This window comes from Scardinius erythrophthalmus, assembly GCF_964197995.2.
Source record: "Scardinius erythrophthalmus genome assembly, chromosome: 4".
Classification (NCBI taxonomy): Eukaryota; Metazoa; Chordata; class Actinopteri; order Cypriniformes; family Leuciscidae; genus Scardinius; species Scardinius erythrophthalmus.
In genome coordinates, this window is record NC_138224.1 from 4,092,254 (window position 1) to 4,236,432 (window position 144,179).

Sequence of the window (144,179 nt, forward strand, 5' to 3'; positions counted from 1 at the left end):
AAGCGCAAAGCGCAAGTAACTTTGTGGGCGGGTCTTGGCGCTGTTGCTATTTTCCCGGCGGGATAAATGACTCTTGCACCAGGCGCAAATCTAAAATGGGTTGGTCTGAAGTAGCTTCATTATTCATAGGTGTGGTTTGGGCGTAACGTGAAATAAACCAATCAGAGCGTCATCTCACATTCCCTTTAAGAGCAGACGCGCTTTTTCTAAAGCGGTTTCCTATTGTAACGGCGGATTTGCCAGGCGCGCACCAGGAGCGGTTCACAGCCGAGGAGAGCAACGCTCTCGTCAGGGACGTTGGGGATGGAGAAACCCACCCAAATTAACTTCGGTTAAAAAGGCGTATGATAATGTGGGTAAATGTGTAAGCTAGATGTATGCTTTTATAATAAATTGTCTGTCTGTCTGTCTGTCTGTCTGTCTGTCTGTCTGTCTGTCTGTCTATCTATCTATCTATCTATCTATCTATCTATCTATCTATATCTATCTAATGTAAAATAGAACAAAAAGAGTTAAATAAATTTATCATTTCCTCTAAAACAACAACATGTTTATTAGATCCCATACCAACTAAACTATTGAAAGAAGTGTTACCTGTAGTGGAAGAGCCTCTCCTCAATATTATTAACTCGTCTTTATCTTTAGGTCATGTTCCAAGAACATTTAAACTGGCAGTTATAAAACCTCTCATTAAGAAACCACAATTAGATCCGAATAATCTAGTAAATTATAGACCCATTTCAAATCTACCTTTTATGTCTAAAATACTAGAAAAAGTTGTGTCCGCTCAACTGGGCTCTTTCTTACAAGAAAATGACACCTATGAAAAGTTTCAGTCTGGATTCAGGCCGCATCATAGCACTGAAACTGCGCTCGTTAAAATCACAAATGATTTACTTTTAGCTTCTGACCAAGGGTGTATCTCAATATTAGTTTTACTTGATCTTAGTGCTGCGTTCGATACTATAGATCATACAATACTCTTAGATCGACTACAAAATTATACTGGTGTTCAAGGACAAGCATTAAGCTGGTTTAGATCGTATTTATCTGACCGCTACCATTTTGTTTATTTAAATGGAGAAAAATCTATCATAACTCCAGTAAACTATGGAGTGCCGCAGGGATCTGTGTTAGGCCCTCTATTATTCTCAATATATATGCTACCACTTGGAAATATTATAAGGAAACATGGAATTAGTTTCCATTGTTATGCTGATGACACTCAAATCTATATTTCATCACGGCCAGATGAAAACGCTAAATTATCCAAATTGACAGAGTGTGTTAAAGATATAAAAGATTGGATGACGCATAATTTTCTTTTATTAAATCCAGACAAGACAGAGGTACTACTTATCGGTTCAAAAAACCACCCACAAAACCTCTCACAATACAACTTTAACATAGTAGGATGTCCTGTTACTTCATCCTCTACAGTAAAAGACCTGGGTGTTATATTAGACTGCAACCTGTCTTTTGAAAATCATATTTCATATGTTACAAGAACAGCCTTTTTCCACCTTAGAAACATTGCTAAGCTACGTAATATGCTATCAGTTTCTGACGCAGAAAAGTTAGTTCATGCATTCATGACCTCGAGACTAGATTACTGTAATGCGTTATTAGCCAGTTGTCCTGCATCCTTAATAAACAAGCTACAGTTAGTCCAAAATGCCGCCGCTAGAGTTCTAACTAGATCAAGAAAATATGATCATATAACACCGATTTTATCATCCCTACATTGGTTACCTATAAAGTCCCGTATTAATTACAAGGTATTGCTACTGACTTATAAAGCCCTAAACGGCTTAGCTCCAGTCTATTTAACCGATCTTCTATCGCCCTATAATCCATCGCGCTCTTTAAGGTCACTAAATTCGAGGCTTTTGGTCATACCTAGGATATCTAGGTCCACCAAAGGAGGGAGAGCATTTTCACATTTAGCACCAAAACTCTGGAATAGTCTTCCGGATACTGTTCGTTGCTCAGACTCGCTCTCCCAGTTTAAAACTAGATTAAAGACGCATCTCTTCAGCCAGGCATTCATATAATACTTTTAATCCTACAGTTAAATCCGACCTCTAGTTCATAAACGCCAGAGGAGAACTGGCCCCCCGACTGAGCCCGGGTTCTCCCAAGGTTTTTTTTTTCTCCATTAGGTCACCTGATGGAGTTTTTCGGTTCCTTGCCACTGTTGCCTTTGGCTTGCTCAGTTGGGGATATTTGGGGATATTTAATTAAATTAATCAATCAACGATACTATTGATCAGCATTACCGAACGTAGACGTTCCACTAGAAACAAACATTGATGTATTGTTCTAATTTATTACTGTGAAGCTGCTTTGATACAACCTGTGTTGTGAAAAGCGCTATATAAATAAACTTGACTTGACTTGACTTGACTAATGTATGATTTGCAAAAATAAAAACTGCTGCTTCTGTGTAGATGAGAGAATCAAAGTGTATGCGCGTTGTGCACACGCTACATTGATTATGGCCAAGCATGCGCCCTTAAAATAGCATATGAATAACATGCGCAACGCGCCACTGACTTTAAACTATTTTTTCCTGGTTAGTTGCGCAATTGTTTTCTAAACCTGCAAAATAGCACGAAGGAACGTTTGCGCTGGAACACGCCTCCTTTTTTGCGCTGAACCGCCCAATGAGCGCAAGTTCATTCCCTAGTTTAGCGACGTGCTTCTGTGGAGGGAAAAGCGTGCTTTGTGCGGGTGCAAAATAGGAATGATACATGCGTCGGTGTACAAAGTCAATTGCGCTGGGTGCAAGATAGGGCCCCTTGTGTTTCATTGTGCTTTTAGATGTGATTCTCCTCCAGGTCCATTAGTTTAGGGAGGTGCCATCCCGGTTTGTGACAAATCGCCCTGGCCGTCCATCCATATCCTCCTGAGACCCAGCAAAATATGAGGAGTTTTAGTTTTCCTTTAGTGTTTACTGCATTAGAAACATAAAATATTTAAAAACTAATTTATTTTGTATAAATTGCAATACACCACAGACTAGATTAAGAATTTTGGGCTCAGTAAGATTTTTTGTTTTTGAAAGATATTAATACTTCTATTCAGCAAAGATGCAATAAATAGATAAAAAGTGACAGTAAAGACATTTATAATGTTTCTATTTTAAATAAATGCTGTTATTTTGAAATTTCTATTAATGAAAGGGTATTTTGCATGTTTTTTTCCCACTTAAAATATCAAAAAAAAATATATATATATATAATATAATATAATATAATATAATATAATATAATATAATATAATATAATATAATATAATATAATATAATATAATATAATATATATTACAATTAAATTCTAATAATATTTCACAATATTACTGTTTTCACTTTTGATCAAATAAACAAAGCCGTGATGAGCAGAAGAGACTTCTGTCAAAAACATTAAAAAATATTGATCCCAAACTTTTGATTGCTAGTGTATATGAATTAGCATTTTGATTTTCAGCATTTTGATAAAGAAATCCGTTTACACTAGACATACATGATGCATAAACTTTTATGATAAGTATTACAGAAGATACGTGTCTAAATTGTATATTATTGTCTTACAGAGGATGAAATTGAACAGTGGATCCCAGGAGATTATGGCAAGGGTCAAAGACATGAAGACAGTGAAATCTAGAGCTAAAGTCAAGCTTGATTTTATCAGGTAATAAATCAAATCAAACAAAGCCAATTACAGTATTACACTGGTGTCCTCTGACCCAGTGAAGAGGGTTTTTTGTTGTCATTGTTGCAGTGTGTATGACAGTAACAGTGAATGATCTCTTATGCATCACGTTAATGACACTCCACAGAAATCAATGGAAGTTTTATTGATTGTAAATTAGCAGCAATGACAAAAGAAATTCTTTCAGGAACAAATCTATTGTCTCTATTGGTGAATCGTTGAATCATTTATGCAAAGATTCATTAAAAAAACTGCTCTCTTGCTAGTGTAATGTTGTTTAAATCATTCTTTAATTTTTAAAACTTTTAATTTATGAAACTGACATTATGACAAATATTTCACATTTTTTGTTTTTTAATATAGCCTTCCTGTAGTTTATATATAGTGGGAAAGTTCTGATAAATAGGACCCAAAACACTCTCTACCATCACTACTACACTGTATACATTGCATCTACCTTCTTCTACTCTTATTGCAGTGAATCCTGTCTACTAAAGTCTAATTTAAACTGCTCAGTGTATTTGTTGAGTGGTCTAGACTCGAAGAAAGATATTGCATTATTTTAGTGCTGGTGAAAGCAGCCAAATCTTTGGCCAGCCAATAGAAGTGTGTCTAATCGTAGCTCGAGAGTTTCTGCAAGCGTTTTCTTTTTTCACAGTCACGGGAAATCTAAGTGCCATTTTAGATCCTATCTGGATACAATCCCCGAGACCAGTGAAAGACGGAGAGATGAATGCTGAATACCAGTCACAGTCTGTGCAATTTACACCATTTGTATGTGTATATACACTCAGAGTGTTAAATATAATATCTGAAAATACATAGCTTGGGTTCGTTTGGGTTTTAACTTTTAGTATTATATTATTGGTCATGTGAGAAGGTTACCTGCATATTTTACAGCATTAGTTTAGAAAGTTTTTTTTTTTTTTTTTTGGAAAGTACCTGAAAAATGTCTAATCAATATTGAATTGCACAAAGGATCAAATCATAAAATCCATATCAATACCCAAGCCAAATTTCTACTGTTGCATGGTATGCACATCTAGTTAATAATAATGTCCCATTAGTTAATATTTTACAACTTTTAAATGGTAACACTTTAGTTTAGGGACCCATTCTCACTATTAACCACTTGTTTATTAGCTTTATTAGTACTTATAAAGCACATATTAATGCCTTATTTTGCATGACCATATTCTACATCCCTTAATCCACCTAATGCCTTAACTTAACAACTACCTTACTAACTATTAAAGGTCCCATGACATGCTATTTTTTGTAGGCTTTAATATAGGCCTTAGTGGTCCCTAGTACTGTATCTGAAATCTCTTTTCAAAAATTCAGCCTCGGTGCAGAATTATAGCCACTACAAGCCAGTCCCAGAATGAGCTTCCTTCAGACGGGCCGTTTCGGTGTCTGTAGCTTTAAATGTTAATGAGGAGGAGATAGGCGGCGTAAGGTGGAGGGTGGGTGTGGCCTTGACCATCTTGCGCAACGGTACCGGTCCGTGCATGTTAACGTTGGATATAGCAATGGCACGAAGACACGTTCAAGCATTTCAGTTTGACCCAGAATCTGATCCGGATGGAGAAGCAACAACTCAGCGGTTCCAGCAGGACATTTCCGAATGGTTAGTTTAAAATATTATGTCTGGATACGGTACTTTATTCGGATGGTTTACAGTTATTATCATGTAGCTAACGCTAACCTACTGTTGCCTTTTCATGAGAGATCTGTAACATCTGTAATTTATCTTATTACAATTACATCATCAAGCTCTGCGATCTTGAAATGCGGATATCGCGCACGCCGTATAACCAACAGGAAAACGCTATCCAAATAACAAAGAAGTGTACAACACTCGCGTTACAGTGTGTGTATTCACACACATAAACTGCATGGCTGCATAGCTAATGTGACAGCCACATTCTACGTGTAACAGTCTAGGCAACCATAAACAGTAAAGCAACACACTTATATATCATTAGTTGACTTACTGTTCCGAGGTGTGTAGCTGAGCCAAAGAGAGTGATCCAGACTTTAGTTTCAGACGTTCAGCAAGCCCAGCTCTGTATTAACCCTTCGGTGTTCATTTGTACATCCAATTATTGAGCAAGTGTTATGCTTCGCTCGCTCAAAAGCCATGATATCTCTCGTGGACAAACTAAAATCGCGGTCCTAGCTCATTTTCTCATGGGCGGAAAATATTCTCTGGGCGGGCAAAGCAGAGACAGGGGAGGTAACATTCCTCCTTATAACGTCATAAGGAGGAGATTCAAGATCAGCGCGGTTGAGCGTCCATTTTCTCAAAGGCAGAGAAAGATAACAAAAGCTCGATTTACACCGATTGAAATTTCTAGAAACTTGGGGACCATATACAGGCTAGGGGAACTCATATTAATGTTAAAAAAACTCAGAAAGTGAAAATTTCATGTCATGGGACCTTTAATAAGCATTTATTGAGGCAAAAGTCGTAGTTAATAATTAGTTAATAGTGGGAATTTTACCCTAAAATAAAGTGTGATCTTTTAAATTTGGTAATATTAAATGTTGAAATTAACACAAACTAAGGTTAGATTCAATTGTTAGCACTAATGCCTTTAATTCTATAATCTGATGCAAGGAAATGATGATTTGTATTAAAATAGAAAGACGCCAGAATAAAAGTCATGTTTGTGTTCCCAGCATGAGACTTGATGCTTGTTCTAGCCTCTTATTTGGAAAGGTCAGGGTGAATTTTAGGTTTTGTTGAGTGACCTTTTACTAAATCCAGGCAGTCAGATGTGTGATGTCTTCTCTGACAGGATCTTATCTCAGACAAGACCGTATATTTGGAGTCTTTTGCGAGCGTCTGAGCCGGATGTGCGGTCCTGAGCTAAAAGTGTGTGACGTCCCGGGTCGGTGAGCGCACGATCTGTCCCGCTGGCTGAGGAAATGACTCGGCCTCGCTGTTTCTTAAAGAACGGACGAGATGCTGCTGAATATTCCCTTATGTGAGGCAGTTCATGCATATGCATGAGAATAAAGACAATTAAACATACTCACTTATTCATGCATATTTAAATATGATGCTGACACTGTAAACATACTTTTACATAGGTCAGGGCTTCTTACAGTTGCTGAATCTACAGTTTTTATTTCGAACATTTACACTAATGTCGTTCATTCACTAGCAGCTCTGAAAGATTCAGTCATTAGACTGATTCAAAACAATAACTCATGAGTCTATTTGAATCAGTCTACACAAGTTGAGCTGTTAATTTTATTTTGTATTATTTGTTATTTTGTTCAATTCAGTCTGTAAACTCAAAACTTAAAAAATAAAAAACATTTTTAATGCTTTTGACAGAAGTCTCTTATGCTCACCAAGGCTGTATTTATTTGATCAAAAATACAGAACGGTGTTTTCTCTTTGAATATATTTTCACATGTAATTTATTCCTGTGATCAAAGCTACATTTTCAGCATCATTACTCCAGTTTTCAGTATCACATGACCCATCAGAAATCATTTTAATATGCTGATTTGGTGAAAGATACAGTAAAACGGACATATTTCACAAAATCATTTTTGATTAAATGTGAGCATAAGACTTATATTTATATTTTAGAATTGTAAGTTTTAATTGAGTGTAAAGAGAGAAGACAAAAATACAAAATGGCCAAAAAAATAAAGAAGCATATAAACAGCTCAACCTGTGTAGACTGATTCATTAACAAGTGATTCTTACGAGCGGTTCTTTTAAGGAATCAATCCAAAATACACACAAGTTATTGTTTTGAATTAGTCTAATGAAACTTTCAGAGATGTTAGTGAACGAACATCTGACTCACTTACTGGCTGTTGACTATACATTTTTGATGCGATTCTTAGTTCTTTTGGGCCTGTAGTGCACTAATGTCATCTTCAAGTGTTGTCTATGAAGTCAGCTCTTGCAACAGGCCTGACGTCAACATCTCCTAATGGCTCCTGAAGAAAGAAGAACAACTCAGTTCTGCTCTCTGTCAAAATGTTTTATAAGAGTGCGCTCGCTATAGCAGACTTAGACTGAAACTTTCATGAAGCTTCTTAAATACTTTACCTTCCTCTGTGTGGGTGTGAGAGACGAGAGACTCAAAGAGAGCGACGCGCAGCAAATGTGTGTTCGTCCTTTCCGGCAGAATTCTCGAGCAGACGTCTGCGAGATCTTTACATCTGAACACCCAGCGAGTCTCACCCGGGCCACCGCCGTCTGCTTTCTGAAACGTGTGAGAACTAAAAGAAATGGAGGAGAGCTGGCGAACGACATGCAGTTCACTGACCAGAAACTAGGAGTAAAGTGGCTTTAGAGAGAAAGACTCGAGAGCAGAGCGCATTTAAAATGATCCTTTTATCAGTGGCACGGACTGATCTATTGGCCATTTTGAGATTATCAGCATTGGAAAAGCCCGCTTCACCGATTAACAGGAAGAATTTCTTGTGTCAGATCCAAAGTCTACCAAGAGCTTTATCAATGGATAATCCACATTTTGCATGAATAAAATAAAGCCTATTTTAGTGGTATTAGGATTTTTAGAAATTTGACAAAAACTGGGCATCTCATATATACTGTATACATATATATATATATATATATATATATATATATATATATATATATATATATATATATATATATATATATATATATATATATATGTGGCATTAACATTTGATGTACTAAAATAATTAAAATTAATTCAATTTAAATGAAAACAGAAAATATTAAATTAAAAATGTATGAATATAAATGATCAGGCCAGATGCATTTGGACAAAAAGAGGCTTTTTTTTTAGAAATTCAATCATTTGTATGACTGAAATATGATTGTGATTGTAAAAAAACGTTTATTTTTCAGTATTTACATTTAGATTTCATGTATTGCAAATGCAGTTTTGGTAGTATTTTATATGTGTGTGTATATATATATATATATATATATATATATATATATATATATATATATATATATATATATATATATATATATATAATATATATGTATGTGTGTGTGTATATATGTGTATGTATGTATGTATTGATTTTTTTTTTTTTTTTTTTTTACAAAAATAGGCTTTTTTTTGTAACAGATATAATTTCAAGTCAAGTCAAGTCAAGTCAACTTTATTTATATAGCGCTTTTCACAATACAGATTGTATCAAAGCAGCTTCACAGTATTAAATAAAATAGTACATCAGTGTTTGTTTCTGGTGTAAAACATCCACGTTTGGTAATGCAGATCAATAGCACTGTTGAATCGATTAATCAAATTAAGTATCCCCAACTGAGCAAGCCGAAGGCAACAGTGGCAAGGAACCGAAAAACTCCATCAGGTGACCTAATGGAGAAAAAAAAAACCTTGGGAGAACCCAGGCTCAGTCGGGGGGCCAGTTCTCCTCTGGCGTTTATGAAGTAGAGACCGGATTTAACTGTAAGATTAAAATATTATATGGATGCCTGGCTGAAGAGATGCGTCTTTAATCTAGTTTTAAACTGGGAGAGCGAGTCTGAGCAACGAACAGTATCCGGAAGGCTATTCCAGAGTTTTGGAGCTAAATGTGAAAATGCTCTCCCTCCTTTGGTGGATCTGGATATCCTAGGTATGACCAAAAGCCTCGAATTTAGTGATCTTAAAGAGCGCGATGGATTATAGGGCGATAGAAGATCCGTTAAATAAACTGGAGCTAAGCCGTTTAGGGCTTTATAAGTCAGTAGCAATACCTTGTAATTAATACGGGACTTTATAGGTAACCAATGTAGTGATGATAAAATTGGTGTTATATGGTCAAACTTAAATTTCATGTAATTTTGAAATATGGCCCAGACATGTTTTTGTGAGATTCACCCAGGAAAATATAAAATATACAGTTTTATTCAGTATGCAGCACAATGCTCTGCATTTAGATTTAATTTCTTGCAAAAGCGTTGTGCGTGGAGCGGTAAGAGATTTCTCGGTTCTGTCGCTCAGATCTACAGGTTGCTGGCGCGTCTGCGTGTTTGTGTTCTGACTGTCATCACAGATGGCGATGCCGGATAGATCCGTACGGATTCAACGTAAGAACACTGTTAATGACTCCTAATGTGTTTGGTTTGAGTCCATGCAAGGACTTCCTATATTTCTCCGGCTTTCCCTTCCTGAACGATTTGCATATTCATGAGCAGTATTTGCATTATTTTTCATGAGCAGTTTTTGCATTGTTTTTTTTAATAAAGGTCCGACATGCAGGTATTTAGGCTTGACCTGTAACTAATATGAGCATTTAACACATGATGCCACTGTATATAGAAAAGGAAATGTGTGAGATGACGAATAGAGTGATGTCTCTGTCAGATGATTGATCAGGACGGGTCACACATTCATTGAGGTCAGACACAGAGGTGCGTCACTCATTGACATGCCATTTGTAAAGGCAGTTTGAAGAATTGCGCGTCTGTCTTTAACGTACACACATTTGTCGGGTCTGAAGGGTTTTTGAAGAGGAGCCTTAAGAGAAAATGGCACCAGTCCAGTGAAGGTGCGTCATGTGTGTCAGATCATGGATCGTCAGGTCAAGAACATATGGTCATTTGGCATCACATCAGCCTCTGCCTATTATTAAATGATTAATTATGGATTCAATATGAACTGTCCATAAATTATTATTTTTTTTTTTTTGCACATACAATTTTTTCTGTCAATTTTATTTTATTTTATTTATTTATTTATTTATTTATTTTTATTTGTACATCAAATTCTGGAAGCCATTATTTTATTTTATTTTATTTATGTGTGTGTGTCTATAGATACATAGATAGATAGACAACAAAAGTCTGTGTGGTATATGAATGTTATGCGTGTTGAAGGTTGCTGTTGGTACAGCCTGTGAAAACAAATTTCCTCTAACGAGGACAGTAAAGAATGAATATGAATAAGAATTCCAACAACAACATCTTAATCTTAATCTTTAAATCTTAAACACATTTTTTAATAATATTTGAATAAAGGGTCAAGATGTCAATTTTCCTGTAGGCCGGACATCACTTTTGGCCACTACTGTGTATATATATATATATACTCTACCCGCACTCTATTATCGATTGTAATCATTGACACTTCAGCATTGGCAAAGTCCATATTAGTTGAGCACAACACAAGAGTCGACAGCATTTCTTTTTCATTGATATAACGCTAGTCTCTCATCACCTGTGGTCACTAATGGTTTAAGGTCAGTGTGTGTCTGTTTCATTAATGCGATGGTCTTCTCCACTGATGCCACCCTAACGGGCATCATTTTGAGCTCTGCCATACGGAGGAGCCGTGCCTGAGGAGGACACCATCTGCCTCTCGCTGTCATTAACACCTTCTTTTTATAGCGGAGAGAATCGGGGGCGGACCAGTTTAACGCTCTGAAACCGCTGTTGCACGACGTTTCTCTGTGCAAACACACGCTTGCAGCTTTTATTTGTTCCTCAATGCCATTTCCAGATTCGGTTTGTGTGTGTGTATCTCCTTTTGCTGTGACTGTTTCCTTCATTTTGTGTTCTGTGAAGAGTCAGCCATCATTATTGCTGGTTAGTGTTACTGATGTGATCAAACCCCCAAAATTCATCTGATCTAAGTGATTAGATTCGGTTTTCACAAAGGTCATGTTAGTTCATGATTAGTGTCACCACAGCCACACGTCATTTCTGAACACAGGTACGTCAGGACAGGGCTGGATGTGTGTATGTGTGTGTGTGTCAGGCTTTATTAAGTTGACCGGGATACCCCATAACACTGCCGTAAATTCAACAATTGCAGTGCCCAGGGAACACACCTCTCCGTATCAGATACGATGATGAAGGTCGGTGTGTGTACGAGCCAAGCGTTTGTTTGCTTTCTGAACACGTAGAGCCGTGACAAACCCTATTAATGCATGTGAGATAAGACAGTATGGCTTACCACAACACTCTCTAAACACACACACACACACAGACACAACCAACCCACACAACTGATCACTCCATGAGCCCAGCGCTGTTATCTCAATACAGCACAAGGTTATATCATACATTTGTAGCATCTTAGCAAAGTTTTGCACTCTTTTCTGCTTCTGTACCTTTCAGACCTCTGTGTAAACGCCTCTTCACATGTTAAATAATGCTTTTATTAGTATTTTCTGAGTTATTTTTGTAGTTTAGTCTCAATGAATGTTCTTTTTGCTCTGTGGAGGCTGTTTTTCATCGTACAGTGAACTTAGTTTGCTCCCAGCAATTGATTTTAATGAATCTAATTTAATGAATCGCAGAAAGGAATATATATGATAAATAGTAACGTATATGACAGTCAGAGGCTGAAGGGAGAGATTACTCTGATTGAGGAGAATATCGCTAAACAGATGGCAGAATCAGTGATAAACAAACACACTCTTTATGCAACGATGCACACACACACCTGTCACACACACACACACAATCGGAAAACAGCAGATGGTTTATGCTGGTGTTCAGCATTTCGGCTGTTTTATTTTATTTTAATGTAGACCTACATCCTACACGGGTAGCAGCACTGATTCCCATTTCAATTCTGATTCACAAGCTCAGGATTTGATATTGATTTGCTTTTGGGGGTATTTGAGTTATAGTGTCAACAGGCCTGTTTTAATGATTAATTATTGGCCAGATCATAATTTGCATTGTGACCACAACACGACTCAGGTGCACTTTATTTTCTTTTGTTTGCCCAAACATTGGGAAGATGGGAATGTTTTGCGAAATCGCTTAGGAAAAAGTTTTTGCATTTAGGATTTGGTGAAGAAATTACACACTTTACCTCTAAAGGGATAGTTCACCCTAAAATGAAAATGAAGTCAATGGCCAAAAGTCAGGATTTGTGTTAAATAATAATTACATTTTTACAGCTCATGCTTCGGATTCTCCGGCAACAACAAAACTGGAGAATCTCACACAGCCAAAATGTCAGAAATTGTCATCGCTTCCTCTATCTTTACAAGCTCGTATTTCTATCATCAAAATGGATATTTTGCCTCTCATTAATTTTTTTTCTGCTATGATACCTCTGTCACCACCTTTAGATTTCTGGTCTAAATTGCAAAAATTAGTTTCTAAGTTCATATGGAACGGCAAGCCCCCCTGTATAAAGTATTTAACACTGCAGCGTTGCAAGGATACCAGCGGACTTGCATTACCTGACTTTAGGCTTTATCATTGGGCTTTTACATTACGCCCTCTTACAGTATGGTTGAATCCTGGCTCTGTTGTATCTTGGCAACCGATTGAATTTAATCTGGCTTTACCTTATAGACTACAGGATTTGATTTATTGTAATTTTGGCCCAATAATAGCTTATCTTCTTTCTACCTGGCGGGCGGCTTCAAAGTTGACCCGCGATGACCATAAATGGCATTCAAATTCTCCATTATTTCGTAACCATAATCTTTTATCGGGCAATAAACCTTTTGTTTTCTCAGACTGGAGTGATAGAGGGATTAATGTTTTGGCTGATATTTGGGGGGACAATGGTTTACGCATGTTTAATGATCTACGTGCAGAATATAATTTACCAGGCACTTCATTTTTCTTTTATTTGCGCCTGAGATCTGCCATGCGTGCATATGGGGTTCCTTGGGGCCTTAGTATTCACTGTCTTACTTTGCATAAATTGCTCACTTCATATGGTAACACTATAGGGGGATGGTTTCGTCATTGTATTTGTTGTTTCTGGAGGCTTCTTATAAAAGGTAACCTGTGGTGGACATTTGGCACAGGGATATTTATGGGACTGATTCAGAGGACAGTATTGACATATGTTGACATAACCTCAAACATGTCTCTAAAAATCCTAATCATCAATTGATTCATTTCAAGATGATTCATAGGATGTATCTCACTCCCAGGAAACGTCACTTAATGAAGCTTTCCTCCTCTCCTAAATGTGACTTGTGCTCTACTGGGTGCATAGGGACATATATGCACATGTTCTGGGATTGCCCTGAAGTCAATGAGTTTTGGAGACGGGTTACCACCACGCTGAAGGACATTTTGGAGTTGGAGATATCATGCTGTCCGAGACTCTTGCTTCTAAGTGATGATTCCTCTTATACTCTCTCTCTAACTCAAAAAAAGTTATTTTTTTTGTGGGCTTACTGCTGCTAAGAAAATGCTTGCCTTGCGCTGGAAACCTCCACACTCTCTTGCGTGGACTCACTGGATGCATTCTTTCTTGGACACTGCGAACATGGAGCTCTCAGTGGCAAGACTACATGGAGCTTCTAAGAGGACTATTTCAGCATGGTTACATGCCATTTCCAAAATTAAGGAGCATCTTTAAGACCTTTATCTCATGTTCTAATTTTTATCTATTGTATTTGGTTTTTGATCTACGCTTTTTCTTAGACTATGTATACTCTGAATGATATGGTCTCCTTGGGAATGTGGGAGGGGGGAAAAGAAAAGAGAAGTGTTCAGAATAATGTGCATTTTTTACTGTTCGCTTCAGTACAATAATATTCTGTAACTCAATAAAAATTTGATCACAAAAAAAGCCAAAATGTCAGAAATTGTCAAATCTTACATGTTTTGACACAGGTGGAGAGACTCAGGAAGAAGTTACAACTTTTAGATGCAACAGGACGTTTCTGAATGGTTAGCTTATGAATTCCTGTAGTTGTTGTGGAGTTAATTTTATTCAACTTATCAATACGCATCATGATCATCATCTGTCATGTAGGAACTGTATAGGATGTTGGTATTGATTCATCTTTCAGAATCAACTTTTGTGCAAATCCAGCGTTGAATCTTGAATCATGAAAGTGAAAGTGCCCTTCACTTCGTGGTATACTCCCGGAACACCATTTCTACTGATTTCTATCTAAAAAGCCATACGTGAGGGATAAGATGAGTGTGTGGTATTTCGAGTGCACACAATGTGTGTGTGTGTGTGTGTATGTGGTCTCTGGATGACCTGTTTTCCTCTGGGCTGTTTTCCGGGTATGTCCGTCAGGTCCAAATCATCAGTCTTGCTGACAGCCTGCAAGACTATTTCTGTCCTCACAAATCCCAGTTCCAGCGTTCAGGCACACGGGGTGACTTTCAGTCTGACTGCGTGTCTGAGGCGTTTTCTGCCTTTATTTGCATTTGTTCATTTTGGTGGTGGCCTGTAAAATCCTGCTTTGAGGGTCTCAGGGGCTGTGATAATTGGTGTCTAAAAATCACACAGCAAATATTTACAACCCCCCAGAGGAGGATTTGTTGCTCCGACTTATTCTCAATTATGTTTTATGTATGTATCAGTTTCAGCTCAGTTTCACCTTCATCTCATGGGTAAAATAGACCCAAATGAGTCAATAATTGTCATCCAGTAAGGGTACAGAGCTATGAAATTAATGTAGATAGCAGAACAGATCATTTGATAAGAAATGTTCATATTAAGATAGAGTTTTGGTTACAAAGTTATCTTGGTAAATCTGAGCACAGTTTGATCTGAGCACTGAGACACAATAACTGTAAAACTACCATAGAAACGCACTAGCAGGAGAATGGCAGCATGACAAAAAGTTCTCAGAATCCCTAACAACTGCATGTCAACTGCATAGCAACACCCTGGCAACGCACTAGCAGGAGAATGTCAGCATGCCAAAATGTTCTCAGAACCCCCAACAACTTCACAGCAACACCCTAGCAACCTCATATCAATAACCTGGAGGAGTATAGCAGCATGCCAAAAGACGTTCAGAATCCTTAACAACTGCACAGCAACACCTTAGCAACCACATAAATACACCCTAGAAAAAAATGATTAGTTGAAATTAATCAATTTTTTTATCATAAGTGGTTGCATTCAATTGATTTTATCTACATTTAAACAAATGCATTAAGTTGAACTAAAATTAAGTTCTACTTAATGCATTTGTTTAAATGTAGATAAAATCAATTGAATGCAACCACTTACGATAAAAAAATTGACAGCATACCAAAAAGCTCTCAGAACCCTAAACAGTTGCATAGCAACACCCTAGTAACCACATAAATACACCCTAGCAGGATAAAAACAGCATGCCAAAAAGTTCTCAGAACCCCTAACCACTGCATGGCAACACCCTAGCAACCGCATAGCAACAGAATGTCAAGAAAGATAACTTAAGTCCATGTCCTGGTGCTTTATATTCATTATCGGTGTCTGTAAAAGGACATTCATTTTGATTATGTTTTCAATGTCAAAACAATAGGCACCAAACTCCCCAAATCCCCATTAAGTGAATCATTTTAAGGTCATTCAGACGCGTAAAACACATTCTGGAGACTGACGCTGGTTTAAATTGCACTTGACTATAATGGCCAAGAGAACGAGACCTCCACCGCACGAGTCTCCATCAGATTCAGCCGCGTCCTTCACACACACACAGTGCTATGGCAACCAGGGAAAGCCTGAGAGTGTGTGCGTATGTGTTGACCTTCATGGGTTCAGTTTAGTTATGGGGTTACAGTCTTTTCAAAGCAGCCAATGGAATAAAAACTGAACTAGCAGCTTCTCAAGGCTTCAGTATTGTACTTAGTAAAGCAAGTAGCCTGGTTACTATGGAGATACAAAGATAAAAAGGGCTGGAACACCTGCCAGTGAAGCTGTTTCCATCTATCACCTCAATATGGAGAACTGCTGAAATGATAAAACCCCGTCAACCCCAAATAGAGGTTCTCCACAACAGATTTTTTATATTTTACAGATCTCTAGGACTAAACTGGAGACAGTTCTCTTTGCGTATCCTCATATATGTCTGCCGCTGGCTAAGTGATATCAGTGATAATTGTTTTTTAATTGTTCGTCCGACAGCGATCCGACTCATTGCGTCTGTACTGTCATCGTCTCCAGACCCAGCAGTCTTTCGGCTCTCCATACAGCAAATGTAGCGATGAGAAAATCACTTATGCAGTCGTGTCTTGAAGGTCAAACTGATCCTGGATCAGCTGTTAAAGGATCACATCATTGAGATAGAAGGTCATACGGAGAGATTTGAATGCTGGGACAAGTTTATGAGGCTTGAACTGTTCTAGCTCATCAGCATTATTATTCTGGCACAATGATTATTGAACACAAACCTCTTATTTTCATCTTGATCTCCCTGAAAGGGCTGGATGCTTTATGAATATTTTATATTCATAAGGGCTGGATGCTTTATGAAATTGCTTTATAGCATTTTTTTTTAATTAAGCAATATTTTATTTTAAGAGCAAAAAGTGCTCTTAAAGAAGACTTTGCATAAAGATATTTTTATAGCATTTCTAATTTAACTTTTAGTAGCAAAAGCATCATTTGGGGAAGTTCAATTCTACTATGAAATTCTGTGAATCATTTCAGTCTATTCAATCATTTAAAAATGGAATGATTCCTGTTTTCCGTTTTTACCATTGTTCAAAAACATCCACGAATACCATCATATATCAAAGTTGTTTTATTAATTTTAGTAACAAACACCATATATATATATATATATATATATATATATACAGTACTGTGCAAAAGTCTTAAGCATGTTAGTATTTTCATCCCAAAAAATGGTTTTAAGCCATCTTCTGCTGTAGTCTGTCAGTAAGAAATATCAGTTTGCATTTCCAAACATTCATTTTGCCATTAATTGTAATAATCCAGTGAGATTTCTGTATGCACCAGGAGTCTGACAACGGCCGGTATGATCTGATCTCACCATCATCGTGTCTATAAAATCACTACGTTATATTATTGCATATCAATGAAAGTGTATGTTGTTTTCATTTATTTGCATGTGATTGGAAACAAGAAAAACTATTTTTATTTAAACCATAGAGCAAATATATATATAAAATATTGTCAAAAGGCTTAAATATATTGAATACTGATACAAATAAATAAGTCCAGCCCTACTTCTTCCTCCATCTGCTGGTGCTCATTGTGAGCACTGCATTAACCCTGTGGTTAGTTGTTGTATATTTTTGTCGTTCTGTATCCAGTGTGTGTCTGGAATGGGAAATGAGTGGTGTCTCTCTGCGTGGTGATTGTAAATATTTATTCCAGAGGCTAAAGGTCAGTGTGCTACAGCTGAATAAAGCCTCTCCGAGCTGGAAACAAGACCAACTGAATCACTCCAGCAACAGCGTTCTCACAAATCCTCATTATTATGCAGAGTTTGTCGACCTCCACCTGAAAAATTATTTATGGTGTTGTGTTTATGCCTTATGGCTGAATCATGAGCGATTGGCTTAAACATAAGGAATGGTGGGATATCAAAGCTGGGTGGGGTATTTCCTTTGACTGATGGGAATATTTTGGTAGTTTAGTTATTCGCTGCTGTACAGAACCTCTGGAAATACGGACAAAATGAGTTGTATATGAGTCAATGCTGAGGGAGAACATGTCCGCAGTAATATATTCATATTCACTCAGAGTTACTGACTTTAAATGAGTTCAGGACAGTGCCATCTGAGATTTTGGTGATTGATAAACAAATGTGTTTTGAATTAATAATAGAGTTTGCAGCCACAGTAACGACTTGACCTTGAACAGGACACGGCATGATGCACAAAAGATAATATGAGTTTATTCTTTTACTTTAGTGGTGATGGACACATTTATATTTAATGGTATTTTCATTAACTTTAAAGCATTAGAATGTCAAAAACCATGTTTTATTCATGCATGCTATATGTTCAGAAGGCTTTTTTTAAGGATTGATGCATGCATGTCAATAGAACAATAATATTTAAATGAACAATAATAGCCATTTAAGAAATAAACACTAGCAAACAATTCAGTCAAACGTACAAAGGCAGCATACATGATTTAAGTTAAATCAAAATATAAAGAAACTTTACTTTGCCCTTAGCCAAATCCATTTGCTCTGGAAAGTAATAGATAACTAAGACCAAATATTGCCATTTTATATCAAATTATATCTCATATTTAACCACTATAAAGACATGGGTGAGATGAAGCTGTTCTCGGCGAGTAAATGAGTGCTGATAGCCTGGAGCTCACGTCTCCAAACACGTCTAAACAAATAAGCGATTTGTCTGTATATAAATTACATATTTGAGGTCTAAACAACTACATTTTGTCTAAAAAACGCTTAAAACTACATTCCGTGACACAATACAGTAAAGTTGTAGTGGGTTTGCTCCTCCACTAACACTTGCTGTGAAAAATACTGCCAGTATAGATCCGGCAAAAACAAGTGGAGTGATAAGTTGTGAAACGGTTTCCATGATATTTGTTGAATATGGAGAAGGCTCTCAGCCAATCAGATTCCAGAACATATATATAGTATATGTCACCTAATATAGTTCAGTTTAAACTTCACTTTGCAACCATAAAACATGCTTTATAATGTATAGAAGTTATGTAATGTCTGGATGTATAGATTGCACTTTGTAAATATATGGAAATCCAAAGTGCAATCTATACATCCAGACATTACATAACTTCTATACATTATAAAGCATGTTTTATGGTTGCAAAGTGAAGTTTAAACTGAACTATTTTAGGTTACTCAGATGTATGTGTGAAAATGCATACATATGTCCCATGCCACATTAAAAACTCAATGAATGCATTTTCCCGCTGCTTTAAGTCAAGGCCGATTATGGCGGTCGGTTGCCATAGTGACAGTCAGTCAAAGCTAAAAAAAGCTCCATGTGTGTTACTTTACATAATTTGTCACTTCGGATTTTCCACTTCTCGCTCTGAGACCGAGTGCTCTGCATTATTGAAGACTTTTTAAGACTTTTTTTTTTTTAATGTTGAATACCTCAGAGGCAGGAGGGATACGTTACTCCAGCTGCGTATATGGGAAGTGCGCTCGCATACTAATGCTGTCGACTCGAGACTGTTCCTTCTGAGTATATGTACACAAGCGCTGGAGGAATCTACAGGGTGGCGTTTCTTCAAATATTTGCTAATGAAATCTCTCCGTGAGACTGTAGTCTCTGCACGACACGCTGGCGATGATTAGATAATCATGAGTTTGTCTACCGGTGCCGTGCTTTTGATTTACCACAAACAAAATACAAGATGTTTACAGTAAATACACAATGAAAGCCTAGCAAACAAGCATGCAACTCAATGAAGTTAAATCTCAAATAAATGCAGCTTTGGTAAGCAGAAGAGACTTCTTTCCAAAACTTCCAAACTTTTGACCGGTAGTGTATGTGCAACAGAGTTAGAATTGTATTTAGTTTTATTGTGAATCCTCATGAATTCAGCAGCAGTTATTAATTTCATATTGAAATAGTGCCCTCATGTGGTTTGTTTGGGAGCTGCAGACAAAAGTGCGGGGAATGCACGCTGTTGGTGCGTATATTCATGGCATGCTCCGTCTCATTTTGGTAATATTTTTGAGATTATAACGCAAAATGACTAGCGATGTCGAGTATTTGTGTTTATGATTTGGTTTAGCCAATGTTTTAACCATTTAAATCCGAGTAGTAACGTATATTTTATTAGTTATGGCCTTTTGTGAACTTCCGTCTGATAGTGCTGTCCTTAGCCAAGGCCACGAGGTTGTTAATTTTATCTTATATTATATTTAGATGTCTAATGTCTGCAGCGAAACACCACTTAGAGAATGTTTTATTTCACTTTTCAGATATGTTTTTATATATATTTTTGTGTTTATTATTGATTTTGCTTTTATTATTTAATCATGTTTCATAGGAAATGTGGTCGTGTTGCGGTTCTACTATTGGTTATATAGTATATATGTTATTGTGTGAAACAGCAGTTGCTATGGGTTGATGTCTAATGTCTGCAGCGAAACACCACTGAGAGGATGTTTTATTTCACTTTTCAGGTATATTTTATATGATTTTGCTTTTATTATTAGGCCTACATCATGTTTCATAGGAAATGTGGTCGTGTTGCGGTTCTACTATTAGTTGTAAAACAGCAGTTGCTATGTCTAATGTCTGCAGTGAAACACCACTGAGAGGATGTTTATTTCACTTTTCAGTAAACACAGATCAACAGAAATAACGTGTCCCTGCATTTATTGGGTAATTGGGCCCTCTGACTCCTGTTCATCAGAGAGCGTGAAGGACGTGTCAACGAACTGGTCAAATCACAACGCAGAATACTGAAGAGAGACCAGATCCTGTTACAAAAGTGACTAGATCCGTCACATATGCAGTATATAAGCTATTTACTATTATTTTGTTCCAGATGGTTCTGTCTGTCAGTGAAGCGCAGCGTGTGTTTCGCTCGACTAGATTAGAGAGAATTAATCTGTCATTTCAGCTCACAAGCGTTTCACTAATGAACCAATTAATGTTTAACACACGAGCCGTGCAGATTACGGGAAATTTATTTGAAAAATGAAAGCACAATTCCAGACGTGCACACACACGCACACACACACACACACACACACACACACACACACACACACACACACACACACACACACACACACACACACAGGATGGCAAGAAAGAGGGGAAAATAACAAGAAGGATCTAATACTCAGACAGTCATTGTTTTGAGCCTGGATTGTGCTCGGTAAACCCGAGATAATCGCGTTGTCTCTCGTGTCGCTCCTCATCCTCTTTTCTGCCACAGCTTTAAACTCTCCAGCATGATGAAGGTATTAAAGGAGTGTTTGAGTCAAAAGTTCAGTCGCTGAGGAGCGGTGTCGGTCCATCTCAAATGTGTTTCCAGTGAGATTTCAAAGTGAACGGTGTCTGATTTTTTACATCACTCACTGTGTTCGGACACTGTAAAAAATAAAATAAAATAAAAATTACGGTAAAACTGTAAAATTGCTATTTAATTGGTTAACAGTATGTTCCTATTGGCTACTTGAAAAGTTCTACTGAGACATTTCATATCATTTTTTTATGTTATTCTGGTATGATTGAGACCGTTTTTATTAATTTTTTTTATATAATTTCTGTTTTCACTTTAATTTTAGTTACATTTTTAGTAATTTTGTTGTTTTTTGTAATTTTTAGTAGTTATTATTAAACTTATTTTGTTGTAGTCTTAGTAAATACTATAAATTTTCATTTCAGTTTTAGTACGTCAAGTTAAACTAAATTAAATGTCGTCTTGGCAAGTTTTTTGCCAATAAGTTATCTTATTTTATTTCAGTTAATATTTTATTGTACGGTTTTTGGAAGAGAAAAAGAAAAAGGCATCTTATAGCCTAAATTTTTATAGTTTACTATTTACAGTGAAAAAAAACTGCAAAACTGGTAACATGCTGCTACTGTATTTTTCATGCAACCACAGCTGCCGTTTTTTGTTATAAGTTTCACTGATTTTTTTGTTTTACATTGCACATTTATTTCTAAATTTTAGCAGATGCTTTTATCAAAAGCGACTTACATATGCATTCATGTTGTGTGTTTTCTCAGCTCATGCATTCCCTGGGAATCGAACCCGTGACTTTGGTGTTGCGAGCATCAGCATTGAGAACAATAGGTCTTTTGTGAGATGATATTTGAGACACATGTCGAATGTGGTTTTAGCGATCAAATCTCAGTTTTGGACTACATTTACAGTTTCCACCCAAATCAGCTTAAACGGATGCTAATCCAGGTGTAAACGCAATCATGTAGAAATCACAGAATAACAGCAAAGAGACGCGATGCATGATGAAATGCATGTTTTGATGGACTGTGAAATCCAACAAGCTGCTTTAGGGTTCCGCTTCCTCCACAAGTGCTTTTAAACGTTTTCAAGGTATCGCATCACACAGGCCTCCATCTGTTGCCATAGCAACCATACATCTCCCTCAATGATGGCATCCGCTGTTCATCTCTTCTCTTATACGGTGGCGTTGCATTGGGTGTTTAAACACACATATGTGCTAAATCCCCCAAACATGCTTTACAGAAACATATTTATAATTTCTTTTCGCTTTTAATTATGCATCTTTTCTCTGGTGGAGTTTGGAGTATGCAAAGTCGCCCGGAGACTTAAAGCGCCCTCAGCCAGCTCACAAGAACAAAGCCACTTCAAAGATTTTAATTTGGGATAAAACCTCATCGCACAGACACCAGAGCCGAAGCTGGACGCGTGATGTCAGAAATGAGTATTCTCTCTGGCGGAAATCCATCACGCGTCTGCTCGCGTTTGATAAGCGACGGAGGAAAACCCCCTCGCTCCCCCGGCAGGGATAAAAATAGCAGGCTATTAAAAGAACGGGGCGGAAAGAGAGAAAGCGAGTCGGGCTTCCACCCATCGGTCAAGCGTTTACAGCCATTAAAGCGCCAAATCAAGTTGTCTTCAGGCTAGCGTGATTAAAGATGACCTATGCCTTGATTTTGAGCTCTACTAAAATTGGTTTCATGCTTGAGTGTTAAAAAAACACATCATTTTTTCACATATTTTGACATTGTTGCCACTGCATTTAACTCATACACTTGCAAACTTCCCAAAGCACTTTTCCTCCATTCCGCCATTTTGAAGTGCGCTCAACTTCGTCACGTGGACGAGGGACCCCTTGATTTTGACTGAGGGAGTGAGTCTACTGAACATGTACACTTCAGGAAGATCCATAGACCACAATGCAACATGATTGTGACGGTACAGCAGATCACGCCTGATTTACCCCCGTCCCACACAACTCTAGTGTATGAAATCTCAAAAAGAGTTTATCAAGTTATCATGGAAGTTACATAATAAGTGAAGCGTTCTCTCAGACAGTGCCTGATCCCGAATTCACTTCTCTTTGCGCCTAAATGGTCAAATACAGACACAGTTGTCAAAACGCCCATCATGTGGAGTATCTCACGTAAATACAGTCGGTTATGGCTGTATTTCACCATGAGAAATCTGGTCACCCTACCTAAATATGGTTTTAATTCGTCATTTGGTACCTTTCGCACCCTCGGTTGTTCGCACACTTGAACTCCGAGGATCTCATTTGGAGTGAGACTTGTTCAGTTAACCGGAGACTCGCTCTGAACGGATCACTGAATCAGTGAGTTGTTGACCCCCGAACGGTCCAATTCGCAAATGAATCATTCGGTGCTATTTGCAAACTGAAGTAAAAAATACTGTCTACCACTGTACATAAAGCGGTAAATAATGTTTTTTGCACAAAGCATTCCCGTCGCTTCATAAAATTGAGGTTAAACCACTGGAGTCGCTTGGATTACTTTAATGATGTCTTTACTAGTTTTTCGAGACTTAAAAATGGTAGTTGCGTAGCTGTCAATGGAGGGACAGAAAGCTCTCAGATTTCATAAAAAGGATCTTCATTTGTGTTTTGAAGATGAACGAAAGTCTTACGGATTTGGAACGACACGAGGGTGAGTAATTAATGACAGAATTTTCATTTTTGGGTAAACTATCCCTTATTCAACTTTTTCAATTATTGGCCAGTGCATTCTGGGATTGTGAAGCATACATTAGAATCTGGCCAAAATAACGTATCTTAAAAGACAGCATATGTTCCTGTCTACCTTAGTCTTCGTGTCGATTGTGCACCTCGGAGGCCTTAAAATGCTATGAATGTATGCAGCTCGCAAATAAAGTTGAACAATATCATTCTGGCACTGTTTACACACTAAAAATGTGAAATGTGTCGGATGTGGATTTACACACCGTGATTGAGCGAGTTTAACCTTCATGAAGGTCTGTTCTCGCCGGGTTGGCTGGGCGTCTGGTTGCGGGTCTCATTCGTCTCTGTTGAGGAACACTATTTGTATGCAAATGGTCTGGGCTCGCAGGCTGAATCAGGCTTATAATGGGCTTCCATCGATCATCACTGGAGCAAACTTTACAGCGCGAGTGTATGATCAGTCTATCAAACGTGCCTCCTGTTACCGGCTGCCATTGTGAGGAGAGGAAGAGCGTTTTATCAAAGCAAATGTCCTTGGGCTGCCGGGCGGCTGATAACACACTTCTGTGTGAGAAACACAAAGATTATCGGTCATTCGGCTCACGTAAAGCTTCATTACAACAACACTGAGCATCATGAATCTCGGCCTGACCGCAAGTGTGTGTTGCAGTGATTTTACCAGGTTTAAGAAGTGTTTTTAGGTACAAAACAAAACAGAAGTTGCTGGTACAAATTAAAAGATGTTTTGATAGCCTAAACATTGCTTTGTAGTTGCTGAAATGTGTGAATTTACTGAATCGCTTTTTCTCATTTTATCCACCTGAGAAAAATCTAATTGATTGCTTTGAATAAGTTGCTTGCTGCTATTTATGATTATATGTATTTAAATCACATTATGAGCCAGATTAACTGTGAAGTTTGACTTAGAATGCAATCACAACAGACTGTGACATCTGACCAATCAGAGAAGAGTAGACCAATCACAACAGACTGTGACATCTGACCAATCAGAGAAGAGTAGACCAATCACAACTGACTGTGACATCTGACCAATCAGAGAAGAGTTGAGCAATCACAACAGACTGTGACATCTGACCAATCAGAGAAGAGTGGACCAATCACAGCAGACTGGGCCATCTGACCAATCAGAGCAGAGTAGACCAATCACAACAGACTGTGACATCTGACCAATCAGAGAAGAGTAGACCAATCACAACAGACTGGGTCATCTGACCAATCAGAGCAGAGTAGACCAATCAAAACAGACTGGGCCATCTGACCAATCAGAGCAGAGTAGAGCAATCACAACAGACTGGGCCATCTGACCAATCAGAGTAGAGTGGACCAATCACAACAGACTGGGCCATCTGACCAATCAGAGAAGAGTAGTCCAATCACAACAGACTGGGCCATCTGACCAATCAGAGAAGAGTAGAGCCATCACAACAGACTGGGTCATCTGACCAATCAGAGAAGAGTAGACCAATCACAACAGACTGGGCCATCTGACCAATCAGAGCAGAGTAGAGCAATCACAACAGACTGGGTCATCTGACCAATCAGAGCAGAGTAGTCCAATCACAACAGACTGGGTCATATGACCAATTAGAGCAGAGTAGTCCAATCACAACAGACTGGGTCATATGACCAATTAGAGCAGAGTAGTCCAATCACAACAGACTGGGTCATCTGACCAATCAGAGCAGAGTAGACCAATCACAACAGACTGGGCCATCTGACCAATGAGAGAAGAGTAGTCCAATCACAACAGACTGGGTCATCTGACCAATCAGAGCAGAGTAGTCCAATCACAACAGACTGGGCCATCTGACCAATCAGAGAAGAGTAGTCCAATCACAACAGACTGGGCCATCTGACCAATGAGAGAAGAGTAGTCCAATCACAACAGACTGGGTCATATGACCAATCAGAGCAGAGTAGTCCAATCACAACAGACTGGGCCATCTGACCAATCAGAGAAGAGTAGTCCAATCACAACAGACTGGGTCATCTGACCAATCAGAGAAGAGTAGACCAATCACAACAGACTGGGCCATCTGACCAATCAGAGCAGAGTAGAGCAATCACAACAGACTGGGTCATCTGACCAATCAGAGCAGAGTAGTCCAATCACAACAGACTGGGTCATATGACCAATCAGAGCAGAGTAGTCCAATCACAACAGACTGGGTCATCTGACCAATCAGAGCAGAGTAGACCAATCACAACAGACTGGGCCATCTGACCAATGAGAGAAGAGTAGTCCAATCACAACAGACTGGGTCATCTGACCAATCAGAGCAGAGTAGACCAATCACAACAGACTGGGTCATATGACCAATCAGAGCAGAGTAGTCCAATCACAACAGACTGGGCCATCTGACCAATCAGAGAAGAGTAGTCCAATCACAACAGACTGGGCCATCTGACCAATGAGAGAAGAGTAGTCCAATCACAACAGACTGGGTCATCTGACCAATCAGAGCAGAGTAGACCAATCACAACAGACTGGGTCATATGACCAATCAGAGCAGAGTAGTCCAATCACAACAGACTGGGCCATCTGACCAATCAGAGAAGAGTAGTCCAATCACAACAGACTGGGTCATCTGACCAATCAGAGAAGAGTAGACCAATCACAACAGACTGGGCCATCTGACCAATCAGAGCAGAGTAGAGCAATCACAACAGACTGGGTCATCTGACCAATCAGAGCAGAGTAGTCCAATCACAACAGACTGGGTCATATGACCAATCAGAGCAGAGTAGTCCAATCACAACAGACTGGGTCATCTGACCAATCAGAGCAGAGTAGACCAATCACAACAGACTGGGCCATCTGACCAATGAGAGAAGAGTAGTCCAATCACAACAGACTGGGTCATCTGACCAATCAGAGCAGAGTAGACCAATCACAACAGACTGGGTCATATGACCAATCAGAGCAGAGTAGTCCAATCACAACAGACTGGGCCATCTGACCAATCAGAGAAGAGTAGTCCAATCACAACAGACTGGGCCATCTGACCAATGAGAGAAGAGTAGTCCAATCACAACAGACTGGGTCATCTGACCAATCAGAGCAGAGTAGACCAATCACAACAGACTGGGCCATCTGACCAATCAGAGCAGAGTAGTCCAATCACAACAGACTGGGCCATCTGACCAATCAGAGAAGAGTAGTCCAATCACAACAGACTGGGCCATCTGACCAATGAGAGAAGAGTAGTCCAATCACAACAGACTGGGTCATCTGACCAATCAGAGCAGAGTAGACCAATCACAACAGACTGGGCCATCTGACCAATCAGAGAAGAGTAGTCCAATCACAACAGACTGGGACATTTTTGGACAGATTGGACATAATTTTGGAGAACTTTCCCTTCAATATAGAATTAATTTGAAATGCTTTTAACAGATATGATGTCACACAAGTCTAAATGATCGTATTCACTTCTGGTGTGTTCGTAAATATTTGTCCATGTTCTGAATCACATGCGTTCTCATGCAAAGGTACCCGCCATGATGCTAGAAACGAGTGATAGGCCAAAGTTTGATGCTTCAGGTCAAACTCCAACCGTGAGCAATGAAACAATCACAAGTAATAATCATATTTTTGCCAGAGCATCGAGTCTGTCGTCACGGACGGAGCTTTGCGTGTGTTTTCTGGCGTGTTGCCTGACGTGCGCGGTCGGCGTCACTCGTGCGCATCAGTTCTCTCGACTCAGAGCCGTTTGATCCGGAAGGCGTAAGGAGAGGCGTGTTGTATCTAAGCAACAGGATGGTTGCCAGGTGACAGACACGAGGTCCTGAGAGCAGAAAGGGTGTGTTTGGTGTTTCTTAGGAGGCGAGAGACAAATCGAACTGCCAGTCAAACCGCTGACAGAGATTCGTCTGTGAGCGATGTGACTCTGAACTCACCTCTGAGATCAGGTGCAGAATGTTAATGGCAAACGGGTTGGGATCATCTCCTCAAGATGGTTCTGACAGAATCAAAGAAGATGCAGCAGACTTCATCAGAGCCAGGCATTGATCGCCCTGCGTGAGAAACAGATAATGAGCTCTGCTTACAGCCTCCCATGATGCTCTGCTCTGATCTGACCTGACACACACACTATATCACATGTGCAATTGAGTCTGACATCATTACTGTTGGTAATGCTGAAAAAGTTTCTCAATTAAAGGCTTGGGCTGTGTTGCATTTAAAGTGCTTTTTGCGAATATTACTGTATTATTTTTCATGAAGTGTGTCGATATAATGTAAAAGGTCTTCAAAGTTTGATTCTTGTTGCTGACATGTTGCGAAGACTCACACTGGAATTGATACGGTAAAAGCGATGCCATTATTACTGTTTGTATCACTGTGTAAGAAGTGATCAAATTGAAAGTGATAAAAAGAAATTCATATATAGTAATGTGCGATTGGTTTCCGGCACACGCTGTAAGTGGTAGTCCAATCACAACTGACTGGGTCATCTGACCAATCAGAGGAGAGTAGACCAATCACAACAGACTGGGTCATCTGACCAATCAGAACAGAGTAGTCCAATTACAACAGACTGGGTCATCTGACCAATCAGAACAGAGTAGTCCAATTACAACAGACTGGGCCATCTGACCAATCAGAACAGAGTAGTCCAATTACAACAGACTGGGTCATCTGACCAATCAGAGCAGAGTCGACCAATCACAACAGACTGGGTCATCTGACCAATCAGAGCAGAGTAGACCAACCACAACAGACTGGGTCATCTGACCAATCAGAACAGAGTAGTCCAATTACAACAGACTGGGTCATCTGACCAATCAGAGCAGAGTAGACCAATCACAACAGACTGGGTCATCTGACCAATCAGAACAGAGTAGTCCAATTACAACAGACTGGGTCATCTGACCAATCAGAGCAGAGTAGACCAATCACAACAGACTGGGTCATCTGACCAATCAGAGGAGAGTAGACCAATCACAACAGACTGGGTCATCTGACCAATCAGAACAGAGTAGTCCAATTACAACAGACTGGGTCATCTGACCAATCAGAGCAGAGGCAGCGCTCGGAAAGGCGGGGTTTAGAGACTGAATCCTTTACTGAACAGGTTCAGACGCTGTGAGAAAAGAGCTGATGCTGCAATTATGAGAAAATGAAAGTGTTTTGACCTTGGATGCATGTAAACCTGTTGTTAGAGACTCCAAAGCAAAATTAGGAACCTTTAAAATAGCATAATAGGGGCACTTTAATGGTAATGGTAATGTGTATTTGGTAACACTTTACAATAAAGTTTAATTTCTTAACATTAGTTAATAGATCTAACAATGACCAATAATTCTACAGCATTTATTAATCTTAATTCATGTTCATTTCAATATTTACTACATATTAAGATCAAAAGTAGTTTGTTAACATAAATTAATGCACTTTGAACTAGCATGAACATTTTTTATTAACCAACATGATCAAATATAAATGTTAATACTGTAAGTGCTGTAACTAAGAATATCTTTTTTATTGGTTAGTTTGTTAGTTAATGCATTAACAAATGAGACCTCATTGCAAAGCGTTACCGATTATTTCAATAATTAAGGCTTCACATGTGAAAAATATGTTTAATAGATATCACCATACCTGGTTGTTTAATCACATTAAGACAATTGTTTTGTATTACAAGTTTTCTGAAATGTCATGTTTAAATTTGTAAGCAAGGCATCGAATTAATCTTGCAATAATTTGCATATGATTTCCAGAACAGAAAACTGACCATGTTTAACCAGGTTTAAAAATTTGGCTTAATTTTGTTGACAGATAGAGTTAAAGGCTTTTTTGTCTATCTCTTTTATTACGCCATTAATCAGAAAATACTGAAAAAATCACAATGTTTGGAATAAAATGCTAGATCAGGCAAACTATATATATATAGCTTTTTATATATTTAAAACCTTTGTAAAATCCTTCAGAATGTGGATTGTAATAAAACTGTAAAGTTTAGTGTATGTAAAGATTTCTGTCTCAAACTTACCGCTTAATACACTTAAATGTGTATTTGGGATGTTTTCTTTTGAGAAAATCTAAATAAACCAAAATCCCCAGTGCTTGATAACACTTATAATCTTACTTTTAGTTATTATTATTATTATTAATAATAATCATAAATATATAGTCATAAATGATATATTACTGTAAAACAGACACAATGATGAACTGAGCAAGTGTTATAAAGGCAGTTGTGTCACAGCGCCCTCTGGTGGTCAGTAACTATGCACAGCTCCTGCCCATGTTCAGCACTGAACTGTTCATCACGAGCTTATTGGCTTTTGCTGGCTGTTTCTGTAATATGGCTCAGTCTACACAAGATTTTGCCCCAATACCTAATTTATTAGACTACAGTACAGATCTCTTTTTATCAAACTTGTTTCACAGGCTGTGTGTAATTGGGTTTCTGTTGACATGGAGAATTGGTTCTTTTAAAATATATGCTTGTCACACTGCAAGAACAAAAAAAGCATGGTATTACATTAGCTTGGAAACTCAATGCATCTGTAACAAAGTGTGCAAATATAAACTCCATCCCAGAAAAAAGAGAAGGCGTCTTCATATTGATGTTTTCATAAATCAGACAATTCTGTTGCCAAAAAGCATTAAATGGAAGTTGTTCCAATGCACATCATCTTGATTTTTTCAGATTAAACCGATTGAGACACTCAAGAGTTTCATTTTGGTTTTTTAATGATTTTTTTGCCATGCTACAAAAATAGAGTTGGCACTGATGGCAAAGTAATAGTTGTCATTTTTAAGTAACTAAGTTAAGTAATAATAATAATAAAAAAAAAAACATTTTACTAAACTGATATCAATACCCAATATATCAAAAGCAAATATCAAAACTAGTTTCAGTACAACGTCCGTAATTGTGAAATACTCGCATAGGAATGTAACCTCTCTCTCTCTTTCTCTCTCTTACAGACACACACACACACACACACACACACACACACACACACGTAATGCATCATTCCTGAAAGATCCCGACAATCATTCAGTTCTTCAGATTTGGCAAATGATCTTGATTTATACAGTTATTTCATTAGCACTCATGTTGCTAAAACTACTGAATGTCATTTTTTTTTTTTTTTACATGTGAACGTTCCTATATTTGCACTCTCTCTCAAAAAGGTAGAAAATAACATGATAATAATGCAATAAACTTTACAATAGAAGCTTTACATAAGCTGGATGTCTAGAACAGTCCTCCACTCGCCGTAAACAGATTTGTCTTTTGTCTGGAAACCCTTAAGGACATCGGAGTGCATTCAGACGAGCGATACAATCACATGTGCAGCACCGCACACAATCCTCCAGGTCCTTCTGAAACAGCGTGATGCACGAGACCAGCTAAAGTGTGTTCATCAGACACTTGAAGAAATCAGGCCTATAGTCATCAATACAGTCAAGTGTTTGATAGGGATGCACTGATTCAATTTCTGTGATTGCTGTTTTTATATTATGAATCTAGTAAAAAATTACAATGAACCTCTAATCATAGCATTTTGCTCTTTTGTGTAAAATTTGATATTTTAATGTGTGTAACGCCATAGGCGTATATATACTTCCAATATTGACCAATAAAAAAAAAGAAAAGTGTAACCTGTCATAGGAAAATATTTAAATTATTTATATTTATTTAAGAAACCTCTTTTAAGTTCAAGGGAAATAAAGCCCTGATTTTTATCGGTTTCCAGTTTTGGTCATAGGAGAATATTTAAATTATTATTATTATTATTTATTTTTTTAAAGAAATTATTTAATTTTGAGGTAAAAATAAGCCCTGATTTTATGTGCTTCTAATATTGGCCAATTATTGGAAAACATATAAATATTTGTAACCTGTCAGGAAAATATTTAAATTATTATTATTATTATTATTATTTTAAAAAGTATGGGGTAAAAATAAGCCATGATTTTATCAGATTCTAATATCGGCCAATAATTGAAAAAAAAAAAATTATTAAAAAAAAAAATGAACCTGCCATGGGTAGATATTTAAATTATTATTATTTTAAGAAACATTTTTTTTTAAGTTTAGCCCAAATAATGGCCTGATTTAATATTTTATATACCAATATTTGATTTTAAAAAACATGTTTTAAGTTGAGGGAAAAATAAGCCAAGATTTGATCAGCTTCCAATATCGTCCAATAATTAAAATACGGTAAAATTGTCCATTACCGACATAATCACTGATAAATAATCACTAATAGTGTTAAATGTACAGATTGTACACCTGAAAACCCTTTTAAACACCTGTAGCACTAAACACTTCAAATATCAGGGTTTCTTAGCAACTGAGAGCAGGAGAAAGAAAAGAGGCGCTCACACACACTGGAGTGTATCCGGCGGGCAGTGAAGCGTGTCTTTGGTCGACAGACGTGAGCGTACAGCTGAAAACACACACACACGCACACGCACACACACACACACACACGGCGGGCTCTCATTGGGATCACGCTAGCAGAAGGGCTGTGGAGTGAGAGCGAGTGTTTAAAGTGACTGCAGTGAACCATGTGATTCTAGAATACCGTAGCGAGCATCTTTTATTGCTCTCAAGTGCAAAATGAGTGACTTACATCAATGAAGTAACCACATAAAAGACGTATCTCGAACACTTGGATATTTTTTGAAAAGGAGAGAAAAACATCACAGCATTGATGAATGAGGTCTGGTAAAGCGTTTAGTGTTTCCTCATCTGTACCTGTGTCAGACCTGAGCGTATGAAGGCAGGTCAGTACGCTTGGAAAGTACAAAACTATATAGTACATATACTTAAACTGAGTGAATCTCACGAAACCTGTCACACATAGATCATTTTTCATCCTGAATCTAAAGAAATACAAGCTTATATTTGCATAATGAAAATTAATGTTATTTTTTTTTTAACCATTTAAGAAGATATTCTGCATTTTCAAGCACATTATCATCCATAAATCCATACCTGGGTTTGTGAGGAGGAGGAGGAGGAGGGGGAGATCAACTCTAATAATTAATACTCTTTAAATTCCTCTTCTAAATAATAATAATAATTGGGATCAGCAGTTCAATTTTTAAACAACTTCAATGTCTATGATAACAATCCTAAATCAAAAAATTTTGATTCTTAAAATCAAAAACTAAAAGTTTTATAACATGGTAAACCTTTAAACCATTTTTTTAAGAAAAGGGTAATAATATTCTGAAATGTTATTACAACTTTTATTTAAATACATTTTAAAATGTAATTTTTTTCCTGTGATGCAAACCTGAATTTTCAGCATCATCACTCCAGTCTTCAGTGTCACATGATCATTCAGAACTCATTTTACTAATTTGGTGCTTAGTTACTGAAAACTTAATATTTTTGTGGAATGTTTCTTGAGCATCAAATCATCATATTAGAATGATTTCTGAAGGATCACGTGACACTGAAGACTGGAGTAATGATGCAGAAAAAAATTCAGCTTAGATCACAGGAATACATTACAATTTAAAAATATATTCACATAGCAAAGTTATTTTAAATTGTAAAAATATTTCACAATTTCTTCTGTATCTTTGATCAAATGAATGCCGCCTTGGTGAGCATGAGAAGAACATTAGTGTATATGTGATTAAATGTGATGATTTCGATTTTAAGGATCCACATTAGCTTCTTTAGCTATTGCCATACACCAGTTAAAATGTATATGCTGTATAAAAATACGACCTGAACCGACGGGTTTGCTGGTATGAAAATAGGGTGAATGTGGAATATAATTATTTATTTATTTAGATTTCACAGTGAAATGTGACCTGACAGGTTTTCGTGAGATAAACTCCTGCATTCTGGGACGAGTAAACCGACTGGTTTGCTGGATCAGTGCTGGTCGGGTCACATGGGCAGGTCGGTGCTGTTGTGTCGAGTCTTCCTGGATGTGCCGTCATCCCGTGGCTGTGCTTTCTGCAGGCTGGACATGGCAGCCGTGCGCTCGATGTCGATGACGGCGTACAGCTCAGTCCGGCGCGTGGGGGTGGGTGGTAAGGGTGTGGTGGGTGTTTTGGGGGTGTGAGGTCCACTGGAGTCCGACACTTTGTCCATTTCCACCTCAATGTAGTTGAGCTGCCGGAGCGGGTCGCCCACCCCGAGCCTTCGGAGGTCAAAGCTGAATACGGTGGGCTGAGTGCTGGAGCAGTGGAGTTTGTGCGCGCTGAGCGGCACCGTGACGTTCTCCGTGTTGACGTAGTTGTGCTGGGGATCGAGGGGATGGAAGCCGTTCAGAGAGGGCGACTTGAGATCGTCCTCCGCCTCGCTGTTGGGTTTGCGCGTCTCCCACACGGGCGGCAGCGCCGGCAGGTTCTCGTAGTTGAGCAGCGCAGTCCGCCGTTGGGCTGAGTTGTTGGCGTTGTGGGCGTCGGGAAGCGGCACGGGAGGTCTGTTTCGTCTCGCTCCGGACCCGACGGGTGCGACCACGCCGTTTTGCTGCTCGTGGGGCGTCTCTTTGCGCTCATCGCTATCGTAACCAGTGTCACAGTCTGTCGCAAGGCCTGTGCAGCCATTCACTGTCTTTGCAGGAGAAGTGGCGTTATCTGTACTAGAGCCGGCCACTCCCGCGTCCTGCTCGCGGAGATCTTGCGGGCTCTCCTTGAGCAGCATCTGTCTCTGGACAGGCGTAGGGCCTAAAACAAACTTTACACCCTCCGAGTCCAAAACCACGTGCGGCTCAGTCTCATTGGCCGGCGTTGGGAGTGCGCTCTCGGGATTGGACGTCCGGAGCTCCAGAGGGGCGTGGCCACCGCTACGACAGCGCCGTTCCTCTTGTAGACCCGTCGTGTTGACGTAAGTGTGCACCTGCACAGACAGTACATTCATCAGAAGAAGAATATGAATTAAGAGTTTTACATTTTCACAAAACCTGCTTTAATAACACGTCAATGCATTTTTCATTCAAAACATTCAGTAGCAGTCAAAAGTTTGGAAACATTACTATTTTTAATGATTTTAAAATAAGTCTCTTATGCTCATCAAGCTGCATTTATTTGATAAAAAAATCTGAAAAAAAAACAGTAATATTGTGAAATATTATTACAATTTAAAATAATGGTTTTCTATTTTAATATACTTTAAAGCATAATTTATTTCTGTGATGCAAAGCTGAATTTTCATCAGCCATTACTCCAGTCTTCAGTGTCACATGATCCTTCAGAAATCACTCTAATATGATGATTTGATACTCTGGCAACAAATGAAACCTTAATGTAAAGTGTTAGCCTGTCGTCTGCGTACCGTTTCATCATTGAGCAGCAGTGGGTGTGTTGATTCCTCCCCTACTGATGGTAACCTAGTGCTGCCCACTGAAGGATGGCGACTCGAAGGGCGCGAGGACGCGTCGCCAAATGACGGGTAACGGCCGATTCCATTGGCTACTGTTGGGACAGAGTAACCTGGAGCTGTAGAGAGAGCGATTGAAGAGTTAGTAAGAGAGTCCAGTATGAGTGTATGAGGGCTGGAAGTGTGTCTGTTCTTACTGGTGGGAGTGTGTGGCGTCACTGGAAGCTCAGGCTCCAGCACTGGTTCCTCCACAACACTGATGCTGTTGTTGTGCATGATGTCCTGCAGCATGTTAAAGATCTCCTCGGCCCGTGCACACTTGAACGCGAATATCCCTGAAGAGGAGGGAAGAATGAATGTGAATGACGCAAGTAAAGCAACAAATATCAGTCATACAGTAAAAGCAGATCTGATGGAGAGAGACTAAGTTAGCTCGTGAGTCTCACCTTGACCGGTTTGGCAGCGCCGGCCGCTCTCGAAGGAGAAGAGGTTGGAGTCGTAGCCATATCGACGCAGGCAGAGGTAGGGCCACTTGACGGCGTCTCGTTTGCGCGTGTGCAGAATGAGCTCTTCCTCCGTTAACTCCATCACGCCCGAGCCCAGCTCATTACCATCATCATCCACGTTTATCACCTACACACACACACACACACACACACCACTTTCAGCATCTGCACACTTCTAAACTCTAAATCATGTGTTAAAATAACTAAAATACATTTTTGGGGGGGTCACAACATGATTCCCATATTATACTGTTATTTCACAGTTTTGGGGTTATTTTTAATTTAAATATACTTCATATTTTAGCATGATGAGTCTAAACTGCGTCCGAACTTCTGCCTGGTAGTAAATGTATATGGCATATTAAGAATCTGAACACCATAGACACACACAGAGGCATCTTGGGTAAAGTAAGAATCCTCTGATCCTCTGAGAACACAAGAGCTGATTTATTTTCTTATTAGAGCATTGAATGATTTGGTATATTAACAAAAATGTGAACTTTACTCTCTGTAACGCATGGAATCGGTTCACCGCAGTACATAGACAGACACCTTCAGACCGTTTCGTTGCTCACTTTGAATTTGTTGTGATGGTTGTCAGGGATGATCTCTTTATCGGGACAGCTACAACAGCTCCCCATGGCGCCTTTAACACACCATTGGCCCCCTGCGCAAAAGAAAAGATGTGCGGAGAGAAACATTTGAGAAACATCACACATGTGTTTGCTATGCTGTTGTTTATTAGTAGAGGATGGAAAAGCCAAAACATCCATCTGTCCCATTTCTGTAGATGTGTGTTAACTGTGATCGTCCAGCAGAGAGCGCTCCAGTGCTCACCTACATCCAGCCTTCAACAGTTCTGCTTCACAGCTCAACATCGCACTTCCAGCATGTGTACGCGTGTGTGAGGGACAGAGATCAGCTTCCTGTGGAGGCAAAAACACACAAAACAAACTTAGGAACATAGTTTGTTATCATGCATATACTGTATACCGTCTCTGGCATAGTTAAGCCCTACCGAGTCCTCAGAGATGAGTATATATAAAGATCAGAGATGTACACATAAGATCCTAAGTTCAGGATAAACTAAATTTGTTGTAAATAAAGATTTTACAAGAAAATACCATTTCAGTCTTTCTACCTCAAAATGTTACGTTTAATTCAATGTTTTGCTTGCCGTTTCTTTGTGATTGTGAAATTAACTAGCAATTCCTGAGTGACAATTGTTTCAAAGCAAATCTTTTTCTAGAGTTTAGGATTTAAAACAAGCGTAAGCAAAGACCGGATCCTGACTCGAGTCCCCCGGCCGCCCTGCACATTTATAATTCATGCACACACTTCTTTTACATGAACATCGAGAAATACTTCCCAGATCATAACAGCTGTTTGATTTCAATGCCATTTTCATCGGTTTAAGCGAAAGGATGTTTTTTGTGTGTCGTGCGCTTGATCTTGCTGCTTTTGTTGGCCCCGATTTCTCTTTCTGTGATCAATAACATTGCGACTTACATCATTTGAGTCTGTTTCAGGGGTCATTAAGAGGTCATGCACTCCAGCTACATAATGAGTGATATATGGATGATGAAACTCCTCTGTCTCAACTGTATAATTAGGCTAGTTTCAGGTTCAGGGGGTTCATCAGATGCATTTCTTGGGAGGCTTTACTAAGACGTGTCTTTTTTGTTTAAAAACTGCTGGACTAAATGCAACGGCATCTTTAAAAAAGGCCCTGGTATTAAGATGCGTTTGGGTTTATGGGATCACAAGTAGACGAGGGAGACACAGTCCCGTTTACACCTGGTGTTTTAATCCATTTCTTTTGTCCACTTTCATCCTCTTCTGTCCTGATTTCTTTGAGGTAAGGGTCTATGGGCGGATCTTTCAATCTAATGGACGAAACAAGCTCACGCCATTACGAATGAGACGTTTTTGCTTGGTACTTTTCTCATCTTCAAACCAAACTTGGGTCTTCAGCACCTCCCATAATGTTTAGGCATTAGGTGAGTAGGCGGAGAGTAGACGCCGGTCTTTTGCTGCTGTTTGAAACACATGAGCGTCTCGACATATGAAAGCAATCCGGTCGAATATGTTTACGTCTGAAAGTGGGCAAGCTCAAAATGTTTAAGATCCTCTTTACACCTGTATTTAGTTTCGTCCACTTGTGACCGGATTGACGAAAACATTTCTTAACACCAGGTGTAAAAACCTGACAACTTTACACATTTAGCAGATGCTTTATTTAAATCCATCTTCCAAAAGAGAAGCAAAAGCAATCCGTCAAAAAGCAGACAACACGATCACTGATGAAAAATTGCACCCAAAACTACAAGCATTCATAGCAAAGTTAATGTCGTGGCTCAACTTTCAGCAAAAAAAGGCAACAGATGATTTTAAATAAGAATTTGCAGCATGACCTAAAGCTCAGTTCATTATCGCCACTCATGAGGATGAAGCGTGAATAATTCATGAGCTCCAGTAAAGCTCTGCTCTAGTTTACAGTTCATCTTCCTGCAGGAAACAAACCGCTCTTTCCCCTCACATTATCACTCATCATACATGCTAAAATGGTTTTAGTACGCCACACACACACACACACACACACTAAAAACACACTCTGACTTGCTCAGGCTACAGAGTCTCTGCACACCTTGTTATACGTCACACCTCCTTTATGCAAAATTAACAGTCAGCACTGCAGCGCTCAGTTTTTCTTCTATATTTAATGATTGAAGTATGTAGGGCGTATCATGGAGGGAATTTCACCGGCAAAACCTGGCACCAGCCCGAAAGTGTCCCACCTGCCCAGGTACATGTGGAGGTCATGTGACCACAGCTGCTCGCATTCCATCAGTTTAACATCCATCAACCAGAACAACTAATGCAAACGCTCACAGTGTCAAATCTCACTCGCTTGTGGGTTCAAATCAAAAGACTGAAAACATTTAGTGATAAGGCATGTTTGCACAACTTGCACAACATTAGAATGAGCATTAAGGATCATCATGACACCCACTGCAATTTCACTGCAAATTTCAAGTCCAAACGCCTACGACACACTCACCAGAGCGCACAGCATCTCTGGCTCTCCGTACGAGACAGATTAGCAGCGGCACGTCGAGATTCACTCATTCCTACTGCATGTTTGGGCAATTATCACCCCACATAATGAGGGAGGTCATGACTAGCCTGCAATACCCGGCTAAACCACGAGCATGAGTCAGCCGAACGCCGAGTCATATTACAGCGCCAATCTCAGCTTGAAGAGGTCATTATCGCGGCTCTACCTGGACGAATCTCATAAGACTAAGACTGGTGCGTATTTGATCAAATTGGTTGCTTGAAGATGTTTGTTTGTTGCTGCGTGCAACCAACGAGGATCATGCAAAAGAAAGCTGGAGAACGCTGAGTTGATCATTTATTTTCTCTCCCATTGCATTCAATTTAAGCTCACAACTCAACTAAAGCATGATTTCTTATGGTGTGATGCGAGAAATATCTTAGTATGATGTTCTGTCAAACATAGTAAGCACATTTTCATGAACCGTTAAATTGAATGTCAAATCATAAACCATTTGGTTTCAGTAAGAATGCTTATCTATAAAGTCATACTTTCATCATATGCTAAAAGCCTGAATCAATTATTTGTAATTGAAATAAAACCAAAAACGAGATATGGCTTAGTGCGATTTTCAAAACGCAAAGGCCGTGATTTAATTAAATAAATATATGCACTGCGTGTTTCAGAGTGAAGCACGACATGTTTCTTTTACACGCGAGCGGCTCATGATCTGGTGAATTTATTTTCTCAGTTCTCAGTAAATGTTGCTCCACTCGTCTCTGCGTCTGTTCTGAGTTTGAGTCGCTTATTACACGCATTTGGGAACGAAACATGCGACAACCATATTAACCAACTTGTAATGAGAAACGCTTATAAACCGGCTGTTGTCAACAAAACAGAAGCTTTAAGGGATCCGTGTGGTTTTCCACCAAAACAAAAGCTTGATAGATTAATGCTTGAAAGCCAAAACTTGTATTGTTGTAGTTTTACAGTTGTATCATTATTTTTTATTTTACAATAGTTAATATTTTATTTAATAAACATTATAATAAATATTATTACTACTATGATTTTTATTTATATCTCTCTCCATCTTTGACTAATTATTATAATATTACTTATTATTATATTATTATTTTGTATTCATATTGACATTTCACAAATATTTCTGACAAACTGTGCAAACCTACAAAAACCACAGCAAACCTGAAGCTTTTTGATTTTAAATTACATCACATATTAATATTTAGTTTTTTTATTTAGTAATAATAATAATTAGTAATAGAATATTAGTAAAAATAATATGGTATTTTTACAGTTTATTAAATTAAATATTACAATTTTACATTCTTAATTTTTTACAGTGAAATTATATATTTATTATTTTGTATTTTTATGAATAACTTTACTTTGTAATAATAATAATTATAATTTATGATTATAGTAATATTCATATATAATAAAAAAATATATTTTTGTGAAATTGTGCAGCTCTACAAAGAAACAGCAAACCTGGAGGTTTTTTTTTTTTCTTTTCTTTTTAAATCACATTTTAAAATCGCAATTAGATTCGTAATTAGGCCTAATTATTAGTATTTGTAAGAGAGAGCAAGAAAAACAGACACGTTTAGTGTGAGAGGCGAGGGGTCACGAGGCACGCAGACTACATACTGAGACCTCCAGGGAAAGATGGACGACAAGTCAAACACTTTCACTGAAAACACAGGGGAACCGCTGCGGGTAAAGATTGCACTCCTCTGACTTCATCGCCCTCAAACACGCACACACACTCGTGGGCTGTATGTGTGTGTGTGTTACAAACCATGCGATGACTGAAGCCACTGTGTCTCTCCCCCGCACAATGTTCGCATTCCACGGGGCACAGGGTGTGGATACAGAGGTAGATTTTTTCATACACAAAAATGCCTTTCTATCTCTCTCTCTTCATCTTCGGCTCACCCACTCCTCCTCTGCTGGTGCTGCAGAGGCTTGTCATACGGCGGCCAATCTGTGACTCACTGGATTTGCATTCTGGGAACGGTGTGGGGTCACTGGAGCACTGAAGTGTTATTCTGCATTCGTAAAGAATTCTAATAGTATAAACAGCGCGCTGGAAAGAATGAGTCAGGAGACGCTCTTAACAAGCACTTTAGAGCTCGTATTAACAGCCATTTGAAGCCATCACATGCAATTTGGTTCAACATCTTGCCAATTTGCTTGTTACTTGCGGTCTATCACATAAATTGAAACGTACAACCCTGACAGGTAACTGAACTGTGGCACCACAATGCAGCATTATCGTGTGCCATGCCATGACACAGACAGCTTCGCAAATTCCAGCGTAACTGCATCTATTTATATCTGCTGAATAAATAAAAGGGCATTCAGAAGGAACATTTGAGGCTATAAACAGCTATTCTGCTGAGAAAAGATGTTTTCTATCGGTTTTAAGTGCTTGTACCGCATGTAAAACTTGCTATTCAATAGGTCTTTTGCAAAGTGAATGGTTGCCAGGGTGTTGCTAATATAGATGCTAAATGTTTTTTTAGCATGTTGAGACCATTTAAACTGCAAGAAAAAAAATAAAAAAAAAATGGTAAAAGGCCAAGGCTGCGATTTTATTAAATTAGTATATGCACTGAATGTTCGCATTAAATGTTGCTTTCACACAAACTTTTTCTAACTTTTAACCGGCTGTTGCAACAACAGAAAATATTAAAGGGCGTTTCATCTCCAAAACAAAATCTCAATGGTTCAACATTTTGAATATGAAGAAATTATTAGTATTAGTATATTAGCAAATGATAAAAAGATGATACATTTACAGTAAAATACTGTAAAATAAAATGATAATTTTCTTAAATACTCCATTTTTTATTTAAAAGTGAATTATTACATTAATATATTCATTTTTTATGTTTATCATAGTATTTTAGTTTAATTAATATTTTGAGTTAGCTTTCTTATATCTTTAGTTTTCATGTTAATTTGTTTAATTTGTAGTAATTTTGTAGTAATTAAGTTTTTTTCCCCAATATTTGTATTTTTATTTCAGTTTAAGCTTTATTTCCAGTTAATAATTGTAGTGCATTAACTTAAACTCATTTAAGCTTTTTTGCCAAGGCAAGTTTTTCAACTAATATTTATTATTTTATTTTGGCATTATTCAGAAATGTTTGTATTAGTTGTAGTTTTAGTTCACTGCAGCCCTACAACCAACCACAACTAATCTGGAGATTAAAAAATAAATAAAAAATGCATCTTAAAATATTCTCCAAATTGTGCAAGCCTAATTTAAACGCTTTGGGTCTGAATTACATTTACATTCATGCATTTGGCAGATGCTTTACTTGCATTGCATTCAATGTATACATTTGATCAGGTCATGCATTCCCTGGAAATCGAACCTGTGAAACCTTTGGTGTTTCTAGCGCCACACTGTACAGTTGCTACAGGAATGCATTAGCATGGTACAGGGATGTGCACTGTACATGCACTGTGAGAATGATGGTGGAAAGTCATGAGTGGGGGATTAGCATGAACTAACCCCACACCTTTGAACACGGCATTCCAAGCCTGGGAAAAAAAACACTGTCTCGATGCAGCGACCCTCCAGTAACTCCTTACACAAAGCTACATTCTCCAGAGTCCCAACTCTGAAATAAAGATACACTCCTTCCCTTCACGCTGGAATGTAAACACCATTTAACGTTGGGTTTCTTGGGCTTTCTGGTTTGGAAAAATAGGATACAGAAATGCATGGTTGCTTTAAAGCGTCTATTCCCAGGGGAGGGCTATTGATATGACAGACAGCTCGTCTCCAACTGGCAATGAATAAGCGCCACGGGCACACCCACTCATTAGGACAAAGATTTATTACAACTTTAATGGCTCTGACAGCAAAACCGTCCAGACAGGCATCAGATGATGCTGACGGGGGAGAAAAGAGCTTTAGCTCTCAATCCAAAAACAGGAGGATAAATCAGATCCATTGATCAGAGACTCCTGATAGGCTTTTAGAAAAGAGGAGGAAATCCATGGGTTTTAGCAAAAATTCAATTGTTCAGTGAGAATAGCAAAATAAATATCAGCCTTTAACCACGCAAGCCGACTGTATTATATTTGATGTGCAAATTTCGAAGGCCTCTAAATGATCAAAACCTGTTGCATTCAACATAACTGATAGTTTACACTTTATCAAGTAAAACGACGTAATCGCAAGTAACCAAAAGTAAGACTTTTATCAAGTAAACGTAAGATTGACTTTTATATTATTTCAAGATGAACATTTACTGGATTGAAGCAAACAGGTTTACTTGATTATCCATACAAAATATTTTAAAGAAAAAATAAAAATCATGTTAAAAATAGTTTGTGTCTGATCAAAACCTACTCTATTTTGGTGTAAATTCATCTCTCACTTGGTAGAAGTCATTCAGTTAGACGGATCATGGACATACGGGGTGACCTGCCTTCATCCCCTAAAAAAGCAACAACAAATGTAAGCAACATAAAAAGAAAATACAACACTGAAAATGCTTAATCTGATCCACTCTAAACCTGACTAAAAACAAGACTCAACATTTTAGACTTGCAACATTTAGAAGGAGACTGGACATTTCTATCCTGAGACGTGATACAGATGTCGCAATTCCCTAGTAAGCAATAGCATGATTGATTTTTGGGTTCCCTGAGGTCGCAGTCCTCAAGCATTATGAACAGTGATGCAGAACTGACAAGCTTTAATGAGTATTCACTAAACAGGCTAATTACAGAGCTAAAGTTATGCTGTAAGTATGATCAGCCATATGTTTAAGAGCAGCTGCAATGAGTGTGTGGGACGGGTGGGAGGTAGAGAGCTCTCCAGCGATACTGTGCTCTCCTGGCATACGAGAGAGAGAGTGAGTGAGTTCTTCCTCGTATGGCTATGTCACCCTGGTAACCCAGCGCTCCCAGTATGGCCAGCTGGTGAACGCTGAGCGACTCGCACACTTCAAACGAGCGCCAGAGTTTACTTTACCTCCCACCAGAAACACAGAGGACGAGAGACACCGTGTCAGAGCGGGGGAGGTAAAATAGGAGATTATTTTTTAACTCATACCAACTCTGGTTTGAAAGAAAAATGTACTACAACAAGGCAGAAATGATATATTTGTATTGCAATATGCGAGTATTAAAATTGGTGCATGCAGCATGTGTATGCTTTACTGTATATTTTTTTATTTTAAACTTGTTTAACACTTCCTCTCTCCTTAATTGTAAGATTAATCTCCCAAAAAACATTTCCAGGTCACAATTCACCCCAGATAAAATAAAATAAAAATATTGTGCATAAAAAAAAAACTATTTTAAGGCCAGTACTTTATTAATTCAACCCAAATTCATATAATAAATTAGAACTTAGATTCTGCATGATTGAAGAAAGTAATGACCAATTTTTAATTGCAATTCACAAATGATTATTAATATTAATATGAGAATACTCAATTGAAATTAATGTCACAATGCAAAGAAATATGCTAAATAAAATTTTGAAAATGATTGAAATATGACCCGGGCATGTCATGGTTATAAATAATTGCAATAAATTGTTCATATCACTTACAGTGTAAGCTTATGTTATTTTTTTTACTTGGAATAGTTTAGAATATGACAAAAGTTATAATCAAAATAGGCCCATATGATTTACTTTAAGGCTGTGAAAATTCATAATATTTGTATAATGACTTTTTTATAATATAATATAACGTACTGTAACTGGCTAAACATGATTAAAATTTAAACTGCACATAACTGCGGTTATCACAAATAATTGCGATTAGAATGGATAATCAGATCAGACGATTAATTGATAATTGTGACATGCCTAACTAGGCATGATCTTGAAAGCTTTTGCGAGATTCATCCTGTAAATGGAGTAAATAAATCGAACTCAGGTCTCCAATAAAGGGCTATGATGAAAACGAGGAGCCTCCAGTGAAACTATGAAATAGTGGCTATTAGCTCTTCACATAGCAAACAAGCTTAAGCTCGTGTGGGAGGCGCAAGATCAGAAAGAGAGCGGCCGACCTCGCTGCATGATCCTTCTCAAGAGAGGACAAGAGAAGGGGGAGGGAGTGAGAGAAAGATAAAGAAAGTCCATCTGAACACTGAAATACAGAAATCAAGCACAGGTCAGTTCAGTCACTGAGGACACAGAGGCCGTCCGCTGACCCGCATGAGGACAGTAAAGCCTCAAGAGTCAGGGGCAAGTCTTAAAGGGGTGGTTGATTATGATTCCACTTTTCTAACTTTAGTTAGTGTGTAATGTTGCTGTTTGAGCATAAACAACATCTGCAAAGTTACAACGCTCAAAGTTCAAAGCAAAGGGAGATATTTGCTTTTAAAGAAATTGCTTTTTAAGGACTACAATAAACGGCTGGTAGAGACTACACCACATTCCTCCAGGATTAGTGACATCACAAACCCTAGAATTTACATAAACCCCGCCCGCGGAACACGATTTATAGATTATCAAGACAGAATATGCTAATCAAAGACTAGAAGATAACTCCACATCAGCTACGTAAATTCATCAACTAAACATTCAGTTGCATTCTACGTTTCACTTCTTCTTGAGTCTCTCCATCATTGTCTGAATCCGATTTGAACATAAAAGGCTAAAAGTTTGTGAAATTTTCAGTGCATGTCTGTGTGACTGCAAGCTGTTGAAGCTCCGCCTCCTGTGCCGGGACAAGCAGCTCATTTGCATTTAAAGGGACAGACACAAAACGGTGCGTTTTTTGCTCACCCTCAAAAAGTGACAACTTTAACATGCTAACAAATGTCTGTGGGGTATTTTGAGCTAAAAACATGTTCAACATATGCGAGCAGAGGTATACTGTTAAAGAACATCCAGACGTAGAGAGTGTCATTAGGATGAATATGTTAATATGTACTGCGCGCTTTCCTTTCAATAACAAAATAATACAAGAAAACTGACAGTGGTGAGAAAACTAGTTAAGAGAGCGTCTGATGACAGCGATGTGGATGTTTGCACGAGCTCTGCAATTCGGCACTCCAGTAAAGTCACTTCACATTTATTTATATAGGCCTAACATTTTATACAATAGATTGTTTACTACTTTACAGTATCAAACATTAAAAACCAGTGTCAGTGTCTCTTTCAATTGAAATTACAACTTCAGTTTCTACTATAAAGCAGCTCTCAAATCAGTGTATTCATGTTTTTACTCGCGGTCGTCTGACCTCGACAGAATGAACAGAAGAAATTAACTGAAGGTTTCCACGTCAATGAAGGCGGAGCCTCAGAGCCACAACTTCCTATTACGTGATCGCCACGGACCAATGGTAGTTGTTTACCAGCCAGAGCAAACTTTTCCGGAAAGTTCGCTTTGGAAAGAAGTTTCTAACTCCATTTTGACCAGATTTTGTTCAGTTCGTTCTTCAAATTACGCTTGAAGTATATCGGAGCCTTTAAAACTCACACTCTGTGGTCTCACACACACAAAAAATTATTTACTCTCCAAAATGGTAGGACTTTTTTTTCTGCAGAAAACGTCAAGAACACTTGTTTTCTATAGATCTGCTTCATAGCTGAATCAAAATAATAATAATAATTCACAATTGACACATTTTTACAACATGACACTGTTCTTGAACTGAATCAACACTGAACTGACTAGAGCTGAATGTTGACACTATTGTCTTTTTTTTAGAGCTGTTTTACAGCAGAATCTCTCATATTTGATGAATTTTGCATTACTGATTCTGTTATTGTACGGTTTATTACTGCGAAGCTGCTTTGAATCAATCTTGTATAAAGTGCTTTATACATAAAGTAGTTGATCTGAACGTTGGGTATATTGAATGCTGAAGAACATTGGGGTCCAAACAACACATTGACTTTCCTTCACTGTAAAAAGTGAACAGTTGGATCAACTTAAAAAATTTACTTCAATTGGTAACACCTAAAGAAATTAAGTTTTCTCAACTTAAATGATCACGTTTTATCGTGAAAAATGTGATAATTTAAGTTGAGAAAACTTAATTTCTTTAGGTGTTACCAATTGAAGTAAATTTTTTAAGTTGATCCAACTGTTTACTTTTTACAGTGTTGTACAGACAAAAAATAAAATATTATTTTGTTTTCCACAGATGAAATAAAGTCCCTTTATAGGGATGTGAATGTTTTCTGAGATAAATCATTTGTAGGCAAGTTAGTATGTTGTTATTCTCATTAATGCATTAACAAATTGTTAGTGTCAAGTAAAAACTTTTAAAAGGAGCTCGGCTGTTTATGCTCCTCTAAACAAAAACTCAGAGATGTAAAGTCCAGGTTCAGAAAGTAAAAGTCCTCAGTATTTTGTTCCAATCACCAGGATTTGCTAATTAGCAGTTTTTCAGCCAGGAGGAGATATAACTAATTAGTGAAATCAGCTGGCCGAGTTCATGGGTGGAATAAACATATGGCAGGACTTTTACTTTCTGACCCCTGGACTTTACACCTCCGCAAAAGCTTTAATCAAACTGAAGGCTAAACACTGAATAGTTCTGGTTATCTATTCATTGCGTCATTGAACGATTGTGATGATGATTCAGCTCAATTCTTCTAACATGGTTATTTTGACAGAAGAATGGAAGAAAACTGCCGAGCTGCTCCAAGTGTTTTCATAAGAGCAGCAAAGCTATTTCACTGAGCCACTGAAAAGAACTGGACGGCCTTCAGAACTTTTGCTCCATTATCTGCAATTCAACACAGCCTCAAAATCAACATTTATTCTTCATTACAGAGAAGAAGAAAAATCTTTCTGCCATAAACCGAGCATGAAAACGATTGGTAGATGATAAGACATGCCAAGAGAGCCACAACACTAAATGCTGAATTTCACTGAGATTTGAGAACATTATTGTGTAGTGCTTTAAGACTTGCTTGAGAGAATGGACACCTAACCCAATGTCAATACTAAGTTAATGCGTTTAAAGCATCCTTTCGCTGCTAAGAGTACATGACGCAAAAGTGCGTCAGAGAAAACGTCAAATGCAATAACGGGAAACCATAAAGGCAGTGCTGCTGAGTCACTGGGCAAACAGGAGAAACACAGTCATCATCAGCACACACACAGATTTGAGGGAGCGTGTGTATGAGACGTCTTTACACTGTCCTGCTTTTTGATATCTATCAGCAGCACGAGGCGGCGTTAGAGACTTCTGCCAAAGCTTTATCCTATGGGTGGAGATGTTCTTGGTCGTTACACCCAAAGGTTCTTCACTTAAGCGCAATCATGACTCCAGGTGTGGTGACCTAGAACACACCACACCCATTAGAAAAGGGACTAATATGTCCTCCGTTCGGCTCATGCCATCACCAGGCCGGTTATTTGGAGGGGAACATCTGGAGTTATTAACTATGAAGCAAACCAATACCTACTCCTACATTTGCATGGACCAAATCAATCTCTAAATAACCCACCAGACATGTGCATGTCAACCTGGGTGATTTGCGGAGCAATAGGGTCCTGCTGCTGAATTTCATCACATAGGAAAAGTGAAGGACATAATTGCTGCATCACTGCTGACCGCTGCTTTCCCAGAAACAACACATTGCCAGACTGCAAGTGAGGTTCTTGGAAACACACAACCCTTGAGGAGCTCTGAGGATCAATGCCGCTGATGGAGCGTTATGAATCACATCATGTTAGTTAAGATACAAGCTGTATGTCTTTTAGCATATACGGTCAAATTGAACAGTATAACAGTGACATCATACTGAAGTATTCACGGGTTGTTTACATTACACTACATAGAAAAAAACATCAGAAAGTGTGCATAGCTTGAGCTAAAATGTGATAAAGCATGCAAATACCAGTAAGTGAGAATGGAGGGAGTCTAATATATAGGCTATATATATATATATATATATATATATATATATATATATATATATATATATATATATATATATATATATATATATATGAAGACTTCAGATGCAAAAGCCTCTAAGTGCCATCTGAAATTTTCTTCTAGAATAATAATTTTTGTCAAGCTTGTATGTTTATGTTCAGTTATTTCACTTTAATGGCAATGGAAATTACCTATTAATTGTCATAAAAGTGAAATTACTGAACTTAAATATACGAGCTTGATAAAAATCCTCATTTTAGAAGAAAATTTCTGATGGCACTTAGAGGCTTTTGCATCTGAAGTCTTTATATATATATATATATATATATATATATATATATATATATATATATATATATATATATATATATACACACATACATACATACATACATACAGGCAGTGTCACTTGATTATTATCAGGTTTATTAATTAATAATCATACCCTTGATTTACCCTCTGAAAGTCAAACTAGTGAATTATGTGTTTATATAGGTTCATTTAAAATTCTGAAAACACACTTGTGTAACTAATAATCAATTATAAATTAAACAACCACGTAAGTGTGATATGATGGAAACCCAAACCACCAGACCTGAAACTATTCGCCATGAAATCACCATCAAATGCACTTAAAATGCATTTGTAAGTTACAATGAGTTGATTTGTGTGTTTTATTTTCTATAAACACAAAATTAGTTAATCATCACTTATCAGGATGAATACACACACCAGTTTAACTTTTACTAGCGAATTCATGTTTATTGTGTATATTTGAACCAAGAACATCATATTTGTAAGCTTTTATCAGAATGTTTTGATAAACTCCAGTTTTACTGCACACACACACTCTCACATCAAATGTTTGAACACACCGATGCCATACTTTATTACAACAGAGGTCAAACAAGTTTTAAACTATTTTTTTCTGCACCAAAATAACAATCCAACAGGAGAAAATATGTCCTAAAACCCAAAGTCTTGGCTGGTTTACATTATATAATAGTTAGTGAAGCTACTATGCTAATTACGTAGCCAGCTAACAACTAATCACAGCAGAACAGATTTGATTTAAGAAAAAATAGGTTAAATGTGTACTTACTATAGTCATATCTCCAATGATGAGATTAATAAGTGGTTAATTGTGTAGATAAGCGTAGTAAATGAGTGTTTTCCAGTCAAATGTGTAAAATCTCTTCACGGGACTCATCGCCCGAATCAAACTCCCTCACAGACACCAAAAAACAGCGAAACTTTTCCATCTATCCATGTCCTGTAGTCCCGATACGGCTGGGAAACAAAAGGAAAACGCTTGAAAATGTTATTCCGATACTGATTTTGAAGTCTAACCGTTTTCAATGTGAACTCTATGTAAATAAATGCGATATTTTCGTTGAGCAGCAGCAGAAAGTGAAGCGCTCGCGCAGACTCAATGTGAGCTCGCGCAGCTCCGCTCTCTCACTCTCATCAGGCCAGAGAGAGAGAGAGAGAGAGAGAGAGAGAGAGAGAGAGAGAGAGAGAGAGAGAGAGAGAGAGAGAGAGAGAGAGAGAGAGAGATCTGCCCCATTACTACTGCATCCGGGTCGTGTGTGTATGTATGTGAGGCACTCATTTCTGAAAATACTGAAAAACTTATGAGTAAGGAAGAGCATTCCTAGACAACACTTTCAAAACATTAAAGCCAAATAAATAGTTTTAACTTTGTAAAGGTAGCCTGAAATAGTCTATATAGGCTATCTGTTTCTGCATCAAAAAGAAAACTTGCAAAACATGCATCTTTGCTATTTAATATAAGATTACTGTTATATTATGTGTAATATACTATAAGTCTTGTCCTTAATATTTTCCCTTTAAATATCATACAATGATCAAATCTCAGAATACTATAAAAAGTGGTTGGCAATTGCTGTATGGTCGTGCTTTAGCAGCCTCTAGTGGAAGCACAACAGCAGTTTTTTCCTCTTTTAAACATCCCATGGGCTGCACCCAAAAACACACACTTCACTACTATATAGATTCCTTACTCATGGGATAGTAAAGTGTCCATCACATGCGCACTTCATAATCTCTGCGGAAGTAGTAGGTCATCCGGGTATTTTACTTTTTGCCTACTCTTTTATGAGTACTGTGAATTCAGACATACTCTTTTTCACCTGAGAAGTATGCAATTTCAGATGCAGACAATTTGCTTTTAGACGCAGCCATTGAGTTTTTTCTTCTTGCCACAGTCACCTTGGTCTTGTTCATTGTGGGTTTGAGTGATGATGTTGTGTAAAGCTGCTTGAAACGATGTGCATTTAAAAAAAGCACTATTAAAATATAATTGACAACGTATTGTTATATCATACTCAAAACTGGATGGTAAGCCCGACTCGTAAAAAAAACAAAGTTTTATTCATATAAAAAAGAGCTGGGCAAGAAAATTGAACAACAGTTGTTCACTACTAAATATACTGTCAAACTTTGAACCAGAAAACGAAATTGATCAGTCCCACAAATGCATAACAAATCCCACAGCGCTGAAGGCTGCTGAGCGTAACATCCTCAGTGATCTTTCATCTGGTCCTCCTCCTCCAGTCTGCGTATCTCTCCCTTCAGGAAGTTGATGTTTTCTCTGGAGGCTTTCAGTCGCTCCTTCAGCTCTGCGATCTCCAGGCTGGTCTTCTTCTTTGACGCTTCCACTTTTTCTCGTGTTCGTATTTCCAGCTCTGCAACTGCAACACGGGACACTGAATGTTTAGTTCACGTGATCAGAACAGTCTAATTTACAGTATGTTCATAGTTTTATTATTTTGGCGCATTCACAGGGCGGTTCAGAAGGAGCTGTAAAGGTAAGTGAAGCACTCACACTCGGTCTCGTGTTTGTAAGCTCCTAACGTCAGCTGTCTGGTGGTGTTCAGAAGTTGCTGCATCATGGCTGTTGGGTCTTGAAATATCTGCAAAAACACAGGTTTTAGGCTTTATGATTGTATTAATACTATAAAGTCATGTTGTATGCTCTGATCAAATTCGCACCATCTCGTCATAGAACTCGGACACAACAGTCTTCTTTGGCATGGCGCTGGAGTCTGACTGGAACAGCTTCAGCAGATGATACAGGGTGACCTGAAGAAAAAACACCACAACATCAAACCTTTGCTTTGTATATTCATTTAATACGAAGGTACAGTAATGAAGGGGGTCCAGTAGAAATGTTTAAAGGAACACTCCACCGTTTTTTGAAATAGGGCTTATCTTTCCTACATTTAGATAGGTGGGCAAATGCATTTTTGTCTCAGTGCATGCATTGTTTTAGTTTGACAGGGTCGGCGCTAGCTTAGCTTAGCATAATGAATGGAATCCTTTGTTGCCAGCTAGCATGTCCTGAGTAAAAGTGATAAAAAAAAAAAAAAACTAATTACTTCTTGTGGCCTGCGTATTCACAACAAGTACAAATAGCGATGCAAATTAACACTAGGCGATTTCCTAGGCAGTTATTGACTTGGGACTATATTAGGGGGAAGCACAGGCGAAGCACTGCTACTTGGGCGCAGAAATATCACGCCCAAGTAGCAGTGCTTCGCCTGTGCTTCCCCCTAATATAGTCCTTAATATATAAGTCAATATCAGCCTAGGAAATTGCCTAGTGTTAATCTGCATCCCTATTTGTACTTGTTGTGAATACGCAGGCCACAAGAAGTAATTAGGTGGTTTTTTTTTATTTTTTATATCACTTTTACTCAGGACATGCTAGCTGGCAACAAAGGATTCCATTCATTATGCTAAGCTAAGCTAGCGCTGACCCTGTCAAACTAAAACAATGCATGCACTGAGACAAAAATGCATTTGCCCACCTATCTAAATGTAGGAAAGAAGGTGATTAAGCCCTATTTAAAAAAACGGTGGAGTGTTCCTTTAAATTAAAACTTTTGGTAACACTTTATTTTACAGTGTATTTTACATGTAGTTACTATAGTAATACAGTCAATCATGCATAGTTACATGCAACTAACCCTTAACTTAAATTATATAGTACGTACATAGTTAATTTCTATTACTTGGTACTTAATTGTATAATTACACTGTAACAAGGACACCTTAAAATAAAGTGTAACCATTTTTTTAAATAAATAAATACAAATAATATGAATGAATTAAAAAGTAAATAGTTTGATTAAAATAAATAAATAATTATTGATTTATTAAAATAAGTAAATAAAAGTTAATTAAAATAAATACAGCTTAATATATATATATATATATATATATATATATATATATATATATATTATTATTATTTATTAATTACATTTTATTCCCATCCTCAAGACACAGAGGGAAAAAGTCATATAATGCCATTTACCGGTCTCTCATTTGGATCGATGAAGAAGATCTTTATGATGATCTCAAACTCTCCCCATCCAGTCTCTGTAATCTCATACGGAGGCTTCGTAACCACTGAAATAAAATAAAGACTATTTGATCAGCTATGTGTGTTAATTAAGCCATGAAATGTGATATTGATATTGTACTATAATGCAGTAAGATCAACTGAATAGCACACCTCTTAAAGGATTCCCATAACTTTCGTGCAGCTTAAACTGTATTTTTTTTACATAAGCAGACATATCCTGGGGGAATATCAAGGGGGAAAGAAAAATAACACTTTGTTAGTGAAGTTTACCATTTATATACAGCACTTAAAATGCCTACAAAAAGATATGAGTGTCAACCTCATTTCTGTAAGGCTTCACATAAACTGTCCACTGATGAGTGTGACCATCGTCTTCTCTTTTCTTGCCAAAATATCGTGCAACGTTTCCAAACACGATGGGTTTCACGATAGTGACTCCCTGAGAATAAAGTCATTATGGTAAATACATAAATCACCTGTTATTGTAAATGAACACCAATGGCATTAGCCGTGTGATAGCTTTACCTACCTTTACCCGTCCCCCCGAATCTGGACCAAATTCAGCCATCCTCTTAAACATAGTATACAGAGAGGAACGTGTTTATTCGTATTGGCTTCTATGAAATGGGTACAGTTATGAAATGAACTAAATTACTGTATTGAAATGCCATTAAGCACAATATAAATGCTCTACAATGAAGAAAGACACTGTGTATGTAGCGCTCTTTTGATTGCGTTTACGACAAGAACAGAAGTTTTTAGACAAAATTTCAAAATAAGAGTCCTAACAAATGTTCACTATTGACTTGCATGTGACTTTTTTTATCCCACTATTTTGACTTTTTAAGTCAGGATTGCGAGAAAAAATAAAAAAAAAATCAGAATTGCGAGTTTATATCTCGAAATTCTGACTTTTTTCCCCCCAGAACTATAAACTGAAGTCCAAATCGCGAAATATAAACTCGCAATTCTGAAAATAATAATAATTGTGCGATATAAGCGCACAAATTGCAAAAAATAAATAAATAAAAATAATAAAATAAAATCTGAACTGTGAGATTAAAAGTCGGATTACTTGTTTTCCCAATTTTTCAAGAAAAGTTTCAATAATAGCTATATCAAATGGTTTTTAGACAGAGCAGAGGGCCATATTAATAATATTGAAAGGGAATATCATTTGTTAATTTTGAAATGTCTATTGTTAAATTTATACACAGTTTTATACACTAAGAACCACAAATACAGATACTTTAAAGTGAATCTCAATAGCAAAAGAGCGTGAGGGTTAAGAGAAAAAAACTCAAAACTTTATTTTGAAATTGTGTATCGCTCGTCAGACTCTTCTTTTTTCCGCGTGCTTCTGACTTCACGAATAGACGTCTCTTCTTCACGCGAGGACCGAGGAGGAGGAGGGAAACAGAAAATGGCGGACGGTGTTGACCACATCGATATTTACGCTGATGTAGAAGAGGAATTTAATCAGGTTGGTTTACTTTAAACATGCATATTAGCTTAATAATATATCTCTTACGTGTTGCACATAAAGATTAAAGAGAGCTCCATAGTAACATGCAGCTCTCTGAGGAATTACGGCGTCTGCTAACTCTAGCAGGTGACGATAGCTAACGAGCCGCGTTTGTGTATACGCTAATATAGAGGTTAAAATGGTTATATATCTTATTTGTTGTTGTTTACCGAAATAGTGCGTGTTCTATGTTAGTATGCATTTGGAACGCGTGTTTGTGGCGCGAAACGAACTCTGCGTCTCGTGCGTTTATTGTTTGTGGTCTCGTGCAAACATAGCAGGCCTAGCGCGAGGCATAATATCGCGTCAACTGGGCAGATTAGCAGTTATGATCAATAAATACTACCTCAAACATGTTCACGTTGTATCTAACACTCAAATGAAGTTGGTTGTTGCAGGTTTTATTTTCCCACGGACCGGGCATTTTAATAAAATGCAAATTGAATTTGGAAGCAGGGAATCAGATTGATCACGATATTTATTTTATTTACAAGTATTTGCTTTTAAGGTTCCATTATTGTGTGCTTTAAATAATGTTATATGCACTTATGCGTTTTTCATAAAGGGGTCGTATTTTAAACATTTTATTATTTTATTACTTTTATTTAAATTTCGATTCTCTTTATTGATATTACCCATAATACTGTAATTTATGCTTGATTTCTTACAATGTTGGTCAGAATTTGCTCATGGTTGAGTTTGTCATATTTCTGAAATGTATGCCATTCCCTTATACAGGAATCAGATTATCCTGCCCATGAGCAGATTGACCTGTATGATGATGTCATCTCGCCATCTGCCAACAACGGGGACGCACCTGAGGACCGAGATTACCTGGATAACCTTCCTGCACCCGGAGGCAATGAGGGCTCCAAAGGAGCTCCCCCTAACGTCGTCTACACCTACACTGGAAAAAGAATCGCTCTGTACATCGGCAACCTCACATGGGTTCGTCTTGTACCTCTTCATTTACTAAATATCTTGACATAATGATCATTGGCATCTCCACAATGTTTTGCTCACAGAATCTATATACACTACTGGTCAAAAGTTTGAAATAAGTTTTTACATGCGGTTAAAAAGTATGTTAATGCTCAACAAAGCTGCATTTATTTGATCAATATACATTAAAAACAGTAATATTGTGGAATATTTTTTTTTACAAGTTAAGAGAAATATTTTCTATTTGAATATTTTATAAAAGCAAATTTATTCCTGTGATCTAAGCTGAATTTTCAGGATCATTACTCCGGTCTTCAGTGTCACATGATCCTTCAGAAATCATTCTAATATGATGATTTGATGCTCAAGAATTTTTTCCTATCGATGTTAAAGGGATACTCCACTTTTTTTGGAAATAGGCTCATTTTACAACTCCCCGAGAGTTAAAGTTCAGTTTTGACGTTTTCGAATCCATTCAGCCGATCTCCGGGTCTGGCTGTACCACTTTTAGCATAGCTTAGCATAGATCATTGAATCGGACAGGACCATTAGCATCTCTCTCAAAAAAATGACCAAAGAGTTTCGATATTTTTCCTATTTAAAGGGATAGTTCACTTTGAAATAAAATGTTGGTATGTTTTAGCTTACCTCAAGGGCATCCAAGATGTAGGTGTCTTTTTTTTCCGCAGTAGTTTCAATTTTTATATTTTTAGGTCAAACCGTTCTTGTCTGTCAGTCAAATTAAACAGTTCCCCATCGTAAGTACACATTGATGGCCTAAGACACGAAACGAGCGGTTTGTGTGAGAAAACGAACAGTATTTATATCGTTGTTACCTCTTGAACACAGCCGCGTCCAAGTGATCTGAGGGCGCGGGTGGGTATAGATATATATACACTAGATGTCGCCTTGGCTACGGTTTTGTTCCAATGAACTGCAGTAGCCAAGGCGACATCTAGTTTCTTGATTATTACGCAGGAATGAGAGTATAGTTCCTAGCCATATCAGCCTAGAAAATCGCAACTTTACATTTTCCGTCGGTCTTAGTCGGCCACTGTCCTGCACAGTTTAGCTCCAACCCTGATCAAACACACCTGAGCAAGCTAATCCATGTCTTCAGGATCACTAGAAACTCACAGCTAGGTGTGTTTGATCAGGGTTGGAGCTAAACTGTGCAGGACAGTGTCCCTCCAGGACCGAGTTTGAGAAACCCTGCTTTATAGGATAAAGCCAGACACATCAAAATAGAATCATCATGACTAACATGTCAAACTCTATCAGTATGATTGGTTAAATTGTTTAAAGCAAGCCCCCCCCCCCCCTTTCATTACCCTTTGTTAGTGACATTATCAAAATATCAAAAACATTGTAAGGGGTTAATACTCCAGTCAATCATTTCACAATACAGTCAAAGAACATTGAGACCTTTTTCAAAGTTCCATCTGACCAAGGTTACATTGAGTCAAACGTTTGTTAGAAGGTTAGATCATATCGAAAGTTCGTCTGATGGCTACATCCTAAATAAAAGGAAGTAAGAATTATTTTGTTTTATTGATATATCTGGAATGGAAAGTTAGTCACCATCAGACATGAAAATGGGAAGCGTGATAAAAGTTTATCTTAAGTTTAAAATCTAAAGTCAGATTTCCATGGTTAGTAACATAATTAATCTTATCTATAAAAAATCCACTGCAAAAGTTTGAAATAAGTTTTTATATGCTGTTAAAAAGTATGTTAATGCTCAACAAAGATGCATTTATTTGATCAAAATACATTAAAAACAGTAATATTGAGGAATAATTTTTTACAATCTAAGAGAAATATCAGGATCATTACTAGTCTTCTGTGTCACTAGGCCTGTCGCGATAGTCGATAAGTCGATTAATCGCACGATAAAAAAAAATGAGCTCGATAATTTTTCCGGCCGCGATAATTCCATTTGCATGCTTGTTTGTTTTCCTCGTCTCTCTCTCTCTACCAAAGAGACTGGATGACCACTCTCGCTCGGTTCTTTAGCGTATAGGAGGAGTGAACCCTCTTGTTGTCAGTTGCATGGTCTTTGTGTGAGAAGGCGGCGCCGCGGCGCTCAGTCACATGGTCTTTGTATGGGAAAGCGCCGGCGGGAGTGTTTGCGGCTACTGCCGGGAGAGAGAGAAGACGCTAGTTGTGAGTTGCGACAGCGAGCCCGATCACATGAAAATGCGTATCTATACCACGAATGTTATTTCTCGTGCCATTTATACGCCAAAAATAGTTTTTGCGTGCATATGATACGCTCTTTATGGCGTGTAATACGCACGCACTCCTCACCCCTAATCCTAACCAAGTATTTTCAGTGCGTAGCATGCACGCAATAAAGTGCGTCTCCGTCTTCCCGACAGTACACAATCACTTGACAAAGTAACAGGAGGACAAAGTAACAGGAGTAACAGTGCAAAATTGTGCGATATGGCTTGTTGAGGCTTTTTTTTATTTGTTTACAAAGGTCCTAACTGTCAGTTTTGCCTGTTATGGAATGTATCACTATTTAATAATGTCTAAAGCCTAATGTTTAATATTTTTTGAAGTGCAATTTTGTTTCATTTTATTTATTAACAGACATTTATTTTGTTAACAGACACTAAGAGTCCATTGCTTTCATTGTTTTTGGTTGTTTTGTTCATTTTTTGGGATATTTAAAATGTTTTCCGTTTTCAATGTTTAATATTCTTTAGAAATAAAAGTTTATAGATCGTTGAAAAGGTGTACCTGCATTATTATGCCATTATAATTATATGAAATGAAAATGGTCTCAGAACGACAATATTATCGTTTATCGCGATAATTTCTTGGACTATTTATCGTCCAGCAAAATTTGTTATCGTGACAGGCCTATGTGTCACATGATCCTTCAGATATCATTCTAATGCTGATTTGATGATCAATACATTTTTCTTATCAATGTTAAAAACAGTTGTGCTACTTCATATATTTGTGGAAACCATGATATATATATCACAAAGTAGTGCATCCTCATAATTAAAATATTTTCCACATTTTGATGGTTTATTCAAACTTGTAGGGTCATTAACAACAAATATCATCACTTTTGCCCATTACTCTGTCTATAATGTATAAATAAATAATATTATTTTCCAGTGTTCAGATTGTGACGTTGTGCTTTCCTCTTTACAGTGGACCACTGATGAAGATTTGACAGATGCGATTCGCTCCATAGGCATCAATGATGTGCTGGAGATAAAGTTTTTTGAGAATAGAGCAAATGGCCAGTCAAAGGGGTAAGTCAAGTCTGTTTCGTCAACACGTCACTGCCTAGGTTAGTTCATGTACAAATCAGCCCTGTTTGGGCTTTCGACTGCTATGCCACTTGTAGGGAGTCGCTAGAGGCAGGGTTCGTACGGGTGCTTGAAATCCTTGAAAGTGCTTGAATTTTGATGTTGTGTTTTCAAGGTTTGAAAAGTGCTTGAATTTTGGATAAAATGCTTGAAAATGCTTGAATTTGTAACGGTATTTCTTTCACAAGAAATATCTTTCTGACGAAATAGTTCTTTATTAAATGGAGAAATGTTTTTTAGCCCTTCAGAATCAGATACAGATTGATTTGCTTTACGCTGGCCAGAGCAAAAGTAGGCGGAGTTTTCATTTTGATTTCCGCGGTTGTTTGGATGCACCGTTTTTATTGGCCACGCAGCGGCAACAGTTGAACTATTTTAAACTTTGACCGCGGCGTGCGCGCGAACTCGCTGGGCTCCACTATGCTCCGCGGTCCACGTCCTGTCTGAAAGGGCCATTAGTGACTGAGAGTACTTGGTGTGATAATGTAATGTAAGTATTGCATGTCCGTTATGTCACGTTCATTTGTGGAATATGCAGTGAACATTGCCAAAATTACAGAACTGTAACGTGCAAATTAACCTGCAAACGTTAGCCCAGTGCATAACAACAGTCGTTGATTGCTGAACTGAAATCAGTCAGTGTCATAAGAAGTATACTGTTACTGTAAGGTTTAGGATGGCCCTATGCAATATTTACACTGCTCTATTCCAGTAAATGTATTCGCTAACATTATGTCTTGGTCCAAGACATCTTGGCAATGAAATACATTTATCAGGCAGGTGCCTGTGCACTAGGGCTGGGTATCGATTCAGATGTTACAATTCGATTCGATTTGATTCTCGATTCGATTTTCGATTTCGATTCGACTCAATGAATATATATTTAATACAAATCCTATATTTATATTAAAAAGTTTACAAGTGGTTAATTAATAAAAAGAAATTAAGAGCTACAAACCTGTATATTAAACTCTTTTTATTTTAGGTACACTTGGGTACATTAAAACAAACAAATTGATAACAATCCTCACATAAACCCATAAAAAAAAAACTTGCCCTTCCTGTCTAACAGGTAGGACATATACAGAAAATGAATAAAGTTATCAAACAGTCTGCGTTGCATTAATTATAAATTATATATAGACTAATCCTTATTAAAGTTACAAAAGTTCCTTAGTCAAGAGCAGTGAGTGTTTTTCTCTGTTCCCTTTGTTCTTTGATTAACTTTAGCGACAGATATAATTAGTGGCTACTGTGTACTGTCCCTTTAAGACCAGCCGCTGCTGTCAGAGACGCGGATCTCACACGCGCCTCATTCTCTCACGAGTCACAACTCTTCACGTTCATCATAAGACTACTCTTATGTTATGAAGATACTCGACAAAAAGACATTTTGGCATAATTGTGTGTTATTGTTTGTTCAAGCGCGAAAGAGAACTCTATTCTGGGCTGTCTTGTGCGCACGCACGATATCAGCGCAAGTCTTTCTATGCGTCACAGTCAGGACATTCACAGGCAGCGAGCTCTTTTTTGTCTTGTCACGCATGAATGGTTTAAAAACATTTGCATGAATAAGAGCGGGATAAAACAAACATAAAATCTCTATAAAATAAAAGCTATAAAATGGAGTTTGCAAGCCTATGAACAGTGGAGGAAAACTAATACCGGCTTTTGGGTAATAGATAAATAAATATGGAAAAAAATCGATTCGTGGCGTTTGAGAATAGATTTTGAATCGACCACATTTTAAAAAACGATTAATCGAAAAATCTATTTTTTTGCCCAGCCCTACTGTGCACTCAGTTATTGTTCAAACCTTGTCTATATCAAGAATGTGTCCCAAAACGGGAAGGCCTGTCAAATATTTCTGTTCAAATCCTGTCTTCATATTTGAAATTAATTCAGTTTTACAGCCTATAAATCACATTATCTGGTAAGCAATATTTGGACATTAATATAATGAAAAGTATATTATTCATGTGCTTTAGGCTATATACTTAGTGATACATTTTGAAGAATAAAACTTGTGATTGGCTTAAATATTAGGGCTGCACAATATATCGAAATATTGCAAATGTATATATTACAATATGCATAATTACAATATGCAACGGCTTGCAATTACTGGGGTCATGAACAAAAGACAAAGAAAATCACTCACTGCTTTTGGCTGAATAGGCTAACTTTTGTAGCTTTAATAAGAATCAGTATATTTAATTCATGCAGTGAAAACTAAATTCTCACTTCTCTCTTCTCACAAAAAGAATGTGAAACACGTATGTGTACCGTAGGTTATATCATTTTAAAGATAATTTAAGTTAATTTGACACACTTTAAGCATTATCGTATCGCATATTGAATATCGCATTATTTAAAGGGATAGTTCACTTTGAAATTAAATTTTGGTATGTTTTAGCTTACCTCAAGGGCATCCAAGATGTAGGTGTCTTTTTTTCCGCAGTAGTTTCAATTTTGATATTTTTAGTTCAAACCGTTCTTGTCTGACAGTCATTTGATGCAGGTCTATGGATACTTTCTCAAAGAGCATGCACAGAGTCCAAATTAAAACAATTCCCCATCGTCCAAATTAAACAATTCCCCATCGTAAGTACACATTGATGGCCTAAGACACGAAACGAGCGGTTTGTGTGAGAAAACGAACAGTATTTATATCGTTTTGACCTCTTATACACAGCACACGTCCAAGTGATCTGAGGGCGCGAGCGCATCCTGCTGTGTGACGTGTGCGCAGACTGGTGCATAGATATATACACTAGATGTCGCATTGTCTATGGCAGATCATTGGAACGAATGTCTTTAAGGCAACATCTAGTGTATATATGTCTATACTGCGCCCTCAGATCAGATCACTTGGACGTGGCTGTGTAAAACGATATAAATACTGTTCGTTTTCTCACACAAACCGCTCGTTTCGTGTCTTAGGCCATCAATGTGTACTTACGATGGGGAATTGTTTAATTTGGACGATGGGGAATTGTTTTAATTTGGACTCTGTGCATGCTCTTTGAGAAAGTATCCATAGACCTGCATCAAATGACTGAGAGACAAGAACGGTTTGACCTAAAAATATCAAAATTGAAACTACTGTGGAAAAAAAGACACCTACATCTTGGATGCCCTTGAGGTAAGCTAAAACATACCAAAATTTAATTTCAAAGTGAACTATCCCTTAAATGAGTTATCGCATATCTCATTTTTCTTCAATATCGTGCAGCCCTCTGCTATTATGAAACATTTGGCTGTTTATCTCTTTTGATGTGATAAAAGCACTAAATCATAATTTTAACTATGTATTGGTATGTAATTTACGGTAGTGTAAGGCGCTGGAAAAAGCTTTAAAAAGGACCTGGAAAGTGCTTGAATTTGACCTTGGAAAAAGTGTACGAAACCTATAGAGGATTTGATAACTGGATGAGCTAATTAGGCCTACAAAAAAAAAAAGTTTGGTTCCTGTTGGTTGTCAGTTGAGGTCATGGGTCGGTAGGGATTTTTTTTTTTTTCTTAGTGGCAGCAAGAGATAGGTAGGAAATTATTATAATATTTTTAATTTTACTTTACAGTAGCGATGGATACTCTATTTTTTCATAACATAGCCTACCTATACTACATGTACATGTACCTATACAACCTTGTGTGTCCCAGCATGTTACACACACACGCGCTGACACGCGTTTCATCTATACCTTTAATTGTATTAACCTCAATACAAACGGGGGAAACACGGGTCTAAACACGGGTTTAAAACAATCACATGCAAACGTAAAAATATATGCATATTTTTAGGAACACATCTACAAAAATCTGCCTGTATTTCAAGTTGATAAAATAATTTAAAATCCACATCAGTTCATTTGTGCCCACGCGCCACGCCCTCCCAGGACCTATAACGTTACCTAGGCTACTTTCACCTTTAAAAATTCCTCATAACCGCGCGCGCGATCTGCTTGCAGTCATTGAGATGGATGCTGAGGAGTTGAAGAAAAGAACAGCTAGGGGAGATTGTAAAGTTGTCGACAATACGTCATCAAAAGTCAAGTCCAGTGTGTGGGAGAAATTTGGAGTTATCTGAAGAAAATATTGTGAAAGGCATATATTGTTTTCGTGTTGGATAGCCGCAAATGTGGAACTTCATCGCTGAGGAAGCACGCAGAAACTGTGGTAACAAAGCATTTCTATCGAACAGTATTTTTCACATTTAACACTAAGCATGTGTGGTGTGCAGGGCGTGTTTGAACCCAAAATGTATGTAGTTTAGACGAAATTGCGTGGCAGATATAGCGTTGTAGCCGCGTCTGTTCGACTGGTAAAATGTGATAAGGCTAGTCAGTTTTGTGGTAACGTAGCCATGTTCTTCATGTACCGGCCGTTTGACAGCTTCGGCTGAAGTTGTCCTTGTGTTATTTGTCCTGTAATAAGTTCTGTATGACCTGGCAATAAACATTTTTGTAAGTGTGTCTATAATGTGATAGTCTAAACTGATTTTATTTCGGGTGCGGGTCGGGTGGTCGGTTCTATTTTAAGGTGGTCGGGTGCGGATTTTAATTAGTGCTGCTGTCGGATAACGGGTCGGATGCGGTTTTAAGCACTGCGGGCACGGGCGGGTGCGGGTTTACACAATCGGACCCGTGCAGGACTCTGTCTTGCATCACAAGAGTGCTATACAAAAACGGTGCTGTACAAAAACGTAAATTATAGTTCGCCTCAAAAAAATTTGTGTATTTAGTTAATTTGTATTATTTCTTCCCCAAGCTCATAAAACAAATTTGGGTCGCACATAAATTGACAGGGTCGGTCGGAAACTGGAACCAAACAAATTTTTTTTTTAGGCCTTAGAAAGAGCTCAAAGTGCCCAACTGAATGTTTTTGGGCAGACTGTCTGAAGATGAAGAGGCAAACAGCTGTGTATGAGGTCACTGGTCAAAAACAGTATAAAAATGAGTTATGTGTGTAATCGTTAGTTGTTCTGCTGGCATCTCTGCTTTGTTGTCTCCATCAATAGTCTAAGCTTTGGCATCTGGAGCTCTGTGACTTGATCGATTTCCTGCAAAGAGATTATTTTCTCCACTTAGATTAGTTTCTCATCCGCTCTGTGCTCAACAGGTTTGCGCTGGTCTGCGTGGGTTCAGATTCCTCGTCCAGGAAGCTGATGGATCTGCTGTCTAAACGGGAGCTGCACGGACAAAACCCGATCGTCACTCCTTGCAACAAACAGTCGCTCAGCCAGTTTGAGATGCAGTCACGAAAAAGTGAGACCATAATTCGCAGATGATTCGACAGTTTCCATTTGCTCAAACTTATTGATTGAACATGATCACTGTTGTGTGTTTGTGTGTGCTATAATTCTTTTAAAATCAGTTTTTGTCCACCCAGGCACACAGTCAGGGCAGATGTCAGGAGAGGGCAAGGCTGGGCCTCCAGGAGGAGGTCGCAGTGGCTTCCCTCTCGGCAGGGGTCGAGGGCGCTTCCCGGGCCAACCTGGCCCCGGTGGAGACCGCTTCCCTGGCCCAGTTGGACCTGGTGGACCTCCGCCACACTTTCCAGGTACAAATCTCTAAATTAGGGTCTTAAAATGAGGTTTGTGAGAGAAATGCAAGTGGTTTGTAAGTTGATGAAATGCTAATAATTGACCTTATGACTTAACCATGCCCACTGCTTTTCAAGTGTGGAGACTTCTCTCTATGTTTATCAAACATAATGACAACGTAAAATGATGTATCACTATGCAATCTTTTGTGCAAAATCAAGGACAAACTTTTGTATCAGGTTTTGTTGAAACTCTAAATGTAAACTAGAAGACAAGAAAATGGTGAAATCACAAGGAGAAAAGTTGGACAGTTGACCTCATAAACATTGATATTAACAGATATCTTTGCAGATGCAGTCGGGGTAAAGAATGTGCTTTTCTGAAAATAGTTAATTTGGTTGCATTGTCTCAATTATTACTTATCAGAGCTCTTGAAACTGGAGTCCATTCAGCATGCTTCTGTTTTTCAAATAAAATTAAATAATCCACACATAAGATGAAATCAACAAATGCACAAAATCTTGGATGAAGATTTTATTATACAGATGTTCACCCTAACTGTAGATGGAGATTGAAATAAACCAAATTCTCCTCAAATTCCAAGTAATTTCCTAAATTGGATCTAGTGTTAATGAAAACTGCCTAAATGCACACGCTTTATTCGCATAGTATTTTTACTTAATGGAGAAAAGTGGAATTTAAAAATGATTTGATCCACCAATTACTGGCTGATTTCAGGAAAGCGCCATGGCATCTCAGTGCAGCGATTTGGTTGGCTATTTAGGATGTCAGTAATTTATCTGTCGTACGGTCAATCAATCATAAAAATAACCAACAATCAAAATAAAGCACTTGCTAAAAATGTTTAATAGGAAATTAAATAATTTCAAAATAAAATTTAAAAAGCATGTCATTTGATGTCAATGTCATTTGAACAATGTCCGAGAACCGTGAACATGCAAATGTGGTGTTGAATCATGAAAATATTAACTTTAAAATCTCAGGGAGAATATATATTTTAGACGGTTACCTCTGATAACAGATCACTCTAAATTGTAATGTGGACTCATGCATTTTCTGTAAAGCTGCTTTGAAGTGATGTGTATTGTGAAAAGCGCTATACAAATAAATGTGAATTGAATTTTAGTTCAAAGGGGTTTCCCTGCCTCACATTCCTTATGCAGTCTTTCCTCAAAATGCACGTTGTTAATGAAATTTTCCCTTTTTTACAGGTATGCAAGGACCACCGCGTCCTCCCTCTGGCCCACCTGGGCCTCCGGGACCCCCAGGCCCCCCTCCACCTGGACAAGGTCTACCGCCGCCTCTCGGTGGACCTCCTCACAGAGGAGACCGCCCTCCACCTCCCGTCATTTTTCCTGGTCAGTTTGGTCAGCCTCCAATGGGTCCGATGCCTCCTGGCCCGCCCCCACCAGGATACGGGCCTCCCCCAGGCCCCCCACCACCTCAACAAGGTCCGCCCCCTCCCGGACCCTTCCCACCCCGTCCACCTGGGCCCTTAGGACCCCCGCTTGGCCTCGCACCTCCACCTCACATGCAAGGACCTCCACCTGGAGGTCCACCACCAGCTCCTCACGTCAACCCAGCCTTTTTCCCTCCACCTGGAAACAACAACATGCCACCGTCCGACGGCAGGGGTCCTCCACCCGGCGACCCCTACGGCCGCCCTCCTCCTTATGACCGAGACTACGGCCCGGGTGGCAGGTAATAAACGCCTCACCTTCACTGTACTGTAATGAGATCTCAGGTCTTATTGGTGGAAACTGAATTGTCCTATTTGTTGTTGACTATATACTAGGGCTGCACAATTTAATTTAATTATAATTTATCTGTATATAAAAATTGCTATATCTATAAAAAACATTTGCAATAGTGATTTAAAATGAGTTTTTTTGTTGTTGCTGTTTTTGTTGTTGTTGTTTTGTTTTGTTAAGCTGCGGGTTTGTTGTGCTTGTTTGTAGGGCTGCACAATTTTGGCCTGAAATTGAGATTATCATTGTAACTATAACAATAATAAGAATACTTCTATATGATGACTATTTTAATATTTAGTAATTAAATATTAAATTTAAAATGTTATTGAAATAATTACGTTGTAACATTAAAATATTAAAAAATGTGGTTACACTTTTTTTTTTTACAGTGTCCTTTTTTACGTTACATGTACTTACCATTGTAACAACAGTAAATTATGCATAATTACATGCAACTAACCCTCAACCAAACCCTAATCCTAGCCTATAGTAAGTACATGTTAATTAAAATTACTCAGTACTTAAGTATATAATTACACCTTAAAATAGTGTAACCAACATGTTTTTAATGCACAACTGTAAAAATTACAATTCAAATATTTATTGTGTGCAAAGCTGCTAGTGTAAAAACACTGCCAAGTTAAATCGCACTAAGCGATATATTGCAAAATGGGTTTTATTCAAGTTAATCGTGCAGCCCTACTGCATACTACCTACTACATACTCCAGAATTGGGCAATGTTGGTATAAAAGAAAAAAATGAAATGTATAGCCTCAAACTGACAATGAATCTCCTCTCTGGCCTTTCTTCAGTAACTTCAGACCCCCTGTAGTATGTGGCTTTGAGCCCTGGATAAACGAGGGGTTGGTTGATGTGAAAAACTCTGGCCAGCACTTGCACAATACAAGTGATCAAGGGTTAGTGATGTAACCGTCCGCTGAGACCAGGATCCCGAAATGGGACCTTCGTTTCAGGCTTGAGTGTTGAGTGTGCAGCATTTCTGCAGTGATTTTTCAACTAGTGATGCACCGAAACACAGAAAACTAAATCCAAATATAAAGTTACAGTAATTGACCTTTATGCTGTTCAGGGTCTCGTGTTTTCAGGTGATAAATGAGTCCTAGTAAAAGTTCTTCGGCAACATTTTAAATATTGTTAATTTTTGGTTTTGGTAAAATGCATCCTCAGTTTATCCATATTGTGTGCACAAAATAGATGCTTACACTATCAAAACATTTTCAATCAATTATTTTGGCCCGCCGAAACCAAAAATATATTTTTTCTTACTGTTTCAGCTGAATATATTTGGTTGCCGAAATTTTGGTGCATCGCTAATTTTAACGTGATGCAATGCAATATGATTCAGCCTTAACAGCACTGCTGCACTTTGTGTGAATTTGGCCCTCGGTGCATTTGTTTTATTCTGACTTATGCTTTTAGTTTGCGTATTTTAATGCAACTGCTTTTTCTCTTGTAGGGACATGGATGCGTCTCGCACTCCTCTGAGCGAAGCAGAGTTCGAGGAGATCATGAATCGTAACCGAGCAATCTCCAGTAGTGCTATCTCAAGGGCTGTGTCGGATGCGAGCGCAGGTGCGAACGTGGTTTAGTTTGTTTTGTTTTGTATGGTGGTAGTTAAATTGTCTTGTTTTGCAGCTAAGTTATATGAAATAAATCCTAGTATTTTTAGCAATTTCAAAGCCACATGTGATCAAGTTGTTTACTAGGTGCCGCTTGTCATTTCAAGATTCACACGTGGTAATTTATTGAAAGGTTAAAAAAACCTTCCTTGTCATCATGCCTTTTCCAATAACTGTTAAACAAACAGGACTGCACTGTTTTTAATGTTAATATCCAACGTTTTTATTTAGGAATATGGCTGATGTATTTAATGCATCACCTGAATGTATTTTTGTATTGTCCAGTTTAAATCTTAAAGTCCCCCTGTAGTCAATAATAGTATCCCTTAAAACTCATCAAAATGACATAAGTAAACTTTTTTCCCTTAATTTCTTCATGCCTTAAAATAGCTTGAATATAACTCTACACCACCCTTGCCTCATTTAGTATATGCGGTTCTATGATTATGCAAATTAGCCCCGCCTCTACTCACTCAGCTCAGAGATCCACACATTGATAATCACACGTTGACCTGATTGGTTACAAGTTTGTGACGTCAGAAACACCAGCGATTTCAAACCGTGTTTTTGAGACTCTCTTTGGTTCACTGCAGTTTTAAGGAGAAAATACTCAGCAATGGTGTCGACTTATGAATTTCCACATGGTTTGTCTTAAAGCATATTAAAAACACCACATAGACATAAAAAACATTAGTAGCTTGATTTTCACCACAGGGGGACTTTAAATGTTTGTTAATTGTATGACTTTAGTTATTCACCCTGTTCTCACCATTAACATGGCATTAAAAAAATGCTAAATATAATAATTTTGCAGCTGATTACGGCAGTGCGATAGAGACTCTGGTGACGGCCATCTCTCTAATCAAGCAGTCGAAGGTTTCCGCTGATGACCGCTGTAAGGTTCTCATCAGCTCACTGCAGGATTGCTTGCATGGAATTGAATCCAAATCCTATGGATCTGTGTCGAGGTAAATATCTTGTGGATCTGCATGCGATTTTTGTTTTTGTTGTGGAGGATGATTCATTTTTGCATGATCTTTCGTCTAAGTGAAATGTGTTTTAAGACCACTTTTTGCTGATGTAGCCAGCGCCACAAGGGCAAGTAAAAATCAGGGATGGGAACCAAATAAGAATTGAATGAGCATTCTCAGTTCAATTTTGAAAGTTGCGCAGCCCTAGTAAAATCAACCAATAATAACATGTTATTTTTCATAATCTTATCAAATCCAGTTGGAAAAATACAGTCAAGCCCTGTTTTTGTCTGTTGAATTAAATTACTTCATGCATTTTCAGTTTGCCTCAATGCATTAAATTAGTGCATGAATTGTTTCCATTTGCATTAATTCAGTGCATGGATTTTAAATTTGCATACATGAAATAATTGAATGCATTGCAGCTAAAGTATTTCATGTGGTTTCATATTCTCTTTAATGCTTTTCACCCTTTAGCAGACGGGAAAGGTCCAGGGAGAGGGACCACAGTCGCTCTCGTGAAAAGAACCGTCGGCACAAGTCTCGCAGCCGAGACCGGCACGAGGACTATTACCGGGAGCGCAGCCGAGAGAGAGACCGCCATCGCGAGCGAGACCGTGACCGCGAGAGAGACCGAGAACGTGAAAGGGAATATCGCCACCGTTAGTTGGAGAGGAAGGTGTGTATCCTGTTTGTTTCTTTGTCTGTCTTTCTCCTCTTTTCCTTCAGGATTCAGATGTACTTGCATCTTATCCTGCAGAGTCTGGGATATCACAGGTAGGTGATCGGAAAAGGTGAGCCTTTGATCCTACAATGTGACAAAGTACTGTAATTTTCCCTACGGCTAATCTATTTTTTTTTCTCTTTTATTTTATGGATGTAGCATGATCCGAGTACTCTGATCCTTTAAATATGTGTACCGGTCATGAAGCCATTTATTGTACAATATCAGCTCCAGAAACTATAAACTGTCCAGCACTGTTATAGAAAAAAAGCAATTGTGTTGTGCACAATCCAGTTTGTCTTTGGGGGGATTTTATGTGTATTTAAATGTTTAAAAAAAACAAGACAATGCCTTTCATAAATATTGCACTTTAGTATCTGTCCATTTTAGCTTGAGATTTGCTGCAAGTTTAAAGACTATGCCAATTTTGTCAAGGTCAAACAGAAAGCTACCTTTATCATACTTTGCCTAAATGACTAATTGTTTGACACAAAAATTCAGGGTGTATTGCATGTCTTTAGGGTTGCAATTCTGAAATATAAATTCCACCTGTAATTATAAATGTGAGAGAAATTTGGTTGTAGTTGAATGAGAGAAAATGAATGTTTGTATTTCACATTGAAACATTCACTCATTTCAGTGAATGAGCAAAATCATGTTTCTCAGGTTGTGCATTGACATTCCTGTAGGCAGATTTGATATTGACATAATGCTTTTTCTAGTGTTTAGTTCCACATTGAACTGAATGTTGTGAAAAACAAATGAAGTCAAATTGATCTGCTTTGGCATTTAAATATACGTTTGCTGTAGTCTTATGTCAGGTTGAGTTGTGGCCATATCAAATTTTTTCATGTTGTGCCTTATGAATGAAGTATTTAGTCTTGAACATCTGTACAGTATAATTTCAGAAAAGCATTCTGAATGTCTTCTGTCAGAGCAAGTTAAATGTCTTTTACTGTGAAGGGTATTTCAGACGTCACTGTGCGTCTTAGTATTATTCCTGCAAGGTTTAAAGTCATATTTGCAGGGTTTTAGTAGTAAAGTTTTTCCATCTTAAAAGTTAATTTATCTGAATTTGACTTTTCTCAGCTGACATCAATTCGTTATTCATTTATTTTCCATGTTTGTTAATGTTACACCTCAGATAATTCAGATGTAGCAGTTCTTCACCATTTACACTTAACTCACTCAAGCATTTGTTTTAACTGTAAAATAAAACTACAGATCTGCAATGTCAGAATGCAAATAATACAAAGTATGCCTTGCATATTAATATATATCCCTTATAGTGCTTTTATGAATGGAGAAGAACTGCTATAACTTTTCCAAAGTGAACATTTTAACGTTTTTATTTTATTTTTATTTTTGTTCTATCGGTAAACATACTCATGTTTGTAATGATTTACGATTGCTTTTATTTAATATGCAACCAGTATTTAATAAATATTTTCACAGTCAGTATTTAAATTTATGTAGCATGTCCTCAGTTCAAACCCTGTTGGTCTTAGTTAAATTTCTGACTGAGACACATTACTGTCACTGTCTCACTTGTGGCCTGTTGCTTCATAGCACTGTGTGACTGTTTCCTACAGGCTACATTTTGTACTGTATGTAAATGCTGAGGACACCATAATATCATGTGTGATCCATTGTGAGTGACCTCACATACATTTGATTTTAGATGCATAGACATTATCATAACTGTCCATAGACAAACTTATGAAACTAAAACTCATTTTTAGCAAATAGATTGCAATCATTGTAAATGCATAAACTTAAGCACAATTACTTTGTCAATTGTTTCATGTAATTCTGGCAAGAAAAACTTGAACCAAATTGTTGTTCTGGCCTCCTAGCCAAAAAAAATCTGAAATTGCCAATTAATCGGGTGGTCTTTTTTTTTTTTTTTTTTTTTTTTTTTTCTGTATTATCAACTGTTAACTTTAATGTACAGTCTATAATTGCAGCAACACTAATCAGGGAAAGACTATTGGGTTCCAAAGCCATTAGCTGCAGAATTTACCTTGCACTTTTAATACATGCTGTTTCTCTTATGCCGGGTTCAGACTACATAATGTCAGCCTGATTTTGGTGCGATCCTTTTGACGTAGGGTGCTGTGGTGGTTCGTAAACGGCAATGGCCGTCGAGACGTGAAAAACAATCTTTTTATCTTGTTTAGTCTCATCATAGACGACAACCGACATCGTGTCCAAAAGACTAGGGCTACCAGGACGGATGATACCTAGCGAATGATAGCAGGGGCACTTTAATGTTGGAATTAGCATTAAAGGGATAGTTCTCCCAAAAATAAATATTCTGTCATTTACTCGCCTTCCTGTTGTTCCAAACCTGTATGAGTTTCTTTTTTCTGTTGAACACAAAATATATTTTGATTTTTTATTTTTATTTTTTATTTTTTTTGACACGATATTTTGATATTTTTCCAGTCATCAAAGTAAATGGCTGCCTTCAACTGTCTGATTACCAACATTCTTCAAAATATCTTTTGTATTAAACCGAAGAAAGAAACTCATACAGCTTTGGAACAACATGAAGGTCCAGGTCCGAGTAAATGCCAGAATATTTATTTTTGGGTGAACTATCCCTTTAAGATAACATGCCGCTTCACCAGTGTTTACGCTCTTGTTTCCGGAAGTCATTTGATAGTTCCGCCTTCTAAATGACGTCATGTACGTCGTTAAATGTGGCAAGCGATGATTGGTTGAGACGTAGTCTGACATGTTTCTTGTCCACGACAGAAGAATTTAGGAGTTAAAATCACAATCTGACACAGTGACTGTCATAACAGACAAAAATATTGTGTAGTCTGAACCCGACATTAAAGACAGCATTTTGGATCGGGTGAGATTGAGTAAAGAGTAAAGCATTTGCTCCGTGCGTACAGCCCAGTTACATTGGGTTTATTGGGATATTTGGATGTAGTGTCCATATGTATGGGGTTAATCTGCGGAAATGACTGTTTTCCAAGGTTGTTTGTGTAGGTTTTTCTCAAGTAATGGTCCTGACATATTGAACGGTTTAATCCCCACCCCCTTTTCCTCTGTTCAGTATTGTGCTTTATAAGATTCTGTCACAGGATTGGACAAACTTATGTTTTTGTGGTAGTTACAGGTTGTACTAATAATTGTCATTCCAAACCAACTAAACTGTGATATCCTTAATTCAGTGTGAGAGGTTTCATGTGTTAATGTCTAAAGTAAAAGTAATATTTTTGACATTTCTGTAGTAAAATGGGCTGAGCCCTATGAATATGGCTATAGTAAGACACAGGCTAATGTTTTAATAAGAAATCACATCTTCAGTGCGTTTTATTTCATGTCCATTTCTCTTGTGACTAACAGATGCTCAAAAGAATAATTCGTTTCTGAATTATTTGTCCAACCCTGTGTACTGTAACTCCAGTGTCCACCGAATCACTAGAATCAAGCTTGTCATTCATTTGCCTTTTTTTGTTTTGTTTTTTTGATCAACTCCTAGAAACTTAGCTTCTAGGTCACATTATGCATAAACTCAATGGTAGAAAACTATAAATGATCATTGCATCTTAAAAATAAAATGCATTTTGCATCGAGGGTAATCACAATTGAAATGTGGATTTGATGCTTATTCTCAGAGGTGCAGTGGACACTGTATATTTTATGTGCTTCACAAAAAATTGTTCTCTATGGGGGCAATAATAAGATTTTTCCTGTTGTAGCAAAAATACAGAACTCATTTAATTTAGTTTATTTGTAATTGACTAGTTAACTGCTCTAAAGAAACTTAAATGATTGGATGACCATTTGAAGGAAAAAAAAAATCAGTAAAAGGCTAAATAAAATGTAGTATCTTTTAAGTAGTTAACCATGTGTAGAGTCGTTAAATCATCATTACCCATGACTGAAGGATTGTTTTGGTGACTTTAAATTTGAATGTTCTGTTTTACTCCTTTTTAGATGTGAAAATATTCAACTAGAAATAGATATGAAGTGTAAAAAATTAGCACTAATGACCTGGATCACTTCTGCTTATAGAATTATAATTTACCTGTGAACTTGATTTTGTGCAACAAGCCAAAAAAAAAAAACTCAATTACTATGAGTTAACGTTGTTTAAAGCCATAAGAGGTCATACATGTTTTACACCCAGTGAGACAAACCAATCAGCCAATATAAAGTCAAATCAGTATCATAATGCAGGAATTATGCAATGCATATTGTTTAACTTCTAGCTTATGCAATTCAACTGAATAAAGTGAATGCATGTTTTTGTTTTAAGTCATATTCAAATTTTTAATTGTCCTTTTATCCTTATCTTATCTTGTTTAATCTCCATTAAAGGAGCTAAAATGTGCCCTAAAATGCAAAATACTTGGAAAATCTGCTGTCGACAATACAGATGCTGATTTGTGTGAATGTGGTGTTAGATTGATTTGTCTCAGTGGGACTAAAAGCCATATATTTTCATGTGACTTTAATACATATTTTGACAACTGGTTAACTCTTATGAATTACAGTTTTGATGTGAGGTTTATAATTTTCATGAAAGAATGAAAGTTGACTAAGTAACCAGAGTGAAAGTGAAGTATTTGCTCAGTTGTCGTGTTGAGTACATGTTTCATAGTTGTGCATGCCAATGTCTATGCTTTTGTGTCATCTTTTCACACTGTACTGATGCACTGATTCCAGGGGCTTGTCTTAAATAGTGCTGTATGTTTTTAGCATTTCCAGTTATCACTGACTACATTTACATGTGCACCAGTAATGTGATATTTTCCAATAATCAGAGTAACTCTAATTATTAGTGAATACTAATTATTCACTTAAAGGAGAACTCCGGTCAATTTTAACATTGAGCTCATTTTTTTGTACATTTGGAGTGCTGTCAATACAGAGAACAACGTCAAAAATCGGTGTTGCCTACACCGAGTTATTCTATTTTTACATTCCTGTTTACATCCTGTTTTTCGGTTGAAGTCCAAAGTAGTCGATTGCCGAGTTCACGCGCGTGATCATAGGTAACTAAACCTATGCGCGTGAACTCGGCAATCGACTACTTTGGACTTCAACCGAAAAACAGGATGTAAACAGGTATTTGCGCTGGCTTAAATAACATCATTTTTATACATATCTTTCACATCTACTGCAGTCAGATCCACTCGTGTTCACTCAGAAGGAATCACTCACATTTTCTGTGCACTTGTAATGACACATCAAGGATGTTAAGAGCCTAAAAGCAGGTTTAGTACTTGCCCTATTGAAGTCAACAGGGTGCAAATTTTAAAAATAGAATAACTCGGTGTAGGCAACACCGATTTTTGTCGTTGTTTTCTGTATTGACAGCACTCCAAATGTACAAAAAAAATTAGTTCAATGTTAAAATTGACCGGAGTTCTCCTTTAACCACAAATAATAAACTCACATAAAGTAGGCTTGTTACTGGCCAAGCTCTTCCAGCGCGATTTGTTCGCCAGTTCATTTTTTCCTGGTGATGCGCCTCAAACGCCTCCATTTCGATGTTTTTGACCGTCAATATACTGCATTATAGGGATGCCCCCTAATAGTCGACGAGAAGAGGCTTAGTCGACCAAATTTTAATTAAAGCGTAACTCTCGCCAAAATGCAACCTAGGGTCTTTTTGTGAATCTACCCGAGACAAACTTTCATGTAAAAGCATAATTAGAATGGAAACGCCTCTTAAGATTGACCGTATGTTCGTTTTCGGTCAAATTGCCTTTTGAATGGGAGTGCTAGGGGGCCGGAAACAACATCAGCTTCAGTGAGTTGTTCAAAACCTTTCTTTTTAGTAAACTCTGTGTACACAAACAATGTTCTCAATGCTGGAGTTCATGTGTAGAGCCCCTGGTGATAATTCGAGCAAATTTTCATGTTGTGTCGAGCCTTTTTAGTGTTTTAAAAATAGCGATTTTGATGCTATCACAGTCGTGCCCCAAGCACTCCCAATCAAAAGACAATTTGACCGAAAACGAAAATACGGTCAATCTTAAAAGTGGCGTTTCCATCCTAATTATGCTTTTACTCGAAAGTTTGCCTCGGGTAGATTCACAAAAAGACTTTAGGTTGCATTTTGGCGAGAGTTACGCTTTAACATTTAAGTTTCTTCAGGACCCAAATATGAACATGCACACTTTGATCAAACTGGAATAGATGTGATTTAAAGTGTTTACATGCCTTTTTATTGCTATTTAAAATCATTATCCACCATATTTTACTATGATTATAGTTGCTACGGTTATTAGCTTAATTTGCCTAAATTTTAATCGCAATATTGCCTAAATCTCATTGTGTTCACATTGAGGGTGCATGTGAACGTAGTCACTGTGTTAATATACTTTTGTACCTAATTCTGTGCTGATGTGAAACTAAATTATTACATTTAAGTATTACCCTATATTGCTATAATCAGTATGAAACAAATTGCCCCTTAGGCCGATGCTGTTATAAAATTGATTTAATGTTTGCATGCCTGTGTATGTCTGGGACGGTCTGAGCGTGTGTAGATGTAGAGGGGGAAAAACATCTGTGTGTGTTTCTGGGTTCTGTGCCCCAAAACAAACTGCCACCTTCGTTTTGACACCTTTCAGCTGAACGCAAGAGGAGGAGGAGAGACGTCAGGAGCAACGTGGATTCATCCGACAGCATCCCGCATCGCAGAGCGCTGGACTCCGGACACGAGGAGAGTTCTGTCAAATATTATACACTCACTCTTAATTCCCAACAGCTCTTTTATTTTTTACTTTTATTTGGAAGTAGCTGTGTGCTAAAGTCAGTTCAGCTTTTGACAAATTATTTGCCTGCTCATTCGAAACACAGAACAACTTTCCGACTGCTATAATGTTGTAAATTGTCAGTTAGCTAGATTTGTTTTTATAGGAACTTTTTTTTCATGTTTCTTCCCCCCTTTCCCCTCGTCCATATAATGTTTGTAAGTGTCTTTTGCCTTGATTATTAAATAGAATCTGTGTTGTAATAAAGTGTGTACTGGGGTTGTTGCTTGTTCATAATTTAGGTTTATACTTGCCATTTGGGTCAATCTCCATTTTAGCCAATTGTTTCTTTCTATAAATGCTGTGCCATTGTGCCTTTTTCCAGTTTTACCCAATTTCAAGAGTTTCCATGCAGTGGTCTCAGTGTTTAAAGAGGTGAAGGGGAAGTTTTTGGGTAGATTTATCATTATTCATGTTCATATTCCAAATTATTTGCCAATTCATGTAGGGTTTTATCTTTCCATGAAACTTTTCAGTGGTTTTCTTGATTGTAATTGGAATTACACAATTCAAATATGTGAAATGCTCCTAATTTTTGTAGTCAATTTATTTTTTAGAACAAAAATCACTAAATATTAATACAAAATACTCAGCATTTGTAATGTATCTGACACGTGTACATTTCTTTATGCATATATCTTATGTTCATGTGTGTGTATATACAGGCCATATTGTAATTTGTCCTTTATTACTGTTTGATTCTGCTAATTTAAAATTTCAACGAAATTTATGCAAATTGACTAATGCGTTGTATGGATTTATCTTAATTTCTCAACTTGTCTGTCCCTTGTAAAAAGGTTAGTTTTTAGATCAATTGTCTCACTTCACTTACGGCAATGTTTGCCAGTGATGTAATGAGCAGTGTCGGCAACTAGTCTGTCAAATGACCATCACTGCTTACTGTAAATATGCAAGTACTTTATTTTGAAACTTTGAATGCATAAATAGACTTGAGAGATGCACTTGGACTATGAGGTGTTTGTCACACTGACCGCTGTGTGTGCATTGGTCAGGTTTCATCTTTTGAACAACAGAATATAAGATTCATGTGAACACAATTACTCCCTTGTGGCCTGTGTTTTTAATGGTTTTTCCAATGCAACTAGTGCGTTCAATGCTAGTTTCTAGTGGTTTTTTGCAACTGAATACTCTGGGGGTGAAGTGGATGAACGACTACATTGTGGGTTCCTGTTCCCTGGACTGAATCATCTGGACTGAGAGGTAAGTCAATTTTGCCTTGTATATATCTTATTGAAGTTGATACGGCTGTGTTTTTGTTGACCCAAGCATTACAGCTCTTTCAATGGACGTTTTGTTGTAGTATTGCTAGTTATGCAAGTATACATTGCATTTATGCTTAACTATATTCAGGACCTTCTGTTGATGGCCTCATCTTTGATGCATTTTCATTGTTCATAGACATTTGAGGTGGTTCAGTCCACGTATTATTAAATTCGTGATTTAATATGGGCTACCTGATTTCAAAATATTTTTGCCAATCAATAAATTTTTCCCACACTAGATTTGTCTTTTTTTCTTGTCTTGTATGTGTTTTCTGTTTCTAGTGCTTTGGGAATAAAAAGTCCCGGAGAGGCAGAATAATTCAAATGCTTTTAATGGTAACTTTGTTCCTTGAAGTTTAAATTGGACTACTAGAATACTGTAGATCCTGCTTTTTCCTGTTGTCCTGAGAGAGAGGGGGTTCTGGTCAATCTGATCATATTTGGGGGAATTAAATGGTTGCAATAAAAAAATAGATCTTTCAAGGAAGGGACTATCATATTATTTAAAAGTAAATGGCCATATGAGGGCGCCATGTAAGCCCTAATTAAGATATATACAATGGTATGATTTCATCAGCAAAAGACGTGTTTCCTGGTTAAGTCACCTTGTCCTGAAGTAGACCATTTGATCAAATGTTGGATAAAACATGATCCCTGGATATGGGTTAGGTTAACTACTACACAAACTAGTTTTAAACGCATTTTGCAAGATGTACTTTTTCTTAATGAAGCCAATATAAATAATAGGATGTGTTCAAACAAGTTTAAATTATGTAAAAAAAAAAAAAAAAACTAATTATGGGAGGAATGATTTGGGAACTAGGCTGAAGGTGTAGTCAAATTATGGGTGTGAATCAGTGCCAGCAAGGCCTTCTCTGCTGGCCTAAACACTATCAGAATTGCATTTTAATATATTTTTTCCATGAATGAGTATTAAATTATTCCCAACAGTCCATTCTCTTAATTTCATAGCTTTTGGATTCTTAAAAATCAAAAATTCCTAGCTCTTAATTCTCTTGGTTGCGCTGCTTCCAGTAGTGTATGTCTATGTTAGAGCTTTTATCCAATCATGTGTTGCCATGGCCAAAGAAATCTACCTTGATGGGCGCCTGCAATGAAACTGTTGCTTTAACCAATCAGATAATCCGTCAGATTTAATCAGCCAATCAGATTTCGATTAGGCTGCACGTCAGTACTTTTTTACGTCCTTTGATTCGATGGTTCAGAACGTGTACTTATTAGAGCCATTAGAGCTAGCGAACTGCATAAACTAAAATATATTCCTGTAGATTCAAGTTTTTCAACCCACAAATTAATATTTATTTCCCTCCTCGACCCCCAGCAGGTTAAAACCTACCGGGAAAAAATCCCTTATTCACCCTCATCCATCTTAACCCAGAGTCACGGAACATTACTCGATCTGTCCTGAATAAAAACAGAATTAACTGTCTGTAATGTATGCCATGACTGATTTTGAAGGCAAAATCTCGCTGATTTCATTGATTTCGTCCAAGAATACACGTGTTTTGCGGTGGCTGTCCCTGTGTCCACATCTTGTGTCGAGGCTCTCAGCCTTAAAGCGAATTAAAACTTATGCCAGAAAAACGACGGGACCTCGACTTTAGTCTCGATGGCGATAGAAAAGGTTGTTGGGACTGAAACGCACAGATAACTTATCCAACCAAGTAGCCTAATTTAAGTATTTTTGAGGAAAGAAATTAATATGGATTTTGTGTTAAAAAAAAAGTATTTTTGGTGAGTATAATGCATTTTTGGCCATGATTTTCTTAACTTTTCTTGTGAATTTATGATCGAAACTCCTTTTTTATTTTTATTTTCAACATTCATACTATTGTAACGTCTAACAAGGGACTATTTTAACCCTTGAAGGACAAGACAAGGGAGTCTCCGTTTCTGAATTTATAATCGGAACGCAAGAACAACTGAACACACAAGCCGAACTCGCTCGCTCGTTTCTCTACCCGGCCTTTTCCGAACTCACCGACAGCATTAACCCTATAACTGCCGGTGCAAAATAAAACAGCAATTTTACAACAATTATAGAGAGTCTGTGCGCTGCTACACTATTAAAAGTTATTCATTCAGGTTGGACACCACTGAGGGCCTAGGTGTGAAACGCACGGTCCGCCACTGGACTGTGAATGTTACTGAAATAATGTTGCTCTGCTATAATATAGCCTACCTACCTCGAGTAAATGCACATGAACAGACTGCTTGAGCGTCCATTCCTGCAGATAATGCACTGTGGTCGCACACTTTTGACGATAGTTAAGCGCCTTTGGTTAATGCATCAAGATAATTATGTGTGGGCTAATTGTGCAGGCAGAACACTAGTTACACAAAACTCTTTATATTCCCAGGCACTGCTAATGCAGTTGCACAGAATGTGTCTCGGCTTGCAATAACTTGTCTGGAGGTCAGTCTCTTTCTGTGTAATCTGTTTTTTGTCTAGGCTACTCGTGAACTCGGGTGCTTTCCATAAAGTAGCCAATAACAGTGCAGGCATGTTCCTGGGTTTTTATTTTCTGTAGACGATCCACAATTAAACGCCTCATTCTGAACCACAGAGATTACCTTGATTGTGCATTGAACAAACTTTATTCTCGGACCGTCTGACATTAGATGAGCATATAAAGTCCTCTGGACTCACTCGGAAACTGATGTTCAGAAAACGTTGAGGAACAGTGATTTTTCAATGTTTCTAAAGCGTTAAAATGTCTTGTCGTGATTAGACCGTCATTTAAAAGGTTAAATAACATTTTTACCCGCATTAACATTCTTTGAACGTTTACACCTATTTCTAATATTCCAAGAAGGTTCATTTTAACATTCAACTATTACAAGTATGAGATTATAAGAATGTTCTGAAAATGTGCTCAGAACGTTTACTCTCAATGTTATGAGAACGTTCAAGTAGAAACATCATAAAGATATTCTAAGAACGTTTCTCTTTCTCTTTCATTCTTAGAACGTCTTAAGAGTGCATATTAGCCTAAATGTATATAATGTTATGAACATTCTATAAATGTCATTAAAATAATGTTTTAACTTAACATTTGCATATGAAAAGAGACTCGAGGCCAGTTGTTACACTGTAAATAAATAAATAGGCTAAATAAAAAATTTTTGAAGCTGTCAATGAAAGATTCTTGGAATGCATTTTACAAGAAAATTTTACTTCAAACTTTTATGTTTAATTCAACGTGTCACTTGCCATTTCTTTGCAAATGATAAAAAAAATTCTAAGTCAAAATTGTTTCAAAGTGAATCCCAACCCCCTTTTTTTGCACACCCATCAAAATGTGAACAGGTGCTTACACTCTTAAAAACAAAGCTTACAAAAGAGGGCGAGGAACATTTGAACAATCTATAAAACCTTTTACAAAGAACTAAAAAAGAACCTGTATTTTTCTAAACTTGATCCTGTCTTGATCATGACATGAGTAATTGCTAAGATAACATAATGTCTTATTAAATAGAGGCATATTGTGCAGAGGACTGGTGTAGAATATTATCCGAATGGTCATTTTCTGTTGTCTTGTGGCATAGAAATTATTCAGTCGGCTTTGTACCATGTGTTTCTATTGTCATTATGACTTTTGGTTCTGTAAAATAATCGTGCTCGTTTCCAGCTTGTTTTTCGTCATGCTGTCTGGAATTCCACTGTGATGATCATGCAGGCTATATTTGCATTTATTCCGGTAATTGATCTCATGTTGTTAATCGTACCAGCAGTGTAAAAGAGTGAAAAAACAACATGCAGGAAACAAATAGTTTTCGGATAAGAACAAAAATGTTCTTTCGCTTCAGCTGTGAAACACTGCAGAATGCTCCACCATTATCTGTTAATCATTGCTCCTATGAATGACTTTTATGATATGAAAACATATGACTTTTTATAGTTTTAAATTTTGAAAGTTTGAACAAAATATTGATGGACAATGGCTAACCTAAACGAGGAATAATAACACCGCAAGTGTGCTTTTGAGTTCTTATGAATTATTTAGTCTTCACCTAGAATCCATCAAAGCATTATAAGCATTCTTTAGGTCTGTTTAAACCTTTCAGTAATGAAAGCCACTTTTTATTGTCTCATTTTCTCTAGCAGTGGCTTTGTGTGGCTTCAACACCTATAAAAATGTAGGCTACTCAACTAGTATATTTGATAGCCTACTTCATTTTTTCCTGGGCAATTTCAATAGCTTGAAGACTTTAAGGTTTGTGTCCTTTAAGCCTAGAAAGGCTACAGTATAATAACCATGTGGGGGAAAACTTTTAAATGTACAAACTTAAACGTAAAAACTTCTTTTATAGAGTTTAGTTGCATTTTATAACGTTTGTAGGCCTACTTATTATATTTATTTATTTATATAATAGTCTGTGAAGCTGATCAATACCAGTCCTGAATAAGGGAGTGCAAAGCCGGACACTTTTAGTTTAAGCTTAGTAAGTGTGTTAAGTGTGTGTTTGGAGTCACACCCAGTTCACACACACACACACACGCTTGTGTCTCCTCCAGCGCTGCGCCAGAGGCGCGTTCACTGCAGCTCTGTGGCGCGCGCACACGCGTTGAGAGAAGGAGAGAGAGTGAGGATCGGAACATCTTCACCCGGCGTGATTCATGTTCAAGGTAAGGCAAGATATTCTGCTTTCTTCTGTTTGAGATCAAAACGTAGCTTGACTTTTTAATCCCGAATGTAGCCTACCGTTATAAGAGAAAAGGCGTCGCGGTGTGTTGACGCATCCTTGAGGAAGAGAATGCGCTCATGACGGTCTGGATGCGTTCACATGTGGCTTGATAACGGATTTAGGTTGTTTTGGATCTGAATTATTGAAGAGTGAAGGGTGTAAAATCTATTAAGCAGTCTATCGACCCGAAGCAGCTCTCAAAACCTTGTGTACAGGACGCGTTCTTGATGCGTTCCGTCTGCGGTGCGTCAGGCGGCCGAGGCGGGCGTCTTTTGCCGCTGCGTTTTAAGATGGTCTGTCAAGAAGTAGGCTACAACTTTGACAAGCAAAGCGTTTAGTTCTAGCTGATTTTAAATTCCCGAACATGTTCTGTGCGCGCGTTAGCGGCGTTTGACGCGGGTCTGTCGGCGGACGCATGCTGAAGCGGACGCGTCATCAGCGGTGACTGCTGTCACTAATAATAATCATAGTAAGTGGTTAAAGTCCTCTTTCTTACTGTGGTTTCTTGTCACATCAGTGTTTAAATATGAGCTGCGGTGGCGGGTAAAGAAAAAAAAAAGAAGAAAAGAAAAAAGGTGGATGAATGTGTGAGCGCGCGGCGCCAAAGCTTCCGTTCAAATGTTACAGTGAAGCACAAATGATTCTTGAACTGTTGAGGTTTGGCGCGATCGAATCATCCTTGCTACATTGTTGCACTTGAGGATGAATCTTTTCCGGGCTGTATTTCATCCCAAAATCAAAAGGAAAAGTTATGTTTTGTGTTAAAAAATAAAGTAAAATTCTTCTCAAATGTAGGCCACTTAGGAGTCATTAATCGTTACAGTGCCAAATAATAGTTTTTTATTATGTTTTATTATTATTATGGGGTGGAATATGTGATCTGGACATGTTTTTGAAAGGTTCACCTTTCAACAGAATTGTACTGTTACAGTAAATTACATCTAATATACTCTGATGCCTGAAGGGACATTTGTGTGCAGCAGTAACAAACTGTTCAATTCAACAGACCGTAAACAACATACAGTCTCACATACCCCTGTGTGTATATATAGCGAGCTCAAGTACAGTAGAATGTAGGGAGACATGCCAGCAAGTTCATACAGTCACGGCACGTGCGTAACGCTGTGCTTTGACTAAAAGAGCTGTGCTAAATACGATGTCTGCTCCCTTATCTGGACCTTGATACTGATCCTGCAGGAGACAGACAGACAGACAGGGCCATCTGCAGATACTAGTGACCACAATCAGTGTCAGTTGCATCATTCATTCAGAAATGTATCCAATGATAAACATGCAGGAGTGAGACAGATCCAGGATAAAGTGTATGGAGGGCGTTTTTCAAGTCACAATGAAATCCAATATTTTTTTATAGAATATTGCAGCATATATAATAAATAATTAATCTGTTCACATCATTATATTCTTAATTCATTAACTCATGTTTACTTGCCTGAGAGCAGGGCAACCTGTCACTCACATGAGATCGACCAATAGCAAACCACAACCATCTAATCAATCTCCATAGACAAAATCACAAGCCATTTCACTTGGATAGACGTCACAATAGGGAAGAAAAGATGATTGCAACGTCTCTTTTAAAGGCCTGGCTCTCGTTTGTTGATGAATCCTCATTGTCAACTGTCATCTTACTGTATCTCTGACCTTTAGTTTGATCTGTGCCGTTCACTTTACCCTGAACACACTCCTACAGCATATCAGCAGTGTTCAGCACTGAGACCTCGAGGCGAGGATGTTGAGATTAGAGCTGACTTGATGATCAGCAGGCCTTCATGGGTCACACTGAGAACGAATGAGGGGGGTGAACCCAAGAAGTGCGGACCACCAGTGTATTTACACGTATTAATCTGTGGTTTACACTCTTAAAACAGACACGGAATTAAACGCAGCATAAATAATTCTCGCAGCTTTAACCATCTTGACACTGACAGTGAAGATGGTGTTATGTGATGTGGTGCTTCTTATGCATAAGCTGAAAGTCATAACAGGAGCAAAGCGGATCAGATTCAGCATTCATTTGCATAGAACCAAAGCCTAAAACCTAAACTTGAACCAGGGTTATTAGGTAACACTTTATTTTACAGTGTCCTTGTTATTATGTTAGAAATAACAGTAAATGATGCATAATTACATGCAACTAACACTCAACCAAACCCTAATCCTACCCTAACCCTATAGGAAGTACATGTAGTTGCTTAATATTACTCAGTACTTAAATATATAATTACACTGTAACAATGATACCTTAAAATAAAGTGTAACCAAAAAATATGACAATTTTTTTTATTTCAGTTAGCAACATTTTTCAGTTTAATTTAGTTTATCATGATGCTCTAAAATGACTAAAACTGAAAAAAAAGAAAGAAAAAAATCATATGTATATATATATATATATATATATATATATATATATATATAAATTATAAAAATGACAAAAAATGAACTTTTACTAAAACTTGAACTAAAAATTAAATGTAAACAGAAATACACTCTTAAAAATAAGGTTTATTACAGTGATGCCATAGAAAAACATTTTGGGTTTCCTCAAAGAACCATGCAGTGAACAGTTAAACCAAAAATAACATTTAAATTTTTTATAAAATCTAAAGAAGAACCCTTTTCTACAATAAAGAACCTTTTGTGGAATGTAAAGATTCTGTGAATGTTAAAGATGTTCTTCATGGAACCATATATTCAGATAAAGAACCATTATAGTTATGAGTGTATAAATAAAAGAAAGAAGTGATACTTGAATGCTGCTATTATTTTGTTCCTGTCCTACAGTTATTAACCGAGGATGTAAATCCAGCCCTATTGCTTCTATATTTACATCGCACAGTCTTGTTCTCCTTTTACTCATAATAGATTTTGTAGTCATTTTAATTGTGTATTTCCCTCTGGACTGGACTATAATTAATGTGACTTGGAGCTGCTATTTATACTACAAGCCTAATTAGCCAGAACCACTTCTGACAGAACCGCTAGACTAGCAACAATCCATTGCTGCCCTATTAAACAGGTGAATTATTGATGTATTTATAGGAAGTCGTTCTTTGGGGCGGCTCTGTCGCCTCACAGCCAGAAGGTCCCGGACATGTTCTCCCTGTTTCTGCGTGGTTTCCTCCGGGTGCTCCGGTTTCACCCATACAATCACCAAGAGTCGGAAATGACTAGATAGATAGATAGATTGTCATTCATTCTTTCATTTATTTATTCAGTTTTTTTTTTTTTTACTGTCTCAAGTGTCTGTGATATTCTGGTTTCTAAATGTCTCCGGTTTCTTCTTCAGTGAAAGTTAATGGGATTTTCTCACCTGCTTTTATTATCTATAAGACTAAAATAACTAGTCAAATCGGTTAAAGTTCAAAACTAATGAAATGCTGGATGAGTAAGTTTAACTGTAATATTTAATTATATAATCTTAGTTTAACACTAACTATGAGCAATAGTGACACCACAACTAATAGTAATGACTTTTTTTTTCTGAATCATGTGTGTGTGTGTATATATATATATATATATATATATAAAACCATAATATGCATTCTGTCTTTCTTATTAATAGTAATCAAATTAAATGGATAGTGGGTTCATCGTACGATGCAAGGAAATCAAAATATAAGAAAGGAGAAAATGAAATAACACAAGTACATGCAAGAACAGCAACCATCAACCTGATCTTATTATTAAAAAAAGAATAAGAGTAATAAATATGAAATGTTCATGATAAAATACATATTTAAATTAATAAATAAAATAAATGACTTTTTTTTTTTTTAGCTGAAATTGCATAGCAAAGCAAGTGTTTCTGAGCACCCAGACTCCCAAATACACCTCAGCTTCTTGCAGGAAAATATGTTATTTGCATAAAAGTGATTAATGCCCATGTTTTCATGTAACCCAATAAATCCATAACCTCAAACAGTCATACCTGCTCTTCTGTTTGTGTCCCAACGTCGCCTTTAGTGTCTGACATGCTAAAATGTTTCAGGAATAACATGAATGCTTTCACTTCAGTAACCTCAGGGCAGGCCAGGCTATAGAAAGTATGTCTTGCGTTGCTTTTGCAATCAGCACACAATGTACGCCAAACGCTCATCTGTAGCCTCGGGACAGTGTTTCCTTTGGAACTCAATTGTTTGACTTTCATGTTTTGAGGCATCTTGAGCTGCAACATTCTCTGAAGTGAATCATTATACAGTGGCTCAGTAAGTGAGTGAGTGAATGAATGATGTTGTGCAACTTCCTTTGGCATGTTGAGAAGTTGGTTTCTTTTTAAGAAAGGATTTATGTGATAAAAAACTACATTATTTAGTAAATGCATGTTTTAAGAAAGTGTTTCACAATCTTGTCAAAAAATATTCCTTGTCTAATTAATTCCCGCCCAAGGCATTCGCAGAATAAAGCGGCGAGGCCTGGTAGAGTTAGTTAGTAGTGTGTTGAAACTGGGTTATGTTAAGGGGCGGAACATTTCCCAAACATGATTGAAGCGCTTGACCAATCACAACACACTGATCCAGCCGACCAATCAGAGCACATTGTGCTTTTCAGAAGGAGGGGCTCCACAGAGACAGGAACTAAACAGAGCGTTACTGACAGACTGGGAAAAGAGGAGCTGCAACAATGGAGAATATGGGAAAAATAATGTATTCTAGTAGAGCCCAAAAACAAAATCAAGACTTTGAGGCATATTTGGTCCCCTTTAATAATGAAAGGTTCTTTATTGGCACTGATGATTCAATGAAGAACCTTTAACATCCATAGAAACTTTCCATTTGTTTGACATATGCCTCCGCAAACTCCAGTGATAAACGTGGATATATTGTGCTAGACTTTAAAGTGTATTGTTCTAATGAGATGACATTATTGGCCATATCTTAATGTACATTCAGCAGAGCAGTGAGTGTTAGAGTCATGCATTAGCTAATGATGTTAGCAATCTGCTCTCGCTGCTCCCAGAGGATATTTAACTGATGTTGGGCAAATCAATCAACACACACACACACACACACACACACACACACACACACACACACACACACACACACACACACACACACACACACACACACACACACACACACACACACTCAGTGCTGTAATGTGACTAATGGCAGCGAGTCAACATGCCTACTATCAGTAGCATTAGTTTGTCGTAGAACTTTCTGAACTTGACTGAACTTTCTGAACTTAAATTTTCTGAACAGAAATGTATTCCTGTGAACAAAACTGAATTTTCAGCATCATTACTCCAGTCTTCAGTGTCACACGATCCTTCAGAAATCATTCTGATATGCTGATTTGCTGCTCAAGAAACATTTATGATTATTATCAATATTGGGTCAAACACACAAATCTCCCTAAAGGTTTGACTTCAAAACATCTCAATATCTATGTACAGCATCAGTGACATTTGGACAAGTGAAATGTCTTTCCCATAGACTTCCACTACAAGTGCGTTACAGTGCAGCTCTTATCAAGCTACAACTGTGATGATGATAAAGTTTAACCTGTACTGACCCTGCAACAGCCCTCTAAACTGTAATCGGTAATCCGTGCGGATCTCAACAGATCTGAAATCCTCTTCCTGTTTGGGAAGCTTGTTTCCTGTGAGTTCATGCTTGTTTTGTACGCAGTGTCCTTTATAACCCCAGACGAGATTATGTTGGCCGGTGAGAGTGATTGTGTGTTAGGTTGCTTCGTGTTTGTGTCTTCATTCTTGGAAGAGACGCAGAAGCAGACGCCCATATAAAGTTGCTCTCGCCGACACTTCCCGTAATTCAAGCCCAAAATAAAAAGACTTAGTTGTGGTGTATTGTATCAGGACTGTATCAGATTGCTGCTGGAATATAGCTTGTATCTGACACTGCTGAAGTTGTGAATAATAAATCGCTGATAAAAGTTGTTCATCTTTCTTTAGTGTGTAAAGTTGCTGTTTGAGCATGAAAAATGTCTGCAAAGTTACAAAGTCACTCCAAAGGGAGATATTCTTTATATCAGTAAACAAGTTGTGTGTGATTTTGTGTAATGTGTGTGAATCAAATCATGAGGAAATCACTTTTATAGTTTTAGGAAACGCATTTCTTTTCAGCCGGATTACACTGAAAGCTGCCAAATGTACATTTGTTTAAAGGAACACTCCACCGTTTTTTGAAATAGGGCTTATTCACCTTCTTTCCTACATTTAGATAGGTGGGCAAATGCATTTTTGTCTCAGTGCATGCATTGTTTTAGTTTGACAGGGTCGGCGCTAGCTTAGCTTAGCATAATGAATGGAATCCTTTGTTGCCAGCTAGCATGTCCTGAGTAAAAGTGATAAAAAAAAAAAAAACCACCTAATTACTTCTTGTGGATTGCGTATTCACAACCATAGGCGCCGATACCGTGGGTGCTCCGGGGCTCGAGCACCCACGGAAAATACCGAGCACCCACGTGTGCCGGACTGCCAGTAGGCTACATTCATTTAAAATTAAACATAGCAGTTGGTGCTATGTGAAGCGTCTGTCACACTGTGATTGGTTATGTCGCTGTCAGTCGCCTGCTCCATATCCTTTCCACCAATCACAGCGTTTCTCGGATGAAAACGCCTCTTTAGTGACCCCGCTCTGTACGCAGACACGTTCCTCCTGAAGAATTAACCACAATGGTGAGTCAACAAATCAAATTTATACTGTGTGGACTTGTGTGACAGATTCCTGCACTGGTTCGGGTACCCGACGGGTGACCCGCAAATTTTACTCAAACGGGTGCAGGTCGGGTCGGACACGGGGGAAACACGGGTCTAAACACGGGTTTAAAACAATCACGTGCAAACGTAAAAATATATGCACATTTTTAGGAACACATGTACAAAAATATGCCTGTATTTCAAGTTAATAAAATAATTTAAAATCCACATCAGTTTATTTGAGCCTTGAGCCCACACCCTCCCAGGAGTCTCTATGCCTACTTTCACTTTTAAAAAGTCATCATAACCGCGCGCGCGATCTGCTTGCAGTCGAGATGGATGCTGAGGAGTTGAAGAAAATAATAGCTAGTGAAAACTGAAGAAAACAATGTTGTGAAAGGCTTAGCTGATCGCGGTAACGTGTCTGTTAAACTTTTCATCTCCAATCCTGTCTGTATAGTGAGAAGTGGCGCTGTCCTGAGTTGAAAGATAGCCTACTTTACGGCTTTATTATCAAGTAAATAGGTGTGTGTAGTGTTCGTGTCGGCCGCTGTCCATTTCCTATAAGGTTCTGAAATGCAAACATTTTTTTTTTTTTTTAAAGGGCGTGCTCCCATGAGCACCCACGGAGAAAAACATAAATCGGCGCCTATGTTCACAACAAGTACAAATAGGGATGCAGATTAACACTAGGTGATTTCCAAGGCAGATATTGACTTATATATTAAGGACTATATTAGGGGGAAGCACAGGCGAAGCACTGCTACTTGGGCGTGATATCTCTGCGCCCAAGTAGCAGTGCTTCGCCTGTGCTTCCCCCTAATATAGTCCCAAGTCAATATCTGCATAAGAAATCGCCTAGTGTTAATCTTCATCGCTATTTGTACTTGTTGTGAATACGCAGGCCACAAGAAGTAATTAGGTGGGTTTTTTTGTTTTTTTTTATATCACTTTTACTCAGGACATGCTAGCTGGCAACAAAGGATTCCATTCATTATGCTAAGCTAAGCTAGCGCCGACCCTGACAAACTAAAACAATGCATGCACTGAGACAAAAATGCATTTGCCCACCTATCTAAATGTAGGAAAGAAGGTGATTAAGCCCTATTTCAAAAAACGGTGGAGTGTTCCTTTAAGGCTCCTAAAATAGTCACTTATGCAAAGGCAGGGCAAACTCAAGACAAGCCCTGTTTACACCTGGTGTTAAGATGCGTTTTAGTCGATCGGATCACAAGTGGAAGACGCTAAATACAGGTGTAAACAGGGTCTGAAACATTTTGAGCTTGTCCACTTTTAACCACTTCCAGAGGTTGTCGAAAACGCATTTGACCGGATTTGCTTTCGTAGTGTAAATGCGTTCGAACATTCACAGAAGATCATCTACTCTCCTCCTACTGACCTAATGCCTAAACATTATGGGAAGAGCTCTAGCCAGACGGGATGTAAACCTGCTGAAGTTTGGTTTGAAGACGAAACATCAAACATTTGAAGGTTTGAAACCTCAAACATCAGAGATCATCGTGCTGGTCTTGTTTCCGAGGCCGGTGTGCATCCGTGCAGGAAAGAGGATGTTGTGTTTGCTCTTGTTCAAAGCATCTTCATGCTCTTGAGGTCAGTTGAGGAAGCCATTCTCTGATGTAAATACCTGTAGAGCTTTAGAAGGAACTGATATACTTCAACTACTTCCAAAAATCAAATGCCATGAAGCTGTTATTCAATAAAAACATCGTAAACTTCTACTTAAAACACAGAAGTTAAATGTGCTTGAGTGAATTTTAAATCTATTCAGTTATTAACACCATGACCATGACGTAGGCAAACCCATACCCAAAACTTGTGACGGATGCAGGAAAAATGGAGGTGCAACATCTCACTCTTCAAATAAGTGTCCCATCGAGTGCAGACCTCCTCTGTCACACATGAAAATGCCGAAATCTCTGTACATATACACCATTTCAACATCGTATGAATACTTCCGCCATTTCCGTCACTGATTTTGATGTTATTGTTGTGTCACATTAAGAGTGATGCAAAAGACGGTTTGAAATACGTTTTGAGCAGCCAGAGCGTATTTTTTTTATTGTAATAATGTTTCACAATTTTACTAGCCTGGTTAAAACCAGACCATTCTCAGTAGTAACTGAGTTATGGTCTGGCAAAGCTTCATTAATAACTCATTTCCAAAGGGGCGTCACCAATGGACGTCGCTCAAAGATCTAAAACCAATCAGAGCGATCGTCATCGTGTAAAGCCATATGCTGCGTCCCTTACACTACGCCATAAAAGTATGTATGTACTGTAAAGTAGGCAAGCTTTGGGACATACTACTTCGTCATCTTTATCGGACGGATCTGTCGCCTGCATCCTGTCACGTAAACTGCCCTGTCAATCATTTTGTCACAGTTAAAATCCTCTATTAAATCTAATTTAATTTCCTACCGTTTCGGAGAGAAATGTAGTAGCACGTTCATCTGCCAGTGGGTCTTTCCTGGAGACTGTCCTCATGTGTTTGCAATTTGAATATAATAATGCATTTAAAAGTTGATGTGCTTCACCAACGGATGTCGCTCAAATGCCTCTGGGCGCAATTGGATAGACCTCAGAGCGATCGTCATCGTGTAAAGCCCGCCTCAACGTTTCTGATTGTTGCCTCGATTTGGACGGATTAGAAATGGGCTTGAATGGGCTCTTTGCCAGACTTGCAGAGCAAATCTAAATTTGCCGGAAGTTTGTCTGGGTTTTCCCAGGCTACAATTTTACTGTATTTTTAATCAAATAAATGCAGCCTGGCTGAGCATAAGTTAACAAAAAACACTTATACTTTCAAAAACACTTATACATCTTATCAACCCTAAACTTTTGAACGGTATATAACTGTGGTATGTAGTTGAACGGTATATAGTAAACACAAATGAAACAAAAAAGCAAGCTGGAGCCTGGAGGGAAAGGTAATGCAAGATTAACAGAAGAGAAAAAAAAAAACACTAGAAAAATATGAACAATGCAGCACTACTGGTCTGAATTTTGTGAAGGGGAAATAAACGTGAATCTCCTGTGAGTCTGTAACAGCAGTCTTGAGATTTGAGCCTGACACCTGCGGAGTGAGAGACTGTACTGAGATCAGCTATTAGTAGTTAACACACTTTCATGCCGTCATCACATGTGTCTGGAATCTGTATTAAATACCTCTCACTATGGAAGTGGCTTGTCCAATTAAATTCACTGACCTTCAAAAATAACCTGAGATAATTGGCTCCCTGGTAGGACAGATTGCTTGTTGTGGTCGTATACAGTATCAGTCTTTGAGTGTGTGTGTGTGTGTGTGTGTGTGTGTGTGTGTGCGTGCGTGAGCAATGTCAAATTCATTCACAGATTCATTCACAGTGTTAATCCTCTCTGACCTGCAGCCGTTCGGTCTTCCTCATTCCAGTCAGTCGTATTCCCAGTCTCCCGCCCTTTCTTCCTCCAGAATGCGGCTGGGGTGTTTGTGATGGGACTCGTGTCATGATGTAATAGCTGGCAGAAAATGTAATGAGTCATAAATCGCTGCCACGAGACTTGATTTACTTCACTCTCTTAAAGCCGAGGGGACCGGAGGAAGAAAGGATGACAGACTGCATTAAGTAGATGCCGATTTTAAATGGATGTTTACTTCTTTTTTTCTATATGTCATTCCAATTTTTAATTTTCAATATCAATTTTTAATCAAGTTTTAGCTTCAGTTCAGTATATTACATTTTTAGGGCTGTCAAAGATGATACATTACTAAAATGATTTTAAAAACATTTACTTAACAAATTGTGTTTTTACAATGTGTTTAACATATAACCTACTTTATGAATTTGGCTAAAAATGCAAAAAAAAAAACTGACTTTTTTTATTCTAATTAGTAGTATATATAAAATTATAATATCCTTTTATTTATAGAATTTTTTTTATATATATATATATATATATTATATATAATATATATATATAAATATAAATTATACATTCGTTAAATATATTTTATATAATTGCAATTTTTTATTATTATATTAATCAAGTATTTTCTAATATATATATATATATATATAAAAATAAAATGTAGTACATATGTGTGTATATGTATATTATATATTATAAGTATATGTTATTGACTAAACCATGTCAGCTCTGTACGAACACAAAAGCTCCAGGTTGAATGAATCAACATCACCAGTCAAACGTTTGTACACACACACACCTACTCATTGTTTATTAGTGTGTTTGCCAAGTCAAACATAACTGTTACTATTGCTCACGCAAGTGCTAAACAAACTCTTATAGACACATGAGGGCCAGTAAGAAACCACAAAGCCACCGCTTAGCATTAGCAACATCACAGTTGTGCAACCACAAACAGTTACTATGGAGGGCGGGGCATAGCAAAGGGACAAATCCTTAGTTACTTTATTTGTGCACACATTAATGTCTAAGTGTCACTGCTGGAGAGCCAGTTGACTGTATTTTTCCGGTTGGCAGAGTGTCCTTTGAGAGAAAGTTCAGTCAAACAATAGTATCTCTTACTGATGAGCATGACAAGTTTTGACTGGTAAATTCTCTGTCTGTTTCTCAGTGTCCAGGAGGACCGGCGTTCATCTGTCATACTCATCATGGCCTCGATCTCGGAGTGGTACGCCGGGAAGAACGTGCTGATCACGGGGGCGACGGGCTTCATGGGAAAGGTGCTGGTGGAGAAACTCCTGCGCTCGTGCCCTGAGGTCAAGGCCCTGTACATCCTCGTCAGGCCGAAGGCGGGCCAGTCCATGTCGGAGCGCGTCCAGGACATGATGAAGAGTAAGGTGAGGAGAACACTCTTCTCGTCTCACATTTGCTCACCATCCTTTTTTAAGACAAGGGGAATAATGTATTGAAATTTGTACTTTTTTATTGTTTTTCTTTGCTAGTTTGTAGGACTGCACAATTTTTTTTTAAAATTTTGTGATTATATGTCAATATGACAAAATATTAATAATATTGTTTTTATTATTATTATTATTAATAATAATAATAATAATAATTACAATAATAATGTTTCATTATGATTATTGTTTTCGCTTTGTTACTTTGTAGGGCTGCACAATTTGTCCAAAGATTTTGTGATTATGTATTAATATGACTATAAAATAATAATCGTAATAATGCTTTGTTGTTTTCATTATGATGATTATTATTAATTTTATTAATTAATAATATTAAAGTTAGAAATATTGCTATTGTTTATGTATATACAGTATATACTTATATTTATATATTTAATTTTTTTAATTTTCAAGCATTAATCTATCAAGCTTTTGTTTTGGTGGAAAACCACACGGATCCCTTAAAGCTTCTGTCTTGTTGACAACAGCCGGTTTATAAGCGTTTCTCATTACAAGTTGGTTAATATGGTTGTCGCATGTTTCGTTCCCAAATGCGTGTAATAAGCGACTCAAACTCAGAACAGACGCAGAGACGAGTGGAGCAACATTTACTGAGAACTGAGAAAATAAATTCACCAGATCATGAGCCGCTCGCGTGTAAAAGAAACGTGCCGCGCTTCACTGACAATCACATCATTTTGCTCCTCTTAAACATGCCGGGAACTGTGTGTTCAGATCACTTTAAGACATTTGCTACCTTTGTAAAACATTACGCTTTTCTCCCTTTTCAGGTTTTGCAAACAAAAGCCTGATGCGGTGCATTGTCTGGTATCTTTCATGACCATCTTTCTGTCACAGGATATTTCTGCCTTTGTAAACGGATGGAATTTGATCGCGTCCTAACTTTCAGTCGGCAGGACGTGTTGATCCTTAAAAAGTTAGTTACGTCAAACCATGCAGAACCGGTGCAGGTGCACAAAGCTTTCCAGAGAAACCCCTGAATCCATCTGTGTTTACTCGTATGCGCTCATCAGGGTTTATCTTTATTGTTTTCCTTGAACTTGATACTCTGAAAACCGGCAGGAAAAGTCTCCCTAGGGCCACATTGTAAAATGCTCTTTGATTGTTGCCGTGGCAACCCCACCACAAACGCCACCCATATATGGTATCGTTCAGAAGTCAAACAGTATTTCCAGACACACTGCGCCCTGAAACCACAGTGAAGTGATGCTTCGCCACAAGAGTTTGTCTGATCTAATGCCTCAGGCGTGTATGTTTGAGGAGTGGCGCTATAGTCTCTCTGCATACGCTGCTCAGGACAGTTTGGAAAATGCAGGGATGGAATAAGTGTTTTCTTTTATGTGATGAGTGAGTCATATCCTGAATAATGGAGCAATTATTTTTGTATGGCAGTTTGCTCACATGGTTTATATGATCAGAACATTCCAGCAAAGAGGAACGCTTAAAATTAGGGATATTGTATATATTGCGGGCAGAGGTGGACAGGAACAAAGTACATTTACTTGAGTACTGTACTTAGGTACACTTTTTGAGTATCTGTACTTTACTTGAGTATTCTTTTTTCTGGAAATTTTCTACTTTAACTTCACTACATTTGAAAGACAAATATCGTACTTTTTACTCCACTACAAATCTGTCAGGTCCTTGAGTAGAAAGTAATAACGTCAGTCAGGGGATGATTGTGGTTGCAGGGACCCGCAGGGGTTGCATTTTTGCAGGGGTTGCATTTTGGCTGGTAATGAAAGTCAGATTGACATCAGAACTCGACGGATTTTGGTTTCTGACGTCAACACGATTTTCTTTTTCAACCACAATACAACGTCTGTCCAAGGTTGGAGATTAATGTCAATCTGGCGTTGGATTCTGACATCAACCTGATTTTCATTTTCAACGTTGGGTTTCCTCTTCTAAATGTAAATTTTGTCATTGTTTTGGTGCACACTAGCTTATAGATAACAGTAAGGCTAATATATTCATACTAAAAGCCAAAAAAATTTAAATAGGGCAGTATTTGATGGAACAGCCATTTATGTGTCCGAAACCATTGTGGACGTTATTGAGTGACTTATTCAATCTCACATTCAATCCCACTACTGGAACTGTGTTCTCGAAATAAATGTGAAATTGATATGAGGACAGGCAAAGATTCAGAGGCATAAGGTACTGTAAATATTACACACAACAATGCAACAATAATAAAACAATGCATTGAAATATACTTTTGATACCTAAGTACTTTTAAAAACAAGTACTTCTGTACTTTTACTAGGGGTGGTGAAAAAAATCGATTATTGATTAATCGCGAGTATGTTATGGACGAGTATGAATCGATTATCAAATTTTCAAAAATCGATTTTTTATAAAAAAAAAAAAAAAAAAAAATCCACTCTGCGTGCATTTAGAGCATGTTATGTTATGAGAGGCGAATCACAACTACTTCAGAAAACCCAGCACAGTATAGGAACTACCAGGCAGTGACGTATGTGTACGCTGAAATAAAAAGTATTTCACCTCAGAAAAACGGACGTTCCTGTCCTGTCAGCCGTTATACTGTACTCGTAGCGCACACTCTTCAATTGCACGCGCAAATGCGGAGGGGCGCGCCGTGTATCGCTTCACTGTATAGTGCAAAGTGCAAAGGAAACTACGAGCATGCAACGTTGTTCGTTGTAAATTAGTAAGTCATGAAATAAAAGTAAAATACCAATAAATCACGTTACTGGTAGGCTACGTCGTGTGTTAGCTGAGAAGGATTTGCATGCAGGCATGATTTTCATTCTATTCACCAGGAGCAGTTTCCATGTTTCATTAACAGTTCTTGTTAGTATTGTGTATTCACCATGGTAACTGTCGTTTCAATATTAACGCCAAAATGCCACTTTATTTTCACTTTGTGTTATTTTTTATATTTGTAAAATACTGTGGTGGCTCATACCAACATTGTATTAAAAGCTAGTTTGGTTCAACTTGATGAGTCACAACACAATGTGATGTATTCATTTCTGTGTTCTACAGAACATAAGCTACATACAAATAATTCTGAAGTTATAACTACACGACACAGAAAGTGCTTTGAGTTGTTACTCAATAAAAGAGTTAAGTAATTCAGCAGCTGACTTTTTTTAATACTGCAATCACTTAGTGTATTTTTGTTTACTGTTGTGAACTGGAAAATCAATAATCGCTAATCGAAAATCGTTAATAATCGAAAATCGACTGTAATCGAATCGGGACTTCAATAATCGTAATCGAATCGAATCGGGAAATCAGACAGATTAACCACCCCTAATTTTACTTAAGTAAAAATAGGTCTTTACAACTTTTACTTGTAACGGAGTAATATTTGACCAGTAGTATCTGTACTTTCACTCAAGTAAGGAAGTTGTGTACTTTGTCCACCTCATTTGCAGGTTATTTATCGCAGAGATGGACTTTTTTTTTACTTGGGTCAGTTAGTATCCTACAGCAACATCCTACCAACAATTTAGCTACCAAATATCAAAGATGCATATAGGTCACAGAGTGTGTGTGTGTATATATATATATATAAAAAAAAATTGTATTGTATTTCAGTTAGTATATTCTGTTTCAAGTAACGAAAATATTTTTTTTAAGTTTTTAGTTTAAATTTACTATAATAACCCTTTATAGGACTGTCACAATGACTAATTAAACATCTGTATATCTTATTCAATCTAATAGCAATTTTTAATAAATATATTATATTATATTATATTATATTATATTATATTATATTATATTATATTACTAATTATAGAAATATTATTAATTTTCACAGTATTAAAAATAGGCATTGTTATCGTAATAAATATACTATTCCGAGTAAAAAATAGGCTTACACTGTAAACGATATGAACAAAATAGATTCAAATTATTTGTATGACAAATAATCTTCAGTACAAGACTCATAGTCATGACAGGCTTAATGTTTTCTTGGTTGTGAATGCTGAATGTTTGAGTAGTTTGATCTCAGCACACACTCGACTGCTGTGACTTGTGCCTGAGCGATGTGAGATCTGAACCCGAGCCAGAATGAAGCTCGTATATTAGGAGACGCAGATTAGCATTATGAGTCAGATGGACAGATTCTGTCAGCGCTGTGCAAACTCTGTGACCTCTGATATAAGCCCTCATTAGGTCCCACCGTGTGTGTGTGTGTGTGTGTGTGTGCGTGCGTACATGTAAAGAATGCTCAGAAGCAGAGGTGGAAAGAGTACTGAAAATTTGTACTCAAGTACAAGTACCGTTACATTGCTGAAATAATACTCAATTACAAGTAAAAGTACTGGTGTCAAAAAAGTACTCAAGTAGAAGTACAAATTACTCTTCTCAAAAACTACTCTGAGTACTAGTTACTCGTTACTTTTTAGCTGGCGATAGTTAATGTATTACCAATAAATATTCAACCAAATCATAGATTTATGTAGAAAATAGCTACTTTTAACACGCTTTTACCTTATTGTCGAAGGACATTAATTAGTGGTCATGATACTGGAATTTCTAACTTCAATATGACACCTTGAAATATGTCAGTATTCAGTAGGCCTAGCCTATCATTTTTAATACCATCAGGAAAACTACCACATACTAAATATTTTAATATCTACATTTTTGTCCATCCATTTTGTCAAGGCAATCATTACTCATTGTACTCATCAACACTCATTGTAACAGTAATCTATTTGAATGGAAAAGTTTAATTCAAGTATTCTGAAGAGACACGTCCACTTTATACTGTGAGATTTAGGCTTTTGTTTACATATTTAAACATTGATCAATAACCATTACAATAATCTAACTTAAATATTTACTCACTCAGTGTATTTGTCTTTACTATAGGGTAACGTTAACTGTTGCAATAGCTCACACACAGCACAAGGAAGCTTGATTTCAAACTGAATTTAATTTGCAAAAAAGACTAGATTTTTCATAACTTTTGACAACGTTTAATTCAAGAGCATGGAGAGATTGGAGCTGGACGTCATTTGAGTCTGCAGGGAGAACCACTTGGAGAGATTCGCGAATCGCGATTGCACATGATATGACACAGTCCGAGAGTGCACACTCAATATCCAAGTCCAGTTCATTCGTATATTTGAGAGCTCGCGTCCAGTTTTTTTGCGATTACATGAATGTGCCCTCGCGTTATAATATTGCACTCGTGACATTTGCCATTAAAATATGCCATAGAAACTTGCAGGTATTAATAAAATTATGCGTAATAGGCCTACCTGCAATCTGAGAGGAGGCGGGTGTGTCAAACTCGCTCTCGCTGTCGTTGAGATGAAAGAATGAGAACGCGTAGCTGGTTTCGTATCGGTGTATAAAAGCCAAAATGAGTATTGACAGATATTTAGTATTGATATGTATCAAAATATAGATATTTTGACAATACTACTATGTAGATTGTAGTTTCTCCAAACTTTCAGTCCAGCCATTAATCACTGAGCTCCTCGCCTCCTTCACTTATGATCAGCTCTTCAAAACCTGCTGCGACTGCGGTGGCTTTAATTCAGTCCAAATATCAGGGGTTTTATTGGTCCGTTTACGATCGAATATTTTTATTGGCTACCGAAATGCCGGTCAAAGATTTGAATATAAATTCAAATTGTACTCAGTAACGAAATGTGATTTTACAAGTAGCGAAGTAGATTACTTAGTTTAATATGTACTTGAGTACAAGTAAAATTACAGATTTAAAAATATACAAGTATACAAAAGTACAAGTACCCAAAAAAACGACTTAATTACAGTAACGTGAGTAGTTGTAATTCGTTACTTCCACCTCTGCTCAGAAGCTCAAACAGGCAGCTTGTGTGACTGGCTGTGTGTTTGGGGTAAAGAATATTTAATGTGGGATGCTATTCATCAAACACATGTGTCTATTGTTTGGTCATTTAAACGGCCTGTCACCAGATTCTGACCGACCTTATTTATATATATATATATATATATATATATATATATATATAGATAGATAGATAGATAGATAGATAGATAGATAGATAGATAGATAGATAGATAGATAGATAGATAGATAGATAGATAGATAGATAGATAGATAGATAGATAGATAGATAGATAGATAGATAGATAGATAGATAGATAGATAGATAGGGTTGGACAATGAAACTGAAACACTGGCCAAACACACACACAGTGGATATAAAAAGTCTACACACCCCTGTTTAAACAGCTGTTTTTTGTGGTGTAAAAAATTAAACAAAGATAAATCATATCAGAACTTTTGCACCTTTAATGTACAAACTACATTAACCCATGCACTGCTACTGAAAACCAAAGTGACACATTTTCGAGAAAAAAGACAAAAATAAAAACATAGATAGACAAACAGACAGACAGGCGGATGGATTATAGTGGTACCAAATGATTATCATATTCATAAACCATAGTATTTACAAGATACTTTAAAGAATGCAATAGAAATACTACGGTACATGTCCAAAAAACGACATAGTATAGACATGTTTAACATCTGAAAGGCAATGGCACTTTTTGGTACTTAGATTTGGTACTTAGATTTTTAATCACATTTTTGATTAAATTATATACTGGATGTTTAGGTATGTTTAATTATATTGGTTTAATTTAGTGTTTATGGTTTTTATGTTGTTGTTTTTTAAATGGTAATTTATGGTAAAATACATGCTGTCTCACTAACTTAGTTTGCTTTGTTTTTGTTCCAGCAATGATACAGTCTGAAAATATTATAATCAAATAGCGCTTCAAGGTAGTTTTCACAACTCTTCAGTGTTGTAGTCGAGGCCTGATAATTACATACAGTACATCCTTGACAAGACAAAGACATAAACATGAAAATATGTCAGACTCGAGTACTACAACACTGATACGTATTAGTTAATCATTTTGACTCTTCCCTCAGCGTAACTTTAGTTCTCATTTAAATTGCTCTGATGTTTGTAGACCATGTTTTGGAGAGTTTAATGTGTGTTGTCGGCATTTTTAGTCTTATAATTAATTATTAATGCATTAGTCTCGTCCAGGAAGGGATATTGATCTACCTGTGATAAAGTGGCTCTCTTACATTAGCTCTACAGGATCATGAGCCTCTTCTGCAATGAGATTGTCCTGTTCCTCACACACACACTTCTTTCTTTCTTTTCAGCTCATTCGGTCACTAACCTTCATCCTTCTTTTAGTCATCAGGCCGTTTCATTCCTAGTCTAATGTGATCCTGCTTTATACTTCTTCAAACACATAAGAAAGAGAGAATTAATGGACCCATTTGTGTGTGTAGTTTCAGGACATTTGTGTACATTTACCACTCGCCCAAGGGCACAACAGTAAAGCAACTGAAGGAGTATTCTCTCTCTCTCTCTCTCTCTCTCTCTCTCTCTCTCTCTCTCTCTCTCTCTCTCTCTCTCTCTCTCTCTCTCTCTCTCTCTCTCTCTCTCTCTCTCTCTCTCTCTCTCTCTCTCTCTCTCTCTCTCTCTCTCTCTCTCTCTCTCTCTCTCTCTCTCTCTCTCTCTCTCTCTCTCTCTCTCTCTCTCTCTCTCTCTCTCTCTCTCTCTCTCTCTCTCTCTCTCTCTCTCTCTCTCTCTCACTTACACACAATTGGATTATTTGTGCCAGAGGGCCTGGTGGTGGACTGGCACAGAATACCACCATCCCACAATGCACTATTTGCTATTTTCACCACAGAGAAAGCAAATGTTTGCAGTGGTCGACCTCGGTGAACCCCTGACCTCAGTATGCTGAACGTGTGCTGTGATTTCTCTACATGCCACTTCCTTTCTCTTACAACCCAGTTTCAAAATAATGAGTCTGAACTGTTGGAGGATTTTTCTGAATGCACTTTGTCCCAGTGTGACTCTAGTAACAGTCTGGGGTGTGTTTCCCGTTCAACGACGTAACTCGTGCTTTACTACCGTAGTACGGGTGTGTTTCCCGTTCAACGACGTAACTCGTGCTTTACTACCGTAGTACGATGCATCGTTGAAGAAATCAACTTGCTAGTCACGACTGTTTCCCGAAACCGTATTGTGACACAGGTGGTGGAGGAATAACTTCTTTTAATGAATCTGTTTGAGATCGAATTAACGCTAGATGTTTTGCTATAAATTACAGACATGGCATCTGAGGACTATCTCGTATTTTTCTCAGTTATTTTGCTTTATTTCCAGATTCAGTCATAGGCTCGTTCTTACGCACTAGAGCACGTTTGCTCATGCGCAGTCTTCAAAAACTACACTTTAAATCTCTTGACAAACTAAAAGATGTAAAGGACATTTGTATATCTTCCATAGACTGTAAAAAAATATGGACGTAGTGTCCGTGACGTCACCCGTAGGTTTCTGAAGAGCATTTTTGAAGCCTAAAGTGGGCGGAGCCGGCCGTCGCCATGTTGGCCTTGCGTCACTCCCGGATAACAGAAAATAGACAAACAGGCGGGGCGCGTGAGTGGAGCTGAGGAGCCTGGCTATCTGAAATCACCTAGCTCGACGTGATCGAGTTAGCTGATGATGTAAAGCCAATTAAACGTTCCTATTTTTGCCCTTCGAAATATTATAATAGTTAAAAGACATGGCTACAAGTGAGACTGTGTATTACTTCGAGAGTGTTTGTGTGTGACAGTGATTTATACATGTCCGTCACTCTTTCATGGTCCGTCAGCGCGGCATCGCTCAAGTTCGTAGAGAGCTTATTCAGTCCATTTTAAATTCTGATGTTGGCCGTCTCTCAAATGGGTTATGGTTTAACCGTTAAACCATAGATATATTGCCTTTGAAGTGCAAGTAAATGCGCTAGAAAATACGCGCTCATTCACGGACGGAGAAAGCGCCGACGCCCGCATGATTTCATCTGACGGTAACCTACATAAGCATATTATAATCCATCTGTTCCATGGGAGCAGAACGAACGAGCATTTATTGACGTTTTAAATTTGAAAACCCCAAAAAGCAACGAAATTGTCAGACATCCATTAGTGCATGTTCACAGAGGAAAACAACTGAAATACAGCGCTGGTTGTTCTCTCGAACGATAACGACGGAATCCAAAGACGTGGGCTTTGTAACGTTACCCAAGTATTAAATTGTATGAAATAATAATCCCGAAAAAAAGCACAAACACTGCAGAGATGGCAAGTTCAGCAGCTAACATTGCTGAGGTGAAGTGACGGCTAGTAACAGCAGACAAACGGCTAGCACTGACAGCGGCAATCCATCTGTCACTCAAGTGGCTTGGCCACACCCTTAAATTTAAATATTAATCAACTAAACGGACGAGTTATAAAATAATTCACCCCCCTCACAGTTGTTATGAAGGGCAAAATTAGCTGTATAGACCAAATCCACATACAGACACCAGGCTTTAAACACGTTTTTTTCTGCTGTAAAGTTGGTCATTTTAACATGGGGGAGATACAGATTTGACTCACTTCTGACAACAGCCTCAAGCGGCCAGTCAACGAATTGCAGTTTAACTCACTTCCGTGTTGGTTTCAAGGGAGAGACGGGAGGTTGCCGCTTGATATCTTCTAAATAAAAGATATAGATTGTACTGAATGACAGCTTGCTTATTTGGCTCAAGATAATGATTTATTAAGCCCAAATGTTAATCTGCTGCTAACCACAGGTCGAGAGCTGTCGTTCCAACTACACAACTTTGCGATGCTGTTTGCGAATGTTCGCTGGAACGATGTTTTCGGGAAACACCAACTCGTTGGACTATGATGATAACGACAGAACTTGCGACCATAGTTGGCTAGCGATGCTTTTGGGAAACGCACCCCTGAACTGGATTAGCACTGCTGATGTTTTTGTCTTCATAAATATTGATATTTTATATTTGCCAGATATGTGGATTTTTTTTTTTTTTTTTACATTTGTTCACAATATATTTCAATATAAAAGTTATTTAATTAAACATACATATACTGTGATGTTTAATTACATTATATGTTTAATTAGATTACTTTTATTTTGGCCAGATATGTGTATTTATTAAATATGTTTATAGAAATATTTTTACATTCAATATGTAATACATGTTTCCTATATAAATTGAATCTAATTAAACATATAGTTAGATTAGATTACTTTTATATTTGCCAGTTATGTGTATTCCTTTCAATATTTGTATATATTTAAATATATTATTTTAAATTTAAAAGTTGTCTAATAAAACATACATTATACTTTTGATGTTTAAGATTATGAATTTAATTATATTACTAGATATTATATTATTAGATTATATAGGCCAGATATGTGTATATTTCAATTAGTGCTGTCAAATTGATTAATCACATCTAACATCAGTTTTTGTTTACATAGTGTGTGTGTGTGTGTGTGTGTGTGTGTGTGTGTGTGTGTGTGTGTGTGTGTGTATATATCTGTGTCCGCGTGTGTTAGATTTGACAAAATAAATTTCAATTTCTAAAAATATTTTAAAAATACACATATATTTAAATATATTACAAAAATATAAAAAATACACCTATGTGGCCTATATAAAAGTAATCTAATTAACATATACATTTGATTTAAACATAAACAGTGCATGCAGTGAAAAAGAAACATTCAGGACAACAGTGCAAATGAACATTTTTCAAGAGGACATTAAAGGCATGATGACGTTAATACTTAATATTTACAAAATTATATTAATGTAGCTTTAGATGACTGTATATGTGCATTTAAACATATGCGAGGATGTTAAAGCTTCTGAGAGAGCGAGTATTACACATAAGAATTGTAAACAGTTGATAGAAATATCAGTCCTTGTTGAAGAACAGCATCTCTGATGGTTGTATCTCTCCTCATATAGAGCTTCATCATGCCAGCATGCATGCAGAGACGGGGTGTGTTGTGTTTATGTTGCCCGGCGACACACACCGCAGCAGGAAGTTTCCTTCACTTAGTGCATTTTTGAAACACTTTCACATGTCTGAGTGATCCAGTGCCTCGCATTCCCTCGAGTTTGAGTTGAGCTGAGTTTTCCTCTGTAGTTTTACCTTCATCTCGACCTTCTAAATGCTTTTCTGCCCAGCATGCTTTGAATTATCTCCAAATCTCTCTCTGTGTGTGTGTGTGTGTGTGTGTGTGTGTGTGTGTGTGTGTGTGTGTGTGTGTGTGTGTGTGTGTGTGTGTGTGTGTGTGTGTGTGTGTGTGTGTGTTGGCTAGACTGCACTCATGGCCCATATGCTGTCTGATCTCTCTAGTAATCTGAGTTAATGGCAGTTATGACCACACTTATGCATTCAGATTATATTATTGGGCTTTATTCCCATAGTATTTGCATGTTTAAGTGTGTGAGGATACAGCAGCTGTGGGATATTTTACCATAATGATTTTCCATATTAAAATCATAAATTTTGTTTGCATTTGAAAATTCACTTCATTTTACAGTGTCCTTGTTACACATGTTACATGTAGTTACTGTAGTAATAACTATAAATGATGCATAATTACATGCAATTAACCCTAAACAAACCCCTATTCCTAACCCTATAGTAAGTAAATGTAGTTTAGTATTACTCAGTACTTAAATAGATAATTACACTGTAGCACGGACAGCTTAAAACAAGTGTAACCGGAAATTCCCTTGATGTCAAAGACGAGATGGTGCAAAAACTGTGTTATGTCAAGTTATGGTATCTAAATAGTTTATGCGCTGTGTAAATGCTGGATATTTAGTTTTTTATTATTGTTTTTTATTCATCTTTTTCTTTATGTTTTGTGGATCACATTAAGACAGTCATATGTATATTGCCAGATTTACCATAAGCATTATAGTTTAATATAAATAAAATAACCCCTATAGCAACTGTTCTAACTGAAATCTTGAAATTTCCTGTTATTTGTGCAAGAAAGAGTTTGTGAAACGAATGAACTTGTACATCTCACGCCTTTGACAACATCTTCAGCATGACTAAACCAACTCATTGCAAAAGCAAATAAAATCATCCTGTGTCCTGACATGCAAGCAGACTTTACAACAAGGCGTCATGTACTCCCAGAGAATTTCCCAGTTATTCCTGGGCAAAAGACAGGAAGAACTGGACTGTGACGTGTATTGCTAGTTCTCGTCCTTCAGGAAGGTTTTGATGTGGTTTTTAACAGTTAGGTTAACTACAGTAAAAAGGACAGCTGTGCTCATTACAGTGTTAAATCTCCATTGACCTAAATTTCAAAATCTAATCTAGAATTCAAAATCCTACTATAATTATGTCATTTTATATTATGGTCAGTACTTGCATGCACTTCCAAAAGAGGGTTTTCACAGCGAGATCAGAGAAACAGTGTACACTGAAAAAAATAAAATAAAAAAAAATTCCCTTTAATCATGCATTAAAATAGCTTGAATGTAACTCTACACCCTTGCTTCATTTAGTATATGCGGATGTGGAAATATGCAAATTAGCCCCGCCTCCACTCACTCACACCAGCTCAGATTTCCTGATCCGCTCGCTCAACTGTAGTAAATGCTATACAACGGCAAGCGGAAATATTGGTTTAATTCAGTCATACTAGATTGAACCAGAAACTATGGAAGCTTGTTTCCACCACTGAATAAAAAATGAAAAAGGTATTTGCAACTCTTTATCTCACAATTCAGACTTTTTTGCTCGCAATTGCGAATTATGTGATATAAAGTCGCAATTACATGTGATAAGGTCAGAATTGCAAGATATAAAGTTGCAATTGCATGTTATAAGCTCAGAATTGCAGGATAAAGTTGCAATTGTGAGTTATTAAGTCAGGATTGCTAATGTTACACATACCATGTTCCCGTTCGCCATCTCAGAGTCACACAGTTGCCTTCTGAAAATCAGCATCATTAGAAACGCTTTGAAAGACAGTGGAGAACTTAACATTTTTTTTCACATAGTGTGTGTGTGTATATATATATATCTGTGTCCATGTGTGTTAGATTTGACAGCACCAATTTAAATACATTTAAATAAATTTCAATTTATAAAAATATATAAAAAAATACACATGTATTTAAATATATTACAAAAATATAAAAAATACACATATGTGGCCTATTTAAAAGTAATCTAATTAACATATACGTTTGATTTAAACATAAACAGTGCATGCAGTGAAAAAGAAACATTCAGGACAACAGTGCAAATGAACATTTTTCAAGAGGACATTAAAGGCATGATGACGTTAATACTTAATATCCACAAAATTATATTAATGTAGCTTTAGATGGCTGAACGGTTTGACTCGACGGTGGAAAAGTGGCTATTGATGCCAATAAAGAACCTTTATTTTAAGAGTTTATTTATGTGCATACTAAATGCTGCTTGGTTCAACACTGATGACAGCAAAGTAGCTCTGATCCGCTGTTTCTTTTTATTTTAATTTTGATTTATTTATCCAAAAGACAAAAAGAAGGGAAATGCATCAAAATGCAATGTAAGACATTTAAATTATCACAAAAATGGCATCATTAATTACATTACACTATAGCCGTTTCATTTACACTGAAACTCACCTCGAACTATTATTTTGATGCCGTGCAAACACTGTTTCCTTTAGGAAATGCAAATCTGCTGTTGGATAAATATGTAAAAAGCGGCACACTGGCTGTGCTGGAGAGAGTGTGAGAGACAAACAGCTGTCAGAGGCATCACACAGCATCTGTCCGGCCCTCGGCTGGTGCCTGCTGGTGGGGTTACGGCGGGTCCAGCTCGGATACTGAGAAAGCATTCTGATTGGCTGTGGCTGTCGGGAATGTGCCACTGCCAGACGCTTGGAATTGTGGGTAACATAAGTCAGCACATGTGTGTCAGCTCGAGCCGAGAGGACACAGAGCCTCTGCAAATCCTCTTTTGATATCAGATTATACGCTGACAGAAATCGCATGCAAAAGGCGGTGAATGAATATCTTATTTTTTCAGCCTGCAGTTTTCTTCGTTACATAAACGCTGAAATCGGTGACGTAAAATGATGAGATTTGTCATTTGCATTGCAACTCAAAATTACATAATATCTTCTGAAAGGGTGAATTCTCTCAAAAAGATGTACAGATCGCATTTTACCACAAAATCAAAAGAAACCAGGTGAAAAATTGAAGTGTAAAGAATTTTTTTTTCTGTTTTTAGGACCGTGCATTGTAAGGTTTTCATTTACTACCCAGATTCCCATTATTGAAATGTCTTGTGATATCTTTTTTTTTTTTTGATTCCACTTATTCTCAATGTTGATTCTCATTAGCTTTTCAAATATTTACATTATTTATTTATTTATTTATTTGTTCTAGTTATTCTCAATGGTGATTCACTCTAGGTTTTCAAATAATACAGTATTTATTTACCCATTCATTCACTTATTCATGCACTCATTTTTTATTTTTTTATTTTTATTTATTCAGCTTATTCTCAATGTTGACTCTCACTAGGTTTTCACATAATACAGTATTTACCTATTTTATTTATTTAAACTATTTATTCTCAATGTTGATTCTTATTAGGTTTTCAAATACAGTATTTATTTATTTGTTTATTTATTGTAGTTATTCTCAATGGTGATTCGCACTAGGATTTACCTAATTTATTTATTCATTCACTCAATTAATTTTTTTTTCTTTTTATTTATTTAAATTATTCTCAATGTTGACCCTCAGTAGGTTTTCAAATAATACAGTATTTATTTTATTTAAATTAGCATAACGGTAACATGCTACCCACATTGTATGAGTAGTTCAGTGAATGTAATGATTGATAATTTCATATTATTGTCATGTTTTGTGGTGATATAATGATGTATCAGCATTGACATGAGTGTGTGTGTTGGTTTTGCAGCTGTTTGACCGGGTGCGTGAAGATAATCCTGAGTTTCATCAGAAGATCATCCCCATCAGCAGCGAGCTCACACAGCCCGGCCTGGCCATCAGTCCAGAGGATGTACAGACACTCACTTCACGTATCAACATCGTCTTCCACTGCGCCGCCACCATACGCTTCGACGAACCACTGAAGTGAGTGACAGGAGCCTTACAGACACGCCGCGACATTTCCAGAATATTTGCACTGTGTGTCTGAAGGGAGTCATCATTCAGAGAGGGATTGACAATCAGCTCACATGAGGACGTCAACTTGGAGTTCAGACAGACAGACAGACAGACAGACAGACAGACAGACAGACAAACAGACAGACAGACAGACAGACAGACAGACAGACAGACAGACAGACAGATAGATAGATAGATAGATAGATAGATAGATAGATAGATAGATAGATAGATAGGTAGGTAATGGAAAGCATAAGAGACTTCTTTTAAAAACATTAATAAATCTTACTGACCCCAAACTTTTGATGTATGATGGCACATGAAAGCGACACTTGTTAAAGACGGTTCAGGAATGAGAGAATCAGAGGAAAAAGATGCAGAGAGAGAGCACATACTTCTGCTGAGTCGTGTATCTCCGGCTGAGGAACAGATGTTCACACTGCTGGAAGAACGAGGGATTTATTAGTGAACTGCTGACTCAAGAGCATGAAAGGTTTCGTCGAACCCACAGATCCTCCTCTACTCACATATCTGTTCCCAGGGACCGTTTGCATCATTTTTATTTTAAGGAAAATAAAAACAGCATTAGTAACAGAATGTGTTTTAAGAATGCAGTAGTTTTAATTAGTCTTCAGCAGCATAAAGGCCCTCTGTAATTTTAGTATCATTGATATACTATTGTAGTTTTTATAAAGAAATTTTGTAAATTAGTTTTTTTTTCATTGTCATTTATTTTGTCACAGACTGTACATTAATGATTATTGTGTAAATTTTGCTCTTCAGTGAGGTTCTTTATAGAACTCTAGTGTTCTTGACTCAATTTTAAAGAACCCTTTTAGCCAAAAAACAGGTTATTTCTACTGATAAAGTTTGTTTACGTGCTGCTTAATTCATAAAATGTAATTAAAAAGGAATGAAAACTAAATGCATAAAATGATCCCATGATTGGAACCCCTAAAAGGTTCTATATATGAAGTGCCTGACATCACGGAACCCTTGAAGGTTCCATATAGAAGCTGTTGTTGCGTTTGTAACGCTCATGTGTCCCGCAGGCATGCCTTGCAGCTGAACGTCATCGCCACACAGCAGCTCCTCTCTCTGGCTCAGAAGATGCAGAACCTGCAGGCCTTCATCCACATCTCCACGGCCTACGCCAACTGCAACCGCAGACACATCGATGAGGTCATCTACCCTCCGCCGGTCGAGCCCAAGAAGCTCATCGACTCTCTGGAGTGAGTTCAGTTCATCATCATCATCATCATCATCATCATCATACAAAACTGAATTACTGAAACCACAGTGTATTCAATATCAAAGTTATATTTACTGCATTGATATTTTAGTATCATTGAGGTACTTTTATGGTTTTAATATTTTGAAGTTGAAGTTTTTTTTTTTTTATTAGAATTTTGTAGCATTTTTTTTTAAATATGCCTATATAGTTTTTTTTAATTTCTATTTCAGCTTTAGTTTATTTTAGTACATCAATTTAAACTAAATTAAAGGATTAGTTCACCTCAAAATGAAAATTTCCTGATAATTTACTCACCCCAATGCCTTCCAAGATGTCCATGTCTTTCTTTCTTCAGTGGAAAAGAAATTAAGTATTTTAAGGAAAACATTTCAGGATTTTTCTCCACACAATGGACTTCAATGGCAACCAGAATGTTGAAGTTCAAATCAATGCCTTTTCAAAGGGCTCTGCACAATCCCAGCTGAGGAATGGGGTCTTATCTAATGAAACGATCAGTCATTTTCTAAAAAAGATAAAAATTTATATATTTTTTAACCAAAATTGTTCGTCTTGTGCTGGTCTGCGACACGCCACGCATTGCGTCATCACGTTGCAAAGTTCACGAGTCACGTCATCTTTCTAAGTTATTTGTCTTTGTACTCCGGTTCATAAAGGTAGGGAATGGTGAAAATTTCCATCTCATTTCTCCTCCAACTTCAAAATCTTCCGACATCTTTGTTTTACTTTATTATTATTATTTTCTTCTTTTTTTTTTCGTGACCTTTCCAACGTGATGACGCAATGCGTGGTGCGTCGCAGACCAGCACAAGATGAACAATTGTGGTTAAAAAGTATATCAATTTTTATCTTTTTTAGAAAATGACTGATCGTTTCATTAGATAAGACCCCATTCCTCAGCTGGGATCGTGCAGAGCCCTTTGAAACGCATTGATTTGAACTTCAACATTCTGGTTGCCATTGAAGTCCATTGTGTGGAGAAAAATCCTGAAATATTTTCCTCAAAGTAATTTCTTTTCCACTGAAGAAAGAAAGACATGAACATCTTGGATGGCATTGGGGTGAGTAAATTATCAGGAAATTTTCATTTTGAGGTGAACTAATCCTTTAAAAGGAGAAATGTGTCCTATGCAACTAGCCGAAATAAAAAAAAACTAAATTTTATTTATATGTCTTTGTTTTTTTCCTCTCTGAATTTTTCCTCGGACTCTTGTTTGAAACCCCACTGGTCATCAAACCCCACAGTGTCTGATTTTCCACGTTATTTGACTCTGACAAGCCATATTGCATCTGAGCACTGATGTTTAGTCTGACACACTGTACTGACCCTGAAGCAGAGCAGTGATTTATCTGCCTGTCGTCCTTAACTGACGTGTGTGTGTGTGTGTGTGTGTGTGTGTGTGTGTGTGTGTGTGTGTGTGTAGGTGGATGGATGATAATATCATCTGTGACATCACACCGCGCCTGATAGGTGACCGACCCAACACATACACCTACACCAAAGCACTGGCGGAGAGCGTGGTCCAGCAGGAGAGCGGCAAACTCCACATCGGCATCATACGACCCTCCATCGTCGGAGCCAGCTGGCAGGAGCCCTTCCCCGTGAGTGATGGATCTGCTGTCAGACGCTACACCGGAATAGTTTACAACTTTGAGAGCTCTGGGACTTTTCTGAGCGATGTGGCTTAATGGTTAAAGATCTGGGCTGGTAACTCAGAGGTTGTAGGTAATGATTGCATAAAACATAGGCATTTCTACATAGCAGAATATCATACAGACTTTTGAGGCAGGGTTATAAAAAAGTTAATTACTTGGAGAAAAAAATATATCTATATATATTTAATATATATATATATATATATATATATATATATATATATATATATATATATATATACGTTTGTATGTATATATAAACTTATTTTAAAAATTGATTTCTGTTTAGTGTAAAACTAAAAACAAAATCTAATTGTATAGACATATTTAAAAAAACTAATAAAAATTTAAAAACACATCAAAAGTACCAAACATTTACTCAAATTAAAACAGAAAATATAAAGAAAAATCTTAAGAAAAATGTAAGTACTAAAATAACTAAAAACTAAATCAAAATTGTACAAAATATTTAAAAAGAAAAACACAACAAAATTACTAAAAACGAACTAAAATTAATATAAAACAAAAAATTAAGATAAATCTAATTCGGAATATTAACAAAACCTATAATAGGTTTTAAAAATGAACTTAAATAAAATTTTAAAAATGTAAACTTATTTTTCTCTTTTCCATTTAAAAAGTCCTAAAATAACCAAAACTAAAAACAAAATCATAATTATATAGACGTATTTATATATAAAAAACAAATTAAAATGACAAAAACACAAAAAAATTACTAAAACAAATTATAATATATAAGAGAAAATATAAAAAATAAAACTCACAGTTGCCTCTTTCTGTTTCAGGGTTGGATAGATAATTTTAATGGACCAAGTGGTGTTTTCATTGCTGTAAGTATTGTCATATTTTATGCTTCATGATGTGTTACTGTAGAACAGAGCAGTACAGAAACATATTGTATCATAGTTCCAGGAACGAACACGTCACAATATTCCTCATTTACATAATTCATACGCAGAATAAAGGGGCGGGGCCTGGCTGAGCTAGTCAGTAGTGTGTTGAAACTGGCGGTTATGGTAAGGGGCGGGACATTTCCCAAACACACTCGAAGCGCTAGACCAATCACAACACACTGATCCCGCCGACCAATCAGAGCACAGTGTGCTCTTCAGAAGGAGGGGCTTCATAGAGACAGGAACTAAACAGAGCGTTACTGACAGACTGGGAAGAGAGGAGCTGCAACAATGGAGAACATTGGAAAAATTATGTGTGTTTTTTGAACATTCAAGCATGTAAACCTATTCTAGTAGAGCCCAAAAACAAAATCAAGGCTCACCTTAACATCCAAAAACATGACACATTGGCACAGTTCACCTCCTCACATCTCTCGTTGACCTAAGCAATGAAAACAATCTGCTCTTCTTTTTAATTAGTCTGCATTTCATTAGCCTCCTAAACGCCTCTGTGGACCTCCCAGCTAAACTAAAGCATATGGTGCTTCTGGCTCCAGTGTCATCCTCTTTGATTGAGCGTGTGTTTTCTGTGTTTGGATGCAGGCTGGGAAGGGCATCCTGCGCACCATAAGAGCCAGTAATGACGCTGTGGCGGATCTGATTCCCGTAGACATGGTTATAAACCTGACGCTGACTGCTGGCTGGTACACCGCGGTGCACAGGTACACCTGCAGCTTTCTCTCCTAACCGCTTTCATTTGCTTATGTTAGACCTGCAGGTGATTAAACGGAGAGAGACGTGGAAGATTGGCTTGGATAATCCCTCTGCGTTTATATATTTACATTGGGGAAAATATGATGATGAATCACACTGTGATTTCCTTGTTTTTATCTTTGCATTTCAGACCGAAAACTGCACTTGTGTACAACTGCACAACAGGAGGCATTAACCCCTTCCACTGGGGAGAGATCGGTGCGTTACATGCTTTTCGAACCTGCACTGTATATACTGTAATCTACATGCACTGTAAACATTTAATTACATAATTGCAGGTTCATTTACATTGCAAATTGAAGAGTCAAATGCATGAATAATTATTTTGCATTTCTAATCCAACTCTTGAGTACAAAGGTCTTTAACTTTTGGCAGCATGATCAACTAAAGAGTCAAAGGGGAGTTTAAAAATCATATTTGACAACGTTCCATGTTTATTCGTCACGTCAATTGTACCAATGTGTTTACAGTCACTTTTGATCAATTGAATGCATCCTTGCTGATTTAAAGTATCTCTTACTGACCCTAAACTTCTGAAGGGTAGTGTATATTATTTTATAGAAGTAAAAATAAAACATCTGTAGAAAAAAATGATATTTATATAATTTATAATTATATATAATATTATATAAAAATTATATCATATTTTGCTGTATTATAGAAATAAATTAGCTATAGAAAATCTTTTTTTAATTTTTTTTATTGATATATAAATACAATATGTATAGAAAAATATATTATATAATTATATTGTTATATTATAGAAAAAATTAGCGATAGAAAAAATGGAAATGATAAAATAAAAAAATAAAACAGCATGTTTTACATTATTATGTTTATTATTATGTAAATAAAAATAATAAATAATACATTATTATATTATATGATTATATTATATTATAGAAATAAATTCGCTATAGAAAAAAATAGAAATTAGAACAAGCATGTGTTATTTTATCATTATGTTTATTATTATGTGTATTAGTATTATTATATTAAACTAATATGTCTAGAAGGAATAGAAATATTATATTATGTCACACTGGAAGTGGAATGTTCAAGTTGAGGACATTGCATTGTGGGATACAGTATTCCTCTCAGTGTTTAGGTTGTATACGTAACATTTTAACTAATGCACTACTTTGTTTAAACGATAGCACATAGTATATCATTCGGATCATAGCAACTGTATGCGCGGCGTATGTTTGATGCCGGAGGGCAGAGCAGCTTGAGTCTGACATTGCCATGGTAATAGCAGAGTGTGCGGTTACCATGAGCAACATCTGGCTGCCAACGTCACCATGCCAACAGGCAGAAGCAGATTCCAGTGAGGATCTTCCTTCTTCCTGTAAGCATTTCTCAGCCGTAGGATCATGATCATGGTGATTATGCATAATTATTAGAGAAGAAAATCGTGATCATGATTAAAAAACAGTTAATTGTAACTAATCTCATGCTTCCGTCATAGTGGTTTGATCATAGTGTGGAACACTGCCATGATGTGACAGCAGTAAATATCATATCTGCAGTGCCATTAAGACGTTACATAATAACTCAAGCTCCAGTAAGTATGACTGAACACATATTTGCGTTGCAGAGCATCACGTGATGTCCTCGTTCAAAAGGAATCCTCTGGAACAGGCTTTCCGTCGGCCCAACGCCAACATCACCTCCAACTATCTGATCAACCAGTACTGGATCCTCGTCAGTCACAAGTTCCCAGCGCTCATCTATGACCTCTTCCTCAGACTGTCTGGGCAGAAACCACAGTGAGGACAATTACATAATCATTTCTGTTCTGATAAAAGAGCATGTATCGGTGATAGAAAAAGGAGTTTTCTATGTGAATGTGTTGTAAATTGCAATTTATTCCTGTGATCTAAGCTGAATTTTCAGCATCATTACTCCTGTCTTCAGTGTCACATGATCCTGCAGAAATCATTCTGATATGATGATTTGATGCTCAAGAAACATTTATTATTATCTATGTTGAAGACAGTTGTGTTGCTTCATATTTTTTTGGAAACCATGATACCATTTTTTTCAGGATTCATCAATGATTATTAGAGTATTATTTATTTTAAAATCTTTATGATTCCAAACTTTTTTAATGATATTGAATATTATATCTATATTATATAAATAAAAATAGAAAATATATAAAAACAATATATTATTTTATAATATTATATTATATAGAAAAATGTAATATCTATAGAAAAAATAGAAATTAGAAGAAAAAAATGGTGCTTATTGTTAATATTGAAATAGAAATATAATGAATTATCATTCATTATTATACTATAAATATATTTTTAATATGAATAAATATCAACAGTATTTAATACAATATTATATTACATAAATACATAAAAAATCTACAGGAAATATAACAATTAGAAATAATAAACAAAATGTTTTAGTAATATAGAAGAAGAAGCATATTATTAGAAAAAGGCATGTATTGTAATTGAAATATAATTATTATTATTATTATTAATCACTATACTGTTATATAATACTATATATTATGATTATTAATATAACCCTAACCCTAAAGAAAAAAAGCTAACATTTGAAAATATAAAATAAAACAGCATGTATTGTTAATGTTGAAATAGAAATATTTTTAATATAAAAACAATTGTGTGTGCGTGTGTATATATATATATATATAGTATATACATACAATTATAATATTTATATTTCTTATAATATAATCATAACTATAATTATTTGTATTATACTTATACATATATACACACACACACACACACACACACACACACACACACACACACACAGACACAATAATAGAGTAATAGTCATTGGTTGTTCAGAGAGGTGCTGAGTGTGTCTGTGTGTTTTCATCCAGAATGATGCGAATTTTCAACCGTTTGCACAAAGCCATCGGTCTTCTGGAATACTTCAGCAGTCAGGACTGGGAGTGGAACTCTGACAACCTGAACATGCTGATGAGTCACCTGAGCGCCGAGGACAGGAAGGTACGCACATGCACACGCACACACACACACACGCACGCACACGCGCACACACACACACACACAAACAGACGCACGCTCACGCACACACACGCTCACACACACACACACACACACACACACACACACACACACACACACACACACACACACACACACACACACACACACAGATGCAAATACTAACATTTAGAGAGGAGATACAGTGTTGAATTCATCCTTATGATCTTTCAGACCTTCAACTTTGACGTTCGCCAGCTGAACTGGCCGGAGTACATCGAGAATTACTGTATCGGCACCAAGAAGTACGTTCTGAACGAGGACATGTCAGACATTCCTGCCGCCAGACAGCACTTGAGAAAGTACGTCCACCTGCAAAATAATCCAAACATTTATGTGCTTCAGTCTTCAGAGGTCATACGACGGCTTTTTATCACAGCTCACACCACCTATTTATATATTTATATATCTATATATATCTATATATTATATCCAACAGTTTAAACATAAACAAAACCTACATCAAACGACAAATAAAGAAATAAATTAAAGAAAATAAAGCTTATTTTTAGCAATGTAAAATATTTCCTAAAAGCATTGTGTTTGATATTATTTTCATCACAAACCTTTTTTTTTTGCATTAATTTATTGCATCCAGAATATTCTCAAAGGTGATTCTCATTACTGTTATATAGTATTTTTTTTATAGTATTACAGTAAAAATATAGGTAACACTTTAATTTAAGGTGTCACACGCTACTACATTAAATTAAATTTAAATTATGCATAATTACAAGTAACTAAACCAAACCCCAGCTGTAACTCAATAGTAAGCACATGTAGTTAATATCACTCAGTACGTCACATTTAAATAGTGTAACCAAAACATATACAGCTATCAGGGTTATTATAACTAAAAGTAAAATTAAAACCATAAAAATAGTTCAACTTTGAATACACTTCAAAAACTTGAACTTATTTTATTTTAGCTATTTGCCAAAGGCAACATTTCTCATTTTTACTTTAATTTGATGAACTAAAATAACTAAAACTGATATAATAATTAAAATGTATAATTTTTTTAATAATTAAAAAAAAAATATATATATATATATCATTGCTTTGTTAAAACTCCTAAAACACTGAATCCTGTCCATAGAGAAGAGGAAGGTTGATTAAACAGGAGTTCAGTCTGCAAGTTGATAGTCAGTAAGTGTGTTGGGTGTTTCATTTAATCAAACTGTTGAATTATTAACTCTCTTCCTCCCGTTCTCAGGCTGAGAAACATCCGATACACGTTCAACACCGTTCTGCTCGTCTTCATCTGGCGCGTCTTCATCGCTCGCTCTCAGATGGCCAGGAACATCTGGTACTTCGTCGTGAGTTTGTGCTTCAAGTTCCTGTCGTACTTCAGAGCTTCCAGCACACTGACCCAATGACCGGAGCGCACAGGAAGTGTGTGTACCCGTCCTCCGAACACTTCCTCTTCCAGACAGGTGTCTTCAGCCATCCCACACACACACGCACACAGGTGTTTCTTTAGCTCTCCTCGCCGGCCGCTCGCCCCGACCCCCTCCTTCATGATTGATGCGAGTGCTATTTTTAAAGGTGTCCTCTTTTATAACGACTCTTCTTAATAACATTTATATATGCAACCACATTTTACAGTGTTTCTCCTTTACATTCTTGTCGCCGTCCAAAATCCGGAGAAGCTGCCTTTGTGTCTTCTGATGATTTTAGCCTTCTCGACTAAAGACAGTGTTTCGTCACAGGACTACAGCTCTTCATCACTGATGGACCTCAAAGCTTTTTTTTATCTTTTGAAGGTTTGTTTTTGTCCTGTCTAATATCATTTAATCAAGCCGGAAAACTCTCGTACTGTGTGGTACTAAAGCCTAAAGCGTTTTCCCTGTGTTTTTGGTTCGGGTTTTGTCTTTTTTTTTTTTTTCAATGTTTTGCTTGCTGCATTCAGGCCACAGATCTGATGCATATTTAACATAACACATTTTTCTTCACTTGTGTGGTTTATGTATTAACATAAACACCCAAAATCAAAAGAAAAAAATATCTATTCATGAAGAATAATTTTGCCTGCATTTAGGAACCAAAAAGGGATTTGTTTAACATTATTTTTATTACAATTAAGGACATTACCCTCAACTTGAATGCATCCATTATTACATTTTAAATAAAATTGTATATAATGAATATATGAATTATTATATATATATACTTAACTTTATGACATGTTCTCGACAGGTTTTTGTTGTTGTTATTTTGTCTGTTTGTACAGCAGAAAACAATGAGTTTAACGCCAGTCTCTTTTTGTGAGCGTTAAATGAGGATATTTCTGTCTGCAGACGGGCATAAGAGCGGTTCATCGGTCTGTAAATATTCAAAGTATATACATATATTCCTTTTCCGATTATATATACATACCAAAAAATGTACAAATGTATATTTGCGAGGGTGAATCAAATGACTGGTTAGAACATCTATTTCCGGAAATGACTGAGGGCTTCCCATATTTTTTGATGAAAAGCGAAAAAGTGGAGAAAAAAAGTGTAGAGTCTCTGTTTTAATGTTGTTTTATTTGTTATTAACCACTATTTAAAGTGCTCTGAATCTAAAAGGACCTGCAAACGTATTTCAGGAGAGAACATCCCTCACGAGCTTTTAAATCAATGACTTTTCAAGTTCTTGTGGTGTCTATGCAGCCTGTGTTTCTTCCTTAGATACGTTTTGTAGCTCTGTTACCCTTTGCTTTTTAACCTTTGCTCATTTTCTGAAGCGTATTTATTTACGTTTGCTTTGAAGATGAACCAAATATGTGTGTATTTATACAGTTTTATGAATCCACAACCCTGCCAGAGGTAAAATTGACGGCTAATATTCGATTTTCAGACGTGACTTTCATACGGCCTCATGATGATCAATTGACAGCACTATTTGAGGACATCATGAGCTTTCGTTTTTCTACACTGACTCCCCCCTGGTGGTCTATTGCCAAATTGTATTTTTAGATTGCCGTTTTAAGAAGTGTCTGCCTTCCGTCATCTGGTCTTTTGTATGTTTCACACAGTATTAATGTTTAACACCCACACGTCTTCCTCAGCTTACTTATCAATAGTAGAGAGATTATTGTAGAGGATTCTCCTGCACATCAGAAACATTTAAGCTCCTCGGTATCAGTAGAGAAGCACATGCACACTAAAATCATTCCAGACGTGAAATAGGCTACCGTACACAGCCATTTTTCTACTAGAATCGAACACCTTGGTGTCTTAATAATAGCAGCCCTTAATTTTGAGCCAAGCTGAGCTTTCAAATGAAGCTTCTACTGCCAACGTGATCTTTACAATCTCAAGCGTTTCTGCTCTGCCACGGAAACATGGCCGACGTTTTTACAGCGCCGTTTGTGTGGTGAAATCCTGATGCGATTCAGCTGTATTGGGTTTGATCAGCTGGATTGCAGTAAAAAAGATTTTTAATGAAAAATAAAGTCCCCTATTGAAAATGTTTCTTTCTTCCTTCCTTGTAACAAGTGCATGTTTGCTTTTTACACTCGAGATGTTCACAGCAGTGAAGTGGCTGACATGGATTCTGACCTTGCTCTACTCAACATTTGTCTCCATGTTGTGCTGGCAAACGTGTACGGTCGAGGTCTTTGAATGGAAAACTGTTCTTTGATAAATTGTGTGCTTGACCGTTGCAAAGAGTTTATGAGAAAATAAACTGAAATGACCCAAGTTCATGTGTGAATGTCTTCTTCACACTTAAACACATCAGTCTGATCAGTTTGAGTTTTTATTTCTGCCTACATGAAACAACACAAACATGAAATAATGTTGTGATAAAGAGTTGATGCTTTCTCAGAATTGGCATGTGACACTTGCTGTCTACTTAATTTGACCTGCATCACATTTTTGAGTTGTCGAAAATACTAGCATGTTTTTCTTGAAATTGTGTGACTGTTTCATATTTAGGCTATAGGATCATGAAGATGCCTGCAAAGTTGCAACACCCTGAGGTATTGTATGAAACACCATGAAAAATGGGTCAGTTTTTTCCCCCAGCCATTTTCATGGTTAAAGGCAGGTGCACAGACAATTAAAAAATAATAATGATTTAATCGTAAAATTATCTTACCCAGATGTTTAACATAATTAAAGGGTTAAGAAGCTTAAACTTAATGGTCCCATGAAATGAAAATGGCTGTTTTTGCTGGTTGTAGTCCATGTCTGTAGCTCTTGAGCTCATCTTTCTGTTTACTTTTGAACAAATTAAAGTTTAGCATATGTACAAAAAACATACTAATATTGTTGATTCACTGTACAGTAAATTAAAATGCTTCAAATAGTATGAGAATGCCCTGTGCGTCTCCAGCTGCGCAAACGGATGAATTTTATTGCCCAATCGCAATCCCAACCATGAACTGGTTGTTAAGGAAGTGGCTTGAATTGGTTCATGTTGAAAGTTATGGTGCGTTCAAGTCCTCCTGGGAAGTTCGTACGTACGAGGTGGGAAGTCGTGCTTATGACGGCATGTGCGTTCAAGTCACTTTCGTCGGAGCAAGATGGCGGTGTACTTTCTCTTAATTAATTACACAAAAATACAGTAAGGTTTTTAAACTCTTGTTCTAGAAAATGAAGAACTAAGAAATGTGCATCAGGTGTAGGCTACTTTGTATTTTTATGTTTTCAATTAATTTATGAAGCCACTGCCAGCTCATCGTTACATGTTGCATTGTTATATTATAATACAATCATATTCTGTGTTGGCGATTAGCTAACTGCACTGTATATAGAAAAGCCTGACAATATCACAGCTAAATACCTTTACGTATTGTGTATTCCGCCATGTTAATCACTGACACTCCCCCAACTCGTAAAGATCGGAGCTTAGAGAAAATCCCGAGCTCCCCACTGGTATTTACGACATTGTGGTGGCGTTCAAGTCGTAAATACGATCTATACGAGATGAGTTGAATGCACCATTAGCCTGCATGGGAAAACCCAGACAACTTCCAGCAAATTTAGATTTGCTCTGCAAGTAGTCTGGCAAAGAGCTCATTCAAGCCCATTTCTAATCCGTCGAAATCGCGGCACCAATCAGAAACGTTGGGGTGGGCTTTACACGATGACGATCGCTCTGATTGGTTTTAGGCAAGCGGGAAGGAAGTCGACCGGAAGTTGAAGTCGGCCGGGTGCCGCCATCTTGAGCGGAACTTCACTTGCGTTAGCAATCCCATTGACTTCCATTCATTTTGGCGTCACTTTGACAGCGAATAACTTTACATCCGAGGCGTTTAAAGACTCCATTTGTCCATTTTTTATTTCTAAAGAAACACGACAATGTATAAAATGCTCCATTACCTTGTAGCTTATGTTATGGCCCCGTAGAAGCAGTTTTTGTAAAAGTAGGCTAACGATTGCGTCATAACCACGCGACTCTCTGTCGCACACTAGAGAGATTACCGTATGGACAGGAGGAGAAGCTCGCGGGCAATCGGGGAGACGTGGAGGCAAAATGACAAAATAATTAATCAGAATACTTAGCAAAAGTTTCTCCTGCTCCAAGCTCATAGACAGCTCCTACTCACACTCTCCGTCTCTGCAAGATTCGGAAGGGAATGATTCAGATTTCTCTTGGCACAGCTACTAGAAGACAGACGGGTTGCTCACGTGGTCCGTGTAACGCTTTGCTCGGTTTGAGTCTGCGCGTCAGGAAAGGAAGTGCTAAGAAATTGCTGAAAACGGGCTTCACTTGTCTCAATTGAGTTCCAATGGGGTCGCTGTGTCCATTTCTTTTACTGTCTATGGTTTTAGGTCTATCCAATTCGCTAGTTGCACGTGGCCGCCATTCCAGTCCACTTTTAGACACGCACTTGCGAACTTCCCTAAGCACATCCCTTGGGGGAATCCCTGCCGCCATTTTGAAGTGCGTTCCACTTCGTGAAGTGGACGAGGAAAGTTTATATGGACAGACCCTCGTTCCCTCGATTTTGACCGAGAGAGCGAGTTTGCTTCAAATGTACACTTCAGGCACCTATATGTCCCACAATGCAGTACGATTGTGACGTCACCACATATCTCGTCTAATCACCACACAGATAACTCTATGATATATTAATTATATATTTTTTTTATTTAAAACAACCCAAACACACCTATAAACATTAGATGCTGCATTAAACAAATTCTTAAAGGGAAAAAAATTAAATAATAAATCAACTCCACTGTTGATTCCAAGCGATTCCAAGTGATCAAGGGCTTAAGATGTTCCAATTCAGCCCATTGCAGTTTCCGCCAGTAGTTGGCACTCGTGCAGCGTAAGCAATGACGTACATCCGAGTGAACGAGACGGAGGGAAGTTAGCGAGTGAAGGGCATGACAATTTTTGATTGGAACCAGAGAATGGGTGTGACTCATGCTGCATACGCATACGCAATGACAATTATGCCAACTGTAAATATAGAGCATAAAACTGCACCATGAATATTCACATGTTTGCCCTGTAATAGGCTACAATTTTTCTCCATAAATACTATTTTCTCAATTCTGCGCATATATTTTCACTTAAATCAATTGCTCGATCAATATTATCATCACATATTTTACATTTACATTTTTAACTGTAGGTACCACAAACAATTTAATATAGGTAAGTTTGTGTATATTTTACACGTAGTAAAATACTGTGTGCTGCTTATAAACAACAGACGGATAATGATTTATGAAAGAGATCTTTACTCATCTCACTTGCACAAAATAAATGCAGTAATAGAAAGCATAGAAACGCACAGGTGAAATACACTGAAAATTATGCATTTAAAAATTTGGTGATCGAGGTTGAAGTCATCCCTCCGGAATCGGATCTTCTGCATCCACTCAGCCCGTACCGCGGCGTCAACGGGGAATGCATGAAAGCTGACTTCTCTGTTGTAACATGACAAACAGTACTTAACGGCACACAACAATGAAGTGCTGAGGCTGTCACCCTCTGAAAGGCAAGTCGCCTCTCTTGAATCCTAAAAACACTCATTGTAAAAAATTATCTCTCTAGTAATGGAACTCGGTTTCTAGTCTCCATAGACAGTATGGTTGTAGGGTTGCCACCTTTGATTTGTGAAAAACCGGGACACTCAGATTTTTTTTTGTTTGTGGGGTGGGAGTTGTTGATTTTCCAGCGCTGTTTTTCCTTTATATTTAACTGAAATTTTTAACTGTAAAAAAAAAATAATCTTGCAAATAAGTGTATTGTGATTGTCAAAACATTTTAGTAGCTAAACTGAATTGTATTAGGTTTAGTGACAACATGTTACAAATATGGTACAATTTCTGGTAAGATACGTTTTTTATTATTGCTTGAAAAAAAAATCAGGATTTCAATTCAGTTCAATTCTTGTGATTTGATTTAATTGACTGATTTGGATAAATATTAGGTACACGAGGCATTCATTTTTCTCAAGAAAAAAATCTCACCTTATGCTGTAGGCCTAAACATAGAGCCTTATCAATTGGTAGTATTAGGTTAAAAATAACTTTATTTAACAAATGAAATATAATGCGTTTTTTATTATAATAACAACTTTATTTAATGATAAGTAAATATAATAAATATGTAATAGTAGCCTACACATGTTTAGCAAAATACTCTCTATAGCTCTTTTTTTTCTAGCTAACTAACGTGCTATCCTATTATGGCCATCAAATGGCTTTCCTGAGGTAATGTTATGTGACAATTGTTCTCCAGCTGTTTTATTGACCCTTTCCACGGTTGAAAAACACTGATTGTTCGATATTATGTATGAGGAATATACATTTCGGTAAGTTGTACGTTTTCTTTTAACATTGTTCATTCGTGTTTATTTACTATTAGCAAGAGATGATCGGTTCACGTGCCGCTAGATCTATTCTGTTGCGTCACATTTACAAATGCCAAAACGGTGTTTATTGTTTGAATTTCGTAAAAAAAATTGACAGAATCTGAGAGCTAATATTTTTTTTTATATCATAAGTAACCTGCTCTGTCTAGTCTGTCGGTCTCCGTGTCCTCCTCTTTGCTTTGCGTCTGCGATTTTTCTGTGCGTGAGAAGGGTTAATTGCGCGTGGCAGCTCTGCAGTAACAGTGACAGTAGAAGGAAACGGTTTGAAACCAGGACATTCTACTTTAGAAGAACATTTTAACAAAAAAACGGGACAATTCGTGTCCCGGGAAAGAATATAAATATTCCGGGACTGTCGCTCAAAAAAGAGAACAATCCCTGGAAAACCGGGACGGGTGGCAACCCTAGCTCCGCTCTTGCTGTAAGCAAAGAGTAAGGTCACCGGAAGTTTTCACCGGAAGTACTGGCCCACACACTCAAGGTCGAACGTCAACGGTCGCCATATTGTGCACGGAGCGGAATAAATACGTTATGTGGTGAAGGTTCTTACAGTGTTGTCACAATGTTGACATTAAACCACCGTTCATGGCCATTGCTTAAGGTTGTGCCAACCATAGATATGATATCTATGGTGCCAACGGTGTCTTGACAACCACTGGACTACATTATACTCGTCACTGCCCTGAAGCGCGAAAATCAGCCTTTTAAATGTCAACCGCCCGTTGGGCTCATTGTGTTGACTCGTTCTTCATCGAGCAAGGATACGTGAGTATTGCGTTTTATTTACCTCAGCTAAATAACATACGTAATTATTCAAACAAAACCTACAACTTAATTTTCTAATATGACTAATGTAGCCTTGCTTGCACTGTTTAGTTTTTCATTTGATTTGTCAGCGATTTAGTCTCATTCGTTTCTTTGTGGATGTTTCCTGGACTGATTCCGTTTACCGAACTTTACCGAAGTTACTGTCTGCCATATAGGGCTACAGAACCGGTTTTGTTCATTAAATGTTCGGATCGTTGCTTTTTATGTTGTATTTATTATACTTAAAATAAATTTGTATGTTCATTTATTTAGATTTTTTCTTCTTTTTTTTTCACAAATGTATGACTTTTTGAAGTGCAATTTGATTACCATATATGCAGTTAGTTTTAATAAAGTTGAATGTAACCTTCAGTAACTTTTACTCTTCAAAGTGTACGTTACACTTGCAGGTAGGGCTGGACGATTTTGGCTAAAATCATAATCGCAATTAATCAAACAAGTTACCTCGATTACGATTATTAAACGATTATTTAAAAAAAAATTCCTATGTCACTGGCAAGGCTTATGCTGTAAATACGTTCACGGTTATTTTTTCTAATGAAAGAGTTAGAGATGTCCTGATACCACTTTTTCACTTCCGATACAATACCGATATCAATCCGATATCTTTTTTTATTCTTGAACTAACGTTTACTACTACTAATAATATGGAAGCACTTTGCTCAATTAGCCACATAAAAACATCTCACTCAAATGGAGAACAAATACTTCTCCTGTATGTTATATAGTCCACAACAACAGCTGATATTGAAAGACTGCCACCCTTTATTCTAAAAGGCCTTGAGATATGTTTGGTAACCTGAATGAATTTAAAATTAATTTGCTATATTTCAGTTCAATATATTTGTTTCCTTAAAATTTCAATTAACTTTAACTTCTCATCTGAATTATAAATAATTTATTTCTGTATAAAATAATACTACCATTAAAAACACATTTGATTTTATTTTTTAATCAATGTAGAACGTGTTACTTAAAAATAAAAAAGATTAGTGCTCTGTTTTAGGACAAGAAATGAAAACCAATGCAATATGATGAATGTCCAAAAGATGAGATCATTTTTGCTTTTTGATAATTTCAATTTGTTTTAAAAAAAAAATGTACACAGTGTGTGTGTGTGTGTGATTTTGGTTGGGTGACTAGGTTTCAGTTTGACAAGAGTTTACAGTTTGACAAAAGCACAATGTTTAAAGGGGGGGTGAAATGCTCATTTTCACTCAATCTCCTGTTAATCTTGAGTACCTATAGAGTAATATTGCATCCTTCATATCTCCAAAAAGTCTTTTGTTTTATTATATTTTTAATTGAAAGATTGGCTGTACCGAGTCTTTCCGGAAAAAAACGAGCGGCTGGAGGCGGGCCGTGTGGGCGAAGCTTAGCTGTGCTAATGCGCCGAGCTAGTGACAACACACAGAGACATTTGTTCAACAGTTTTACTCACCGTTCCAAGGCACGACCGCGAACCTTTATCATTGTGACTGCTCGATCCTTAAGCATTAGACGATCTGCAAATTCTTCGATCTGGGCTTTGTTTATAAAACAATCATCGTCGAAATGCAGGGAACAACAGTCTTACACAACTCCGTTTATGCTCAGGAAAACAAACTCCATCCACGGAGTTGGTTGGAGTTGTAAACGTACAACTTAGTTTTTGAAACTTTGTCCATGTTTAGCATGGGAATCCAACTCTTTACCAGTGTAAAAAACTCAGTATGCATGAAATAGCATTTCACCCCCCCTTTAACACAAATATAAGTAGGCTAGGCTAAACACTTTGCAGTTTTAATGATGTCCTGTATGAACAAATTGACGTTGATGTTATAATGACGAATGATGTTTATGTTTCCACTGTTAGATCGCGCCCGTGCCTCTCTCTCTCTCCGACACACACACAGCATTGCAATCTTGACATCGCATCCTGTTCATTATGCTGCGTTCACACCAAACACGAATAGAGCGTAAAATTAGCGTCTATCGCGTCTAGTTCTACTCTTAAAACATTTTGAATCCATTCGCGTGTCCAAAGCAAATAGGACGCGCGTAAGCGAGCGTTTGAAGCGAAATAGACGCGCGTTCAGAGCCAAGGGAGTCGGGACGGGGCGGAGTCACGTGACTACACACGCAGTAATATGTTTTAAGGTGAAAGTTAACACACAGTGGTTGGAAATATTAATAGGATTAAAAAACCGAAATAACCGACTTGGTAAGATTACGTCGGTTATAGGCTCTGAATTTCGGTTTCGATTACTTTTCGATTAATCATCCAGCCCTACTTGCAGGTGGTGATTATAATTAGGCTTACTGATAGCCCCATTAAATAATAGTAAGGATAAACAGTATTTAAAAAAACAAAAAAAAACTATATAATGTTAGAAAACACTACTGCGTTTTTGTTTAAAAACGGAGACCTTTTGCTACGTTTGCACCTCGCGTCCACACTAAAACTGCAAAAACGGAGAAGTTTAAATTACATTTGTTCTTGTTCGAAAATTCATTTAGCCCGAATCAGAGATGGGTTATTAATAAACGTTCTTATTAAACCGGCTTTGCTCGGATATAGACTATACGTCAAGCCGAATTTAAGTTCTGTCGGAATGAATTTTAGATTCTGCTGCTCTGTTTCTTTATTTAATGTGTAAAAAGCCACTTGTCCACCAGCGTCTCGATTTCTGACGCGACGCCAAAGCCCATTCATTTCCTATGGAACTACGTCAGGCAGCAAAAACGCCCCCGCAAAGCATGATGGGTCGCATCGCGTCGATTTGGTCAACAGTGGCGCTGCAAAAAAGTATCTCGGTGGATACTTTATGCAAATGAGAGCGTCAAAACGCGGGGCAGCAGCCAATGGAAACTCGGCGGTGAGAATTTGTGTATGGGCGTTGCTATGGTTTCATATTTAAAGTACATTCCCCCAAGCAGCGAAAACGTCACAGGCGTCGAGTCGGAACAAAAATTGATCGGACGCTGGTGGTGGACAAGCGTCCGATCAAAAAAGCCAGCTGCATGAATCCAGCTGCATGAATCAACAAAGAGTTTCAAAATACATGTGCTGTGTGAAACATAACTTGAAAGCATGTACATGTGAAAGCATGCAGACGCAAATATGTGGTCACGTAGTCAGAGAAGTAAGTAGTTTGAACTTCTTAAGTGTTTTCCATTTCACACGTCTCTTGTATTTCTTGTTAAAATATAGGCTATATAATGTGTGTTTCACGTCCTCTTAGTTGCTGTTGTTTTTTTTTAGCCTTTATTTCGAGTGCTGCTTCATGAGACATGCTACAAAATGACCTGCAATTGTACGTGTCTTTAGTTTTGAAAGAGCAATATGTTCCGAACACAAATGTACCCTTTATAATTTCTATATCAAAGTAATGACATTACCTCCCGGTTACAGAGACAAGGCCCAGTCAGAGTCTAGTCCCAGTCAGACTGGCATGTTTGAGTTGTTTTTACTGGCATGTTAGAGCTGCAACTGGCATGTATATAATAGCTACATAAATGTCCTAATTGAACAAAGGCCGAAACCTGGGTTAATCTAAGCCCTGCCTGAAACCAGGCCTAAATGACTTATTAAAATATATATTAAACTTAAAACAAAAACAGAAATACAAATATTTTTCATTGAAATATTACTAATGATCTAAATAGAAGAGGTTAATTTAACAGCATTGTTCTTTGTCAATATTTCATCTCAGATATTTCTGAAAACACTTATCTTCAGTCTTTTCTAGAGATTGTACTATATGGATTTTTTTTTCATAAACACTGGATGAAGCTGATTACAATTATAATCTTTTTTTTAAAGAAAAAAAATATACATTTTGAATAAAAAATTAAGTCACTGATGTATAAAAAAATACATTATAAAAAAAATAATGTTTTAAAATGTAATGTTTTATCCCTCCAGAAGGAGCTCCTATTTTTAAAGGAGTTTCTGTCTGAAAGTGTGACACCAGAAGAAGCCGACTGTGAACGACACACTGAGGTCAAGTACGTTTCCGACTGCTGATCTGGTAAGAAAAGGTTGTTCAAACTCATGATATTTTACAGAAATTAACTTCTGACTCCTATATATTCTGTAAGATCTCTGACCAAAGGTCATTAGGTAATGCTTTAGAGTAAGTTTTCACTTGTTATCATTAGTAAACATGAATGAACTATGAATAATGCTTTGTTAATATTAGTTCATGTTAATTTCAACATTTACTAGACAAATTTTGCATTACCTAATGTTAAAGGGATGGTTCAGAGTAAAATCAACCTAGGGTCCTTTGCACCATGACCTCGAGCCAAACCCCCCAGAAGCTTTTTTTCCCTTGGTTGAACATTATTAAAGTTAAAGCTTATTTAGAGAAATCAGCTGGATGGCTTAGTGCAGGCGCTAATGGATCCAAGGCTGTATCTCGTAAAATATCCCACTAATAATGCCCAGAATGGTACCAAACTTATACAGTAGTACAAACAGGTTCTGTACTCGTAAAATGAGGCATTGGAAAGTTTGTAAGTACATCAGGAGTTTATTTAAATAACACTTGAAAAACCCTGTGAAAATCAAGCTTTTAATGTTGTTTATGTCTATGTGGTGTTTTTAATATGCTTTGAGACAAACCATGTACAAATGCATTAGTCAACACCATTGTTGAGTATTTTCTCCTTAAAACTGCAATGAACCAAAGACAGTCTCAAAAACAGTTTTAATTCGCTGGTGTTTCTGACGTCACAAACTTGTAACCAATCAGGTCAACGAGTGGATTTCTGAGCTGCTGTGAGTGGGGCGGGGCTAATTTGCATATTAATAGAACCGCCTATACTAAATGAGTCAAGGGTGTAGAGTTATATTTATATTTTAAGGCATTTTAAGAAAATAAAAAAAAACATTTAAATATGTAATTTTGGTGATCAAAGATGAGTTTTAAGGGATAAAATACAGGGGACTTTAAGTATTACTGATTATTTCAAGTAATTTGTCATAAAGTAGCTAATTTCTGTTCATCATAATATTAGTTCATTCATATTGTATATGGATAGTTCATAAAAGAAGATATTTTGAAGAACATTGGCAGCCAAAAACATCATTGGACCCCATTAACACTGAGGGGAAAAAAACCCACTGGAACATTTTTCAAAATATCTTCTTTTATGTTCAACAGAAGAAAGAAAGTCCTACAGGTTTGGAATGATAGAATTGCAATTTGGTGGTGAAAATTTGCTTGAAAAATCCATTTGTGGTGTTTGAGTTATGCATAAAGATTTGAAGGTTTCGGTTCATTCTAAAGGCTCGTTCACACCAAGAATGATAACTATAAAATCATAACAATAATTTCGTCCACAGTCACACCAATGAACAATATCGTTCTGTTTATTATAAGTGCGCTCTGCAGTTTTGTTGTCTACTGCTTTAAATGCTCGAGCTCGTTACAGCAGGATGGATTCTGATTGGCTGTCAATGTTTTTATCGTTCATCAGCTGGATATTTTTCAGTCGTTTATCTTTCGTATCGTTGTGGTTTTCGTTATAGTTATTGGTCTAAACAGGCCTTCACTGTTCCACAACATCTGCACTGACCAATGGTATAATTGCATTCTGTCCGAGTTGGTACTATCATGTGACCTACAGCATCAGCTGCGTCGATTCACTGCCATTCACAACTCCTCTCCCGGGGCCTAATTGGGATAATAAAGTGTTCATTGAATGCGCACTTGAGAAGTAGTAGGTCATCCCGGGTACGTTTAGCCTACTGTTTTTTCAATACTATGTATTCGGACATGATACTACTTTTTTGCATACTTATAGCAGGGAAGTATTCGATTTTGGACAAAGTGCAACTGTTCCTTTTCTGTCTTTAAACAACCAAGCGACAGGTCATGTTTTCATAAATCGTGTCTTCTGATGACACATCCGTGATCTTCGCCCTACTCTCTTGTGGGCTTTGGTCTTTCGTTGAGGTCGGTCGCAGATGCTGCGTCTCTTGCAGAATGATGACGGATCTCAGCATATTCCTCGGTCAGTGAGGAGGCGCCCCTGATCTCTCCTGACGGCGGCTCTGCGTTCGTGAAGTCGATGGTGGAATAATGAAGAGATTCTGGTGATCTTGGTGTAACGGCTGACAGCATGTCATTATTCCCGTAAACACACTCGCCGTCTCCATGGGAATCCGTGGCCTGATGGAGCAGAAACACAGCAGAATCAGATGAATGTGCGTTTGTGATGTCTTTGAAAATGAAGAGTGTGAGTGTATTTAACTCACTATTTGAGAAAGTATGAGTCCAGATGTGTCGTCTTGTCTGGTTCTTGAAGGTTTGGGATTCCTTCTTCTGAAAAATGTTTTTAGGCCTTTAGATTCTGATATAATATGTCAATCAGAATCACAAATCCGTCTTGTGATGAGGCTAGTAAAGTAAAAGTCTCATCAAATCAATGTGATCTAACTGTTTATTTGGCTTCACACTGCAAAAAATGATGTTCTTCTGTCTTGTTTTCCAGTACAAATATATGAAATTAAGACACATTTACTTGAGAAGCAAAGTGGCATATAAAAGTCTTGTTTTCTGAAAAATCTATCAAAATTAAGATTGTTTAAAACAAGAACAAATATCTGCCAATGGGGTTAAAAAAGTGTATTTCTCTGAACCCACTGGCATTTTTCTGAAAACAAGACTTAATATCTGAAGTCATTTTGCTTCTCAAGTAGAAGTATCTTGATTTAAAAACGTTTAGATATTTGTACTGGAAAACAAGACGAGCATATTTTGGAGTGAAACTTTTGAACACGTTTACCAGAATAGCCGGAAAAATCTCTGTAATCATCTATAGTTTAGCCTCAGCTCATATATTGGACCAGTTCTGTGATAATCATGTTTGTATGATGTACCCACCGTTCATTGTAGACTGCTATGATGCACAAGATCATCATCGCTGATGCGCCGACAGCAGCTCCGAGCAGCACAGACGGGTGATGGAAACCTGGAAAGCAGTGTTTTATTGCTCAGAGGTTGGTCTTAGGACTCTTAGCTCAGGACTCTTAAATGAGATCATTTAAGTGTCTAAAATGTTTCTCAGGAGTGATAAAAATGAATGTGAAGAGCAGCTCAGATCATTTGATCATAGATTCGATTCAAGTTCATACTGAGATCTCTGATATTTGATTACACACTTTAGTGTCTTGGCAAATATGAGCACATTTCTCTGGAGAAAAGTTTCCATTTGGTCTCCATTTGATCTCATTGCTGTCTAGGACAAATAATTCCCCTGTGGAAAAGAAGTACACTTCAGCATACAAAAAAAAAAAAAAGAAGTAAAAGAAAATTTTTAATATTTAAGTGTGAACTTAAGGTAATGTTTTCAGACACATAACTGCAGGTTATTTATAATTGTAGGTTACATTTATTAGCCAAACAAAGAGTTCTTTTTTAATTTCTCAATTACTTCTATTGTCTTTGAAATATGGTGAAAGTGTACAGCCAAATGCTGATGCATATATATAAACTAAAATAAACTTTAATTTCATTTCTTTTGAAAATTGAGTAACTTTATTTTATACTGTCCTTGTTACATGTTACATGTAGTTACTATAGTAATAACTATAAATTATGCATAATTACATGCAACTAACCCTAACCACACCTTAATCCTAAGTACATGTAGTTAATTATTATTACTAAGTACTTAAATGTATAATTACACTATAACACCAAAAATTGTAGGTTATGAATATTTAAACATATATAAATCTGTTTTTAATTAAACATTTGTAATGAAGCTGCTTTTAATATATTATCTTTAAATGTAATATTGAATAACACTAATTTTAAAAATTACAATTATAATCAGGTACTTTGTGTGCTTTTAATATGTTAGTCAACACATCAAAACAAGTCTACTTCTTTAAAGCACAACAAAATCTATTAAAACAATCATTTAAAATGTGCTTTAAAGTAAAAAAAGTTAAATGGGGTTCTATATAGAACTCTAGAGTTCTTGAATCAATTTTAAAAATCACTTTATACCAAAAAGGTTCTAAGGAGAAATGTCTTAAATGATTGCGAAAATACATTAATGTTTAACGGGTCTTTTAGTTTTTTTTTACTGATTAAGAATGTTTATGAGCTGTTTAATTAATAAAATATAATAATAAAAAAAATTATCAAAACAAATTAAGGACAACTAAATCATAAAATCATCCCTAAAAGATTCTATATATGAAGCACCGCACAGAAACTTTTCTTCTAAGAGTGCATACTTTTAAGATTTGAAGTACACTGCAAGCGCACATTAAATTAAAATGAAGTGCACTTCTTTTTCAGAAGGGTTAAGATATTCCAGAGATCTCATTTGTGATCATTCTTGTTGATCAGATAAAGCTGTTGTTGTGCGTGTCAGAGAAGCGAATCTCACTTGTCTCTGTCCCGGACGTCCGTGTGACGGGATGAAACCGTTGGCTGACGCTGGCGGTGCCGAGAGTGTTTGCACTGAAACACTGCAGGACGTCTGTGTCTGTGAGAGACTGATTGATGGTCAGGATGCTCTTCAAACTTGTGCTTCCTAAAGTTTCATTCCTGATGAACGTGTTTGTAGAGTTGGTGAGAACATTTCCAGATCGACGCCACTCTAGTTTAGGCGAGGGATTCCCATGAGCCTCACAGACACACGTGATTACGCTGCTTTTGTTACAAGAGCTGGAGATTTTGGGCGCAACTGAAAAGGACAATAAGATCATAAACTGTAGTTTCTGTGTAGGATCTGAGCAAAATAAAACAGCTTGAGGACCCGATTCACTTAAGAAAAACTGCTGAACATCTCACTCGGGCTTTTCACACTTGAAATATAGTTAACTCTGGGTCACACTAAAAACTGGGTTAACAGAATTCTTGGTTATATTGATTCACGTTTCACATTGGGGTTAACATTTATTCCTGAGTATTTATAAACACATTCCTAAACCCTAAATGTTCTTATTTGCATATTATATTTACCATTCAGCCACATTGCACATCCTCATCGACTGAACTATCAAGTTTATAATGAATGGGCTTTTCGGACTATAAAGGTAAGAATGATATGGTCTCTTCTTCACAACATTTCTCATGTTTTCTGTTACCATTTGACAATTTCCCTTCAAACGCTAAACTACTGTTTATACAACGCCCATCACTGTTCAAAGCATGTGCTTATGAGCCAAGCGATTGGCTGTTTGTTGCTAAGCGTTTAGCCGTAACATTCTGACACAGATCATTTCACAATGCACTGCAATGCGGGATTAATGACGCCAATAGCAGCGCTACTCCTGTTCCCAAGCAGGGTTTCATAACCCCGGGTAAAAAGCAGTGCTAACGGCACTTCTAAATTACAAGTATGAAACGTTCCTTTACCTTGGGTTAAAAGTGGTGTTTAAAACGATGATAACCCAGGGTTAAGTGCAGTTTGAAAAGCCTTACTGTGTACAAAAATGAATAAGATAATGACAAGTACTGAAGAAAACCCTCATAACCGAGAGCTTATAGTGTACTGAAGTAGAAAAGAGAAACAAGCAACGATTTCGAAGTTGCGGTTACAGTTAGTTCCTTTAAGTGTGCAACATGCCACTCTGGTGAAAATGCCATTATTGCTCTGACAAACTCTTTAAAGCTGCATTTACTCTGCCAGAGGCTTTGTCATCAGTGGCTGGCGGTGAGGGGGCTTTCCACTACTGCCTAGGAACGTTTGTGAATGATATTAACGGATGTTATTCTATGTTGTAGGCAGTGAATCAGTTTTCTTTTGGAGCGAAAAGATTAAATATAAATGGAATCAGGACATAAAATGCTTACTTTTAAAGATTAACGAAATAGCGAGTTCTCTTTGCTACCGTGGCCATTTATCTGTGGATGTTCATTTTGTTCAGGCTCAGAGTCAGCACAGCGAGGACCACCCTATATACACACAGAGACATATGCTAAATTAGGGAAGTTGCTGACCGCTAAGATTAACTTCTCCATCTTGCCACAGACAATCCACTACAGGATGCAGTCTTGTATCACTCAAGCTCCACTGACTTCACTCGCTTTCATACCTGTCATGGTGCTGTTCTGAGTAAGGTCTGTTGGTTGTCACTCCCAAAAGTCACATTTCATTTTCATTTTAAAGTTAAACATATCTCAACTTTGTTGCGTCGCTGGACACGCTAGAGCAGCATGATTCTGGATGAATTGAGATGATTTTTTGTTTTGTTTAAAATTCTCGCATGATTCTGAATGGACAACTAAACGATCTTTTAACAATTAATCGTGCAGTTGTTGGAAACGGCTACATTCTGTTGCCAACGGTCAGTCGCTTGTGTTGCCGGAAATCGGCAGCTCTCCATTGAAATGAATGGTATCATGTCACTTATGTGCATAAGTGTTGTGGTCGGTGTAAACAGAGCTTTACAAAGTAGTATTCAATTGGAAAAAGTGTCAACATTCTGTCACTTACTGTATACACCAAACCTGTATGAGTTTGTCATGCATGTAACACAAAAGTAGATATTTTAAAGAGGACGTTGGGAACCAAACAACATTGGACCCCACTGACTTCCCTTGTATGAAAAAAAAAAAAAAAGAGAGAAAAAAACTGAGACAATATCTCTCTCAAAAAAGAAAGTAAGTCATACAGGTTTTGGATGACAAATGATAAATGACAGAATTTTCATTTTTGTGTAAACTATCCCTTTACTTCAAACTGTACACTTATAATGCATGTGAGCTAGGGGTGCAACGGATCAAAAAACTCACGGTTCGGATCGTTTCTCGGATCAGAGTCACGGATCGGATAATTTTTCGGATCAGAAAAAAAAAAAAAAGACAAGACAAGACAAATAAACATAAGTTTTGTCTTTTTGTTTATTAACACTTTTAAAATATTACATTAAAATATATAAAATCAACATTGGGTGCGCAACGGGATGACGTAACGTGGCCATGCTTGATGTGTTTCCACCGATGTCCCGATACCACTTTTTCACTTCCGATACGATACCGATGCCGCAGCTTTGGCTATTTGCCGATACCGATATCAATCCGATATTTTTATTTTATTCTTGAACTAATACTACTAATAATAAAATATATGTAAGCACTTTGCTCAATTAGCCACATAAAAACATCTCACTCAAATGGAGAACAAATACTTCTCCAGAATATAGTCCACAACCACAGTTGATAATGAAAGACTGCCACCCTTTATTCAAAAGGCCTTGAGATATGTTTGGTAATTGTACCTGAATGAATTTAAAATTAAAATTAAACTTTAACGTTATTCTCATCTGAATTATAAATAATTTATTTCTGTATAAAATAATACTACCATTAAAAACACATTTGATTTTCTTTTTTAATCAATGTAGAATGTGTAACTTCAAAATAAACAGATTACTCTGTTTGAGGGCAAGAAATGAAAACCAATGCAATATGATGAATTTCCAAAAGATGAGATAATTTTTGCTTTTAAACAGCGTGTGTGTGTGTGTGTGTGCGTTTGGGTGACAGTTGTAGTTTACAGTTTGACTGTTCCACGTTTCCACTGTTCGATCGCGCCCGTGCCTCTCTCTCTCGCTCTCTCTCTCTCTCACACACACACACACACACACACGCGTCGAATTGCAATCTTGACATCGCAGCCTGTTCATTTTGCTGCGTTCACACGAAACGCGAATAGAGCGTCAAGTTCGCGTTTAGTTCGATGCTTGAACAGTTTGAATCCTTAATTCGCGCGTCCAAAGCGAATAGGACGCGCCGCGCGCGTATAATGATAAAGCGAGCTTTTGAAGAGAAATAGACGCGTGTTCCAGGGAAGCCAAAATGCTCCCATACAAGGGATTTAAATGACGCGGGGCGTTCAAGCTCCTCCGTTCGCCATGACCACGCTGTGTGTGGACTGAACATGCACACAACTTCTTTATTTTTTTTTCATAAATCAATCCGCGAATCACGTGTGTGCCGAACCGAAGATATTGATCCGAACGGATCACGGATCAATGATGATCCGTTGCACCACTAATGTGAGCAATATACATGCCACTCTGCTTTGAGTCTTTGCATGTATTACTATGTAAAGTGTGGTTCTGGCACTTTTTTTTTACACATCTTTTAACAGAAATACAATTTTAGAGATGTGCAAATGTTTGTACTGGTATAATGAACTTTTTTTCCCTCCATGTTCTGTACCGTGAAGTCTTGTATTACTCATCTAATCATATTTTCACATTACTGTAACATACAGCAATTGACTTGATGTTCAAGGAACTTCAGAGAACTTGAGACGTCAGTTACCTTTTTCTCTTACATTTAATCACATTGCATTAGTATTATAAAAAAAGTTGACGGCTTTATGCAATATCACTTGCTTCAGTGCAGTTTCAAAAGGTTTTGAAACATTGCATTTCAAAACTTGAACATGTTGCTCTGTAGGGGAACCAAATCTCCTGTGGTCTTTCCATATACATTTTCTGTATATGACTGCAACTAATAAACTGCAACTTACTGTATTGTTGGTCACGGTCAGCCTGTCATAAGTTTTTTTTTTTTTTTTTTTTTTTTTTTGGCGAATGTCAGTATGCATCCTTCATATAAGATATTAAACCACTGTGTAGTTTGTTTGATCAAATAGTCTTTACCATAAGCTATACATCAAATTGAAGTCATTTAAACATGGTTTTGTGGTTTTTGCAACTCTTCAATAGTGTCTTTTCAGTGCTGAAAGTCATATTGTGACTGCGTGAAACCGTATCATCACATGCTTTTATGGTAAAATTCACCTTTTTAATCTCAATACATGTTTATTTTCACCATAAACATTGCACTTTGCATCCAAATGCAATGTTATGATTTTGCTGTAAGGGATCAGATTAAATGAGTGAATATAACAGTGCAGTAATTTTTCTTTGTTTGTACTCACACTGAGCATCCAGTTCAATTGTTGCGTTGTGTTGGCCATGCTGGTTTTGAGCTGTACAGCGATACCGTGTGGAGTGTGTAGGGTTAGACACAACATAGGTATGATTAAATCCGGTCTGGAGGAGCTCAAGCTGAGATCCGGTCTCTTTGTACCAGGTGAAGTTGAGCACCGCTGGTTTTGCATCAGTGCTGCAGGTCAGAGTCACTGGACGGCCCTCCATCATAGAGCCGGAGGGAAAGAATGACAGCGATGTGTTTTTTGGGGCATCTGAGGAAAAAAGATGTGTAGTGTAGTGTAGCAGTTCAAGATCTCGGTTAGTAACTGAATAGCTGTATGTTTAAACCTTGTTATTTTACAAGTTTCAGATGTAGGCAGTATGTTGAAGCATGTGTGCAAACATCTAGACGAACACAATATAAAATAACCGACAAAACACCATGTATCTGTATTTCACCTCTTACTTTGTTTGCTTTACACTAGCTGTGTAATGGTTTTAATTAGCTACTGTGCTAAAAATAAAGGAAATCAAAAACAGACAATATGATGAGAATTTGTAGTAAACATTATAGGACTGTTTTTCATTTGTCGACTGGACAGTGTGTTAGTCTGAACTGAGAACAGCTGCACTGTGAGCAACTGAAGCACATCTGGGAATAAATCAAAACCCACTGACACTGAACATAAATTTGCCGTTCAGTGATGTTCAAAAACGTCAGTATCAACAGACAGGCCTCATTACTTGGATCATTAATGTTAGGGTTCGCACATTAAAATCCTAATCAAAATAACATTTTCTTTTTTTTGTTGCATTGAGTATATTATGAGAAATCAATTAATTCAGTCCTCTTCAATGTGAGTAACTGATTGATAATAGCGATTGCCAAGCATTCACAACGGACGTCCAGCAGAATTCAGCCTGTCACAGTAGATAGCATTATGAATCTTCCACATTTGTAAAATAATAGTAAAGACATTTACTGCAAGTATTTGCAGTAAAAGTGAAGGTTTTTAAATGTGTTAAAAATATGAAATATATTTAAAATATATGCATTAAAATACATATATTTAATTTAATTGTATTTTTATTTATTTATTTTTTAGCTTTTAAGTCTGAAATCTGAAGTCTGATATAGTAATGACTGTGAGTAAATTAGAAGAGCCTCTTGATACTCACACTGGACGTCCAGCATCACTGATGCGTTCTGAGCGCCGTGTTCGTTCTGAGCTGTACAGACGTATCGTCCGCTGTGTGTCGGGTCGGTGTTGCTGATGGTCAGGTTCTGTCCGCTCTGCACTGGTTTCAGTGGTTCTTCAGTGTCTCTGTACCAGGTGTAGTTGAGCACCGGTGGGTTTGCATCACTGCTGCAGCTCAGAGTCACTGAACGGCCCTCCAGAACAAAACCAGATGCATTTACATGTGCGGATGTGTTTTTAGGAGCATCTAATGGAGGAGAAAAACATTTAGGCAATTATGTCATGATTTACAGCTCTAATTCTAGATGATCAGACAGTAGTGTAGTGCTGGGCGGTTTGACCAAAAATTTAAATCAAGGTTTTTTTCAAAATTATATTTTTTACCGGTTTTCCGGTTTATGATGTTTTGTTTTTGTTTTTTTCATGCATAATTAGGTGTTCAATGCATTTTCTACTGGTTGAGAGAGGAATTACTGCAGTAAATTGACTTAGGATGGTCTATTTTACTGTCATTAGTGAATATTGTAGAATAATTCAGGAATTCGGGGTGATGTAAAAAAAAAATTGCATCACAATAGGAGAATTGTGATTGTCAAACCATTTTAGTTACTAAACTGAATTTTATTAGGTTTAGTGACAACATTATAGTGTTGCACGGTGTACCGATACTTCAAAAGTATCGCGATACTCGGAAATTAAAAACGTCACGATACCTAAATTTATCAGTATCGATACTTAAAAAAAAAAAAGGCCTCCCTATGGACGTCTGTGTTTTTTTCCTGACGCACGCAGCAAAGAACCTGCCGTTGTCAGTGTCATGTGACAAAACACTACAGCGAGATGGTTGCATGTGCGAGCACAAGTGGTCCACGACTCGTTGAAAAAGATGACGTCTGACGCGAGGAGTGACATATGGAAGTACGTTGCCTACCTTGCTCTGTTGTATGGTGCACCGATACTTCAAAAGTAAATCGGAAATTAAAAACGTCACGATTCCTTAATTTATTAGTATCGATACTTCTAAGAATGACCGCGTTCCAGATTTGTAAGGCCGGCGACACACTGGCTGCGTGTCGTGTCCGTTTTAATTTCGGCTCCCATGTTAACTGCCTGCGTGACACACGCGTCTGGGCGCAGCTCGAGACGCGCGGAAAACGCGTGCCTGCTAGAATAGAACCGACGCCTATTTTTCACACAGCACGCAAGCGTGTTGAAAGCGTTAGAAATAGAATAGCAAAATAGAATAGGAAAATATGTTTCTATGTCATTTTGACACGAATACATATTAATAAATGACATATTGATGTTTGAAAGTTTTGACATAAATACAATATAAATGTAATTTAAAAAAATATTATCGATTTTCAAATATTGCACCTCTCAATACAGAATGAATTATTCTGTAGCCTATTTTGCCGTCAACACTGCCGACGTTGTCTTTGCTGCTATATATTTATGTTTAACATGAAGTATAGGCCTTCCACAACTCTCTCCCCATATGTCAAATATATCACCAATGAGGCTTATCATATGTTACCAATATTAAACATTGTTTAATATAATCGCTGTTCATATTTTTATTCAAAGTTCAGAATCAAGATAAAGCTCTTATGTTTCTTATGATAAATGAGATGCTGCTAAATTTATAAAAAAAATTACCTTGAATGTCATTGCTCTAATTTATTTTTTATATTTTGATATATTTTGTTCAAATGTTTAAATATCTGCTGTTCATATGTTCATTTATTAGTGTGTTATATGATTAGAATGTTGTCCCGGTTTTAAAATAAAGCACAGCAATGATATTTGAGAGTGTTTCTCCCTTTTCAGGAAAAGTATCGAAAAAGTATCGAAATCGCAATACTTGACTTGGTATCGGTATCGAAACAATAATTTTGGTATCGTGACAACACTACAACATTACAATGTTTACATGGTACAATTTCTGGTAAGCTATGTTTTTTTATTATTTCAATTCAATTCAATTATTGTGATTTGATTTAATATTGACTCATTTGGACAAATATTAGGTAGGCTACACAAGATAGGCATTCATTTTTCTCAAGAAAAAAAACAGCTCACCTAATGCTGTAAACATACAGAGAGCATATAATGTGTTTTTTTAATTATAATAACAACTTTATTTAATGATATAAGTAAAAATATAATAAATATGTAATATAGTACACATATTTAGCGAAATACTCTCTATAGCTCTTTTTTTCTCCAACTAACGTGCTATAGCTGTCCTTCGGATGAGACGTAAAACCGAGGTCCTGACTCTCTGTGGTCATTAAAAATCCCAGGATGTCTTTCGAAAGAGAAGGGGTAACCCCGGCATCCTGGCCAAATTTGCCCAGTGGCCTCTGTCCATCATGGCCTCCTAATCCTCCCCATATATACTGATTGGCTTCATCACTGTCTCCTCTCCACCAGTAAGCTGGTGTGTGGTGGGCGTTCTGGCGCAATATGGCTGCCGTCGCATCATCCAGGTGGATGCTGCACATTGGTGGTGGTTGAGGAGATTCCCCCCTTCTATGTAAAGCGCTTTGAGTGTCGAGAAAAGCGCTATATAAATGTAATGAATTATTATTATTATTATTATTATAGCCTATATTATGGTCATTAAATGGCTTTCCTGAGGTAAATGTTATGTGACATAATTGTTCTCCAGCTGTTTTATTGACCCCTTTGTTTGATTGATTGGTCGATATTATGTATGAGGAATATACATTTTGGTAAGTTGTACTGTATCTTTCAACAGTGTTCATTCGTGTGTATTTACTATTTGCTAGAGATGATTGGTTCACGTGACACTAGGGGTCTGTCGCTTCACATTTACAAGCGCCAAAACGGTATTTATTGTTTGAATTTCGTAATAAAAATGACAGAATCTGAGAGCTGAGATTTTTTTATATCATAAGTAACCTGCTCTGTCTAGTCTTCGCGATTTTTGTGTGTGAGAAAATGGATGTGTGGCGTGAGAGCGAGTGAAAAGTGTCAATTGCGTTTGTCTCACGGTAAATGCGTGAGAGTTGGCAGCTCTTCCAAGACGTGCTTGCGGCTAAGGTGCTGGAGCAAATTGCTTGTGTTGCCGCCTTTGTCGACAATTTTAGCCCAACAGCAATTGCATAAAATGGTTGAGGTGAGGTCATCCATCTTCCCTGTAACGTAACACCAGAGCACTGCTGTTTACCCTCACCACGCCTCGCAGTCGCTGCTTAGAAGTGCAACATTGTAAAGGGTCCGTCTGAAACAGTGTCGCGCGGCGCAGCGTAACGTTCGTTCCGGACATTGTGTAATTAAATACATTGGTATGGCGGTATATTCAAAATGAATATCATAACGAAAATATACATCGGTTTTCGGTATGAACCGGTAGACCGCCCAGCACTACAGTATTGATTGAAATAATCCCTGTCTTACACTGAACACGTAGCGTACGTGACTTGTTGTACTTTGTGATCTGCTCCTGAAGCTGGTGTGTTACAGTGCAGGTGAAAGTGGCTAAATGATGACGGTGAGTTACAGTGAAGATCAGATCAGAGATGAGCTCAGTTTGCTCCTGACGCTGCTGTTGTGTGACGCTCTCGTTGAGGAGGTGTTCAGGAGACGAGCTCCATGTGAGATTTGCTGGAGAGGAACAGAAGATCTTAGTCGAGCAGCGCAGATTCACAGAGCTTCCCTCCGTCACCTCCGTCACGTTCTTCACCTCCGTCACCTCCTTCACCTTCTGCTGATCCTTAAACAGACTCACTGTGGGTTCGGGTGGAGACTCTACAACACATAGAGATACAGTCAAACATTATAGGATTATCATATCCAATAATGAAGGCACATATTGTACAGTAGTTGATTTATTTATTATTTATATCCAGTAACATTATCCAACTCATTTTGCATCGCAGACATAAGGTATATTCTGTGAATGTGCGAGACTTCCGATTCATAAGCCGCATATTAGTAAATGATTAGAAGAATAACTGCAGTAACTGTTTAAACTATTTGCACTACAAACCAGTGTGTTTATGATAATAAATCAAAATAATATGATAACAATTACTAGTTTGCAATATAAAGCAGCATAACGGACAGTTTTTGTACAAGTTAATAACTGGTGTCACCAGAAGCTTCGCACAATCATGTTACTAATGGCTGTGCCACACTTACATTAATATAGAAGCAGCATGAACAATATGACACTCACCTATGACAGCAATTTCAACTTTGTATTCAGGTTCGGTGTAGCTATATTTCAGTTTTCCGCTGCCTTCAACTCTGAAGTAATACAACCCATTATCACTCTGACCGACATTATCGAAGCGGGTGGTGCAGTTTTTCTCTGTAGGAGTGCCAAATATTTTTCCTTTTAACAATCCAGTGTCGGGGCTACTGGAGTCAAACACTACAGTGAGAGGGTTAGTGTTTCCGTCTTTATACCATATTCTCTTTACATCTTCAGTGAGGTATGTTACATATTCATCATCAATATCAAATGTGCAGGGTATGAAAACACAGGATCCTTGTAGAGCTTCTACTCTCTTCGGCAGACTGATAGTAAAGCCACAAAAAACTCCTAAAACACACAGACGAGAGGAACTGATCACACAGAGTTTATATGCAGAATAAACTGCTGCACTTATTCATATGGAAATTATCTCAGAATATTAATTCAGCAGAGGAAT

General features: G+C 37.3%; 6 protein-coding genes across 11 annotated transcripts in view; 3 read left to right on the forward strand and 3 right to left on the reverse strand.

The window, feature by feature from the left end:
* Positions 1–3,979, forward strand: part of kcnc2 (potassium voltage-gated channel, Shaw-related subfamily, member 2) — a 65,470-nt gene extending 61,491 nt beyond the window's left edge. The window contains exon 4 of the mRNA XM_081363609.1: positions 3,595–3,979. Coding sequence (XP_081219735.1) covers positions 3,595–3,665 — 71 coding nt within the window. The 3' untranslated portion in view covers positions 3,666–3,979. The remainder of the gene's footprint in view (positions 1–3,594) is intronic.
* A 28,602-nt stretch (positions 3,980–32,581) lies between these two features.
* frs2a (fibroblast growth factor receptor substrate 2a) lies at positions 32,582–50,292 on the reverse strand. Its single transcript, XM_081363619.1, has 7 exons — positions 49,929–50,292; positions 36,700–36,788; positions 36,438–36,529; positions 35,803–35,989; positions 35,554–35,691; positions 35,312–35,475; positions 32,582–34,876 (listed from the first exon to the last, which is right to left on the reverse strand). The coding sequence occupies exons 3-7, from the start codon at positions 36,501–36,503 to the stop codon at positions 33,920–33,922; spliced, it is 1,512 nt and encodes a 503-aa protein (XP_081219745.1). The 5' UTR covers positions 36,504–36,529; positions 36,700–36,788; positions 49,929–50,292; the 3' UTR covers positions 32,582–33,919.
* Positions 50,293–51,198: 906 nt separating this feature from the next.
* On the reverse strand, positions 51,199–53,983 carry yeats4 (YEATS domain containing 4). Its single transcript, XM_081363631.1, has 7 exons — positions 53,749–53,983; positions 53,539–53,658; positions 53,370–53,436; positions 53,169–53,263; positions 51,842–51,931; positions 51,675–51,762; positions 51,199–51,540 (listed from the first exon to the last, which is right to left on the reverse strand). Exons 1-7 carry the CDS (start codon positions 53,797–53,799, stop codon positions 51,371–51,373), a joined length of 681 nt encoding a protein of 226 aa, XP_081219757.1. The 5' UTR covers positions 53,800–53,983; the 3' UTR covers positions 51,199–51,370.
* A 609-nt stretch (positions 53,984–54,592) lies between these two features.
* On the forward strand, positions 54,593–76,681 carry cpsf6 (cleavage and polyadenylation specific factor 6). Of its 6 annotated transcripts, none has more exons than XR_014030053.1 (11): positions 54,593–54,702; positions 55,483–55,692; positions 58,861–58,964; positions 64,143–64,288; positions 64,413–64,583; positions 65,799–66,288; positions 67,152–67,256; positions 67,817–67,932; positions 68,794–68,947; positions 69,428–69,727; positions 69,834–71,138. XR_014030053.1 is itself a non-coding variant. In XM_081363611.1 (11 exons), exons 1-10 carry the CDS (start codon positions 54,643–54,645, stop codon positions 69,615–69,617), a joined length of 1,746 nt encoding a protein of 581 aa, XP_081219737.1. In that variant the 5' UTR covers positions 54,593–54,642; the 3' UTR covers positions 69,618–69,629; positions 76,280–76,681. The 6 variants fall into 6 exon arrangements, 4 of the variants coding, with proteins under 4 accessions (XP_081219737.1, XP_081219738.1, XP_081219739.1 ...); XM_081363611.1 differs by lacking the exon at positions 69,834–71,138 and adding an exon at positions 76,280–76,681 and having other exon boundaries at positions 69,428–69,629; XM_081363612.1 differs by having other exon boundaries at positions 69,428–69,629; positions 69,834–71,556.
* A 5,604-nt stretch (positions 76,682–82,285) lies between these two features.
* LOC308689737 (fatty acyl-CoA reductase 1) lies at positions 82,286–118,881 on the forward strand. Its single transcript, XM_081363616.1, has 12 exons — positions 82,286–82,396; positions 93,738–93,963; positions 108,869–109,044; positions 110,130–110,309; positions 111,754–111,931; positions 112,792–112,836; positions 113,503–113,621; positions 113,804–113,871; positions 115,271–115,442; positions 116,549–116,678; positions 116,910–117,037; positions 117,952–118,881. Exons 2-12 carry the CDS (start codon positions 93,775–93,777, stop codon positions 118,112–118,114), a joined length of 1,548 nt encoding a protein of 515 aa, XP_081219742.1. The 5' UTR covers positions 82,286–82,396; positions 93,738–93,774; the 3' UTR covers positions 118,115–118,881.
* An 11,003-nt stretch (positions 118,882–129,884) lies between these two features.
* Positions 129,885–144,179, reverse strand: part of LOC308689732 (myelin-associated glycoprotein-like) — a 14,951-nt gene continuing 656 nt past the window's right edge. Inside the window, exons 3-10 of the mRNA XM_081363603.1 lie at positions 143,702–144,070; positions 142,921–143,271; positions 139,475–139,741; positions 138,301–138,567; positions 133,786–134,085; positions 132,267–132,354; positions 131,639–131,705; positions 129,885–131,552 (exon numbers count right to left, since the gene is read on the reverse strand). Of these exons, the coding sequence (XP_081219729.1) occupies positions 131,304–131,552; positions 131,639–131,705; positions 132,267–132,354; positions 133,786–134,085; positions 138,301–138,567; positions 139,475–139,741; positions 142,921–143,271; positions 143,702–144,070 (1,958 nt within the window). The 3' untranslated portion in view covers positions 129,885–131,303. The remainder of the gene's footprint in view (positions 131,553–131,638; positions 131,706–132,266; positions 132,355–133,785; positions 134,086–138,300; positions 138,568–139,474; positions 139,742–142,920; positions 143,272–143,701; positions 144,071–144,179) is intronic.

What these genes read in the sequence shown, in the direction of transcription:
- frs2a (XM_081363619.1), bottom strand. Translation starts at nt 36,503, where the DNA reads ATGGGGAGCTGTTGTAGCTGTCCCGATAAAGAGATCATCCCTGACAAC. An exon ending in ACCATCACAACAAATTCAAA is followed by an intron (nt 35,990 to 36,437) that starts GTGAGCAACGAA and finishes GTGTGTGTGTAG; the next exon opens with GTGATAAACGTGGATGATGA. An exon ending in TGCTGCTCAATGATGAAACG is followed by an intron (nt 34,877 to 35,311) that starts GTACGCAGACGA and finishes CTGTCTGTGCAG; the next exon opens with GTGCACACTTACGTCAACAC.
- yeats4 (XM_081363631.1), bottom strand. Translation starts at nt 53,799, where the DNA reads ATGTTTAAGAGGATGGCTGAATTTGGTCCAGATTCGGGGGGACGGGTA. An exon ending in TGAAGCCTTACAGAAATGAG is followed by an intron (nt 53,437 to 53,538) that starts GTTGACACTCAT and finishes ATATTCCCCCAG; the next exon opens with GATATGTCTGCTTATGTAAA. An exon ending in TCGATCCAAATGAGAGACCG is followed by an intron (nt 51,932 to 53,168) that starts GTAAATGGCATT and finishes TTTTTTCTTCAG; the next exon opens with GTCACCCTGTATCATCTGCT.
- cpsf6 (XM_081363611.1), top strand. Translation starts at nt 54,643, where the DNA reads ATGGCGGACGGTGTTGACCACATCGATATTTACGCTGATGTAGAAGAG. An exon ending in TAGAAGAGGAATTTAATCAG is followed by an intron (nt 54,703 to 55,482) that starts GTTGGTTTACTT and finishes TCCCTTATACAG; the next exon opens with GAATCAGATTATCCTGCCCA. An exon ending in ACATCGGCAACCTCACATGG is followed by an intron (nt 55,693 to 58,860) that starts GTTCGTCTTGTA and finishes TCCTCTTTACAG; the next exon opens with TGGACCACTGATGAAGATTT.
- LOC308689737 (XM_081363616.1), top strand. Translation starts at nt 93,775, where the DNA reads ATGGCCTCGATCTCGGAGTGGTACGCCGGGAAGAACGTGCTGATCACG. An exon ending in AAGCTCATCGACTCTCTGGA is followed by an intron (nt 110,310 to 111,753) that starts GTGAGTTCAGTT and finishes GTGTGTGTGTAG; the next exon opens with GTGGATGGATGATAATATCA. An exon ending in CTTCCACTGGGGAGAGATCG is followed by an intron (nt 113,872 to 115,270) that starts GTGCGTTACATG and finishes TTTGCGTTGCAG; the next exon opens with AGCATCACGTGATGTCCTCG.